At 49.7% G+C, this 144,179-nt stretch overlaps 1 protein-coding gene across 1 annotated transcript; it reads right to left on the minus strand.

Moving 5' to 3' along the window:
* Positions 1–12,157: 12,157 nt before the first annotated feature.
* Positions 12,158–99,360, minus strand: PGBD5 (piggyBac transposable element derived 5; the record flags this gene model as incomplete). Its single annotated transcript, XM_081252188.1, has 7 exons — positions 12,158–12,353; positions 13,644–13,749; positions 19,489–19,686; positions 23,283–23,463; positions 41,305–41,439; positions 47,183–47,610; positions 99,036–99,360. The coding sequence occupies 7 exons, from the start codon at positions 99,358–99,360 to the stop codon at positions 12,158–12,160; spliced, it is 1,569 nt and encodes a 522-aa protein (XP_081108314.1).
* Positions 99,361–144,179: the final 44,819 nt, after the last annotated feature.

Here is a 144,179-nt window from a genome sequence, read left to right on the forward strand (position 1 = left end):
GACGCCCTCTGGAAACTTCCAAAGGGCGTCGGGGCCCCATGCTGAACCCACCAACTCTGCGGGGTCAGACTCTATGTTCTCCTTGGCCTTTTGGGGCTGTGGCCAAAATGGAAGCAGGGAGACTCCCAGTCAGAAGTCAAGGCTCACCTGGCTCTCCCAGGGGGGACCCCAGAGGAGGAGACGGTTCTGGAAGCTGAGACCACCCGGAGACCACGGCAGCTTGTTCGAGGGGGCCCGGCCCGCAGCCCTCCCTCCGTCTCCCCACCCTCCCCCCTCCCTTCCTCCCCTCCCCCCTCCCCTCCCCACATCCAGGAACCACTTCCTCTTGACAGTGGATCAGCAGAGTCAAGTGAGCCATGAAACTGTTGAAGTCGGTCTCCTCTATCCTGTGCAGTTGTTTTTTCTAACCCAAATGCAGGAGTGCATTTATATTTTATTAACATTCATTGAGTGCCTGCTACATGCAAAACATGACGCTAGTTTCTGCTCCAACACCCTCCGGGTTCCCTGAGTGAGCCTCCCCTGGCCTGCTGGGCTGGTCATCTCCCCCACCGCAGCCTGTCCGGCCTCAGGTCCTGCTCTTCCCCAAGGGCACCGGGCGCTGCTGCTCTAGACCCACAGCACCCAACCTAGGCCTGGGATGGGCCCAGCAGCCCTCGCGACCCGCACAGCCCGGCTGAAGACGGGGCTGTCGTGGGTCCCTGGAGCTGCTGGGCCGACTCTCCCCTTGGGACTTGCCCCGAACAGACCCTCTCAGCCTAACCTGACCACCTGCTGCCTCGGCGCTCCCCACACCTGAACATTCCCGTCTTCTGCAGAACTGGATCTCTTTACAAATACTATACAGGCACTTTTTGGCTTGCTGTGTCCTCTCCGCCCTTCAGGAGGGCAGGGGTCTTTGTCTTGTACCCACAAGGGCCTGGACCTAGGAAGCACCCAGCACACATCTGCGGGAGGAATGAACGTGGAATTCAGCACCGAGTTCCCTTCCCACTCCTGCCCCGTGACAGCACGGTTGGAGGTCTATGACTTGCTTATGGTTCTCTCTCCTCGCTCTGGAGCAATAGAGACCTTGTGTGTCTTTATTACCTTGGCATCCACGGTGCCTTAGAACCCTGCGAGACCCTAACTCAGCACCGCTATGGAAGGGACGCGCTGTGCCTGCAGCCGCGAGAGGCGCACGAGGTGTCCTCTGCTGCCCTCTGCTGGGCGGATGTGGAGAGGCTCACGGAAGGCGGGCGGATTCTGGGAAGGCAGGGACTGGACCAAAGACCAGGTGTGAAAACATCGTTTTTCATTCTAACACTCTTGAAAACAAACAAAGCTGCCTGCACCTTCCCAGCGTTTGTACAGTCTACAGCAGGACAACAATCCTTCCAGGTTTTAAAATATTCCATTCTGTTATCTTCATGAATACCCTTATCTGGCTGGCCGTCTCAGTTTGGGGCTTTGCTTACTTGTGGTCTCTAGACTTTCTGCCTTGGAGGATGGTGACTGTGGATAAAAAGCCACTGCTACCACCTGACTTGATGCAGGCTGGCCAAGGTCAGGCTGCTGCTAAGGGCTGGGGCAGCCATGAGAGAGGGCAGATCTCACCCCACCTTTTTCCAGTTCCTGGCATGGGGGGAGAGCGACAGGGAAGGTGGGTCAGCCGCTGCCCTCAGCCAGGATCTGCCTAGCAGAGACCCTGTGTCCAGCTGCCTGGCTTGCTCAGGAGCAGGTTCCTTCCTCCAGATGGACCTTCTCTCCTTGGAGCACAAACTTTAATGTGGATACACCTCACCTTCTCCTGCCCTGTAGTGTCAGGGTGGTTAAAACTGAGGCAGAACTGTTGGACTTTGACCTGTTGACCCAAGACTCTCCCAGTGGCAAATCCCAGAGCCTTTGGCCCAAGATGGGCCCATGTCACATAGGTTTGTTCCAAGAAACAAACCCATTCGTTTTGTGAAGTAGTGCCCACACCTGACCTCTCTCTGACCCCCTGCTAACAGTTCCTTCAGAAATATTCTGCCCCATTTGTGGGTGAGAAAATATGGTCACTGTTCCTTATTTTTTTACATACTATTATTACTCTGGTCACACGAGATATCTGTGTGTCTCTCCCAAGGCTTGAGTTCCTGATGGAAAAGACTGCCCTTGCTTACATCCCCAGGGTCTAGTGGTTCAGAAGAGCTCAATAGAAGTTTATTTAATGAATGACTTTTAGTCCACTTTCCCTCTGCTCGCCTCTCTCTCAAACTAGAGAGTGGCTGTTTGACTTTTTGAGTATTCCTTTGAGCCCCAAAGAGACCCACACTGGCAGGAGAAGTGATGAAAGTTGCGTAACTATGGCGTGGAAGGCTGGGCCCCTAGAATTACTCATTAAGTCCTGACATCCATTCCCAATGAGAAAGGGTCTTTGGTCTCCTCCTTGCTGAAGTCTCGTCTCTTTCTGGGGTGTCTCTGCCTCACAATGTCTTTGATACAAAGGATCACATCTCCCACCCCCACTACCATTGAAAGGTAAGGGTCCCTGTGGGGCGGTGAGGCTCGAGGACCTGGATGCCAGATACAGGAGGAAGGGACCGTACTGGCCTCCTGTATCCAGAGAGGGCAGCCAGGGAGTGACTCCAGGGCTCACCAAAACCCTGGAGTGTGGGATGTCAGGAAGGGGGAGGGTGGGAGAAAGGGAGGGGAAGAAAGGGGGAGGTGCCTGCAGAGGGAGGAGTCAAGAGGGAGAGGTATAGAGGGAAACTGGAAGGAAGATATAAAGTGGATGGGGAGGGAGTCACTGATTATAGGGAAGGATCACAGCCTAGGTCAGCAAAGCAATGCAGCAAAGGTAAATCTAGCACTTACTGAAAGGTTTGGCAAGCAAAGATTTGATGTCTTTAAAACTTTCAAAGCGTGTTCAAAAATTATTTTTTGCTTATGGAAGAACTTAAAATATTGCCAGGATGTGCTGTAAAAAGTTTTAATTCTTCTTTTCGGTTGAAGAGTACACGCTTCTCAAAATCTTTTTATTCGCCTGTAACAAAGTGTAAAAAGAACCCTGGAAAGTGGCATCCAACACCTCATTATATAAAGAGTTTCTATTAATGAAAACAGCTCCTGCTCTTTGGCCTCCTGGGAGCTTGCCACCCAAGCCAAAGTTAGTTTTGTTGATGTCCCACGCATACCAGCTCCACTTGTGGGCACTTTTCCTCCCACCTCTCACTTTGCTCACATGACCTGCCTTCTGACGGTGAATGCTCATCCCAGTTGCGCGCCTGATTCCAGACCCTTCGGAGGAGTGGGAAGAGGACACGGCAGAGAAAATGGCAGCAGTGGCGGAACCCAAAGGTTGCACAATCCGGCCTCTGATGGCGGGGGCCCCTGTGCTCCCCACGTGGAGAAGATGGGAGGGGAGGGAGGACCCCTGGGGGCGCCTGACTCCCCCAGGACCCGAGGCAGTTGAGAAGGCTCAGGTGATAGAACATGCCTGCAGCACCCGGGGTCCCCTTACCTGCCTGCCATCCCTCTTCATCTTCAAGAGAATCCCTGGGGTGTTCCCCAGGCTTCGCCTAACCTCTATTATTTACTTGTGGCAACAGGTCCCATGATGTAGTCCGTGACTTCCTCTATCTTACTCTCCCCCTCCCCCCCACACCAGCCCTCCCCGCAGAAGAAAGCACAAGAGAGAAGCAAATGCAATATATTTGACTGTATTTCAAAGTTGCTCTGTAAACAAACTTTGTTGAAGAAATAAAAAACACGAGATATCAGAATTAAATCATAATTTTTGGGGGGCATACTTCACATTTTAGAACTCAGAATTTAGCTCAGGGAATACAAAATTTGTAAAAAATGTATGGCAGGGCTTCCCTGGTGGCGCAGTGGTTGAGAGTCCACCTGCCGATGCAGGGGACACGGGTTCGTGCCCCGGTCCGGGAGGATCCCACATGCCGCGGAGTGGCTGGGCCCGTGAGCCATGGCCACTGAGCCTGCGTGTCCGGAGCCTGTGCTCCGCAACGGGAGAGGCCACAACAGTGAGAGGCCTGCGTACCGCAAAAAAAAAAAAAAAAAAAAAAGTAGGGCAAGCGTGCCTTGGTGTAAAATCAAAATCCTGACCAAAGGGTCTGCTTTATTGTCACAAAGGGGTTGGGGACGTAGTTGTGTGATGTCACCTGAGGCCTATGTATGTGCAGTTCCTGGCAAGATTAAAAATTTTCTCCTAAAGATTCTTAACTGAAAATCACAGGAAAAACAAGGTAATGGTGGCAAAAAAATTCTCAAATAGCAATTTTTCCAGATTCTTTGACATAGATGTCCCTGTCACTAATGGTTGCTATCCCTGAACTCCAAGTGGGAACCTCCATGAAGAAGAGGAAGGGGGCTGAGCGGCTTGGGAGGGCGAGGCCATCCCTTGGAGATGGGCGGCGCCTTCATCCCAGTTACAGCCTCTGGCAGGGGCCAGGGCCAGGGCCTTGTTTCCTGGCCACTTTCGGCCCCTCCTTAGTCAAGATCAGAGCTGCCAGCAGGGGTGTCCCACCCAGTCCCGCCTCCTGCCCACCAAGAATGCTGCCTCTGGTGCGGGATGTTTAGCAACAGGCAGGGTGTCCCCTGCTTTCGGAGGCGTCCTGTGCCCACGTGGGGCAGCTCTAAGTGCTGGAAAGCGCCTCCCCACTGAGCTGAAGGCTGCCTGCTGGTGATGTCCACTCTATCCCAAGAGGGACTGCGATACCAGAGACCCCTGCCATGCACCCCTGCCCCGAGTCAGCGCTGCACCACACTCATCACCCCCTTTGTGCAACTGCCCCTCATAGCATTCGGCTTTGATGTGGACCCACTGTCCTTGCGTCCTGGACCCCTGACTGGTCGATGTCTCCTGCTGTAGGGAGGGGCCAGGACTGGACACGTGGCTTGACTGGTACAGGAGCTGGCAAGAGCATCCATCCCACTTTGGATACTGTACTTCTAGTGATGAGTAGTGATAAGGGGACAAAACTTCTGAGTCACATCATACTACGCCATTATGTTGAAATGGATGAAAGTCACCCCAAAATGCCTCAATCAAAAATCCCACAATCCCACAACTCCAGATCTTAAATTTACACCTAAAAATGTATACAACTGTTCTGAGTCCACCTTTTTAATCTACTGAAATCATAGAAACCCCTTCCCCTCCTTCCTTCTGTGTTCTACTCAAAGGAAGGAAGCTCCCAACTGCGAAGCTAGATGCAGTTTTTTCTTTTTAAACAGCTAAGTCTAGGGAAAGAGCTAATTACAAAAGCTAAAAATCTCATTTGCCCAATTAATCATTTTTTCCACCACTTTTCTGCCTAAGCTGTGGCCCTTTCTTAGTGGAGGAAGGTGGGGAAAGAGGTGAGCACCACGCTTCCTGGGAGAAAACAGAACCAAGTCCAAGTTGCTGGGGGAAGGAAAGGAAGAAAAGTTTCATAACTGCATATGAGTACTGATGAGATGAGAAACTTTCTTTGTGCTTGGTGATGACCTCGTGAATAGCTAAGACCACTTTTTGCCTTGTTGCTCCACAGGATGCCACGCTTTCCAAAGACACTTATGTATAAACCGGCAAGGCCTGGTCAGAGGCAGTCTCATCCCAGCCTTCCGAGATGTTCAGATCCCATCTTTCAGGGGCTGTGTAAGCAGGCGTGTGTGGTGCCTGCGGAGGTGAGACACCCCACATTGCGGAGGGGGGCTGTGCCGTGCACCCAGCAGCAACGCCGATTGCCACCTCCACCACGCGGGGGGCTCGCCCCTCATGGAAACCTTTCCTCTGGGCAGATCTCAGCCTCCGTTGAGTCCCGACGTACTTGCACCCCAGAGCCCTCGAGGCAGAGACCGTGCAGTCTGGCTTTTGATACCACGCCTGACGGGAAAGCTGAGCCGCCCGGGCGTTGGTGGAAGTGACTGAGGTCCACCCCGCGCCTCTGCCCCTTGGAGCCCCTACGGCCATGAGGCATCACCTTCCCCTCTCGAGAAATAAGAATACAGTAAGTCCCCTACGTATGAACCTTCAAGTTGCAAACTTTCAAAGATGCAAACGTGCGTTCCACCAACGTCAGGCGTGAGGGAAACTGCAGCTCGCCCTCCATCTCCTCTTACTGCTGACGATCCTTCAGCTCTACCGTCTCCCACCTCCTCTCCCCGCCTCCAGTCAGTACCTCTTCCTGCCAGCCCCTGGATGCCAGCTGTTGTCCTGGACTACTGCACTTTTCCAGGGACTGCACTGTAAGATTAAACATGTTTTATTTTTTATTTTTCAGGTATGTATTATTTGTGTGAAAAGTATTATAAACCTGTGACAGTACAGCGACTGTGTTAGTTCGGTACCTAGGCTAACTCTGTTGGACTTATGAATAAATTGGACTTACGAACGCGCTCTCAGCATGGAACTCGTTCGTATGTAAGGGACTTACTGTACCGATGGTCCCGGCTCACAGGCAGTCCTGAGGATTAAATGAAACCACCAGGCCAAGCCAACAACCAGGTCTGGGCCGGGAATGGACACTCCATGCTCACTTTTGATTATAGTTCAGCTTTGATATAGACCTGTCCGAGGAATGCGTAAGAGAATGAATGAAAGATTAAAGAGAGATCAAAGGGGGGGTGATCTACCCAGGTGGTCTCCTGGCGGGGAGAAGCAGCGTCTCAGATGTGCTGGGCTATCACCTTTCATCCTGGGCCGCAGGATATCCCTGCCGGAAGGACACCTGGGCTCGCACACCTGAACAGGAGCCGAGCACCCACCCCCATCGCCTCCTGCCCCCTCGCAGGTCCCCGCAGACGTCGGGGCCCTCTCCTCCTCTTCAGCCTTCATCTCCATATATGGACACAAAAGGACATGCTTCCAAGTAGCTTAGGAAAAAATGCCCTTCACCTGTTTGCACAGTAGCTGATGAAGAAGAGAAGGCCCAGCCAAGCGTCATACAGGCATCTCTCCTTTAAGGAGACCGAGTCATGGCTGTGCACTGGTGCAGGAATGTACTTCACCCCCGAGGGCAGAGCCTGCACCCGCAGGGGAAGCTGCCAGGGCGTCTCCAACAGAGGTCATGGCTGGGAGGGTCTGGATGGTGGAGAAAACGGGCGTGGACCGGGCACGGGGTGGGCAGTGCGGGGACACAGGCCCAGACCACGTGACTCTGCCTTACTTCCTGCTCACATGTTGGAGCAACGGCTCCAAGTGCCAGCGTGGTACCGGTACCCTCTTTCGTCTCAGTGGAAGAGAATGACACACTCAGAAAGGAGGTTTAGAAATACTATCAAAGATGAGACACACAGGGAAGCCACACGGAATAAAAGCTTAAACAATGGAGTGCAAAGTGGGAGGTCTCAGCACTCTTCCTAACCACGATAGAAGGTGTTACATCTTCTTTATCCATTCATCTGTCGATGGACATTTAGGTTGGTGTCATGTCCTGGCTATTGTAAACAGTGCAACCTAGAGTTTGTCATACAGAGTGAAGTAAGTCAGAAAGAGAAAAACAAATACCGTATCTTAACACATATATATGGAATCTAGAAAAAAAGGTTCTGAAGAACCCAGGGGCAGGAGAGGAATAAAGACGCAGATGTAGAGAATGGACTTGAGGACACGGGGAGGGGGAAGGGTAAGCTGAGACGAAGTGAGAGAGTGGCGAGTGGCATGGACATATATACACTACCAAATGTAAAATAAGATAGCTAGTTGGAAGCAGCCGCATAGCACAGGGAGATCAGCTCGGTGCTTTGTGGCCACCTAGAGGGGTGGGGCAGGGAGGGTGGGAGGGAGACCCAAGAGGGAGGGGATATGGGGATAAATGTATACGTATAGCTGACTCACTTTGTTATAAAGCAGAAACTAACACACCATTGTAAAGCAATATACTCCAATAAAGATCTATCAAAAAAAGACAGAAGGTGTTTGGGTGTGACAGTGAAGGCTTACAGAAATGCAGGGGCTATTCGACATTGCTCTTTTCCAGAGGGGGCTGTGGAGTCCCTGGGGCAGGGCTGGGGTCACTTCCTGGGAACCGTGCTGTGATCTTTTGGGGGTTCCCTTTCCTTTGGTACCCTTGGCTTTCTATACCCAAGACTGTTGACGAGCCTTTGACCCAACACGGGGACAACACCAGACACAAGCTGGCCAGTGGGCAGCACCTGAGGAGGGATGGAGACCATTCTGGAGACGCACCCCCTACCCCAGCCCACGACCCACAGAACGGCCAGCATCTGGGCACTTGGGGAGAGGTTCCAGGCCGGCCCTCCCCTCGTGCTGCCTGGTGAGGAGAGGCCAGCTGGCCCAGCCCAGGGCCGGCTGCAGCCTAGGGCCTTTCTCTGGCCGAACGCCTCCCAGACCACAGCTCACCACCAGGTCAAGTTGGGCTGCATCAGGCCTTCAGCCACAAAACACCCACCTGGTCCAGGGCAAGAAGGGAACACGAGTGAGAACGATGCAGGGAGGGTGTGCATCTTGACCATCTGCAGTATTTGAGATCAGAAGACAGGTTTGATCTCTCCTTTCCGTAAAGCCCCAGACAGGAGAAAACACCCTATAAAGGCATTACCTAAATCAGGGCTAGAGCTGCCGACCCTCATGGTGGATCTGGGCAGCCAGTGTGTGCAGTGGCTAGAATGTGGCCTCGGTGTCAGGTCCGCTGGCTCACCTGGGAAAGCTGTCCAACACCCGCCTGCAAGCTGGGGATGGTGACGGGAGGAGGGAGCGGGGAGCCTGGAAGGAGAAGAGCTGGGGCACGGGGAGCTCTCTGTGCTGCATGGACGTGGCCCTGGCTGTCTGCCCGTGGCCGCCCGTGGTTGCCTCGTGGTGGACGGCACGCCCTTTCTCTCTCCCATCAGCCTGTCGCTGAGTGGCTCTCCTGGACCTCCAGGACCTGCTATGGGGGGCGGGGGGATGCTTTTTCCCTTAACCGCAGGCTGGAGGGGGCATCACTCACTGGTGATGGTGAGCCTGCCTCACCCCCCCTCGCTGCGGATGCTGGGGCAGGGTTCCAGAGGGTGACAGCGGTGCCTGGCCACACACTGTGACCCAGGACCTCCCCGCCCCGGCCGGGCTCTGTGACTTTCTCGCGTCGGCCACAGCTGCAGAGTTAATTCGATTTTGGCGGCCAGGCCTTGTCTAATTTAGTCAATAAACTGGATACTTTTGCCCAGAATGATCCAGACATCAAGGTTTTCCTATGTCACTCACCTGGGTTTTGAAATACTCATGTAATGTTCCCGTGACCAAAGTAAGATGTTGTTCAAATCTGAGACTTTTGGGGAAGCAGAGTGCAGGGGGAAAAAGACAATGCGTCTGAAATATAGACCCTGAGAAAGAAGGCACCAAATACAATCAGAAATTCATTCAGGTTATATTCTCCTAAGAATTACCGTACCTACTTCCAGAGACAGCTGAGGTCATGTGACTATGTCACAAACTGTGGAACCAAACAGGTTAACCTGCATTCGGTCGCACAGATGTTCTCTGGAGAAGCTTCGAAGCTCCAGTGGTGCTTTGTTTTGAACCGGGTTGGGAGCTCATTGTCTATCCTTCCTTCCTAGACCCCATAGCAAAGACCTCCCACCGGAACTGGTATGCCACAGTGGCAGGACCTGCGCGGACAGGGGTCCCAGCAGCCACGGGATGCAGGGAGGCCACCTGCCTCCCAGACTCTGCCAGGCCTGTGCTGGCCGCCCCTCCCCTGAGAACCTCACACTGGGCCCCTTCCTGGTCACCAGTAATGGCCAGCTTCTCAGTGAGCCCGTCCAGTGGGGACCCGCCGGCCTTCAGACCCAGGGAGGTGTGGAGCCTGGTGAATGTCAACAAGTCACTCCACATCCCATCCAAGGGTGAGGTCCGGGTCCCTGCAGGTTGTCCTAATCAGTGCTGCCTGTTACTCTGTCCTCCTCCTGGAAAGGGAAGAGAAACTGCTCTCAACCTGAGAGCTGGTGCAGTCGCTGCAGCCTCCACTGGGACCCAGCTGAACTGCTGTTCCCTCAGTCATTTCTCAGAAACCAGGTGGCCACCGTCTTGAGTTCAGAGCACTAAGATGGTGTAATTACTCTGTAATCACTTGGTGAAGTGAAGTCACCCACTACTGGTCACGCAGCGCCTCTTGTGTTGAATCAGGATGACGCACAGCCTGGGAGAGGACGGAGCGCCAGGCTGGGAGACAGGCACGACGTGTCTGACGGCAGAGGCACTTGCAATACAACTAAACACTCACGGGGGGGACCAGGCATCCATATACGTGTCTACGAGTCAACACTTATGGATGAATTCCTCTTCTAAACTGCTCATGGTGCTAGAACAGTCAAGATCGTGTACATAGGATTATACAAGAAATCAAGACTTAAAAAAGGAGCCCGGATTTTTATCCCTGACCTTTGAAACAAACTCACATATTAACAAAGAGTCAACATCTAAATAGACTTTTATTTTTTTCTTTTACTTATTTGGACAGAAAAGAAAATTCATCAGCTTTCATTAGAGTCTCCCTAAGTGTTGGAAACGCATTAAACTCAGAAATAGTGGACCTTGTAGAAAAGCATCACAAATTAAAAATAGATTTCTCCATGTGGCAAAAGTGCTTTGAATCCAATTAAAGGACACGGCAAAGGTGTGTTGAGACGCGATTTAAAATTTGGCCTACGATCCGTGGCATCGGATTAAAACCACAGGCGAGGTGACCGTCATGAACCCGGGGACAGAAATGATGTGAGTTGGAAGCATGCCGCCAGCAACACTTTTAATTAACTGAGTGACAAGGAAAAACGTCCCAAAGCCTGAGTAGAGTAGGTTTGCATCTGTAAAAATAAGGGGGTGACACAAACTGGGTCGAAGGGGGATCACGTAACTCTAGAAATGACTGGTTTCTTATCTGCGGGGACAGCCAGACCAGCCGACCACCCTGGCCGAGGTCTCCCAGGGAGACCTGTGGACCTTGGTTCAGAAAAGGCCCAAGTGTTCTGGGCAGTAAGCAAAGCCCTTGCTGCCAGCTGCTCGTCACATAGGCCTTTCTGGCTGGAGGTGAGCAGGCCCCCGGCCTGCGGGAATCACGCCCAGCCAAGCTGGTACAGGTGGGTTTGCCAATGCCCACCACACCGTTCTGAGGGGTGCTGTGAGGCCGGCAGACACTGCCCGGTGACCACACGGGGGAGAGAGTTAGCGAGTGGCCATCCGCAGAGACATTCTGTTGTCTCAGCCATGCTATGTATTTTCCAAAACAAGTAGTTCTGCTAATGATGACAGAGCTCAAGGCCCGCAGGCCCCCGTGGTCTGATGGACGTGAGGTGACCTCTCTGGCCCAGGTCCAGGCCTGTGATCATGCAAGGAGCCACGACAGGGTGGGGTGAGAGGGGGAGGGCAGAAAAGAAGAGGGACATTTCCTTTTACAGAAGATCTGAAGCAACAGTAAGAAAATAACCTGAAGATATATATTAAAAATAAAAAGCAGCCTCACACTTCACTGTCATTCTGTCACCGTTCTCCCTTTCTCCCCGTCCACCAGCCACGCAGGGATGGGCAGGAAGGCCGCGCGGACGTATCAGAGGGCCCCGCTCCCCACGCTGTCGCTGCCTTTTAATGGCGCCGGGTTGTGTTTCTTCTTCTACGAGCCCCGTTCTAAGCTGCCTGCGCGGGGCAAACGCTGGAAAACCCTCCGGGCTCCCACACACACCTGAGCAGTCCCAGCTGCGCAGAGCCCACCCGGCTCGCTTCCCGTCACCTGCAGGCACGGCGAGACGCGGACCACGTCACGGATGTCTCTCCATCTTCACCAAGCAGAACACGCTCCGGCTCACCTCATCCCATCCCTGGCGCCCCTGGTGGCAGCAGCCCTCCCAGGTCCCCTGTGCTGAGCGGGCTCTCCCGCGGCCTCCGGGGGGTCGTGAGGGTGCCCTCCATGCCCTGCGCTGGCAGCACGGAGGGTCTGGCTCGGGGCCCCAACTGCCGGGTGCTCGCTCCGAGGCGGTGGCTGCTCTCTGGAGGGAGGCCGTGCTCTTCTTTGCGTGGAAAGCGGGATGGCGCCATCCTCTGACCAGGTCCGTCCTGGTCCCTCCAGAGGCCCTGAGCACCCCTCCCGGGCCGCAGCCCCACGCAGGGCGTCTCCGGGTCTCTGGCCGGCGGGTCGGACGTCAGGCTCCCCCTCCCCTCCCTGGACCTGGTTCTTACCTAACCTGGGCCGCGCCCCCGGCATCAGAGGCTCGGAGAGGTGTCCTCCAGGCCCAGCAGCTCTCGCACGAGTCTCTCCCCGAACTGGGCCCGGCTGTACCTCTTCACGTGGTAGGCCTCCGACATCTTGTACAGGATGTAGGCGTTATTGATGGCAATGCTGATGGCAAACCAGAACACCTGTTGCCAGGTCTTGTTTGGTTTATGAGAAATGAAATACCTAAGAGGACAGAACGGCAAGAAAGCCTGACTCAGAGGGTGCCCGGGGACCCGGTGCAGGAGACACATCCCCAAAAAGGCCTCATCGGGGTCAGCGAGATGCTGCAGGGGACGCGGCGGTGGGAAGCCGGCTGTGGGGAGGGGCAGCCTCTCTCTGAGGCTCGGTCACGTGAACCGTACTTGAACGTGCAAACAACCCCTATCAAAGATCAGGTGGGAGGAGGCGGGTCACCACAGGGGACACCGAGACCAGGAGCCGGGCCTCTGCGGTGCAGCCCGGAGCTCTGGTGGGAACCAGGCCGAGGGGCTCCCCTGCTCGCCGAGGGCCCTGCGCAACTGCGGCACAGCCCGAGCCATCTCGCACCGTGTCCGCCCGCAGCTCTGTGCGTGTCTCTTCACCACGCCCGCCTCCCCTCAGATGGAGGCCTCCTCTGCCGCGAGGCGGAGGACAGCGCTCCCCCCGGACCGCCAGCTCAGGACCCATCCCTGCGCCACGCCCTCCGTCTGCACGTGTGTCTCTGCACCCTGGGGGCCAGGAGCCTTGGCACCACCCAGATGCCCAGCCAGGGCGGCCGCGGATGTCCATTCACTCAATCGTGCCGATTCCCCTGGAGCCACCGAGCAGGCCCACGAGGCGCCAGGCACGCTGCAGGCTCCGCGGAGACCATCCAGTGACTCCCTGGGCAGCGGGGCTCCCTCTCACACCTGGGCTTTTCCAGGAGACCCAGGTCCACGTGCTGCCCTCCCCGCCCACAAGCAGCCCAGAGGGACGTCCATGGCCCTCAAGGAGGGCTGAGAAAATGCCCACCGCCTTTGGGGTTAGTGCAACCCTGTTTCAGGCTGTGAGGCTCAGGCGCAGTAACTTCACAGGCAGACCGAGGTTCAAGGGCAATCACTCCTTCCCTCCTGTTGTGGACACAGGAGCTCGCCCCGAGGCAGCAGGGGGGCACGTACATGCACACCGCGCGGGCACTTGACGACGACACCACACCTGAGCCTGCGCCCGCACGCGAAAGTGCTCCGTAACCAGGGCCGGAAAACACGCGGCCCGGCCCGACGGCGCCCGGGGCCCAGAGGGTGTGGGGTGCAGGCCAGCGGCTGAGCCGGTGGGGAGGGGACATAGAGGGCAGCGGTGCAGGAAGTGGGGGGCTGGGTGGGCTGGGCCGCGGGCTCGGGATTTTCTCTCTCGGGCTCTCCCGTTGTCAGCTCTGAACCTGGGGACACTGACCTCCCAGCAGCCCCTCTGTTCTCGGCGGCGAAGCCTCCCATGCCGGGGCGCCGGCTCACTTACTTGCTGTACTTGTCATCGTATTTGCAGATGTAGCTGAGGTGGGCGGCGAAGGCCTCCACGGCCAGGGGGCAGGGGATCTCCCCACTCCTCCTCTTGATGATCACTCCTGCGGGGAACAGATGGGACATCCCCTCTGAGCCGCACCCCACAGACCCCCGTGCAAAATGTGCCCCCTCCCCCCTGCCTGCTTGTCAAACAGATGGCAGGGGAGGAGGTGGAGGGAAACCACCACCAACACCGCCACTGCAGCTTCAGGGGAGTGCGGGACACCGGGCCACGGCAGGGGAGGAGATGGAGGGGAACCAACACCACCACCGCAGCTTCAGGGGAGTGCAGGACACCAGGCCATGGCACGGTCCACGGCACGGTCCACGGCAGGGCCCGCTGCACCCGATGGGGCCTTGAGAGCAGAAGGGGAGCTCAGGACCCACCTTCTCCCTCCCTCCCTCTCTCCCCCGGGCTTCAAGCCCTCCCGCCAGGGTCTGAGCAGGGGTGGGAGGAGGTGGCCACCAAGGTCAGGGAGCCGGGGGTCCCTTCTGCCTGCCCCGCCGCCCCCATCAAGGCAGAGGGTGGGACTAGAGGCTCAGGAGAGGCAGGAGCTGCCCCGACCCCAGGCTCTTTGACGCCTCGCGCCGTGCACAGAGCGCTTCACACCCAGCTGCCCCTGGCACTCCCTCTCTCACACGCCTTCAAATGCCTCTTCCTACCAAATACACATGGAACCGTGTCCCAGGGCCACTTGCCAACGTCACGGCAAGACTCAAACGGCCCACTGACCGGGCATGAGAAGCAAAAAGAGGTCATCAGTCCTCTTCAGCCTGCTGTCCAACAACCTGTTTTCCAAGACCTGCCCTGCCCGCCCGGGGGGACGTCCACTGTGCCCACGGAGGTGACGCGGGGGCGGGAAGGACACTCGTGTGAGCGAGGTTGGGATTACAGAGTGCTTCCTCTGCGCAGCCCGCCCCCATCCCCGCTGCACGCAGAACGGCGTGATTAGGAGAACAGTGCCATTCAAAGGGCTGTGGGTTTTCAGCACTACTTAAATGGGCGTAACTGAAGTAAAAATGGTCACACAGGTCCATCTGCTGAGACTGAGCCCTGAGCCGGGATCTTTTTTGTCTCCCACCCCGCTCCTCCAATACTGAATTTTTGCACTGAAGAAGCACCTGGACATCTTGTGAGAGACTGAGAAGCTAGGCCCCGCCTCAAGAGTTGTGGTCTGGGGAAGCCCCGGGCAGGACCCGGGCAACACTTCCTAAAGCCTCCAAAGCTCAGAGGACCTCCGTGCCCAGCCAGAGGGTCCTGGACCCTGGTTGCTTAGGGATCCTTTCCCCACTCAGAGAGACTTTCTATGGTTGGGTGATGCAGAGGCACGTGCATCCTCCAAGGCTGGGCTCCTGGCCAGAGGGTCCTGGGCCTTGGTTGCTTAGGGATCCTTTTCCCACTCAGAGAGATGTTCTATGGTCAGGTGAGGCAGCAGCATGTGAACCCTTCACAGCTGGGCTCCTGCCTTCAAGGAGGGCTGTGTCTCTGCAGCACCCTTCCTGAGGGGACCTGTGCTGGTGCCTTTGCTCACCACCCCACCCGACCTCAAGTCCAAGTGGGTAAACATCCCAGTTTCACACCCCAGCCCAGGCACATGGCCTTGGGAGGTTTCCCACCTCCAGCTCCATTTTAATTTGCCCGACTTTCGACTACAGCCTCCTCTGGGACTAAGGAGGCCTCTTTAGGGCTCCCTGGAGTCCACATGGGTATGAGCAGATCAGACCATCCCATAAGGAAATAAAATCCCCTCCGTTCTTTTCCCAGAGGTGGAGGACAATTCACTCTGAGTCACCAGGGCTCCCAGCGGGTCAGGCCCACTGTCCGAGGGCCTCGGCCAGCACCATGCCCCTGGGGCTCCCCGCCTGCAGCTCCGGCTGCTGCCTTCTGTACAGCCAGGGCCGCCGCTGTCCCAGCACATCCAGCCGTGCCAGGCCTCCTTTCCTTCTCCATTTCCCTCCCATCCCTTCGAATGTTTTAACTCAACATGAGGATCGCAGCTGGAAATCTCAGGAGAGTGGTTTCAAAATCCAGGCGTGCGTCAGTCTCTTTGAGCTTTTCCCCAGGTTCATAAACCAGTCCACGCTCCTCTCTTCTGACATTTTGGATTTTGGATACTATTCGAGCTGGAAAGGGTAAGACTGCTGTCCTATAGTATCCTTTTCTGAGGACTGAAAAGCTTTAGACATTGGAAATATTGACGAGAGGTGATGTGACATTTATTGTGTCCACTGGCATCATAACCAGGAATGCCGTGTTCCCCTGGGTGCACCCTGTACATTTACAGTCATGTGGGGGACCCTCTGCGCACAGCTTTATTCCACGTGTCTGCCTCTGTGATACCGTAGGTCCACGTGGGCCTATGAGAGAACCACGTGTCTTCATGTTCCAGGGAGTTCTGTCTTCTGCCTTCCCCGGGCTTTTTCTGGTTGGGCAGACCTTCTTCCCGTCCTTCTGTAAGTCTGAATGAATGAGTCAAGACCTGACTCACAGACCCATGCAGACATTCCACACTCACATTAGCCTCATGGAATCTGAACCCTAATGGGCAAAGACGGAGATGGCAACGAGATGGTAGAGACTCAAAATGGATTCTAGAAGAAACGCAAAAGGATGTGGTTCTCGATGGGGGTGTCCCTGGATGAATGACAGCATGTAACTTAAAAAGCCTGCATATGCTCACCGTCTCTGAAAGGGGGCTCGTTTCCCCTTAGAACCTGGAGTAAAGAATAATAAATCAATCCCTCAAATGTTCATAACTAGTTACATGTTTTCCAAAATTCGAAATTCTGCTCATCTTCTAGAAGAGCAAATATGGTCACAGTAGAAGACAGTATAAAGCTGAGAAGCAGTCTTTAGAATATAGGAGACTGTCATCTGGGTGACATTTAAAATAAGTAGGGAAAAAATAATTATTTGATAAATGGTTCAGGTACAGAGGTGGGGCTGCTTGGTCAACCAATCTTTGCCACTTAACGAAAAAAAAAGATAGTAGCAGCCCAACTGGTGCCATGACCAAAATAAATTCCAAGTGGATGACTGCAAAGAGCACAAAATCACCCTATAAAACAACCAAGTGAACTATACTTACCTGGCCTTGGGACAGAGCAGGGGCTTTTAAGCATGAGAGCAAATAACATGATCAACAGCTGTGCCTATGCGGAAATGAAAAACCCTTTTTATGTTAAAATTACTGGCCATAAATAAAGGCAAAAGGAAAACAAACGAAGAAAAATATCTGCTATAGGTATAAAATCTGCTTTCAATTTCGTAAGATAAATACTTCAAATGAAAAATTGACAAGAACATGAAGAAATCATTGAAAATTAGCTAAAAACACAGGAAAAGATGTTCAACCCCACCAACAGTCACAGCAATTTATATTTAAAATTTTGTAGCATTTTCAGCCATCATATTGACAAATTTAGAAAAGAAAAAAAATAAGTGTTGATAAAGCAGGAGGAATCTTGGTCCCCTTGTAACCCTCGGCAACGGCAATAAGTACAGCCTTTTGGCAACACAGCATCAAGAGCCTTTAAAATGTTCCAACCCTGGGTTTCCCTGGTGGCGCAACGGTTGAGAGTCCGCCTGCTGATGCAGGGGACACGGGTTCGTGCCCCGGTCCGGGAAGATCCCACATGCCGCGGAGCGGCTGGGCCCGTGAGTCATGGCCGCTGAGCCTGCGCGTCCGGAGCCTGTGCCCCGCAACGGGAGAAGCCACAACAGTGAGAGAGGCCCACGTACTGCAAAAAAAAAAAAAAAAGTTCCGACCCTTTGGCCCAGCCGTTCAACTTTTAGATTTATCTTGAGGAAGTGATCAAAGATGTACCTGAAGATTTATATATGAAGATCTTCACTACATCATTCTTCATATTATGAAAAAAGGATCATTCATAGGGGCCAAGATAAAGAAATTATGATACATCTAAGGATGGAATACGAGGTGCTTTTTTTTTTTTTTTTTTTTTTTGCGGTACACGGGCCTCTCACTGCTGTGGCCTCTCCCGTTGTGGAGCACAGGCTCCGGACGCGCAGGCTTAGCGGCCATGGCTCACGGGCCCAGCTGCTCCACGGCATGCGGGATCCTCCCGGACCGGGGCACGAACCCGCGTCCCCTGCATCGGCAGGCGGACTCCCAACCACTGCGTCACCAGGGAAGCCCACAAGGTGCTTTTTAAAAATCATGTCTTTGAAGTACACTGAAAGGAAAACTACCTCCCTTCATTAAGAAACGAGGCCCTAGGATGTGGACCAGAAGAAGGATTCCCAGTGGGGAGCGTGCCGGCCACACGGTCTCCGCTCTGCGAGCCCCCTGGGCCGCACCCAGGGTCTCCTCTCACCCGCCGGGCTCCCAGTGTCCACAGGCCCTGGGGGTTCCCAGGGGCCTGGCAGTGGATGTCAGTCTGTGGCCAGGCTGTGGACACACTCCATGGGATTTTCAAGGGCGACTAAGATTGGGGACTGCATGATGTATAACAGAGTACGTACTTTAGAAAACTATCACGGAATTGAACACAAATACTAGTTCCGGCGTATTTAAAAATCACCCCTCCCAATTTTCTCATCTTGCCTCAACAGCCTCCTGCCTCCTTCCCTTGGTGCCTGATTTAAGGGTCCCAGTCCTTGATATCGGGGTTCTCAGGTGTGTCATCTTCAATCCTATTGCAGCCTTCTCCCTAACCTCCCCAGATGCGGTCTTTTCTCTGCTACCTCATTTCACCCAGCTCAGACAAGTGTGAAGTCCTTGTTTCGGGACATCGTTTCAGAGGCTATCACTTAACGTAACTTGCTGGGAAGCAGCTCCCATGCCCTACACCCACGCCTGTTCCTAGGGACACTCTGGCCCCGAGGCCCCAACCGCAAGAGAGCCGAAGTCCAATTCAAACTGGCCTTCAGCTGACAAGGTCAATTCCAAACCTCTTCTCTAAGTGCCCTTGACATAGCACTAGAGGGGGAGGCGGCTTTCTCCACCCCCTGCACATAAGTGGGGTAATGACACCCACGTGCTTGAGTCCCTTGACTGCAATCTCCAATGAAATGTAACAAACTTAGGTGTGTGCGTGGGGTGAAGGATGGGAATAAATGAACAAGGGGCACTAAATACACACCCACATACCACATACATACACACATACCACGCACACGCAGACACACACACACATCGCACACCCCTGAGCTACTTGGCAGTGTTCCTTTAACAGAGAAGAGGAAAGATGTCTTAATGTAAAGGAACACAGGGGACTTTTCAAAGACACTACGCAACGATAAATATTTTTGTAAAGGGTCCCTTTGTCACTGCAATTTCCTTTTCTGTTGTTTAATCGTGTTTGAGCTGTAGGTTACCTTAAATATAGGCTCCTTGCTAAATGAATCCCCTTGTTAGCAATGGATTTTAAATCCCAAGGAAAATCAATGACGATAGAAACCGAACCCCCCAAAAACCCAACGCTAGCGATTTAACTTCTAAGGAAGACATTTCAAAGATAAGAATGGTTGACGTTTCCCCCCCCTCATCAGAACAGATTTTTCACAGAATCCTAGATGATGATCATTTAAATACCGTTCAAATGGAGCCTATTAATCACACCGCGTACGACCTGGGGGACCTGCAAGTGCCAGCCTCACAGCTTCTGTTGACGGCTGGCAAGTCCCAGGCAGCGGACAGCCCGCGGGCCCAGGAAGCGCTTGCCGCCCTGTGAAGGGCAGCGACCATCACCCTGCGGCCCAGAGCCGAAGAGGGGCAGGGGCCACCCGACGCCAGAGCTCACCCACACCCCTGCCCCGGCGCCCGCCGCGTGCCCACCTTGCTGCACGGGCGAGTAGGCGTTGGTCAGGAAGCGGAAGTGGCCCTTGTTGTACCAGCAGATCAGGGACATGCTCCCCTTCATCCGGATGCTGTGCTGGCCCCGAGCGGGCGGCAAGGCCGGGCTGCTCAGCATGGAGGGCGGCAGGCCAGTGCAGTCACTCTTCCTGGGGCTGAGCAGCCCGCAGCAGTAGATCCCTGTGGGGACACGGACCGCACGGCCTCAGGGCGGCTCCCCCCGACCCCCCGGGCTCGGCCCTCAGGGGGCCCCCCTAGAAGTGATGGTGAAGCCCGGGGGCTTTCATCCCAGACGTGCCGCCGCCTCCAACTTCCAGACGTACTAAGATCGCAGGGAAGAGCTAACGCAAGCAGGGCGTCGGCAGTAACAACGGCAGCTCTCGTGGCCAGAGGGCTGGCTACCTGCCAGCACAGGGCTGAGCCCGAGGACCCAACCTCCCACCTGCTTCTAGAAACTTCTGAGCCCATGCGATGCACCGGAACTGCTGGCTCCCGGCTGGGCGGGCAGAGATGGGCATCATGAGCACAGGTCTGTCTGCCGTCTAAGCCTGACCCAGATAGTCACCCTGCCCCCTCAGCAAGACTCGCCGGGCACCCGGGCAGCCCCGGCCGCGTGCAGCCAAGTGAAAGGCAGAGGAGGCAGGGAGTCCTCACAGGACACGCGCTACACGGGGTCCTGCCTGTGCTGTAGGCGCAGGGCCCTGGGGGGCGGAGCTTCCTGAGGGGCCTCGACCCCCAGCACATTCCACGGGGCAGTAGGCCCTGCAGGCAGAGACCAGCAGGAACACGGAGGCTTCTCTAAATTCCGCCGGGACTCAAGGTCTTTCCCAGCCCTCCCTGCTCGTGGTCCCCGGATCTCCCCCTGCCCAGGAAGCTGTGGGGAAGCCCGCCCCTCCCCACACCCGGGCGGGGGGGACGTGAAGGGGCACTTTGACTGAAGACCCAAGAGCAGTCCGCCCCTCCGGGCTCACTGACACTATGGGCACATGTTCCAGGCCCATGCTCTCCTCACCATTGCATCCCCCCAAATGCTGGAAGGACAGCTGATGACTTCCTGTCCTCCTTGCTGCCCCTGGAGCAGCAGTGGGTGAGGAATAACACCCGTGGGGCAGGGGGTGTTAGGCCAGTCTTGCTGCCAGAAAGAAGAGGGCTCCCCGCGGCTCCCATCTCTACAGATCCAACTACCCAGACTCCGCTGGCCTTGAGATTTAAGAAGAACCTGTCTTCAAAACAGGGAAGAGGGGCTTCCCTGGTGGCGCGGTGGTTGGGAGTCCGCCTGCCGAGGCAGGGGACACGGGTTCGTGCCCCGGTCCGGGAAGATCCCACATGCCGCGGAGCAGCTGGGCCCGTGAGCCTGTGCTCCGCAGCGGGAGAGGCCACAACAGTGAGAGGCCCGCGTAATGCAAAAAAAAAAAAAAAAAAACAGGGAAGAGGATTAGATGCAAGATGTTTTAAATCACCCATCGGGCTCAGTGAACCCAACCACCCAAAGAGCAGCTGCATTTTCCTAACAGGGGAAGAAGAGAATCCAGCAGCACACAAGTTTATTTATGAAAACAGCCATTCTTGCGTGAATATCGTTCCTGGCTGTTATTTTACAGAGCAGTCTCTGTGCGCCCAGGAGGGACAGCCAGACTCTCAGCTGGGACTCCTGTCTTCAACCCCGGCCGCCCTGCCGGTTAGACGCCCCTGAGGGCACCAGGCCAGACGAGGTGGTCAGAGTCCCTGCGGATGGGGGGCAGCCATCCGTGAGCGATGTGGAGACAACCTCCCCGCATGCAGGCATCACAGGGGAAGCCCAGGAGGTCGTGTGGGAGGGCTCACAGCCTCAGACGCTTCTAACAAACAGGCGAAGAAATCTTTGTCTGCTCTCGGAAAACTTCAAATTCCATGTCTAATTATTTTCTTCCCACTGGAAGATTCTCCTCCATCCTCCGCCAATTCCCCAGGCGGGGAGGGCCCAGGCCAGCAGCCCAGCTCAGGGAAGCCTCTGGCGTCCTCACTCAGCACCCCACCAGCCCACATGCTACAAGCGGGTCCTGACTACGTCATGCGGCTCTAGGTCCAGGAGACAGGGACACCCACGGTGTGGGGCAGGGAGCGGGCCTGCAGGGCACATGGATGCTGTGGGGGGCAGTTCTGGGAATGCCGGGGGCCATGCACGTGGCACGAGCGGGCCAGCAGGCACGGCAGCCCTGGCTCTCACCCCACGCTCTGACACGGGCACCCATTGTGCTAGGTTAACATGTGTCAGCGCCAGTTTTCTCCAACTTGACTCCACGGCCCCTCTTCACGTAGTCTGACCTCGCCACACAGAATTGTCTCAACAATTAAGCCCTGAGCCCCGTTGGGACCAGCCTTACAGATGAGTAAGATGCAGCCCAGGCTGGCAAGGCACAGGGTCCAGGCTGAGGCCGTAGGTCGGAAGCTGTGGGCTCTCCATTACTTGAGAGGGTTTGCTTTTTTTTTTTTTTTTTTGGCTGCGTCAGATCTTAGTTGTGGCACGCAGCCTTCTCTCTAGTTGCACGCAGGCTCTCTAGTTGAGGTGTGTGGGCTCAGCAGTTGTGCACGGGCTTAGCTGCCCTGCAGCAGGTGGGATCTTAGTTCCCCGACCAGGGACTGAACCCACATTCCCTGCACTGGAAGGCGGATTCTTTACCACTGGACCAGCAGGGAAGTCCAGAGGAGGTTTGGTTTTAAGGCCAGACATCAGATCTGTTGCTAAGCAACAGGTCTGCAATTCCAGCATCTGGGGTAGCTGAGTGGGGGCTTTCTGCGTTTCTCCTGAGTGGACTGGATATAAATCCCAGATGTAGGATGAAGTGAAGGCAGATACAACCTGCCATGGGGCTTCCTGACTCGGCCCAGGCCTGTCACTATAGCCCCATTTCTGCCAGAGCCCCGGAAGGCTTGCCCAATCTTTGCAACAAACGAACCAGGCACCTTAGCACTGAGGGGAACTAACACCTTTCTGAGGCCCATTGTACTGCTGCCTGTATTAATGCACACAATTCTCTGCCCAGATGGAAGGGGCCACATTACAGACCAGGGTGGGCAGTTCAGACTTCCTAAGAGTCTTAGTAGGAGCTGTTCCTTGGTACTGCAGATTTAACATTTGTGTCCCCCACACCCCAAATTCCTATGTTGAAAACCTAATGCCTGAAGTGATGGTATTTGGAGGTGGGCCTTTGGGAGGTGCTTAGGTCATGAGGGTGAAGCCCTCATGAATGGGATTCGTGCCCTTATAAAAGAGGCCCTACAGAGCTCCCTAGTCCCTTCCACCATGTGAAGACACAGGGAGAAGTCTGCAACCTGGAAGAGGGCCCTCACCCGACCACACTGGCACCCCGATCTTGGACATCCAGCCTCCAGAACTGTAAGCAGTGAATTCCTATTTATAGGAACTATAAAAAGGATTTATAGGGTGGTCTATAAACCACCCACTCTGTGGTATTTTGTTATAGCAGCCCGAATGGACTAAAACACTAGGAAGACTCCTCAGATGACCATGGCCTTACCACAAAGGACACAAAGAGATGTGCCCAGAAGACCTGAACTGACCTGTCCCCCAGGCCACGAGTCTAGTCTCCCCCCAGACCTCCAGTGCCCAGCAGGGTGCAGGCCGCCGGCAGGCTGGCATGACCTGTACCCCCGGGGGAGGGCCTCTCTGCCCGGCATCCTGTGGTGCTGCCCACCACACGCCTGCATCCCCAGCCTTGCCCACCACTTCTCGGGGGTGGGGGACTGCGCTCATACTCGCTCCCCACTTGCCAAACCTTGCTTTTCAAACTCCTCAAACAGGGTCAGGCTGGTGATGCTGGGCCCCGTGAAGATGATGTAGTTCTTCCCGGCCGCGGTCCGGCACAGGCTCCTGGCCACCATGCTGTGCAGCTGCGGCTTATTCTTCAGCGCGTCCAGCCCATCAGGGCCCCCGCCTTCCTTCAGGTGGACGTAAATCTGCATCAGAAACACACAGGGGTCAGTGAGCTCACAGAAGGGTGGGGCAGGGGTCCAACCATTCTGGAAGCACAGGCTTCCGTCTCCAGGCCGGGCGTGTGGGAAAGCCACCCCTCCTCTGGCTTCTGGTTCCACAGTCCCCACCGATCCCAGCATCTCCATGGCCCACAGAGGCCACCAGTCACTCCCAAGGCTGACCATCAGCTTGGTGCCTCAACCCCAGACTCTGCAATTTAGAAATGTCAAGGTAAAGAAGGAAAAGGTCAAACTGTTACAAGTAATGAATCTGGCAGCTGAGATCAAAAGGAAACACATCCCCCCATTCTGAAGCACAGGAGTCATGTTCACAGTAAACAGAAGTAAAGGCTACTTCACCTGTAAGAGAGAAACATATCCGTGCACGTTCTGTTTGAATACAGCTTTTTTTTTTTTTTTTTTTTTTTGCAGTACGCAGGCCTCTCACTGCTGTGGCCTCTCCCGTTACGGAGCACAGGCTCCGGACGCATAGGCTCAGCGGCCATGGCTCACGGGCCCAGCCACTCCGCGGCACGTGGGATCTTCCCGGACCGGGGCACAAACCCGTGTCCCCTGCATCGGCAGGTGGACTCCGAACCACTGCGCCACCAGGGAAGCCCTGAATACAGCTTTTTACTTCACAAAGCACATCCACAATTACCCCCTTACTCTTTACAGTAATCACCATGTGGGCAGAAGGGGTAATACTGACTTCATACTGCAGAGGAGGGGACAGGGTCAGGGATTTAAAACTCACCTGACATCCCAGGACCAGCAAGGATATGCTGCAACTAGTACACAATAATTTTAAATTCTGTCCGCGAACACCCTCCAAGAACATCATCTAAGAGGAAGGTGCAGGAAGTGGGAACGGAGTCAAGAAGTGTGTGGTCCTCCCTATGGCTGACCGAGCCACGCAGAATTATCATACGGGTATTAACCACTGTCCTCCTTTAGGGAGAATGGCTCTTCTCATGGAATGTTCTGGGTGCCTTTGCTGGCAGCGGTTCACAGATGGTGCTCAGTGTGCCCGTCACACTGCTCAGGGACCACGCCCGACAGCTGGTGGGCGACAGGGCTCACCCTGACTGTCCTCCGAGGCACAGAACTGCTGAGTGCAGGCCCGTCCGTGCAGACTGAGCACAACCGAGGGCAGCCACAGGGAGGACCGGCAGGTCCACGGTACCGCCCTCGGGCAAACGACTGCGGACGATCACTCGCAAAATACAGTGTCTGAGGTTCCTGAGGCAGACGAACAGCAGGCGGTGTAGGTCTTTCTCTAAAAGCAGCTCATCCTCAAGGGCTAATTCTGTCCCGAATACTCACCTGAGGCGTCCCCAGGGAGGACCGACTTGCCCGCAGCCTGGCAGGCAACAGTGGGATCACGCAGCAGGACCCCAACACTTCATTTTGGGGTCTTTATGCCCTCACCACCTCATTCCCAGGAGGAACCTCTCTGATAGAGAGTAAAACACTGACACAGAGAAGCCAATCGTCCTGGCCACGTGTCACGTGAGGTTGCGACCGAGCAAGGACATTTCCTCAGAACCCGCCTGCTCTCCTTCAGCAAAGCCCAGTCCTGCGGCTCCCACCATGGGTTCTGTACCAAGGCCAGCTCTGACTCACAGCCCCTCCCAGGTATCCTGCCTGAACTGCTGGCACAGCCACGCTGGGCACTGTGTCCCCAAACCTACCTGGGGACAGTTAGTTTTGTCCCATGTGTCCCTCGAAAGGCAATCGTCCGGCTACACACAACCAGGATTCTCACCAGGGAATAGAAGGTGTGCTGCTGGAAACTCTCAGGCCAACCCTGATGACAGCCCATGTGGCTTCCAAAGTCCCCCTGAGAGACGGGCAGACCGTGGCATACTCGGCCCGAGGCAGGCAACATTTCATAGGATTAAATGCAAAATCCTACAACCAAGTTCAAAAACTTAACTGCATCTAGTACAGGATGCAAGAAACGTGACTTAGCAAGAATATTTTTGGAAAGCAAACAAACACTAAACCCTTGGAGACAGCCAACTGCAGGCCTCAGATACCATGACTGGCCTAAGTGATCTTGACCCGCGTTAAAACCAGGGTGGTGAGCATCTCATCCTTCCCTGGTCAGGCATAAAGAGAAGGGTGGTGGTCGGCATATTAGTTTGCTAGGGCTGCCATGACAAAGAACCACAGAGGAGCACAGAAGACTCCAAGAACTTTTCTTTGGCTAGAGAGCTGTGTCATGGAATGATGATTAAGATCCTTCTAAGGCAGAACCAAGATGAATGTATACAAACGGGAAACAGATCTGCAAACATCAGAGCCCTTACTAACACTCAGATGTGTCCAAACACTGAATGGGTGGCCTCAGAGCGGCTCCAGGACAAGCTGGTGGCCCCTCGGGAGGTCTGACCTTCAACTGCAGGGGGTATATGCCAGTGTCAGAGGACGGTTCAGAACCACACAGATGCCTAGTTCAGATGCCCCAACAAAGCGGCACATAAGACCCTGGAGCCAGCGAGACTAAACGTGGCCATTGCAGGGCGACCGACAGAAACATAACCTTTCCCTGCTTCAGTCCTAACAGCAAAGGGTGTCGGAGTCTAAATTCAGAGAACACCGCTTCTCTCCTGGATCTAATAATACCCTGGAGAGAATCACGTCTTTCTCACCAACCGCTTTCCCAGCTGAGGCACTGCGTGAGCCAGAGCCTTATAAACTCGTTTCCAGCAATAAAGTCAGTGTTTTGGAAGGTGGGTTATCCAGGCTCCCGGATACGAGATGCTATCAAAACATCACCCCCCTGATTTCCACACCAGACTCAGCTGCACAGACTGGTGTCCTCCCCCGTCCCGCCCCTGCCCTCTTTGGAAGTGTGGATGTCCTGCGGGTCGGCGGATGGGGAAGGGTTGGCACGCAGGGGTGGTGAGGACCTGCCACAGTCCCTGTTGGGACAATGCTGGGAAGGGAACCGGAGTGCCCGGCCAGGAGACAGTGGATCCCTCACACGACCCCGAGGGACTGGCCGCTTCTGCTCATCACAAGACATGCACCGAGGTATGTCAGCCAGGAACTGAAGGCAAGGGAGGGCCATCCTGTCTCAGACTCACCCGTCGGGGCAGAAGAGGGCCGAGGCACCAGTTCCTACTTAGCAGTGATGTGCAGCCCTTCCCAGGACCCAGAGCTGCGAGACATCCCCTGAAGTCGTGTCTCAAAGTACCTCCCCTACTTGCCAGGCCACGGGCAAGGTGACGCGTGCCCCCTTCAGGGCAAACGTCGTCACTCGGCAAAATAGCGTGGCCTCAGGACTGCATTGTGACTTTCGTGGGCCCTTTTGCTTCCACGGGCCTCTTCCTCCGTGAAAAAGTATTTGAAATTATATTTTACAACTGCATTGGCATAAAGAGAAGTATTACACGTCGAAGCACTTCCGGCAACTTACAGGTTCGTTATTTTGTCCCTTCTGATTTTAAGAGAAACAGAAACACCGTCGCAGGCCCCTAAAGTGCTGTGGGCCTCGGCACTGATCCCGTCACGCTGTGGAGCCGTCGGCCCCGGGCGGGCGGGCGAGGGAGGAACACACGAAGGCCGTGAAGCGATGGCCTGGGCGGGAGGTGGTGCGGGCGGGATGCGTGGGCCCAGGCGTGATGGCGCTGAGGGCCGTCCGGGCAGCAGCCACGCACAGAGGAAGGTGGAAAGAGGAGACGGTCAGGCGGGCAGATACAGGGGAAGAGTCGGCGCCTGTGGGTGACAGGGGCTGAGACAGGCCCCTGGGTCACAGGCATTCGGGGGCGGGCCGCGGAGGAGGGGGTCACAGGGAGGCGTGGAGGGGAAGCGGGGGAGGGCTCAAGAGGCCCAACAGCCTGGCTGGGAAGCAGTGACGGGGGGAGGGGGGCACCCGAGGACGCTGGTGACTCCTCCAAGGCCACGGGGCTCGACGCCGAACTGAAACAGAAATTCTGTTTCTAACTACACGTCATTTAAAATCCGGTCTAAAGGACGATTTCTACCTTCACACACACAGCTGTCCTCTCCTCACGCAACTTATTCAGTATTTCTGGACAGATATCCATACTCAAATGTAGACACATTGTGCACTCGCCGCTTCTTTTTTGCTGGGTCACGAGTCACCACAAGCCTAGTGGCTTATACGACACCCGCTGGCACCCCGGCTCTGCAGGGCACCAGCAAGGTTCTGCTCAGGGTACCTCGGGGCTGCGATCAATCAGCATCGCCGGCTGTGTGCGCCCTGACCCCTGCTGGCACGAGCCGGGGGTGCTCTCACTTCCTAGAGGCCCCTGCCCTCTCCCCCAGGGGCCCCTCCGTCTTCGGAGCCGGCAGTGGAGACTCTCCCTTGGGTGGAAACCCTCCTGTGCTTCCAGTCCCTTTGCCAAGGAGAGCCCTGTTCCTTTTAAAGGCTCACCTCGTTAGGTCAGGTCCACCTGGGATCATTTCCTTTTTAAAATCAGCGGGTTTAGGACCATCATTATACCCGCAAAATCAAATTCCCCCCACAGCAACATCTAGATCAGTGTTTGAGTGAAGAGCTGGGGCCTTTACACGGGGAGGGGGGGCAGGAATCTGTGGGCGTCTTCAATTCCGCCTGCCACCCACGGGGGCGCAGCGTTTCAACAGCCGCGTGCCTATGCACCTGACGGACCCAAGCACCACGGCTGATGAAGGGAACGCTCCCCCATCTCAGTAATAAAACCAGCAGGGTGGTGATGATGTCATAAAGTTGTTGATGTAAAAGTAAAGTTGATGATGTCAACTTTATTCCCTGAAAATAGACTGATTCCATGCACAACGTATGGAGACCAGCGGTGAGACCTCCCTACCCAAACACCGCACACTGATGAGGGTCTGGGAGTGTCCATCACTGCTGGGAACACTGCCTTGGTACAATCTTTGTGTGCGTGTGCGTGTGCTTGTGTGTGTGTGTGTGTGTGTGTGTGTGTGTAGATATGTTGACTATATCCTTAAGTGGCTATTTTTATATGTTGCAAGTATAGATATTTTGAGATTTTTGTTTTGGATGCTAAACACACAATCCAATTTAATAAAAAAGACAAACTAAATATAATTATAGAAGAACCGCCCCCCCCATCAGGGTTACCCAAGCATAGGCCCATGTGGAACTCGTATCTATTCCCGCAACAGCCCCACCTCAGTTAGCGCTTGGTTTATATGCACTGCATTAAGTGCACACCTGGAGGTGATGACAGCCTCCTCCCTGGGATAACACATTTCTCCAAAAGCCATGACGTGTGGTGGTGTTACGGGACCACCTCAGATGACTTAGCTTCGTATGCCCACACAGGCAAGTCTGAACACTGGCGTTTCCCCAGATTCCAGCCAGTCCCTTCCCAAGGAGTAGACACTCAGCTGCTCCATCAGGAGAGGGGGAGAGGTACGGGGTCAGATGTCTCCCTGTTCCTATTAGGAAATCTGGAAGAAGCCTGAGGCCAAAAAGTGGCATCAATAGGAGTCCAAGGAGGTCATGAATTATGGCACTCAGTACTAGAAGGTAAGGTGTTTATCTTTAAAGTGAATATAAAATAGGAACTAAATAGGGACTTCCCTGGCGGTCCAGTGGTTAAGGCTTCACCTTCCAATGCAGGGGGTGCGGGTTCGATCCCTGGTCGGGGGGCTAAGACCCCACATGCCTCGGGGCCAAAAATACCAAAACATAAAACAGAAGCAGTATTGTAACAAATTCAATAAAGACTTTAAATATGGTCCACGTCAAAAAGTCTTTAAAAAAAAAAACATATGATCTACAAAAATAGTAACCTCAGAAGTCCCAGCTGAGGGGCACGGTTTCCAATGAACTGTTAAACTGGGCAGTCAAAAGGCCACACAAGGACTCTACCTGCCTGACCAGTGTCGCTGGGTCAGCCTGGTCCAGCTCCCACTGGTCTGGGTTTGCTTTGACTGAATAACTTTAGCTGGTCTAAGATGTGAACCCCTGAGTTGGATGAATGAATCTATGACTCTATGAAAAAAGTCATAAGCTCCCATGGAATCTTACCCCAACTACACGCCATTGCTCCAACTGGTGAAGACAGGCAGCCGATCGTGTGCCAATTTGAAAGCCTGCCTTAGATAATCCCATCAGCACCCCGACAGAGGCAGCCCCACTGAGCACCCACACACACCCATACACTGCACTGGCGGCCAAGGAAACGCCACTCACTTAAATGTGTAATTGCTGCCTCGTTGGCTTTTCAAACGTTCTCTCTCTCCGTCCACGCACGCAGAGAGCGCCATCACTCTACAACAGCCCCTCCTCCAGCAGGTAGGGGCATGGGGGAGCTTCCATCACTGCGTAAAACGGAATTTGCGGTTGAGACCGTTCCCCTCTGAGCTACAAGCTCGTTTGACAAGTGTCGTTAGGGCAGAAAAAATGCATTTTGCAGTTGCCAAGCTTTTCACCTTTCCTACAAAAAAGTTCTTCCTCCCCCTAAGATTTATTAACTTTTTCATATACAGGTTTAGAAAGAGAAGGAAGAAAATTTATTGATATATGATATCATATGGTATTACATTTTGCCCCAGGATGTTATTACTAATTTTGCGTATTTTTTATTGACATCACAACAGAAAGAATCTTAGGAAACATGGAGTGCAGTGGTAATGGCTTGGGAGATGCCTGAACCACGTGACCGTCTATCTTAGCCCTACTTCTGAAAAGCCCGAAGACCTCGAGAGGTGGGACCTAGTTCATCACCGCCTCCCCCAAAAGAACACTGGTGACAGCTGCCATCATGGATGGACTCAAGGGTCATGAAGATGCACCAGCTGATGCTTCCACTAAGCTGTCCCTGGGCTTTGCTGGTCTTGACCACTGGCCCTACTTCTCTTGCAGAACAGAAGAGAATCAAGCTTTTCCGTGGCTGGTGGAGGGCATACCTGGGGACGGGGAAGTCACTCATCAGGGACTACGGTGCACAGAGCAGGTGTAGGCTGTAATCCCAGCAGCGGAGCAACAGCACAAGAGTGCAGGGGCCGCACTCATGGAAACCACGCGGAACAAGCACGTGGAGATGGGTGGGGCTGTCACCCATGTGGGGGGACGGCCACGCGTGAGAGCCATCAAGTTTAAAGGATGCTCACTCATCTCGTGAGGAACGGAGTCTGCCACCAGGAGACGATGAGGGCAGAAGCCCTGGATTCGATGGGCAAGGGCTCTGCCATTTAGCGGCTTATGTGATTTGGGGCAAGTTACTTAATTGCTCTGAGCCTGGATTTCCCCATTTGTAAGGATAGTACTACACTCTGTACCTCGCAAGGCCACCGTCTTTACGTGCAAGTCATGCACACAGAAGTGATTTTTTTTTTTTATGGCAAAGCTCCATATCTGTGCTGTAGCCTCTAGATACATGGGGCTGTTTTAATTTAAATTAGCTGAAATTAAGTACAATGAAAAATCCAATTCCTCAGTCACACTGGTCAGGTACTCAGCAGTCACGTGTGGCTAGTGGCTGCCATGGTGGAGCCCACGGGTATAGGACGTTCCATCCTCACGGAAAGTTCCATGGGACGTGCTGCCTTACGCCATCCTTGGCTCACCAGCCTGGTCTTCCAGCAAAGTCTCCATGCCATCACCTTGTTGATGGTTTCCACTACCAGTGTTTTCTCAGGTCACCTCTTGCCACGACCACGGCCAGGAAGGGCTTGTGCACTGAGACTGTTCTCTACCCCGTCTTCTCCAGCACCTTTGGTGCTACAGGCCCTTACAAGAACCTTGCTTTGTTTTATCCCAAAGCTCAAATAATCAGTGAGTCCGTCTTTCAAAATGATGGATTGCGGAGAAAACTCTAATTCGAAAAGATACATGCACTCCAATGTTCAGAGCAGCTCTATTTACAACAGCCAAGACATGGAAACAACCTAAATGTCCATCGACAGATGAATGGATAAAGAAGGTGTCGTACCTATATACAATGGAATACTACTCAGGGACTTCCCTGGTGGCGCAGTGGTTAAGAATCCGCCTGCCAATGAAGGGGACACGGGTTCGAGCCCTGGTCCGGGAAGATCCCATATGCCACAGAACAACTAAGCCTGTGCACCACAACTACTGAGCCTGTGCTCTAGAGCCCACGAGCCACAACTACTGAGCCCATGTGCTGCAACTACTGAAGCCTGCACACCTAGAGCCCGTGCTCTGCAACAAGAGAAGCCACCGCAATGAGAAGCCCATGCACCGCAACGAAGAGCAGCCCCCGCTCGCCACAACTAGAGAAAGCCCACGTGCAGCAATGAAGACCCAGTGCAGCCAAAAATTAATTAATTAATTAATTAATTTTAAAAAAGAATGCTTTCTTAAAAAAGACAAAAAAAGAACTACTACTCAGCCATAAAGAAGAATGAAATAATGCCATTTGCAGCAACATGGATGGACCTAGAGATGATCATACTGAGCGAAGTAAGTCAGACAGAGAAAGACAAATATCATATGATGTTTCTTATAAATGGAATCTAAAAAAATGATACAAATGAACTTATTTACAAAAGAGACTCACGGACATAGAAAACAAACTTATGGTTACCAAAGGGGAAAGAGGGGGAGGGATAAATTAGGGATAACTTATACACACTACTATATATAAAATAGATAAACAACAGGGACCAACTGTATAGCACAGGGAACTATATTCAATATATTGTAATAAACCATAATAGAAAAGAATATGAAAAAGAATAGATATATAACGGAATCACTTTGCTGTGCTAACACAACATTGTAAATCAACTATACTGCAATAAAACAACAACAACAACAACAGATTGGAGGAGAAGGTGGGCTCTGCACCCCTCACAAGAGTGTAGCTCCTCGGGGAGAGGGCCAGGGTTTAATCTGACCCAGTTAGTGCCTGATGCACCTACACGGCACTTACATTCTTTATTGTGTCCCCTTCCCTATACAGTAAGGAGGGCTGGGCAAACTAAACCATTCCACAGAATGAGGAAGGGATTAGTGCTCAGCCACTTGCTCAGGGACACTCAGGTCTGTGACAGATGTCCTGTGCCCCAGCCAATTCCATCCTGGGACATAGCCACATTCAATCTAGACAGGATTGAAGCTAGCATCCCGGCCACTGCACAATTAAACAGATGGGTATATGCGCTGCCCAGTTTTTGATTCCACAAGCAAAATTCACTCTGGTTAATTAATTCCATTCTGAGCCTCATTTTTCAAGCTAATCCAGTTAGTTTTAGGTCAGGAGCAATTCACTAGTACACAAAAAAATTAAAAGTCAAATAAGAAAAAAAAAACTTCAGTGCAAATTCCTCAAGTTCTTTCAATATAAAAAGCATGTCTCAAAATAAGGGAGATCAGTGACAATTTGAGGCTAGAACATCAATCACACAACAATCAAGTTGGGTAAGAAACAGAGACTTGGTTTTTATCTAAAGGGAGAAAAGTTTTCTCCCTGGGGAGAGATCATACCCTAGTGGTCCAGAGGGTGGGCTCCAGGGTCAGGAAGGCTGGGTTTAATGCCAGGTCTGTCCCTTTAGGCTGAGACTTTGGACGAGGTAGCGAGTCTCTCTGGGCTTTGGCTTCCTCACCGTGAAACAGGGGCAGGAGCACCCCTACTTCACAAGATGCTTGTGAACAGAAAATGAGCAATGAACGTAGGGTGCTTAGTTGTGGAGCCTGGCCCGTGGCAAGTGCTCCATGGATGCAAACTGTCCTTTTCTGAACTGCAGAAGCAGCTCATAATCTACGGATTAGACTGAAGGGAGGAAAGAGGCTCCCAGAGCAGCTGGTCCAGCCACACCAAGTGTGCGGCCCCTCACAGATGCTCCCAGGGTCCCCTGGACACACCCGGTGATGTGCACGGGGTCAGGCGGCAGGGTCCCCTGGCCTGGGGGCTCCATGTGACTTCCGGCTTCTGAAGCCCAGTGTCTCTGGTGTAGGTGCACTCACTGAGCGCGAGGACCACACTCGCCATTTAGAACGGCTCTGCCCCTGCTCGGCACCCAGCCCTCAACCCTCTAGAGACTGTCCAGTTGTCCTCTGCAGGTGGAGCACCGGCCCTTAACTAAAGCTCCCGCATGGGTCTCCCAGACCTCTGCTCTGTGGCCCCCTCTGCCCGGTGCTCTCCCAGCCGCCACCTCCGGCTCGGGGACCCTGGGTCTCACACTGCAGAGGCAGGCGGCCTAGTTCAACACATTCAAATGGGAGAATTCGGCGCTTTTGACCATACCAGCTTTTTTTTTTTTTTTTCATTAGTAGACTCTTTTCTTTCTTCCCCAAAGAGTCTCAGGGCTGCGCAAAATCACCGTAGGTCAACACAGCATTAACTAAATTGTGCGCCAGGTTTCCCCACTTTATTCTCAATCTTTCTGACATGGTAGAGACAGAACAGTCTCTACAGAGACAGTTTCCTTCTGTGCCCATGGGAGGGTCACAAGGTTTCCAAGATGAGTGACCTCAGTGTCACAGACTAAGAACCCCCAGCCGCCCGGTGACACGGCTTCCCCTGAAACTGGACATGCCCTCTTCTGTACGACCCCCTCCTTGCACCCCTCAGCTCACTGGGAGCTACGGATGAGGGCACAGGCGGGGACCTCAGCTCGCAGGTGGCACGGGCCGGAGGACCTGCTGGGGTCGGGCCAGCTCTCGGCAGGCCTGTGACACACCAAGAACATTCTCTCCAGTGCATCACATGCCTCTGATCTGGAAACGGCAGTGGTTTTGCAAAAAGAAGGCCTCAGCCGTGGTCTCAGCACAGAGCTTTGTACCCAAGGAGCAAGTGCGTCTCGGGATGGTCAGAGCCTCACGTCACCAATGATTCCCCCACCTGCTTGTTCCATTGCTGTCAAAACCTGGGGTTACAAAGCCTAAAGATCCTCCAGGGGACCCGTGACAAGTACTCCAGGGTGTGGGCACCTCCGTCAGCCTTGAGGCTTCTCCACTGTGGACAGAAACGCCGCGGATCACCTGATTCTCCTGAAATGGACACTTCAAAGGCGAGTCACAGAAACACTCTGATGGGTGTCAAAGACGCCCGCCAGTTTTTGAAAGAAGATACTGCATGGGCATATGCACTGGCCCTGAGCCGGGTCACCAGGTATCCCCTCCCCCTCCCTGAAGGGGTCCTGGGAGCAGAGGCTGCGGACTAGGGGGCCCCCAGCCCTGTGGCTCACATTCCTGCATCCACCTATCATTGCCTGGAGATCTGGGGTAAATGACTCAATCTCTTCGGTTTTCCCAGGTGTAAAGTAAGGACAGGGAGACACTTGTCAAGGTTGCATCCTGCTCAGTGGCCATGCTCAGGGCTGGCCTGTGGCAAGTGACACTGGCTCTCACCTGTCAACTTCAATCCCTGCACTCATGGTCCACCTTCCCCTCTGGGGCATCCGGGAGCCCTTCTTAGCCCCAAAGGCACCATCCTACAGCCTCACAACATTCCACACACCCCTCACACACAGGTCACACTGTACTTAGGAATTTTTTTTTTTTTTTTTTTGCGGTATGCGGGCCTCTCACTGCTGTGGCCTCTCCCGTTGCAGAGCACAGGCTCCAGACGTGCAGGCTCAGCGGCCATGGTTCACGGGCCCAGCACTCCACGGCATGTGGGATCTTCCCGGACTGGGGCACAAACCCGCTTCCCCTGCATCGGCAGGCGGACTCTCAACCACTGCGCCACCAGGGAAGCCCAGGAATATTTTTTAACTTACTTTTTTATTGAAGTGTAGTTGATTTACAATGTTGTGTTAATTTCTGCTGTACAGCACAGTGACTCAGTTATACACATATAGACATTCTTTTTCATATTCTTTTCCATGATGGTTTATCACAGGATACTGAATATAGTTCCCTGTGCTCTACAGTAGGACCTTGTTGTTTATCTGTTCTCTATATAACAGTTTGCACCTGCTAACCCCAAACTCCCACTCCATCCCTCCCCCATCCTCTTCCCCCTTGGCAACCACAAGTCTCTTCCCTATGTCTGTGAGTCTGTTTCTGTTTCGTAGATAAGGTCAGTTGTGTCATACTTTAGATTCCACATATAAGTGATGTCATAGGGTATTTGTCTTTCTCTGTCTGACTTACTTCACTTAGTATGATCATCTCTAGGTCCATCCATGTTGCTGCAAATGGCATTATGTCACTCTTTTTTTATGGCTGAGTAGTATTCCATTGTATCTATTACTCACGGAGAGTTTTCATACTTCCATCTCTCCTATGAGAGAGGCCATGAGGGCTCCATTCACTTCTGGGTCTTCAGTGCTGAGCACAATGTTAATCCCATAAAGTGTGGTTAGAAAACAACCTGCACTTAGGCTTTCCTTTGTAGACGTCTTGTTTTCCCATCTGTTTTGTAAACTCCTTGGTAATAGGGATGTTTCTGACTTCAGAGGAAAAAAAAAAAAAGCTGGCAAGCCCCTTAGGCTCTAGAGAGGGAAGGCAGAAGAAGCCATGGTCCCTGCCCTCTAGGAACCCAGGGAGCCTCAGACACAAACAGGCTGTGTGAGTTAGGTGGTAGTGGAAATCCCTCTGCAGTGGAACCAACAGGATGGAGACAGAGATACAGACAGAGTTCTATCCATCTATCCATCTAGCAAGAGATAGAGATATTTATTTCAAGTAATTGATGGCGTGATTACGGAGGTTCATTAAGTCCAAAACCTGCAGGACAGCCTGGCAGGCTGGAGACCCAGGGTAGAGTTGTAGTTCATATCCAGAGTCCATCTGCTGACAGAATAGCCTCTCCTTTCAGTGATGTCAGGCTTTTTCTAGTTAGGCCTTCAACTGATTGGATGAGGCCCACCCACACGAGGGAGGGCAATCTGCTTTACTCAAAGTCCACTGATCTAAATGTTAATGTCATCTAAAAATACCCCCACTGGGACATCCAGAACAGTGTTTGACCAAATATCTGGGTGCTGTGGCCCAGCCAAATTGGCATGAAATTACCCATCACGCCCTCCGAGCCCTGCTAACGTCAGAGGATAAAGCCAGAAAGGCCAGGTCAGAAAAGAGGTGAAGCAGAGTGGGCATTCACAGGCACCCTGAAACCACCCCCTTCCCCCCCTCCCCCCGCAACAGAGCCATCTGACAAGAGACTCTGCCCGAGAACTGCACGTGACTGCAAGCACCCCTCCTGCACAGAACGCAGACGGCCCGTGCTGGGACCAAGAGTCGAGCACAGACACTGTCCCGGCCACTCACCTGCCCGTAGCTAGGAGTCCCAAAGGCACAGCAGGTAGAGCAGCCTGACCAGGGGGAGTGTGACCAGAGTTGAACATTCAACCAGACCAGGGTGCCAGGTGACCCCACCTCCGAGCTCCAGAAGCATCCATAGTGTATCCGGAGGATGCCTTTGCTTGGGGGGAATTCACTCTTTCTTTGTGATCGTGTGTCATCCTGCGGCTAAGAGAGATGCTCCCAGCTGTCTGGGAAGATGAAAAAGCTCTGGAAATGGATAGTGATGAGGGCTGCACAACACTGTGATGTATTTTCACTTAAAGGTAAATTTCACGGTACGTCCATTTCACCACAATAAAAAAAAAAAAAAGATACGCTCTTTCAGGATAGGCGCACAAGACACGATACAAATTCCATCCCTCAAAGTCCTCGAATGACAGTTTGCCAGATTACCTCAGACTCGTGGCCCCAGTCCTACAGGCAGCAGTCTCCTTCCCAGGGCAGTGTGGGTGGCCTCACTTGGTTGTTCCTCGGCCCTGAGCACTGCAGGCTGGCATCGTCACATGCTGATTCAGTGTTCAGTGTTCGGTGCAGGGGGAGACCCCAAGGTAGACACCTTGGATCCAAGGGCTTTTGTGGTGAGTAGGCCTGCAGGGCGGCTCTACAAACACCAGGTGGGGGGCCAGCCCCACCACGATCCAGGCCTCTCATACAAGATTCTGGAAGGAGGGCTGGAGGAGAGAGCCGAGGACAGACGAGGCAGCACTACCTCATCACGTGGGACAGCGTCTCCACGCGGGTGTGACTCTCTCTGCAGTGATCGCACCTGCTCTGATGGCTTCTTCCTCCTGGAAGAACTCCCTCCCTCCCTCTTGCACTCCCAGAAGTGGAACACATTAACTCCTTAATTTTCAGGGCAACACAATTCACCTCTTCTCCCACACACCTCCCTACCGTCTCCTCACGGGTTAGATCACCCAGGACTCTTCACCACTTTCATCTGATTCTGAGATTCCCCTTCTGATGAATTCAAGAGTAGTGAACCTGGGCTTCCCTGGTGGCGCAGTGGTTGACAGTCCGCCTGCCGATGCAGGGGACACGGGTTCGTGCCCCGGTCCGGGAAGATCCCACATGCTGTGGAGTGGCTGGGCCTGTGAGCCATGGCTGCTGAGCCTGCGTGTCTGGAGCCTGTGCTCCGCAACAGGAGAGGCCACAACAGTGAGAGGACCGCGTACCGCAAAAAAAAAAAAAAAAAAAAAAAAAAAAAGAGTAGTGAACCTATAAAAGTACTGAAAATACCGGGGTTCCTCTGGACACCCTCCCCGTTAGCAGCAGTGTCTGTCAAACTGTGGGCTTTCCTTCCTCGCTCAGGTGCCCTTAGAGGACGCACTCACCGCTTCTGAGGCTTGGAGCTCCTGGTCAGCTCCCACGATGACCTTTACTGGGACCACTTGAGAAACCGCGACCAAATCTGGAATGTTTTTTTCCTCACTTAAACCCTGATCTAGAATCTTTCAAGTGAGCTAATCCCCATTGCGGCCCTACCTCAGAAGCATGCAGTCCGGTCAGCAAACCTTACAATCTTGGCCGAATGACACTATAAAGCCGAAGCCAGGCCTTGGGTCTCTCCTGGAATCCACTGTCCCTTCCAGGTATCAGCTGTGTCCATGACAGGGTAACGGGAAGAAAGTTATCTGGTCAGCTTTGCAGACCCTAAGTGGCAGGCCCCGGGGCAATTCTGTTACTGTGTCACACACAACAGCAAAGCCTTAGTGGCCCACGATCACTTTTATGAGTTCATGGTTTCAGGACTCAGCGATCCAGCCGGGACATCTGCCCATGGTCAGGGCGGAGAGGCCAAAGGAGAACCATGCACACGCCCTTTCCAACCCCTTCATGCGCCACGTCTGCCGGCCTCCCATCGGCCAGCCTCAGACCTGCTACCAGCGGGAGGACAGCAGGGGGCGAAGGGCCACTTGGGCAGCAGGATGGCCACAGCCTCTTTAGGCTCAGCAACCGGGATTCTCCAGTGGAAAGTTATTTAGAAGAAGAATTTATTTGACAAACTAAAATGAAGAAAATGGGCTTGTGTACATCATCCCACAGGTGACGTTAAAAAAGAGAAGAATCGGGCTTCCCTGGTGGCGCACTGGTTGAGAGTCCGCCTGCCAATGCAGGACACACGGGTTCGAGCCCTGGTCTGGGAAGATCCCACATGCCATGGAGCAGCTGGGCCCATGAGCCACAATTACTGAGCCTGCGCGTCTGGAGCCTGTGTTCCGCAACAAGAGAGGCCGTGATAGTGAGAGGCCCGCGCACCGCGATGAGGAGTGGCCCCCGCTTGCCACAACTAGAGAAAGCCCTCGCACAGAAACGAAGACCCAACACAGCAAAAATAAATAAATAAAATTTAAAAAAAAAGAGAAGAATCACAGAACCTTGCAGTAGAAGGGGCCTCACTGATTAAGGCCCCCCATCCTTTCACTCTATGGCTAAGGACACTAAGATCCAGGACACTTTGGGAGCCGGCTTAGTTCACACAGGAAGTAGCAGAGCTGGGCTTGTAGCTGGCCCCCAGGACTGAGGAGGGGGTCCCTGACCATTAGCAGCACTGAGCCAACACATCTGGGAAACGGGTGTGCGTGCCACTGCCCCCTGTACCTCGTGGCTGGTGTGAGAACAGAGGAGATACAGGTGTGAAAGCTCGGGGCCGGGAGGCTCCCCCCGCCCCTCGCACCATCGCTGGATCTGCCTGGGCCGCTGCCTAACCAGGATTAGGGTCTGGGGGACCAAGACAAGGGCCAGGATGCTAAAAAGACAACTGTCCCCAGGCCGCGTGGGTCCTTCTCAGACAGAGGTGTCCCTCCCTGCTTTGCTGCCACCACAAACACCTTCATCTCGACCAACGAACTGGGGAGGCCACAGAAGTCCTCGCTCCACCTGCTACGGGGCAGCCTGCAGCCAAGGGTAGGTACCCCTTCAGCACCTGCGTGCTTGGGGCTTCCAGTCGCCCCGGCCTCGGCGGATGCCAGACTGCTTGGGACGGGAGCTGCCAGCTTCAATCCTGACTTCTAAATTCAAACCCTCAAGCTGCACAAAGCTTCCTAGGATCAGAGAGTTTTAGAAATAAAAGGAAACTTCAAGGTACCATCCGAACCTTTTGTCTGACAGATGGGGATTTTATAGGTTTCACAGAAACTAGGAGGAACCTGCACAGAGAGACAGAGAGAGAGAGAGAAGCCTTGCAGGTAATGGTCGTGACTCCTCGCTAGTCAAGTTTACAGTAAAAAGGAAGTGGTGGGCTTCCCTGGTGGCACAGTGGTTGAGAGTCCGCCTGCCGATGCAGGGGACATGGGTTCGTGCCCCGGTCCGGGAAGATCCCACATGCCACAGAGTGGCTGGGCCCGTGAGCCATGGCCGCTGAGCCTGCGCGTCCGGAGCCTGTGCTCCGCAATGGGAGAGGCCACGGTGGTGAGAGGCCCGCGTAACGCAAAAAAAAAAAAAAAGAAAGTGGTGCCAGATGCACACCGAACCCACATGTGCACATTCCTTCAAAACCCACACAGGCAGGCCCCTGGGAAGGCAGAGCCATGACTTTGTACCCCGGTGCCTGGCACGATGATGCAGGCCACAGCACTCAGCAGTAAGTATTTATTCAAAGAATGACTGAATGTCATATATATATACAGTGAAACAGACTCGCCTGTCCCCACGGCAGTGTCACTGCAAAAGATACTATAGCGATGGCAGGGGTTGTGCGGGGAGGGAGGGCCCAGGCTGTACACCCAGAGTGTTTCCTGCTCTGGGGTGGGTCTGTCTAGCAACAGCCTGAAGCCTGTGCGTGAGCCCAGCTGGAGAGCCCAGGCCCAGCCCGACTTGAAGCCCCCCGGCCTGCGGGGCAGGGCGGGCTGCTGCTTGGGGCACACGCACCTTCCTTGCCACGGCTCGAGCACGTGCGGCGCGAAGATGCTCAGCTGAACCTCCCTACGAATCCTTCCCTGGCTCGGGGGCGGGGGGAGGAGGTGTGCAAAGCCCCTGCGCCTTGGGCCTGGGGCTGCAGCCGGGCAGGGCAGTGAGGGCCGCCGAGTGGCCTGAGCGGCAGGGCGGGAGGAACCAGCCCAGCCGGGGTCCCCGCTCCGCCAGCCCCACCTCTTCCTCCCGTGCACCCTGCACCCTGCTGCTCCGGCAGCTCGGCGGCGGCTGACACTGTTCCCGCAGCAGAGCTCGGCCACCTCTGCAGGGCAGAGCCAGGGATCAGGCAGCAAGGCAGGCTCAGAGGGCTGGGCTCCTGATGCCGTTGCAGGCCTCTGAAGAAGGTGTCCCTAGGACAGAGCCCCGGCGGCGTCTGGGGGGTCTTTCTGGGGCGTCACACGGCGTGCTCTCGAGAGCCATGGCAGCGACCTCTGTGCCCAGCATTCTGGTGAAGCCTCTGGCTGACACTGTAAGGGCCTGAGCCCTGATTGGTGTTTATAGCTGTTGTTTAACCCCAGGGGCCAGAGCGGGCAGGAAGAACGTGCAGCGGACAGCGCCGGCTAGCCCCGTGCCCCAGCAAGGAAGAGAGCAGCGCAGCCCAGCCTAAGCTGCAGCATCTAGTGAGGCGCAGTGAAAAGGGTAAGTGGGCAAGTTCACCGGTTACCAAATCCTCCCTCGGCCTCCAGGGCCGGCCCAGGGCTCACCTGGATGATGAAGCCAGTGGAAGAGCACTGCCGGACCCAGAGGCTGAATTTCCGCTTTTTCCTCTTCCGCAGCTCCCGCTCCGTGCACGTGGCAATGAACACAGGGTCCTCATCAATCAGGGGTTCATGTAGCACCTGCCAGGAAAGAAAAAGCAGAGATTCTCATGGAAGGCAGCGTGAGCGCGGGGGGGTCTTCAGGTCTGGGCTCAAATCTAGTCTCTGCCTTTGACCAGCTGTGTGACCTTGGCTAAGTTACATCACCTCTCTGATCCTGAGTCCCCTTGAGTCTCCTTGAGTCTCCTCGTTTGTCAATACCAGTGTTTGGGGGAGGATTAAATGAGAAACTGGCACTTAGCAGGTATTTAGTAAATGGAAATCATCATGACAGTTATTATTATTGGCCTAAGGTCCTCAGTCCAAACTCTCACTTGGGAGAGGGACCTCTAGCAGGGGTCCTGACTTCCAGCTGGACATGCCTGGTGGGGACACCCACTTCCTTTCAAGGAAGACCTTTCCACCGATGGACGCTCCAACCGTTCACTGACACAAAGGTGACCTACATCTAAACTAAACCTACTGACCCAACTTCACATGATTCTTTAGGTTCTTTAGGTTTTCCGGACAGCTCTCATGCTGGTCCATGACCTTCTTTTTTTTTTTTTTTTTTTGCGGTACGTGGGCCTCTCACTGTTGTGGCCTCTCCTGTTGCAGAGCACAGGCTCTGGACGCACAGGCTCAGCAGCCATGGCTAACGGGTCCAGCCGCTCCGCGGCATGTGGGATCTTCCCGGACCGGGGCATGAACTCGTGTCCCCTGCATCAGCAGGCGGACTCTCAACCACTGTGCCACCAGGGAAGCCCATGACCTTCTTTTTCCCAGGCTAAACAGTCTCTTTTTAAAAACTCTTCCTGAAATGACCCAGTTCCCTCATTGCCACGACCCAGCCTCTGGCTCTCCTCTGGGTCATCACGTCCTTTCTGACGTGGGACTCCCCAGGCAATTTTTAAGCCTACTTCACCTATTTCCACTTCTCAATGGCACGGTGACAGGACTTTTTCAATGACAAGACAATAAAGTAAAAAGAAATGGCATAAAAACAGGTTCCAGGGGTGTCCCAAGTTTTATTTCTTCAAGCTAAAGCTTTTGTGGGGACTTCTGGGTAAATTTTAGGAACCTGCTACACTTCCCTTCCAATCCAATTTCAAGCTTCCTTACGGATTGGTACGTACATGTGTGGTTCACTGAAACGAAGAAGGCTAGAAATACTATGATTCCAAGAACTCTTCACAAAACTCCAGATCAGGGGCTGGCCCACTGCCCGCTGTAATTCAAGTTTTCCCAGAACCCACCGTGCCCCTCACAAATGTGCTGTCAGTGGCTGCTTTGGGGCTACAAGGTCCCAACACAGACCACATGGCCCCCAAAGTCTAATACCTGGCCACAGACAGAAAAAGTGTGCCAATGCCCGCTTTCCATCAGGGCCTTTCAACTTGAATGAACAAACCAATCACCTGGGAATCTTATGAAATGTGGGTTCTGTTTCGGAAAGCTTGGGTCAGTGCCTGAGTTTCTGCATTCCCAGCGAGCTCCCAGGTGATGTCAGAATGTGGCCTGATGAGGGCAGAACAGGGGATAACACTGACCAAGTGTGAGATGGACAGTGGCCTTCCACTCTCCTATCAATGATACCTCGAATTCCACTTAAGAAATAACTGCCCTGCAGTGTTGGGTCTTAGGTGTGCAAACCAGCCCCTTCAGTGTTCTGTTGTTGGAAGTGGGGGGCATTAAGCCTGGCCTCCCCTGCCTTGAGCTCACAATCGGGAGGCTGGAGAGGCTGACCTCGTGCCCCGCTCTGTGCAGCTCCCCAAACCTTCAAAGCCCATGTGGAACCACTGTAGCAGGATGGCCATGTCCCACACACGGAGGGGCGGGCGGGTGGAGCGGGGAGTGAGGAAGACGCTCTCTCTGCTCTCCAGAAAGCCAGCGTCCTCTACTTCACCTGCACTTATCACAGAATCCCGTTCAAGTTTCTATTTAATCACATGCGTCACCAAAGCAAAAGAGCCAGCGGGAACGCCTGGCCTTCCATGGCTTCTCCTCTTTTCTACCCTCATTACAGGCAGGTGGACCGGGTCACAGCTGAGCGCAGCATGGGGTAGGGCGCTCTCCGGAGCTCCGAAAACTGCCCCCTCCTCTGCCAGGCTGTCCTCGGCCACATGCTGTCACCCCGCTGTGTGTTCTGAGTCCCTCCTGGGTATGACGAGCTCAGGCTGGGGGGGCAGTGGTTATGTAGGGGAGACACGGCAGCCATGTATTTATTGACTTCCGCAATCCCTCCCCCAACCCTCCTTTAACTAATCAGCCCCCGGGCTTGAGGAGATGCAGCATCTCCCCATTTAGCTTGAGGAGATGCAGCATCTCCCCATTTAGTAGCTGTGTATAAACACTCGTGCGTGGGCGCACCCCGCTGCTGGGGTTACTGGTGGAGTCTGGAGACTCTGTAAGCTCATCCCAAAGGGTCACATTGGCTGGAATAAAAAGGCTCCAGAGATGGCAGGGCAGAGGGTGCTGTGCGCCGTGTGCCCAGGTGCGGTGTGTGCATGGTGGTGATGCAGAGCCGTTCCCCAGAGCCTGGAGCGGAGTCTGCTGGGGGATGGAATGGGGACTGTTCCCACTGGTCTCAACAAGCAGAGTGAAGACCAGTCAATGGAGCCCTGAGGCCTCGGGGTGTTGGACTGCAACTTGAAAACACACCTTCTCCTTGAATGGAATGTTCCAGAGCCAACAGGGATTTCAGAAAGGGAGAAGCTGGAAAGCCAGGAAACCTTGAGGGTTTCCTTTATTTTACTTCACAAAGACGTATATGACCCTGATGTTTCTATGTGTAAGAACGAGGCAGCCTCTGCGGCAGCGAGGCAGAGAGGCTAAGGGCGTGCGCATGTGTGCCCAGAGCCGCCCCTCGACGGCCCGTGTTGGCAGGACCACCAGCCCACAGGAAGGCCCGAGCATGCTCCAATCCACGCTGCACTTTCTGGTCTCACCTCCTTTGGCTGACCCTCCTCACGCAGAGCCGGCTCAGTGGGGCCCAGAGTCGGGAGGAAGAGGAAATTCCAGGTGATTACCAGCGCACTGGAAAGCCAATCCCAGGGACTCAGACTTCCCCTCTGCCTTGTGTTCCTGTCTGGTGGGTGGACTCTACCGAGTAATGTTTGCCCCCCACACCCCCTTTCCACCTTCCTACCCTGTGCTGTGTCCTGGTGGCCAACCTCTTATAAACCGCACGCCCCAGGGCCCTGCCCCCAGCGCCTGGCTTGTGTGGCCACGAGGGAGGGATGAACAAGAGATGGGAGCCCTGCCTGCCTGCCCACGCCGTCGGGCTGCAGCCGTCGCTGCCCCCACTCCGCTCCTTGGCACAGGCTCACGGCGGCTTCCCACTGTTGCCAGCCCAGGTGTTTGCCACCCTGGTGATGCCCCTAAACCCTGACTGTCCACAGTCCCTGCTTCCAATTCTCTGAAACTGCCCTTCTGGAACATAGCATTTGTTTCCTGCTGGGATCCTGACCAACATATAGAGCACAGGATGGAAAATGATAGCAACGAGAGCACATAAGTTTGCAAATTCAAAGGTAAAAATAAAAATTAAATACAAGGTAAAATTTTAAAAAGGAAAAGCAAAGTGAGGGAAAAATACCCCAACGTGAGCAGAGAGCCGAGAGCCCTTCCCCAGACTAAATCTCACGTCAGCCCCTCTTTTCTCAGTCTCATCAACTGGACGCAAAGAAAAGATGTGGGCGGCAAGAATAAAATGACCGTCTCTCCAGGGTCTCCCCTCGTACCCATCTGAGCCGTACAACGCAGGAGGGCAGAGCTGCCGCCCCAGACACCTGCCCCCCTCACGGCACCCGTGTCTGGGGCTGGGAAGGGGTGAGCCCACACAGCTCAGAATTCGCTAGTGGGTGCTGCAGTGTGCCCACCGGCTAAACGGACCCTGGGGACACACACACAGGCACGGCGATCGCCCGGGATGCAGGTCTCAGGTGTCTGATGCTGCAGTTCCAGAAGGATCAGACCTCCCGGGGCCGGCACACGGCAGGCACACAACAAACATGGGTGTAATCACGGGTACAGCTCGTCTAGGGGCTGGAAGGACCCTGGGCAGCCTTATCTTTAGGCTGTTAAATATCAATCATCGACGGAGTTGCTTGCTTGACTCTGGGAAGATGCTTAGTCTTAGTGAGCTCACAGCCCTCTCCAGCAGCTCTTCAAATGTTTGATGCCAAGGATGGCCAGAATATTGTTTTTTCCCCTTGCATCCCAGCCAATGTGTCTCTGGTCTGGCTCATTTTCAACCAAGCAAATATTCAGTGGCACACACAAAAAAACCATGCCCAGCCCTGTACTTGGTCCTGCAGGGCCTGTTATAAGGTAGGGCGTGTGTCCCCAAAGACCCCACCTCCTGGTAAGAAGGAAGGTGAGTGACAAGACAAAACGGCATTCGTTGCCCTGTAAATAGTCGGGGGATTCGGGAAGCCTGGAGTCACACGGGGTCCTGGAGATGGGAAACCTGCAAAGACAGAGAGGAGGGAACACCTCCCAGGGGTCAGAAGGCACATCACAGACACCTGGAGACCCTCATGAGCCAGCACAGACACAGGACAGCAGAGCAGAGGCAGGAGAACCGTGCAGGGGACCGCGGACCTGACACAGGACATTATCTTCCCCACAGAAACCCTGTGCTTTCCAGCTGTGGGGAGAAGGTGAGACAGCGAATTAGGAGAGGATCTCAAAGAGAACAGCCAAAAGAACTTGAGGCTCGTGACGAAGGTCTTTAAGGAAAAGCACAAGGAAAAGTAGGTGGGTGGGTGGGTCTTTAAACGTACAAATAAAAGAGGAGTAAGATTTTTGTCTCCGTATGGAACAGGTCAAAGGGAACTGGGCTCACGTGGGCCAGGAACCTCCTGATGTTTTCCTTAGAGAAATTTCTAGAAAGAGCCACCTCCTCAGTTTCCAGACCCGCAGAGCAACTTTGAGGACGATTCTGAAACTGCCTCACCACAGCCAAATGTGACTGCCCCAGCCAACCAGAAGGCCGGGGCTCGGGAGCTGAGAGCACACACAGCCTCCATTTAGGAAGCGAGGAAGCTGAGGGGCTGTTAACAGTCAGGGCCACGGCTCTGTCACCTCCAGTCCAAAGGCGCCCGGCTCTCCACGCGGGCCAGGGGACCTCAGCACCTGAGCAGCTCCGACGGCCAGAGGACGGCTGTGACCCTAGGCTCGTTCCCTTCACCCCCTAGAAGGCCTCTTGCCTCCTTTCACCACCAGCAGATGAGCACGTACTCGGAGGATACAAGAAAATTAACATTACCCTGAGCAAACCATCGTTTACAAAGAAAGTGTAATTAAAGGAGAGGGAGGGGCTTCCCTGGTGGCGCAGTGGTTGAGGGTCCACCTGCCGATGCAGGGGACACGGGTTCGTGCCCCGGTCCGGGAAGATCCCACGTGCTGCGGAGCAGCTGGGCCCGTGAGCCATGGCCGCTGAGCCTGCGCGTCCGGAGCCTGTGCTCCGCAACGGGAGAGGCCACAACAGTGAGAGGCTTGCGTACCGCAAAAAAAAAAAAAAAAGGAGAGGGAGGATGAGGGAAAAAGAGGAGGGAAACTGCATCTCGGAGCAAAACGCTGAATATGGTTTGGAGCTGTTCCTCCATCAGTTCCCTCTGATTGGATGGGGATGGATGGGCTGGTGACCTGGGGGACGAGCAGGGATACCCCGGAGGTGACCTCGGGGTCCAGGCAGGATGGGAGGGTGCCAAGGGCACCACCCACCATTTCCCCAACCCACTGCCACCCCTGAAGGCCCGGTCCTGGCTGGCGGCCTCACCTGGGTTTGGGAAGGCCTGAAGGCGGCGTCAAAGCCATTCTGCAGGGAGTCCAGGAAGGGCTGGACCTTGTAGAGGCCGTGTGTGGTCTGGCTGGAGCGGAAGGCCACGACGTGGAAGTACTTGAGGATCTTCTCGAAGCGGGCCTGGCTCATGACCAGGGCGAGGCTGCGGTTGCTGTAGAAGCCGCCGCTCCAGATGCTGAGGACGGACTCGCAGTGGGAGGTGCTGGTGGAGATCACGTAGCCCAGGAACGCCTTCATCTCCGGCAGCGTCACATCTACCCAGGCCCCGTCGCTCCCGAACCGCTCCTGGAACTTCTTGGCGTACAGGTTGGTCTGCACCACCATGTTCTTGAGGGCGTTGTCAGGGACGAAAAGCTGGAAGAAGTCCACAGCACTGGCGCTGGGCGGCATCTTCCGGATGGGACCTGGACGGGCAGGCCAAGCGCCACTGCTACAGCCACTGGGTCCCCTCGAGGCCTCCGCCCGAGCGCCACCCTCCCTCCCAACTCCCTCTCGGGACGAGCCTGAACACGGACCCCGGAGCGTCCTGCCCTCCACCCCTCCCCCGACAGGACACGCCACCCCGCGTGCCCCGTGCCCCGCTTCCCCACTGCGCCCTGCACACGGCCCCGCCTCACAGATGTGGCAGATCCCGAAACACCATCGGAACAGAAAGGCACGCGGGGCAGGAGGGTGGAGGGCACCCACCAGAGACACACTGAACTCTGAACAGAGGAGCTCGGCGTGGCACTCTGGCTCTCGTCTCCTTGTAAGTTAAGGTGACTTTGGAAATAAGAATGCTTTCACCACTCGGGGCCCGAAAGATTCCCTTCAAGTGAGACGGCAACCTATTAGCTACTGTCTAGGTGGTGACTCTTAATTTTTTAGTAAATAAATATGAAGGGGCTTGTTTAGATAATTTCACCAATGCAATGAAAACCTCAGTTTTTTACAAATGCAAGGACAGCCTTTTGAAACACACACAAACACCACACACACACACACATCCTTAAGGAGACATGGCTTTCAACTCCATGTAAGCCAGGCTAACAGTACGTAGAGACTTGAAGGGGACAAGCTTTGCTTCTACTGCATCCTTATAGTGACTCCTAATAAAAGCTGTGCACATTCTTTGGAACCTTAAACTCACCCCCAGCCCACCCCCAACCTTCCTCTACGACTGATTTAGGCAGTCTCTGAAAAACAACCTTTCTACAGCAAAATTAAGACTGACAGTGTACATGAGGCATCCCAGGTCTTAAACGCACATGGACAGATCTGGGAGGTGCAACCCTAAATTTAGTGCTCGCTAACTGCATGGCCTTGGATAGATTTCTTCATCTCTCCCGTTCATAAAGTGGGCACAGTGACAGCTGCTTTGCCAGGCTGTCGTGTGGGGCAGGATGGACGGGGGACGCAGGGAATGCACCGAGCACAGTGCCTGGCCCTACGGAGGTACCTACAACTGGATAACCTTTACTGAGACATTATCCAGAGAAATCCACTGATGGCGGGCTGAGGGCTTTAGAATGTTCTAACTGCCCTCATTTTACAGAAGAAGAAACCAAGGCCCAGAGAGCAAAGCGGCCACCATATTCTCTTTCACCAGTTGTTTCTTGGAAGGGCTCCAGGCGGTCCTGGTGCCATGGGCACCGGCCCTGGCTGACCTGACAATGAGGACGGGAAGATGGCTCCATGGCCGCCCCGACTGAAATCGTTTTATTTCCGCAAACCCTGCAGGCTCTGGTGGGTGAAGCCATAAATTATTCAGGGGTAGCTTTCAAAAAGGAGGAAAACCAGCATTTTAATGGCTACATCACGCTGAGTAAGCAGAATGAAATGTTCTCTTCCAAAAGTTATGTTTAAAGTCATTTTGCCTCTCAGACCATTTCAAAGTGAATTCACACAGCAAACTCGGGCCTGGCCAACCGCTTAATGAAGAAACCGGGAAGTAGCTGATACCCTCTTATCTGTTTAAGAATCAGGCCCCGGAGGTGGGCAGATCCCCAGCCGAGATAAGACTCACTCCCTTCTGATTCATGTATCAAGAGCTTTGCTGGGAATTAACCCCTGTGATCCTCACGACCTGTGAAGCCACGTCCCGTCCTGCAGGTGAGGAAACAGGAGCTCAGAAGCGTGAGGACACAGCCCAAGGTCGCCCACCTCTAAGCGCCTTAGAGCGGGGTGACCTTTGTCCCACCGGGCCTAGGTCCAGTCACCCTGATGCAGCTGTGAACGGCGCCCCTGCCACCCTCCCGGGTATCCCATCCGACCACAAGGGCCGTGGCTGTCTGCCACGGCGAGCACACAACTCAAGCCAGGTGCGTGGTCCTCATGACCACACAGCCTCCCTCCACCTCCGAGGTGGGCAAAGGAGGGTCACAGAGCACAGCCAGGAGCACCTCTTGAGGAAGAGGAGACCCCACGCTGCTGAAAACGTAAAGGGAGCGTGGAACTGGGGCTGGGGGTGGCCCTGGGGGAGGAGAGGGGACGCCTGCCCGAGCTTATCCTGGCGTCCAGCTAATAAACTCACACAGCCGTCTCCCTCCCCTCCCTCCTCACGCCCACCCACCCCATCGTGTCACCACGCCGCTCCTTCAAGGCCCCATCGCCACCAGCCACCTGGTTCCCTCGGCCTCCAGGGGATCAAACCCAGGATATGGCAGCAGGCCTGCAGACCAGGGGGCCTCAACAGTCGCTCAGTGAAGCTCCATCCCCCAGAGACTCCCCAGCCCACCGCATGCGAGGAAACCCTAACCCCTCTTCTCAGCAGCTGTTTGGAAAGGGGACGGTCACTTGAGGGTGGCAGGGAACCACCATTCAGTGAAAAACATGGTGACCCTGGGAACAGAAAGGAGTGCGACCGGTATTCCCTCCCCAGGCGTTCTCGATGGGGTGAGGGGAGCAGGCCACGGAGAGTGACCCGGTGACGTCAGGCTAGGGAAGGATGTGCCCACGAGGGGACCCTGAGTCCATGGCCTGGGGACAGGGTCCGGGAGGCTCCCTGAAGGGGCCATGGGAGCTGGGCTTTATGGGTGGCAAGTCATCAGCCCCATGGGGTGGGGGTGCGGACGTTGCACAGTATTTCGGGCAGAGAGAACGTCTCGTGCAAAGGCCCCGGGAGGAGGGTAAGCAGCTCGAGGCATCGAGGGGCACGGGACCCGGGCTGGCACCAGGGCCGGGCCAGTGAAGCACTGTGAGCACAACGGACCACACCTCAGGGGGTCCTCGCTGCCCGCAGAGTTGGGGAGGTCTGGGCTGCTCCTGAAGTCACGGAGACCCGGCGGGGACCCAACGGAGCGGGAAGGGTGGCCACGGCCCATCCCTGTGCTTCTTGGGCTCCTCCCCTGGTCCCCCGGCAGGTGTGCTGGGCACGGGCACAGACTACAGGTGAGGGGGCAGTGGGGATGGCCTGAGCCCGGGAGCCTCCATGCAAAAGCGGCCACATCCACTGATCACTTCCACTGGTACCAGGACCGGCACACAGGCTGATACCTTAAGCTAACGGTGTCTGGACCGAAACCCCAGGTCCCCCAGTGCGCCCCCTGCCCTCTGCTCCTCCCCACCGGCCCCCTGGTCCCCTGGGCCAGACACCTGGACCACTGTGGGTCCTGCGCCTCCTGCAGCCCACGCTCACCCCCGCGGCACGTCCTGCCACCCTCACCACCACACCGTGCCCACCAACCAGCGCGTGCAGCCCTCCCTCCCACGCGGCCGCCGCCTCTGGCCTGGACGATTAAAGCAGCCTCCCGCAAGGGAATCCCCCCTCCCCAAATAACTGACAGCAACAGGGAAATTATTTTAAAGACACAAACTGGATCACAGTACCCTCCTGCATAAGGAAAACGCCCCCATGAGCGCCCACTGCACTTAAAGCAGAGCCACATTCCTCCCCAAGCGCTCAGGGTTCAGGGCCCTGCATGCCCCACCCCCAGACTCGTCCTGGGCCACGCTGCATGCCAGGCAGGTGCTCTGCGCATAAGTAGAGCTGGCGTCAGGCCTGGGCCCCGGCATCTCTTCCCACCACAGGGCCTGCGTCCACGCAGGCCTGTCTGCGGGGACGAAGCCCTCCTGGCCTCTGGATTCACTAAGCATCCCCACCTGTAGGCTTTCCTGCCCCCACAACGGCAAGCTGACCGGTGCCGGGCTTCTCAGTCTCGGCCCCCACTGGGTCTCCCCCCTTGTGTTCATCAGCCTACGGTGGTTTTCTTAGGGACTGACACTTGCTGTGGCTGCCTCTGCTGCCCCACCCTCAGAGGTGGAGGCGGTCCTATCACCCTGCAGCCTCGGAGCCCAGTACACGTACATTCAACACATTCCCGCTGATGGTGGATGGACAGTGAGTGGCAGGGGGGAAGGAGCCACACCCACCAAGGAGGAGGAGCATCGGTGCTGAACTCCCTGGGCAGGGTCTGGTATCTGGACAGCAGCCCCCCGTGCTAATGCCTGGTGGAGAGGTCAGGTCAGCCAGCAGCTTCTGTGTGTAACAGGAGGCCTGAGGGGACGGCCAGGGTGGGGCAGAGCTGGCACACCCCTGGCTGCACCTCCCTGAGGACACCAGGCTGGGGTGGCCAGGTGAGCCCTGGGTGGGAGACACTTGGTCACGGACAGGATGTGGGAAGGGGTGCGTCACAGACACCTACCTGGTGCCCAGCTTCGGTGAGCTGGCTTGGGATCTTGTTGGGTTTAATTTCCTCCCTCCCTCCCTTCCTGAATTGAGGAAAACCACTGCAGAACTCCCCCTGGCCCTTCTGCGTCTTCTGATGCCTTTTCCCCCTTCCCTGTCCACAGGTGCTGGCTGTGTGACCTTTGACAGGCCACATAACCTCTCTGTGCCTCAGTTTCCTTATCAATCAGATTGGAGTAATAACCACCCTAGAGTGAGTGGAAGTCAGACAATGGCCGGTCTGGGCCAGTCCGCCCTGAGGCCCCCTGGGGCATGGGTCCCGGTCCCCAAGGAGCTTCTCCGGCTGCTCCCTTCCCTCCACGCACTGCACCACACAGACCCGAGGCAGCCGGGCACCCCGCGTGTGGCACTGACCCCCACCTTTGCCCTGTCTGGAAGAAAAGGCTGGCTTTGTGTGCTTTCGAAAGCGTAACCTTTTAGAGACTGAAGCTTTCATTTTGAGATGAGATTGGCATTCTGCATACACTGGCACTTTGGGGTACAAATAGCAGTTTTGTGACATATATGAGGAACACAATATTTTGAATTAACGGTTTAAAAATAACAAAATTTTAACTTATCTCCAGGGCAAATCAAACGGTATAAAAATATAACGGGAGGACTTCGCTGGTGGCGCAGAGGTTAAGAATCTGCCTGCCAATGCAGGGGACACAGGTTCGAGCCCTGGTCCGGAAAGATCCCACATGCCGTGGAGCAACTAAGCCCACGTGCCACAACTACTGAGCCCACATGCCACAACTACTGAAGCCTGCACCTAGAGCCCGTGTTCTGCAGCAAGAGAAGCCACCGCAATGAGAAGCCCGCGCACCGCAACGAAGAGTAGCCCCCGCTTGCCGCAACTGGAGAAAGCCTGCGTGCAGCAACGAAGACCCAACGCGGCCAAAAAAAATTTAATAAATTAATTAAAAAAATATAACGGGAACATCCTGCATCATCACAAAAATATTCCTCTCACTGGAGACACTGAAAAATCTTAAGGCACAACAGTCCATAAATGAGTAACACAGAAGACAGGCGGACCTGTTGTTCTCACTGCCAGCTGCAGCTGGTCTTCATCTTCGGTGGACGTAATCGTCCTGTCTCTCGCATCCTTCTATCCTTCCCCTGGTGGCTGATAGGCAGGACAAGCCAGCTATCTAACAAACACTTGAGGTCTAAGTCTCTACTGCAGAATGCAGCCAGGCGGCCACGCGAGAGCTCTAAAGCCTCTTCCCTTGCGTAACTTTTGCTCACAGCTAAGTGACAGGCAAAAAATGCAATTCACAGCCGGATCAAGGGGTCTCCAGGCAGGGGTAGGAGTCCCAGCTGTGCTCCCGACATCCCTGGATGTGTGGCAGGGGAAGGGGGATACCCTGCCCTATGTCACTGGGCAGCTGTAGGCAGCACCAAGGCTCCCCTTCCATTTAGGCCTGATCTGCAACGCTTACCAACATACGGAAATGAGCTCAGATCAGTGCTACGGTCCCCTAAATGGTGTCTTCCAACAGAGGAACGTCAAGGCTAACCATCCTCCACAGCCGTTAGAAAACCTGCAGAAACCTGGCCGGAAAACCCCAAGAACAGCATCAGTCACGTAACATATCAGCTGTGGGGCTTCCTTGTAAGAAAGCCTATTTCACACGAAACGTAAGATTTCTGTGTCACAGCCAACTCGCGTTCCTCCACCTGCAGTCAACCTGCTCCGAGGGGTCTCCTGGGAGCGCTCTGCTGGGCAGAGGTGGCCGTGACCATCTCCACGTGCACTGAGCTAAGAGAGCCCTGGAGAGAAAGGATGGCGGTGCCCGCTCCCCTGGGCCCGGGGAATCCCCCACCCCGACCGTGTCCTCTCTGTCTGGAGCAGCGGTGTTTCTACAGTCGAGCTCACGTGCACAAACTATTCTTTGGACTCCGTTCGTGAAAAGAGATCAGGTCAGACATGTTTGTACGGACAGAACAAGAAGTCCTACTCCTCCGACCAGATCTGGTTCTCAGCGTGAGAAGCAAGGTGATGACACCACAGAGCAGACTCAGAGGTCAGATGAACGACAGATGTCACTGTAACTGTGACTCCTTTATTGGCAGTAGCCCAAAGGCCAGGAGGCAGCAAGGCTATTCTGGGACAATTTGTGAGCCTGTGAGTCGTGCCATGCCCAGTGTGCTGTGGCCTTCACCAGTCTACGCTATTGAGAAAGCCTGGACCAGGCTCCCCCTGCACCCACCCTCCTCGCAGGCTCACTCCCACTAAGATACTTGGGCACCAAGACACAGCTTCCCCTCTCCCTTAGTGCTGGGGTGGGGCATTAAGGGGTGAGGAAGAGCTGCGCACAGCTGGGTCTGGGACTGGGGTCTGGGTCTGGGGTCTGGGTCTGGGTCTGGGTCTGGAGCTGGGTCTGGGTCTCTGGGTCTGGGGTCTGGGTCTGGGTCTGGGTCTCTGGGTCTGGGTCTGGGTCTGGGTCTGGGGTCTGGGTCTCTGGGTCTGGGTCTGGGTCTGGGTCTCTGGGTCTGGGTCTGGGTCTGGGGTCTGGGTCTCTGGGTCTGGGGTCTGGGTCTCTGGGTCTGGGTCTGGGTCTGGGTCTCTGGGTCTGGGTCTGGGTCTGGGGTCTGGGTCTCTGGGGCTGGGGCTGGGTCTGGGGTCTGGGTCTCTGGGGCTGGGGCTGGGTCTCTGGGGCTGGGTCTGGGTCTGGGTCTCTGGGTCTGGGTCTGGGTCTCTGGGTCTGGGTCTCTGGGTCTGGGTCTCTGGGTCTGGGTCTGGGTCTGGAGCTGCCCTGCTCCAGGCTCTCGTCTACCTGAACCTCCTGGAAGCTGCTGTTTCTCTGGGTCTCAGCTTCTCATTGGTAACTTGCATCATCTCCCTTCCAAGACTAACAAAACAAGATGATGACATAAGTTATTTTGAGGAATGTCAATAATCATATAAAAGTCTCATATCATCATTCTAAAATAGCTGCTGTCCAGACACGTTGAGGACAGCCTGGACTGGGCCCAGCTCCCCGTGACTCGCCAGGCGTGGGACCTTGGGCACATTCCTTAACCTCTTTGTCTTGGTCTGTTTGGGCTGCTACAACAGAATACCACAGGCAGGGGGCTCAAACAACAGAAATGTCCTTCGCACAGTTCTGGAGGTCAGAAGTGCAGGGCCAGATCAAGTGCAGGCAGATTCGGTGTCCGGCGAGGTGAGGGCCACCTTCTGGTTCACAGGGGGCTGTTTCCTCGCTGTGTTCCCATATGGGGAGGGGACCAGGGAGCTCTCTGGATCTCTTTTATAAGGCACACATCCCATCACGAGGGCTCCACCCTCATGACCTGAGCACCTCCCAACACCATCACACTAGGCGTTAGGTTTCATCATATGAATTTGGGGGGCACAAACGTTCAGTCTACAGCACTGTGATCTGCAGTCTCCATGTCGGTGAAGGGAAGATAACAACAGTAATGAAATTCAGGGTTTGGGGGAGGATGAAATGGGACGACGCAGGTCAGGAGCCTAAGGTGTGTCGCACACGCCCGACGCCCAGTAATAGCGCCTCACCACCTGCGGACGGCACCCGTGAACCCCGCATCCCCGGCCCCTGTCCCTCTTCCAGGAGCCTGCTTACCAGATGGCTGTGACAGAACAGCAGCCTTGGCGACCACACTTTGTGTTTCATTTAGACACCGTGTCTATTTTTCACATGAGGCTGTATTTTGAAAGCTCTGCTTGGGTACAGAAAGGACAGAAGTGTTCTTCCCACTTGGGTAGCACCTGACGGGGGAGGGACGTGGTGGTGACGAGCAGTCCAAGGCCTGCCCACCTCCAGCCCCAGTTCGTGCAGAGTGGCCAGGGAGGATGGGACACCCGGATGCTCAGTTAATGTCCCCCATCGCTTCCCAGATCTTCCCTGATGCCACCACACCCACTGCAGCTCTTCAGCCCCAATCGCATCAGGTCCATGCCCGATTTCCATCCACCCGGGACACTGTTTCTTCCTCAGGCTCCTTCCCCAGACCTACCTCCTCCCGTTCATGAGGGCTCAGCTGAGACCACTGAGGTCCCCAACTTGCTGCCAGCCCTGGCCAGTTCCAGGTAGCACGGCAACCTCACCCGCACCCCCCAGAGCACCCTGGACCACCCTAGTCCCTCCTCCATGAGAGGTGACGGAAGCGGACCATGCCGTCAGGTGCTGGGGCAGGAGCAGTGAAAAGGATGTCACCATCCTAGGCTTCAAGAAGTGTGCCCTTGACTGGACAGAAAACCCTGAAGCGCTGGTGGAGGGTCTTCTTGGCATCGAGCACCACAGCGAGCGTGTAACTGGCAGTATTTTCCTCCTGCAACGGTCAACCAAGGAGGCACTGGGACGCCCACTTTGCAGCTGTGGAGGCTCAGGCTCACGGGAACAACTCGTGCGAGGTCACCTGACCTGGGGAAAGACGCACCGGAGAGCCTCGCCCCGATGCCCCTGCGCACGGGGGCACAGACGCCCCACACGGTGGGTCCCTCTGGCTTTGTGGCTGCTTGCGACCCTCCACGTACGTGATGAAGCTCTGACCGTGAGGATGGCTGTGAGGCAGCGGCTGATCAGGAGAAAGGAGGGAAAACTGGAAGCCGACCACTGACGTACACGTGGGCTTGGGAGGTCTCCTCGTGGCTGAAGTAGATCCTTAGAAAGAACTGTGTGCTGCTGAAGTGAAACGGCCCCTCCCTGAAAGCCGGCGGGGATGTACCAACAGGAAGTCGTGGATATTGTTAGGATACTGTCGGGGAAGTCAGGGTGATTTTGTCACTTACGGTGACTCCCGGGAGAGAGGGTAACAGAAGGGGTGCGTGTAGGGTCCACGGGCGGGGGTCTTCGTCTATTCTGTTCCCTGTTGCATCTTCACTGCCTAGAACACTGTCTGGCCCACGAGAGGTGCTCAGCAGATAACTTGTTGGGTGAGTGATGAATCAGTGAGGGAACGAGGGAATGAAAAGGGAAATGGCTCTTTAGGATTTGAGGGCAGTAAACAGAGAAGGTCAAAAGCATTGAGGGTTAGGGTTACAGAACCCGATGAGGTAGGGAGAAGACAAAGGGGCAGGTCCTGGAGCCGGGGACCATTTCCAGGCACCTGTGTGTGCATGCATGCATGTGTGTGTATGTATCCAAAGAGGTGAGGGACCCGGGCCTCACATTCCTCAGGACCCTAGATGTGGACCTTTGTGCTTACCTACACATGAGATTAAACACATGGCTACAGAGACACATACACTGGGCCGCGCACAGAAAATGCACCGTTTTGGGAATCCTGTCTTGGCACTGAAAAAATACTGGGAGCCTGAAGAAGCAAACAAACCAGAAGCAAGTGAAACAGGCTGGTCCCGACCCCTGGAACACCTCAACCACAGGCCAGAGAGGATGAGTCTGGAGAATCCAGAGGCCCTGCGAGGCCCCCAGGGAAACAGTTCGGCCCTTGCCAACCCAAATGAGAAAGTAAAGGTCACATGGCAACCTGCCCCCAGACAGCGGGCCTTGGAAGGTCAAACCTGGACTTCCTCTCTGGGGCCCAGCCCGGCCTGAGCAGCAGTTGGTCAAGGATGTATGTGGACATGATGGCCATTAGATCACGGATGGGCGGGGGTGGGTGGGGACAGCTGGTCCGTGCTCTGCTGGCCCCTACCATCCAGGCACTGCTGGCTCCCAGGCTCCCCTCCCCAAGAGGGCAACGGGCTCTGCCTGGTCCATGCACGCAGTGATGGGGAGGTGGGTGGCACTGGACTCCCTCTGCAGAAAGACCTGCAGGACCTGGGTGATAACCTCCCACCCTGGTTCTCTTAGGCAACGCCCCGACACACACACACACACTCTCTCTCTCTCTCTCTCTCTCTCTCTCCTGGATTAGAATCACTGCTGCGATCCATTACCCCCTTTTATAGACTCATCAGTCACTTAAGGCCTCACAGCCCAGGTCTGCAGACCCGCACACCGTCCTCCTTCTTTTCCACCACCAGCCCCTCTAGATTTACTCCGAGCGTCTGTGTGTGCTGGGGACAAGGGGGTGCTGCAGAGTAGCTGGGGTCAGGAGGAAGCAGCAACAGCACAGGGCCCCGCGGCGCCCCACAGACAGACAGACAGCCGGCGCCGGCCCTGTCTCAGCACAAATGAAGGCACAGGAGCTGCTTGGTCCCTGGAGGCTGATGAGATCCCTCTAATTCCCCGCACACCCGCCCACACCCTGGCGGGAGACAGAACGCAGGACGAGAGACGGAAGAGATAAGGAAAGGGGTGCTGGGATGGAAAACCAGGCCCCAGGGCGTGGGGTGGGGAGGGAGAAAAAGCCTGGGCAAGTGAGGGTCAAGCAGCACGGGCCTGGGCTCCCCCTCTCAGCGTGGGGGCCGGGCGGGGACAGGCAGGACGCTGCAGGTGCAGACGCGGGAGGGTGACCCCGGAGACACTGTGGGCAGAGGCTGACCCCGTCCCGCTGGTCACCCCGTGGCCTCCAGGACAGAGGGCACGTCCGCCTCACTTTCCCACGAGGAAACAAGGACCAGAGAAGGTCACGGTCACAGTGAGTGAGCTGGGGTGACTCCGGCCTCTGGCCTGCTGGTAGCCTTTCCCCTCTCAGGCCACACTCCGGAGCCCAACTCCACAAATGCTGCCCAGGGAAATATTTATTTATCAGTAAATAGGAATAAATCATGTTTATTTTCCTTTACAAAGACCTATATGACCCTGATGTTTCTACGTGTAAGCACAAGGTGGCCTCTGCGGCAGCGAGGCAGAGAGGCTAAGGGCGTGCGCGTGTGTGCCCAGAGCTGCCCCTCGACGGCACATGTTGGTGGGACTGCCAGCTGCGGCCCAGGGGGCGGCCCTCAGCGAAGGCTGTGTCACCAGGACCTCCTTTCCCCTTCTGGGTCTGGGTGGGGCTGGGCGCCCACGGACCCCGACCTGTGCCCGAGCCCTCTCCCTTCACCGAGAGCTCCACCATCACCTGAGCAAACCCACCTCCGGGCACCAGTGCCCGGCTCTCCACAGCAGCACGAGCTTGGACAAGCGTCTGCTGTTTTAAACTGCAGTTTGTTTTCCAACACAAATGCTATTCTTGTCACCCATCTCGTGGCAATGTTATTTTTTCCTCAGCTTTAAATCAGGCAGTTTCAGGATGAAGTTTGTACGAAAATTATCGGTAGGACAAATTACCCGGATGAGACCTGCTCTAGAAACACAATCGCCTGTGCATCGTGGGCCACTCTGCCTGGAAGGCCCACCTGCTGCCCTGTGCTCAGCCCCGGGCCACTGGGAAGACAACCAGCTGACGCCTGAATTCTAAAGGACTCAGGGATGTTTAAGAAATACTTAGTCTTTGAGGAACAGAAGGCACAAAGGTGACCGCCACCGAGGCCTGGCTTCAGAGAACTTGAGAACAGAAACCCAGAGCCAGTTGTCTCGTGCCCAAAGGTCTGTTCAAGCTGGACAATAGTTAGATTATCCCTTCAGGAGGGGAGCCTCTGAGGTATATCCTTTAATTCCACAACGTACCTAAGTTTGAGGTGTCCGGTATGGGGAGGGGACACTAACCTTCATTTAGGGCTGGTGATGTGCCCAGAGCTGCACTCGAGACTCATGTATGTTAGCACCACACTTCTAAGGAAGTTTTACGGATGAGGAAGAAGAGACACAGACCTCGGGTCAACTGTTGAAGGTCAGAGCCCAAGCGTGAGCCCTAGTTGCCTCCTGACCCCATGCCGCGCTGCCCCGTCACGGAAGCATGCCTCCCACCACAGCGCCCCAAGTGCCAGTCCAGCCGGTGCACCAGCTCCCTGGGCACCGAGCACGAGGACACAGACTGGGGGGGATGGAAAGCAGTAAAAGGTCCCATTGTGGGGCAGCCCTCCCCAGCCAAGGCAAGTGACCTCTATCACCTAAGCATCTCATAAGAGAGGAGCAGGTCTTCCAGGCAGGAAAAGGCCCACGGCGCACAGGCAGCTGCACTTGTAACGCTGTGAGCCCAGGAAGAGCAGGGTGCTCTCAGCTCAGCGCCCCCTCCGACACGTCACACCACCCAGGTGAGACAACACCCTGACCACGTTTGCCCAGCACTTTTGGAGCTACTGCGTTGTTCAGATTTCCTTCCTGTTAAGGGTGACTCCACACTAGAAAGGCCAATTGCAAAGCACATACACAACTATTCCTCATTTTCATGCATAAAGATAAAAAACTAGAGTGAATGATCAAAAGTGAAAGCAGTTAGGAGACCCAGAACACTATAAACCACACCTAGCAAATTCCCTACGTGTCTTCCCCACCACCGTCCCCCTGTTGTCCTCTCATTTGGTAAGGAGCTCGCCCCACGTACGTGCTAAGAGCACAGAATGCGCCTTTCCAATAGTAGCCCTTCCAATTGGAGCAGATGCAGAAAGGCTGTCCTCCTCCTATAGAAACTCTGATTGCATCATTATCTTCCTTAGAGAGATGCTCTCTGCAACGGGCTCCGCTGGCTAAATGTTGATGGAGATGAAGTTAGTACTCCACTCCCCCCTGTTGAAAACCAGAAGCCGATCAGCATACATGACGCGCAGGTCCTTCTAGAGAGCCTCACCATGGTCAGCTGGGTGAGTGCCGGGCAAGGAGGCTTCAGGGCCCTGCAGCAGGTGGCCTGGGGCCTCCTGTCGCCTCCTGCCGGCCCAGCCTTTCTCCATGGTGCATCTCCCACCCCCGTCTGTCCCTCATGACTCCAGCTCTGCCAGGATCTTAATAGAGAACTGAAGTTCCAGCGGAGAACACCTTCAGGTATGACCCTTCCCAAGGGGGGTTTCATTTTAATAAAGGCCTCAGTGACTATCAAAGGCTTCAACTTCCTAAGTCACTCCAGGGGCAGAATGGCTAGTAGGTATGGAGAATGACACAAAGTGGGGCTATGATTTGGAGCCTTTGGGTAGATTTGGGTCCTGCTCAGATACCTACAGAAGTATCGCCCAGCGTGTGTCCAAAACCCATCTGTGCAGGTACCACCCGACACCCACCGCGTACACAGGCGCTCACCTCCCCAGGAGTGAACAGAAGAGGACCTCACCCTCCACTTCAGCATAGGTGTCAATCCCTGTCCAGAGGTGGCCAACAGGCTTTGGCACTCGTGTCAATTCCAGAAGTTAGCAGCTGCCTGTACACATGTTAAGGAGGATTCTGAAGCCCTGTCTGGGGCTGGGGGAAGGTGGTGCTGACTCACAAGCAATGCTTGCTGTGGGTGCAGGTGGCCAGGGGCAGGGTTGCCATTATAAGCGATTTCCATTTTTAATACTTTTCTGAATATGATTTCTGGGACTAATGGATAGAATTAAATATATGGCCTTTAAAATTAGAAAAAGAACAGCAAATGATATTTTAAAGAATGGGCACTTGAGGTCCTGATGTTCTACCCTTCCTTTCAAGGCAAACGGTTGGTTTCACTTGTAAAGGTAGAGTGGGATTAGGGGATTTCTAGAACCCTTTCTACAATGATATTCTGTGCATCACGGCCTATCTGCCTCAAGCACCAACTTCTACTCCTTAGACAGGAGGCCACATGAGCAGGAGTGAAGTCGAGCCCCAGGCCCCCCTTCTAGAGCCCGCAGCCCCCAGGCTCCAGCTCACTGCCTACAGCACTCCCACTGGGCGGCGAGGGGCAGAGGGCCCTGGGGTGGGAGCTCTTCAGAGGCTTCCAAAGACTTCCAGACCCCTTTTCCTCTTTGGGATTCCACCTCCCCAACCTAAGTTTCTAAGAAGGAATAAGCGAGCAGACAAGCCAAAACACCCAACTTATGGAGACTGAGTGCAGTCCAGACGTCAGGGGGTAAATTTTTTATGAGGCTGGAAAGAATATAAGAATCCCCCAGGGCTTCCCTGGTGGCGCAGTGGTTGAGAGTCCGCCTGCCGATGCAGGGGACACGGGTTCGTGCCCCGGTCCGGGAGGATCCCACATGCCGTGGAGCAGCTGGGCCCGTGAGCCATGGCCGCTGAGCCTGAGCATCCAGAGTCTGTGCTCTGCAACGGGAGAGGCCACAACAGTGAGAGGCTCGCGTACCGCAAAAAAAAAAAAAAAAAAAAAAGAATCCCCCAAAGGTTAACATGGCAGTCAAACCCTTGCTTGTGCTTGCCACTGGTTACAGATACTCCTCTTTGTAACCAAGGGTGTTGTTTGTCAAGACTTGGGGAAGAAAAGGCAGCCTGAGCAGATGTTGGCAAAATGCAAATGCAAGAGCCCCAGCAGGAGCGGGGTGTACCAATGAGGGGAGAGGCGGGGAAGCTCCCGCACCCCAGACTCTTGTCTTCCAATCAGCTGTGCGCTGCTCCCAAAATCAGAAAGCAGGTTTCCAGGTTGACATTTCCACGCTGGACGCCGTAGATGCAGTACGGAGAAAACTCTCCATCGTTGCAACCCCTTATATGTGAGAGAGAGGGCCGGTCAGGCTGGACTTTGAGTTTTCATCTGAGCTTCCCCTTCCTGTTTGTGTTTTTTAAAAAGACAAAGAACCTCACAATGAAATAGCAAACTATCCAGGAGGATGTGAGCAGACCTAAGCAAGAGAGGGCGTCTCTCTTCCCTTTTCCAAACAGGCACCAGTGTCAGAAGCTGTCGTGGGCACTTCTACATGAGACTTCTTTTTTGTCCTCCCATCCTCCCACGACCATGGGGGGTCGAGAGTGCAGCTTCTGGCACCAGCAGCCCAGGGTGAATCTGCCACTTGTTAGCTGTGTGACCTTGAATGCGATGCCTCCTCTGTGGGCCTCAGGCCACCTACCTCACTGAGCTGTTGTGAGGATTAAATGAGTTATAGGTCTTACCAGGATGCACTCAGGAACCATGGGTCACTCCTCCTCTTGCTGTTGTTATTATTTTCATTGTCGAGCCACAGTCTCTTGATGTGACATGGAATCAATGGAGAGCAGAGCGTGGGCAGAACGCCGGGGGATGGCCAAGCTGTACAGACTCCTTCCCTTCTAAGGAGGCATCGTTCCAAAGGAACACTTTACAGAGGAGAAGCTTTGTGTAGTTTTATTCTTCTTCTTCTTTTTTTAAAATAAATTTATTTATTTATTTTTGGCTACGTTGGGTCTTTGTTGCTGCACGCGGGCCTTCTCTAGTCGCGGCAAGCAGGGGCTGCTCTTTGTTGCGGTGCACGGGCTTCTCATTGCGGTGGCTTCTCTTGTTGCAGAGCATGGGCTTCAGGCGCGTGGGCTTCAGTAGTTGTGGCACGTGGGCTCAGTAGTCGTGGCTCGCGGGCTCTAGAGCACAGGCTCAGTAGTTGTGGCACATGGGCTTAGTTGCTCCGCGGCATGTGGGATCTTCCCGGACCGGGGCTCGAACCCGTGTCCCCTGCACTGGCAGGCGGATTCTCAACCACTGCACCACCAGGGAAGCCCTATTATTCTTTTATTATTTATTCTTCGCTAAGGCGAGAATCCCAAGCCACCCAGGAGGCAGGCAGCTCCCTACCTCCCACCAAACCTGGAGCTGGCCTGAGTGTCTACGAGAGGCCTTACCTTCCTGGATTCAGCCCTCTCGACCTGCTCCATCCACTGGCCAGGGTTCTTACACTTTGAGGTCCTGGGTGACTACAGAAAATATAACGATCATCCAAACCAGCAGTTCTATTTACAAGTGGGCAAACTGAGGGCCCGGGCCCTGGTTTCCCCTCTGGCGGCCCCTGCGCTCTGCAGAGTGGCCCCAGGGCCGTCACTGTCATCATTCAATGGTCTGTTCACGTCACCGTTACTGAGAATTCTTATTCTAACCCCAAGGACCACTTTTGGCACACACTGCAGGGCCAGGGCCTGCTGCCTGCTGGCTGGGGTGGGCATCACAGGAGAGCTCCGACACTAGGGGGCAGAGCAGGGGCGGGGCAGCACATGGAGACGGATGGGCCCCCGGCCAGCTGCACCGCCCACGAGCAGCCAGATGCCAGGCAAATATTCGTCTGCAGAATATAGGGGTTGGACTGAGACCGTCTAAGGTTCTTTCCAGCTCTTTCAAAAACATAATTGCTGTCCACAGCCAAGAAGCAGGCCCTACGAAATCTACAGAGACAGAACATTGATTATTGGCTCCTTGGAAAGTGGAGGCAAGGAGTATGCAGGGGTAGGGGAGTGACAGCTGACAGATAAGGCGTTTCTTCTTGAGATGATGTTTTTTTTTGTTTTCTTTTTGTTTTCTTTTTTTCTGTACGCGGGCCTCTCACCGCCGCGGCCTCTCCCATCGCAGAGCACAGGCTCCGGACGCACAGGCCCAGCGGCCATGGCCCACGGGCCCAGCCGCTCCACAGCATGTGGGATCCTCCCGGACCAGGGCACGAACCCGCATCCCCTGCATCGGCAGGCTGACTCTCAACCACTGCGCCACCAGGGAAGCTCCGAGATGATGATGTTTTAAAATTGTGACGATGGCTGCGCGTATTTGCGGCTGTCCTAAAAACCGGTGAATTGTATACTGGAAATGGGTGAACTGTATGGTAAGTAAATTATATCTCAAGAAAGCTGTTATCCCCCAGAAAAAAAAGAAGCAGGCTCTGACTTCATTGCTACTGCTCCTGCTGGAAGAAGGGGACATCCCCTCTCCCTCACAGGGCTGTCGAGACGGTATCCGAACAGTTCTGAGCACAGTGCCTGGTGCAACCCATGTGCTCCGTGCACAGCAGCCAGTGGAGAAGGGCCTGCTCCTACACAGAGGGCCCTTCTCCCAGGGAAATCTTAGAAGGGAGGAGAGGAACTGCCCTGCCTTTGGCATGAGGTCAGTCCTCCCGGGCCAGGCCAGCCCCTTCCTAATTGCAGGTGCACACAGTCCCCTGCCGCAGGAGGAGAGCCTAAGCGCGCAGGTGCAGGGTGCTGAGTGTGGATCCCTGTGAAGCAAATTCTTTGAGATAAAGGGGGTGAAGCTCATCTCCCACAGCAGAGAGGGACAAAAGTCCGGCAGACAACTCCGTCTGGATGCTAAAGCTGTGTGCCACTGGGACTTGTGGAATCGGAGAGGTGAGTGGTGACTGCAGAAGTGGAGAAGCAATGGCAACCGGTGTGAAATGCTGCCGCCGACGGCGCCAGGCATGTGAGGAGAAGCAGCTGTGGTGCTGATGATGCCAGCAACACAAGGAGGATGACCCGGTTCCCAGAGATGGAAGGGTCTTGCCAGGGCAGCTCTGCCTGGGAGTGGATCTCTCGACCGCAGACCCTGGCCAAGCACCGAGCTGACCAGTTGCTGCTCCTGGCCCTGCAAAGTCTCCGAGGATGCTCTGCACAAACAGAGCACGGGGGCTGCAGTCAGGCAGAGCTGACCATCAAACAGAGCCTTGGGCAGGGTACATAACCCTACAGAGCCTCGGTTTCCCCGTCTGTAAAATGGGGATGATTGGAGTATCTGCCCCCAAGAGTAACCACGAGGATAAAATTAAAGACTGCGCAGAAAGCACAGCACAGCAGCTGGTACACACTAAAACTGGAAACAGCACGAGCTACTGCTATTAATGCTGCCTGCCAAACGCTGACACGGGGCATGTGCCTCTCGACACAGACATGATGATGAGACTCAAGCCTCTTTCCTAAAGACCAGTGAGGCCAAATGAGGACGCACCCCCAGCTTACTCAGAGTCTGAGGAGGAGGGATGCTACAGCCAGAGACTGAAGATAAAAAATGCAGACGCCTCGTCAAGGTCCCATTCTGGGTGTTCATCCCAAGTCTAAGGCCAGGAGCTCATCAGGAGAGCACATCATAGGTTAATGAGCACTTTCGCTTTTGCGATCAAGAGCAACGGAAGTTATTTTGGGGACACCCTGTTTTGGCACACGGGTTTCTGACTGTGATTTTAAGCCACCACATGCGAAGCGATATTCCTACCTTCCACTGCCTCTCAGTACGGACAGGATCTAATACAGCACTAAGGAATCACATCATCTCCTGTGCAGGGATTATAAAAAAAAAAAAAAGGGTCATCTGGTGGTCCTTTCACTCATGAGACATGCTGTCAAGTTGATGCTGACTGCAATGGGGGTAAAACAGGATCCCCTCATGGCCACCCCCGTCCCCCACCCCATGGCCATACCTGCCATTCCCTCTCTCTCGACACTGAAAACCCTCCCAGTCACCTGCAGTCGTGCGGCTAGTTCAGATCTGCTCCCCTACGTCCCCAAAGCATGCTTCAGAGTCGGGGAAGAAACGGCACGGGGGGCCCGCGGGGAGCCAGGGTATCTCCCGAGGCTGTGCCGTTCTCCGCAGGAAGGGGCTGCTTCTCTCTTAACCTCCCTTGGAACACTGCCCTGCTCCTCGACTGCTCTGCAATCCCGGGGTGGGGGGGGCAAACGTCCCCGTCAAGCTCTGCCCTGAGCACGAGGCTTCCCCGCAGCCGCCAGATCTCGGCGCGGCCACCGCCCCCAAGACCACGATGTCCGTGCGGAACGAGGCCCGCAGGCGGCCCATCTCCTCCGTCATCCCCAAGACGGGGGCCGATTTTATCCTCCTTTGTGGATGAAGACAAGACAGTCAACCCAAGGAGACAGCCGTCGTCCGAGGTCCTGCTGTGATATCCACACGAGGCGGCCGAGGACCAGTGGGGGCGTGTCCACAGACCGCAGCACACACCCCACGGCCTCCCACGCTCACCCAGCAGCTGCGCTCCAAGCTGGCAGCTCCACGTGCACCCGCGACCCAATCGGGCCACCGAGCCCTCCGTCCACCCCCTGCCTCTCCCCAGGCAGGCCGTGCAGCTCCACACCCTGAACGACGGATGCCGAGGGCCCGCACTGCCTGCAGAGGACAGGTCACAGACCCTCCATGAAACGTTTCTTATTGTCTTCAAATTCAAAAAAATAAAAATAAAGAACAACCACTTGTTCCTCTGGATTCTCAGCCCTGCCCAGTGCGTCCTGTGAGCCCGGAGCCTGTCACGGGAAGCTCCTCAGCCCTGTAGGTTTCCATGCAGGGTCACCTCTGGTTGTTCAAGAAGCCCCCGTTCTTGAATGGAAGCCCCCATTCACAGCCTCCGTGTGTCCCTGCACAGGCAGAAATGCAGCACAGGGCGCCTTCCTGACCTCAGACACAGCCTGGGCCGCCCTGTGCGCACAGCCCCGCAGGCATCCCAAGGCTGGGGGGAGCGGATCTCCCCAGGTCCACAGGCCATCCTGGGCCATCCTGTATTCTGCCTATTTTGTCCTTTATTCTAATTCTGAATCTAAACCATACCAGCTCCTTACTAAGCAACTGAAACAGGGTCAAGAGAGAAAGGTACTCTCAGCAAGGTGAATTTATTATTGGCTCAGAAATAATGAATCCTGGAAATGAGGTTCCAAGTAAGGTCATTTCAAACTATGAATGTCTTTTTCTTTTTGTCCATGCCCCTACTCCTTCCCATTTAGAAATTTAAAAATTTTATACAAAGGACACTCTACGTACATGCACACATATATATACTACCTGTCTGCTAAACTACAAGTTTTATTTAAAAATTAAAAGTTCTTCCAGCTCCATGTTCTAAAAAAAAATCCAGCATCAAAAAATAGAAGAAAATGGTAAGTGCATGTTTCCAAAGTTTGGTGAGGTTCTTCAGAGCCCCTAAGGTAGCAGGAACAGATGACGCTGGCTTAGAGTTAGTTGTTCAGTCATAACCTCAAACTCACTTCTTCTAAGACCATGATTTTTAGGTGAGTTTAAGGAGGAAAGTCTCTATAGTGATGCTGAACATTCTCCCAACTCAGGCTTCCTCTCCGAAAATCCCCTCCTGGATTTGGAACATAATCCAACAATAGGACAAAACACCATGTTGGAAATTGGAACTACATTTGTAATATATTTCAGAGAGATAATATCTAAATATATAAAGAGTTCTTACCAAATTAAGAAGAAAAATGATAACCACCTCAAAGGAAAACCCACAAAGGACTGAACAATAGACATAAAACAAAAGGCCAATAAGTAAATGAATTCATGTTTAACAACACAAGTAAGCAGATAAATTAACCACTGGTGATGAGGCACCATTTATTTTTATCAAGCTATCAGAGATTTTTTTTTAAAAAGGATAATGGCCAGAAACAGCATGGGAAAATGGGCACTCACACTTCCGATGGGAGTGAAATTTTTTTTTCTTTTTTTTGTGGTACGCGGGCCTCAAACTGCCCTGGTCTCTCCCGTTGCGGAGCACAGGCTCCGGACGTGCAGGCTCAGCGGCCATGGCTCATGGACCCAGCCATTCCACAGCATGTGGGATCTTCCCGGACCGGGGCACGAACCCGTGTCCCCTGCATCGGCAGGCGGACTCTCAACCACTGCGCCGCCAGGGAAGCCCAGGAGTGAAATTTGGCATCTTTCATCAAAGACCTTCTCTTCCACTGATGTATCCCAGGTAGGTGATCAGACAGGGAGACGAAGGCATTCAGTATAAGGATGCTCACCACAGCACTGATTATAAAAGTGAAAATCTGTACAAACCCTATACGTTCAGATAAGCTCATCTTTAAATTAAACACAGACACACACACACACACACACACACACACAACACACACACACATCCAGGTATGTGGAAAGATATTTACCAAAATGTGGGAATGTTGGGTATTTTTCTTTTTGCTTATTTGTATTTTCTAACTTTCCCTATAATAACCCAGCCCCCCTTGGCACTCTGAAAGGGGTGGGAGCAGAAATCGACTCTGACTCGGCACACGGTGCCCATCGGAGATGGCCTGGACCATCTCCCGCCTTTCTCATTCTGCCATCACTTCAATGGAAGTCAAGCTTTCTTTTCCAAAGTCCCTTTTGCATCAGGAAGGGAGGTACAAGTTATTTTAAAGATTCGTTTCATTTTTTTCTGCCATGTAAAAGCTGTGGGTCTGGCCCTTTAAAATACTGCTTAAAATTCTCCCTTAAAAAATGAGGCGATTACTTGCCAAGCCCCTGCTGCAGGAAGGAAACCTTGTAACTACCCAGCATCTGTCTCTCAATTCAAAGTCAAGGTTCCACAGCCAGGAGACACTGTGATTCAGAGAACAAGAGGACTGCGTGAGCTATGGGGGAATCTACTCGGGAATCCTGAAATACCATGTGCGGAGACTAAAACTTCAAACCTAAGGCTCGGTGTGAGTACATCACATGAGCAAAAAAGAAAGAAAAGCAGGCCTCTTTCATTTGGTACATTACGCTGCTGGGCAAAATAAAAGGCAGCAATTTTAACCGCCACCTTTGCAAAGAGCAAAGTTGAGTTCAGTGACTAAAAACGTGTTTACTCAACAATAGTCCTTTAAGCAGAGCAGAGAAGAGTGAGTAAGCCAGGAGGCTCTGGACCAGCACTGCTATTTTTGGAAACAGCTCTTTAGAGCAATGGTTCAGCACTAAAAGGGGGAAGGAAGATGGGGAAGCACCTCTGGGTACAGAGACTTGTGTTAAGGACATGAAACACTATTTCCTATAAGCACAAGAATGCCCATTTTACAGATGAGGAAACTGAGGTAAAGTGGCACCATGGCATAATGGGAGAGTCCAGTGGACCTGAGATCCTACCCCAAGGTCCTGTGTAGGCTTGCACGAGTCACTTCTAGCCTTTCACTTTCCATTCCTTTATTTGTAAAATGTGGATAATAAAACTATCTGCCATATTTGTGAAGCTGAATTGAGGGCACATATGGCAATTTTCTAGCAGAGTGCCTAGCACGCGGCAGGTGCTCAGCAGATGGAAAACACTAGGAGGAGGGTTTATACTTGGCCCAAGGACCCCAGGCCTACATGCCAGAGGGCGGATCTGAACCTGGGTCCTTCTCTCCCCAGAGTCCCTGCACACAATCTCACTGCACTGTTTCCCTCGGAACCCCTCTCCCTCCCCGTCTCCCACTTGTGAAACCTACATCTCACCAAACTCTCCGGTCAAAACATCAAAAGTACTAACACACGGGTTCCCTCTTTTGACTACTTTAGTTTCTTGTTTTTATTAACATGATATTCGATAATAATCTCAAACTGAATCTTAATGGTTGCATGATCCAGTGTTCCTCCAACTGTCATTTGCATGTCCCAGATCCTCTTTCCGAAAAGTATTCCCCCCCAAAAAATCAGGAATCTTCCTGTCCACACAGCAAACCAGTTTCTTTGAAAGTCAAGAAGCTTTTCAACAGCTTGACTGGACATGAAGGTATTTTCGCCTGGAACGGACAAGGATGCCGCCGTTTCCCCAAGTTCCATCACCACTGTTGCTTGTTCCTGAGCCTCACCTGCCATCGGCACCTTGCTGTCCTCACACCTGGGTTTCCGCTCCCATCACTGCTCACCCTGGCAGCCCACGCGGCCTTTTGTCCCCAAGGCACAAGTACGCACGGTGCCTCCGATAGGAAGGTGCTTTCGTCGGGGAAGCCAGGAATGGAGGCAAAAGCCAGGTAAAGCCAGCTGATGGCTGCCAGGCTCTGAGCAGTGAGCTCTCAAACACCCACAGAGCTCGGCCCCTTCAAAGGCCCACCAGTCCCAGATGCTGGCTCTGTGCTGCCCCCAAACTCAACGCGTGTGGGTCTCTCAAGAGATGGCGAGATGGTACAGGACCACCGGCCAGAGAGCTCCCCACCAAACGCCAACGGGAGAAAGTTTAAATAGAGGCCAGCATCCTTGCAGTGAAGTGACCACAGCATCTGGCATTTAAAGAGCCCTTAACACCTCGCACGTGCTTTCATATCAGACTCATCTCCTCGGGTGACCAACCGTCCAGTTTGCCCAGGGCTGTCCTAGTTTTAGCGCTCAAGGTCCTGGGTCCCAGGAAACCCCTCAGTCTCAGGCAAACCTGGACGGCTGGTCACCCTGTGACCCTTACGGCAGCAAATGAATCAACCAACTCCGTGAGGTCCGGAATGCCCAGATCCCAACAGCCGGAGCTCCACCCGGCCATCACCAGCTCCACCTGTTCAGTCCAGAACAAGGGCTCACAGACGGTCAACTATGGGTCTGGCACTCACGGCTCTTCTCTTTACGTTATTACCCTGAAAAACCTGCCACTTATGGAAAACCTTGAAATTCCATCACTAGGACTTCACAGCTTTGGGTCAAGACCCTTGCGTCTTGATAAAAATTAACATACTTCAAAATGCTCAGGAAGAGAAACAATTCATTAGCGTTAATACCTAGACAGAAAGATTCTTTCTTAAATGTCTTTTAACAGGGAGAAAGGAGGAAGGGGAAGAAACGTTTCTGAGAGGCTGAGATCGTGTGGGACCTGGGCCCCCAACATGAATTCCAGCCATCTCGCCACATGCCTTAAGTGGAACAGCCTAGAGACATTCTCCATTTAGCTTAGCTTGTATCTGCTCTCTGTTTTTTTTTTTTTTTTTTTTGCGGTACGCGGGCCTCTCACTGTTGTGGCCTCTCTCGTGGCGGAGCACAGGCTCCGGTCGCGCAGGCTCAGCAGCCATGGCTCACGGGCCCAGCCGCTCTGCGGCATGTGGGATCTTCCCAGACCGGGGCACGAACCCGTGTCCCCTGCATCGGCAGGTGGACTCTCAACCACTGCGCCACCAGGGAAGCCCTATATCTACTCTCTTATCTCAAAGCGGCACCAAGAGAGATTTAGGACCGACAGGCCTATTTCTCCAAATTCCTTCTGCTTCTCAGATACATTCGCTTCACTGAATACTGAAATGTGTGAAGAGCAGCCATCAAACCTGAATGTGCTGGAAACCTCGGGGCACCTGCCACGCTGCCGGGTCAGGGGTCTGGGCGTTGGACCTGGATTTTAACCAGCTCCCGGGTGATGCCCGGCCTGGGATGCCCATCCTGCAGGGAGCAGGCAGGAAGCAGAGTTCTTCTGCCCTTTGAATCACTTCTAATCTGAAGCCTCAGAAGGATGGCCAATGACCAAATATTTCCCCAATTCTATTCAAAAGAGGAGTGACTCAGGTAGGAGTTTAGGTGACTGAGTTGCAGTTACCAAGTTCAGGGAACAGTTTGCAGTGTGTCCTCTGGGGGTAGCAGATGTTCCCCAGGGAATCTGTGAGATGGGAGAAGATGGGCCACAGGCAGAAATGAAAAGACAGACAAGCATGTCCCCACGTCACCAGGCCCCTCAGCACGTGCCTCAGGAGTCAGACACACAGTCGACAACATGTCCTCAAAAACAGAGAATGTCAAAGTCATTTACAACACCCAGACCCGCTGACTTCTCTTTAAACAGTCCTAGGGCTGCCTACGTGCACGGTGGCAGCCCTCCCAACCCAGGGAATGGCCGGGAGGAGCTGTGGCCACCCCGGGCTCTGGTGAGTCAGGTCCCCAAGTGGGAAAGGAGGGGCCCTGGTTGGAGGGAGGAACAGACGGAGTTGGGGGGACCTCAGGCCAGGGTTCCTGTTCTGGCCCCTCCAGCCAGGGAGACCGGGAGGACACCGGCCTGGGGCGTGGGCCCAGCTGCAGGGAGCGCAGCCAAGTGGGCCTGGCCCTCCAGCCAGGCATCCTTCCCGCACATGTCAGTACCGAAAGCTCCACATTTCCAGGGCTTCAGGCGAGCTTTCTGCTGCAGTGCAAATCCCTTGGAGATTCTGCAAGAGCGATGAAATTTCTCCGTATAAACATACACATACACACTTACATGTAAAACTTTCCATAAAATATGAAGAGGTCCAAGGACTCCCCAGACCCCGTCTATGGACCTGCGAGCTCAGGTGTCCAGCATCTCTGCAGGCAGGTAGGCGGGGCCTTTTCCTTCCTTGGGCACTGCAGACACAGCGCCTTCAGAAGGGCTGTGGCAATGCTCAAGTCCTAAAAAAGGTTTTTACTGACTCCGTAAAACAGAAAGAGGACTGAAAAATCCAATCAGTAAATGTTTCATTAAAACATATAAAGTGTGGCCTCGTGTCAACTGGTCAACAGCAACTTGACTCATATTCCTTAGAATTCCCAGGTGACTCGATGTGGAGAATGGGACCTGTCTGCCATCATTTGGGATGGGACCTGAGAACACTGCCCTGTCCCCAAGTGAGCCTGCCTAGGGCAGGAGGGCATCACCCCATCCCTTTTATAAAGATGGACACTGGGGTCCAGGGGAGGGGGGAAAGGCAGAAAAGCAAGCACAGCCCTGGAGTTCGCAGTGACTGCCAGGCTGGGATACTCCCAACTGACCATAAACAAGGCTCCGGAACAGACAAGGTGGGACACGCACATGGGGGGTTCACACCATAAAATAACCGAACGTCCCAGGCTCCATCTGCCATGGCAGCCACTGTTGCTTTATGCTGCAAACCCGGCCCACAATCCTCCTCCACCTTCTACAGAAAGGTGACCGAGATGCTCTCTCACTGATGAGTCTGGACGTCTCCCAGTCGAGAACTGGCCGCAGCTTGGTGTCCTAAACCTGCCTTAGAATCGCCCAGCAGAAGCCCAGACCCCGTGCAGAGCCCTCCTGATGCCTCTGGCCTCTCACCTGGGGCCCTGGGATGCTCCCACGCCCGCCCCGCCAAAGCAAACTACACCGATCCACATTTATTAGCCAGTGGGATTCCTGGCTGTCTCTGCCGGTGACCTCCGACAAGGAGAGGGCAAACCTAGTCTAAGGCTGGGTGTCCCACCCAGAGCGGGCCCAGCATTAGCCGCTGGCACGGGCCCAGCATCAGCCACTGGCACGCTCCCACGTTGCCCAGCTTCTCCATGCTCAGAGTCACCCAGGGGGTTAGCAGGGCCCAGTGGCCGTTTCTCCACCCCCATTTCATACTGACGGGTCGGGTACTGGACTCAGTCCTTCAGGAGAGCACAGGGCACGTGGCCGAGGATGGAGTTTGCCTGAGCATGTGTGTGATTGGGGGCGGGGGCTGCTGACGGGAGGCATCTGGAACGAAGCAGAAAGGGGTTCATGACCACAGCTCCAAGTGAGGGTCCGAGACAGGGTCCTGACTCACTCTCGTATTTAGTCATCAAAACATTTAGGAAGGATGCAGAAACCGCATATGGTACCACAGTCTAGCACTTTTCCAAATTTGCCCCCCCTCACCTTTTTCCCCAGGAAAAAATACGTTTGCTCTCTCCCCCCACAGGGATGTAACAGAGGTCTTACAGACGGACAGCGTCTCAGATGGCAACATTATAAAATGGTACATACTGTGGGGTAACCCACATATGACGTTGGTATCAGTGAAAAGTGTAACACGCTACACAAATGTAATACCAACTATTCCCTGTCCACACCTGATGGGCTAAGTCCTAACATGCTTTTCTCCTTGTACCAGAACAGTGCCCAAGACCAAACTGTGTGATGTTGTGAGGACAAAGAACAGTATTTGGTCATCCATAAAATACAGCGTCTACAGTATTTTTGGTGCAATTAAGAGAATGTGCTATTTCCAAGAGAAACAAACCTCATCCTCACCAACTCTAATAGCCAATAAATAGAACGGGCTTTACAATTATTAAGCGGCCCCAAATGCCTGGCGCCGATCCTTATTACAGCATTAGACAAAAAACGAAGCCACGAATGGCAGGCCTTTCTTCCAGGCTCCAAGGCAGCCCAAGCCTGCCCTAGGGAAGGGGCCGCAGGGAGCCAGACACAGGTGTCCTGCTGGGCATTCGCTCATTTAATGATGTGGTTAGAAAGGAACAGAAGATGAAATGAACTTTTTACTGGAAAAGGTAGGACTGACGCTTCCCAGGACCATGAAGCTTCATTCCCAGATCTCAAGCCCAAATGAAAATCTGACCTGCTTTGAATCTTTTCTTTCAAAGTGTCTGGGTGAGCTCCCATGGTGCTGAGTCCAGAGGAACAGCTGGCCCTACCCAGGCCTCAGGGCGAAACAAGGGCCAGGAGGCAGGTGCTGGCCCACGGGAGCAGGTGAGGGATTTGGTCCCAATTCTGAGACAGGTGAGGACTCTTCTGATCGTGGGCAGGAAGGGGGCTGCTAAAGGTGTCCCTGCCCACAGGCTTCTCAATTTCCCACATCAGTAACAACCTGAAAAACAGAAGGGTCCTCACAGGGTCCCAGAGTTTATTTTGCCATAAACTCCCTCCCCCTCAAAAACAAACAAACAAAAAACCCTCAACCAATACATTAAAAAAAAAAGGAGAAAGGATGAACTCTCAATCAAGGACACATTATGAGACTATGACCCCAGGGTCCTGACTCATTTTCTTTTCACTGTGGACCAACAGTAACTTCCCTGTTGACCAGCAGTGGTCTGCAGGCTGGCACCTGGGAGTCCTCGGTGTAAGCAACAGATCCTGCTTCCTACCACCTTGAATGGCCTTCGGGACGGTTTGGGCGCACTCACACACTGCCCTGCGGGGAGCTGTGCAGCCAGACCCAGCTCTGCGCCCAAAGCCGAACCTCCCTGAGCCTCTGCGCTCTTATCTGTGAAACGAGGGATCCCCACTTATCTCTAATACAACGCATGCTGAACACCCGACTCCGGGCCCAGCACACCAGCAACAGCTCCTCTCCCCTTGGTTGTACCCAAGCCGGGTGCACTTCGCACTAGCTCCACAGCCGGGAATGCTTGGTGGGGCCCCAGCTGGGGTCAAGCAACAGATGACTACATCTACCGGGCAAAGAGCATCTGAATCTACATCGGCAACAAAGCCGGCTCCGCACCAGCATCCTGCCCCTCCTCACTTGCCCTGCATCCTGAAAGCTCCAGCAGAGAGAAGGCAATGGCCACTTACAACCACCAGGGTCTCCCATCAAAGGGCTCGAGGCACCATTAGAAAACTCTGCTCTTGTGGTGTCTGCGGACTGCAGCAAGGTGTAAAGAGGAGAGGACTCAGAAACAAGAGAAGACAAGCCTTGGACTTGGTCTTGGGCACCTGCTCGAGGTGGCCTCAGCACCTCCTGACCCCTATTCCACAGGCGCGGCACTGAGAGGTGTGCGAGCGCCAGGTGTCACTGGGGATCAACCCTGTAGAGGAAGCCCTGTGGCTATCCGGATGCCCGTGGCCGCCTCAGCCCCGCAGCCGGGCCTAGGGCTGGGATTACCCCCCAGTCTGTCCCACTAGGTGGGAGCAGCCCAGCCAATGAGGCGGAGGCTCTGATGATAGACTGCTGTCTGAGCCTGTTTCAACCTAAAGCTTCAAGTGTTGTTTAATTCCAGGCAGCTCTTTCCCCCTCCAAAGTGAGTTAAAAAGCACCCAGAGCTCTGTCACTTTCACTCAAGGAGCCCTGGAGGGCAACGTGACGGAGGAGGAAAAGGCGGCTCTTGGGGTTCTCAGGGGACACGGGAGGATCTGGTCCTGGGGCACAGACTGGCTGCTTCCAGCGTCCGCCACTGGCTGGGGACAGAGCTCAGCAGAGAGGCTACCCATTAGGGTCCCACACAGCCCGCTCTGCTTAGAAACCCAGGTGGCTTTTAAAGGCTTTGCTGCCCCTGGCCGTGGGGTCCTGCCCTGGCACCCAGCACCCAGGGCCCCTAGCTCCTAGCCCTCCTTTCTCTCTCATCCCCAGCTGGGCTGTGGACCCTCCATAATCCCCTTCTCTTATTCCAACCCTACCTATGGCTCCCAAAAGAACCAGCCCACATCCTTTACCCAGGTTTTCAGTGAAACACGCTATTATCTTTTTATCTCCCTGGAGACTACCCATCCCTTGCTCAGGATTATTCCCAAAGCACAAAGGTAAGGTGCCCCTCCCACCCGTGAACCGGGCAAGCACGCTTGGTGGCCCTGCCCATCACCCTCACCAGCCCTGGTGTGGTTTCCCTTACAGCTTCCACAGGGCCCAGGCCTGAGCCTGCCCTGCCACTGCATTCAGGGCAGTGTTTCTGAGCGCTGGGAGGGGAAGATGCTCCCTTCCTCTGTTCCCTCCCCGCTCCTCTTCTGCCCCCTTGCCCTTCCCCCTACGCCCTCCCCTCCCACTCACCCCCCTCCTCTCCCCAAGCACCTCTGCCTGAGCTCCTCATTCCCCCCCTCCTTTCTCCTCACTTCTCCCGCCTCCCTGATCTGCCACCCCTGTGGGGCTCTCCATCCTAGGGACCTGCAGACCTGGCTCTGCATGGAGTGTTGCTGTGCCTTCACAGCAGGGGCAGGTTTGGGACACACCCAGGACCACACAGTCCCAAAGTCCTCTTGGATTGGTAAGCTCCGCAGGTACTGCAGGAAGCCCCATGGATGCTGAGCTCAGCATACCTGAGGGGCATCACAGGAAGCCCCTGGGTGCACCTGACCCGCCCATGGACCACTGTGAGCCTCCATCCTTTAAACCAGGACAGAGCCTACCCGTGGGCCGTGTGAGGACGGGAGGATTAGTGTAACCACTAATGAGGTACTTAAGTAAACCGATCACTCAAGTTTTAAAATCAGAAGGGTGCCTTGAAACTTCACGCACCTGGGGGCCACAGGGGTTTGGAGTCACACCTCAGGGTCCTTCCTAAGATGACAGCTGAGAGGCACACTGGTGCCACAAAGAGGGAGTTCCATTTTGTTCGGGCCAAATCTTCAGCTCTCTGCGGCCCAATTCCGGGCGCTGGGAATAGACACGCTACTGAGATCTACAGCTACCCGGCCACCCACACCGGTATGCTCACCTGAAACCTTCAACCTGGCCCCTGCGGTTGAAATCCCCCCGCCACCATCCCAGCTCAGGAAGCTGTAAGGAGGGAGAGGACGCCCAGCTGTCAAGCTGTGGTGGTTTGCCACGTGCTCTGCTACCCTCACAGGCTAACTTGTCCAATTGAAGTTTAGGACACTGTTCCCCTAACTGTGGAATCTAAAGCAAAAACTCGCCAATTGTACTTACATAGAAAACGTTAAAAATTTTACAACGTGAAGTTCTACAGCATAACAAAACCAGTAATGTAGAATCAAGTGCTGCTCTTAGGCCTTCAAATTAATCCAGGCTTCAAATTCTTAGTTTTTGACCTTGGAGGTGACATTTTTACGAAAGAAGACGAATCTTTAAATGGCAAACTAGCCTAAGCAACAGAGGGTATTAAAGAATATTTACCAAATTCATTCCTAAGAACGATATAAAAATAATTTTAATTACCCAGAGATGTCACTGCCATAAAAATAGCTCTAGGATAATATTCTTTGGAAACCTCCCCCAGAACACATGGGTCTATGCACATGCAAAGCTCGGTTGAGCTGTGACTCTTCCGTTATATGTTACAGACTAAGTGACAACTAAGACATGTAAAGAAGTTCAGGGTCCTCAAGGAAGAGCGACAGCCTCGTAGCTTCAGAGCTGGATGATATTTTCCTTCCGAGACCTGCCTTCTGCAGAGCTGAGATGTCTCATCTCAACCCTGGGAGGCCAGCCTCCCTGCCTTGCTTTCTCGTCTGCCTTTCACATCTCCTTGCCGATGGTCTAGCCATCTGCTGGACTTATCAAAACAAAGTACCACAGCCTGGGAGCCTTAGACAACAAGAATTTATCGTCTCTCAGTTCTGGAAGCTAGGAGTCCAAGGTCAAGGTGTCTGCAGAGTGGTTTCTCCTGAGGCCTCTCTCCTTGGCTTGTGGCGGTCGTCTTCCCCGTGTCCCCAAGGGGCCTCCCTCTGTGCGTGTCTGTGTCCTGATCTCTTCCTATAAGCACCAGTGACATTGGATTAGGGCCCAGCCTAATGACCTCACTTTAATGAAATCACCTTTAAAGGCCCTATCTCTGAACAGTCACATTCTGTGGTCCTAGGACTTCAACATACAAATTTAGGGAGGGGACATAATCAGCCCACAACAGAGGGAGTGGGTACCTAGCAGAGTAGGTGCTCAGGACAGAGCTGGAAGCAGAGGTCTCTCCAGCAGAGCAGACCATAAGCTCTCAGCGGGCAGAGCCAGCCCAAGGCCTCTGCGCCGCTGGCACCCGACTCCACTCCCACGGCTTCTAGTCCTGGGTTTCCCGGGGCTGAAGACCTTGAGGCTCGGTCCTCAGCACTGCCTCATCCAGGAGGACTTAAAACCCAGCAGTGGGCCAGCAGGGAGTCCCCCGGCACAACTCACATGGGAGAAACAGGAGAGGAAGGGCAGGCTGCACAGGGCTCTGATGAGAGCTCGGGATGAGGCCTGATTCTCTGCTCAGACGATGGGGAAAGACAGACCCAAGAACACACAGAATCTTCTCCCCACACAATGAAACGTCTCTTCCAAAGTCAAGTCAGTTACTCGGCAACTCTGACAGGTTACGAAGGTGCACCTCGTCCATTAGCAAGGACACACCAACAGAGGCTAGCCAGGTTTAGCAAATTTAAATACAGGACGCCTACTTCACTTTGAATTTCAGATAAACAACAGTAATGTTTTCATACAAGTATGCCCCATGCCGTATTTAGGGAAAACTTACACTAAAAAAAATTATTCACTGTTTATTTGAAATTCAAGTTGACCTGGCATCCTGTGTTCTATCTGGCAACCTTCCTGCAAAAGAATAGCCCTCCCAGCTTTGCCGAGGGCCACTTGGCATCTTCTCAGGAGCCAACTACTCAGAGAGCAGGAGGTCCTGCCCGGGGATGCCCAGGGGAGCGGGTCTTCTCAGGAGGGCTCCACAGCAGAGCTAATCTTGGCCCCTCTTCCAGAGCCCCTCCCACTGGTCAGGTGATGCTGGCACATGCTCACCTTATAGGGGAAAGTGGTTAAGCCCACCTCCTTCACACCTGGGAACTCAGCCATAACGGCCAACGCACACCAGGCCTTGTGGTCTGGTTCTCAGACAGCTGTTACCAACACCACTACCACCATCACCAGTGGCAACGATATTAACAAGGGCATGGGGGAGGCCGAGGGTGACTCAACTAAAGGATGTCAGGAGACCCTGATGACGTCAGCTCCACCCGGCGTCAAGCCAAGCTTTTGGGAAAATGATGCATCTTTCTTCCGTCAACACTGCCGATGATTCCTCCAAAGCTCAGTCCCCAAGGTCAGGTCGTTCAATCCATCAGGGCACGTGGTTGATTCTAGTTTTAAGACACGTCCAGAATCTGAACACATCGCGGCCTCCACTCCTCCAGCCCCTCTCTTCAGGTCACTACGTGGCCAGATCCTACACCTGCCCCAGAGCATCTCTTTAAAAGTTGTGTTGGGCCAGGCTTCTCTTTGCTGGAAACACCCCAAAGATTCCCCATCTCAATCCAGTTAAAGCCATGCCCCTACGATGGCCAGCAAGACCCTCCGTGACCCGCCTCCAGCCCGTGCCTCTGGGACTGCCTGTCCTCCACGCCCTCATCCACTCTCAGCAATTCGGCCTCCCTCCCCTCCAGGCACACTTCCACCTGGGGCCTTACGCTGGCCGCTCCCCTGCCTGCATGGGAAGGATATCCACCTCCCTCACCTTTGCTCCAATCTTACCTTCTCCACGGGGCCCATCCCGTCCGCCCTACTGAACTGTGCAGCTGTCCCCTGCTCCAGCACTCCCGAGCCCCCTAATCCTGTCCACTGCTTCTTTCCTAATGCTTCCATTCTAACACACCACCTGTTCGCCCTGGTTATCACTAACCGTCTGTTTCCCGCTCAAGATAGAGAATGGACTTGAGGATATGGGGAGGGGGAAGGGTAAGCTGTGACAAAGCGAGAGTGGCATGGACATATATACACTACCAAACGTAAAATAGATAGCTAGTGGGAAGCAGCCGCATAGCACAGGGAGATCAGCTCTGTGCTTTGTGACCACCTAGAGGGGTGGGATAGGGAGGGAGATGCAAGAGGGAAGAGATATGGGAACATATGTATAACTGATTCACTTTGTTATACAGCAGAAATGAACACACCATTGTAAAGCAATTATACTCCAATAAAGATGTAAAAAAAAAAAAAAAGAATGTATACCTCACGCAGGCAGGAATCTGTCTTGTTTGCTGACGAATTCCAAGAGCCTAGAATGGCGACTGAAACACAGATGTGCTCAATAAACACTTGTTACTTCACCGTCCACCGCATGGACACGGGAGACCAGGAACAGGAAAAGGGCCAACACTTCCTAGGTGCCTCGTTACACGCAAGCACCACAGAAGGGGTTTTACAAACACTGGACAGGTCACACAGGGCAAGGGGCCTCCATTCCTACATGAGAAACCTGCCTCCGAGGGGGTCACTTGGCTACCAAGGGACACGGTTGGGAATTCTGACGAGACGTGAAAGCCCAGGCGATTCCATCATCCCCTGAGAGGCGTGCTGCCTGCTGTCACCTGGGAAGCACCACTGTCCCCGCAGCATTCACTCTGTCCCTCCCGCCTGGCACCTGACATTTATCAGCAGGGGCAGCCCCGTGCAGACTGTCGGCAGGAACGGGCCACATCCACCTTTCGGGAGGCTGTGGGATGTGAGGAAAGGACGCTGGCTTTGGCCCCCGGGTCACAGGCCACCCCGGCCGTGGCGTGCAGACAACGCCGAGACGCGGCCCGTGCCCAGCCCGCGGGGCATGTGAACATGCATGTCCTTGGCATGCGGGGAGAGCTCAGTGACTGCCTGCTGGCACTGAGGTAGTTCTTCTCACAGGGAACTCCTGACCTGGCACGGGGAGGACTTCAGTGCCTGCGGCCTGGGGACAGAAGGGTGAGCAGCAGACCCTTCACAGGCCAAGTTCAAGGGCAGAGAGGGGCCGTGGCGCTGGGAGGGGCTCGTCGGAGCCGAGGGCCTGCCACAGTCAGGCCAGGGAGCTGCCCGGGGTGCCAGGATCCAGCGCGAGGTATCTTCCTTCTGAACGTGGGGATGGCAGTCAGAGCCGGAAGGAAAAGAAGTGTATAGAGTTTCCACTCTCCCCTGACTTCTGGAGGGTTAAAGAAACACTGAAAACACGTCGGCATCAATAAGTAACCAGGTTTCTCACGCCTCCTCATCTTCTGATCAGGATTTCTGCTGCCCGGGCATCTCCCAAACTAGAGGCCTTGGGCATCGGCACGGCCGGCAGTGCCCAGGCAGCAAACATCTGCCGACCCCAGACAAGGCGGGAGAGGCACCTGGACGGAAGTGTGATGCGGAGGGGCCTGGGGAAGGGGGACCAAGGGCCGTAACTGCCTTACAGCGTACGAGAGCAGGACCCCAGCCACGGAGCCCCTGCCAGCAGTGATGGCTGATGGAGGCAGGGGCGTCTGCCAAACAGGGCGTCCAGCCAAAACCTGTGAATGCTCAGACTTGCCCAGTCTTTCCTGAAAAAAGAAATGCTTGTGCCAAATATTACTCAACATATTCTACATCCACACTTCTCACAAGCAACACTGTCCAGATGAACTGATTCTAAAGGGAACCGACACCCACGTGCACACCTGACTGGTCGCCCAAAGGGAGTGAGCCGGGGGGGCCCACAGAAGCTGCCCACGTGGCCCAGTGTTTCTCCTCTTCATCCTTAAGAAAGGCCTGGGAAGGGATCGGGGACAGACAGAGCAGGGGAAAGGGACAAACACTGTCGGAGGACTTGCTAAGGGTCAGACACAGACACTTTACAAACATGTTATGCCTTCCGACAAGGTTGTGAGGATCTACTATGTCCCCATTTTACAGATTAGAAAACTGAGGCTCAGGTTAAATTACTTTGCCAAGTGAATTACCGGAGGCTGCGAAGTCTGAGAACTCAAAAATTTGGCTGGACTCAAAGCAGACTTGGGAATTCTGACTCAAAAAGTTCTTTACACTCTCAAACTTCACCCAATATGAAGCCAGAAACTGCCGAGGCGTCTGATAAGCTATTTGGCCGATGCTGACACACGGGCTGGCTGAAGGTCATGGAACCCGGCCGAGACAAGACCAGAAAACTGGGGCCACCTTCTCTTGGCTCTGAGGAACTAGTCTTTTAATCTCCACGTAGAAAGCGTGGAAAATAGGTCAAAATAATTTTAAGCGATGCTAACAGTCCAAAACTAAAAGTCTTTTATGATAGCAAGAACAACATTTAATAGGCCTCAATTATGTAATATTTGGCCCAGTTGAACACCCGCCCCTCTAGCCAAAGGCCACTTCAAGCCACTGCTCACATGGTCATGACTTTGGTGTTCCAGAATGAGGGTCTACAGGGAGACTCCTGCCCTTAATGGCTTCTTGTCTTCATCCAAGCAACTACCAGACCAAGTCCTTGTTAGAAAGTTAACGAATGGGAGATTAGGACTGACATAAATACACTACCATGTGTAAAACAGATATCTAGTGGGAACCTGTTGTATAGCACAGGGAGATCAGCTCGGTGCTCTGTGATGACCTAGATGGGTGGGGTGGGGGGGTGGGAGGGAGGGAGGTCCAAGAGGGAGGGGATATATGTATACATACAACAGCTGATTCACTTCACTGTACAGCAGAAACTAACACAGCGTTGTAAAGCAATTATGCTCCCCCCACCAAAAAAAGAAAGTTTGAGGAACGGAAGCCCTGAACATGAATCTGATTGGAAAGCCACCCACCTCTCCGCTGTCTCCTCCAAAGCACCCACAGGTTTGTAACCATGAGGATGGCAGAGCAGCACAGGACAGTACGAGCCAACATTCAAGGGAATGCTCACTGCGTGCCAGGCCTCTTCTCGCAGAAAGAGACCAAGCAGCCGAGTTAGACCCCTGCTTCCAGCACTATTGCTTATGGTATACATCCCTTAACCTCGCAAAGCCTGTTTCATTTGTATAATGGGGATAACAATACTTATCCAAGTGTGCAATAAAATATTTTAAATGCTACCCAATTAACCTTTATTCTTCTCCTTGAGATAGTCTTTGACGTTTCTCTTTGAAAGAACACGGTTGAGGCCACAGCTGTGAGAGGCCCGCGTACCGCAAAAAAAAAAAAGAAAAAAAGAAAGAACACAGTGACTCCATCACAACCCTTCCCCCTCCCCACCAGGCCCCTCCTGTGCGGAGACCCGCAGGCTCCAGGTGGAGGGGAGCCTGCCCCCTCCTTTTCCTGCCTCAAGCTAGAGGGACCGCCCCGGAGTCCCAGTTGCAGGCGGCCTGAGGACACCTGTGGGCCGGGGAGGACGGTCAGCCTCACCTGTGCCCTCACCTAGATTCCCAGGCTCCACAGGTAGAGAAACAGCTGGAAAACAGGCGAGGCTTCCTACCCCTGAGCCTGAGAGAACAAGCAGGAGGTCCTGCAGGTGTCAGCCGTGGACGTGTCAGCTGCCTTCTCTCTACCACCCAGGCCCACAAGCCCACAAAGAAAGACAGTCGCCCTTCCAAGGGTCTCACAGCACAGGGAGTGTGATGACTCAGAAGAAACAGAACACTCGCTCAGGGAGAGCGCTGCTGGAAGATACAGACGCCAACTTGCATTTTAATTAAAATAGTAATAACAGCACTCAAAGAGATGCAACGGCAACACACACGGGGGAAAAAAAGATTTCCTGTAACTATAAAACATCATTTCCCCAAGAAACAACTCTTCAGGCAAAGAGAACGAGAAAGTGGTCGCAGATGATCCTTGAGTCACTGACTCAGAAGATCAAGTCCAAGAAATAAAGCAGAAAAGCCCAAGTATGAACAAATGAAAAGCATAAGGGACAGGCTATGAGACTTTCAAGCTACATCCTGAGACAGAGAGAGAGAAAAGGACAGATGAAGGACAGGCAGTACAGGGCACCCAGCTCTGGACATAAGGGATAAGACAAGAGCCATATGCCAGTTAAGTTTCTGAATTAAGGATAAAGAAAAAAAAAAAGACTGTTCATCAGGCAGAATGAACTCGTACCTAAAAAGGAAACAGAACATGGAGATGGACACGGACTGGCTGTGGACGATGTCAGAGCAGCCTGGATGGTGAGATAACGTCTGGGAACCACGGGACTTGAAAATGGCTCCCTAGGCATCAAGATAAAGGCTCCTCAGCTATCACGATAAAAGGAAAGGTCTTTGAAGACAAAAATTCAGAGTATATACTACTAGGCACCAGGCACCACAGCAGAGGAAAAACAAGGAAGGAAAAGCTCTAACAACAAATGGAATAGAACCAAGACTCCATGGAGCAAAGAGGAGAGAAAACTGATGACTAATGAGCCGAACGGTCTTGGCCTTGGCAAGGCTGAAGGCTGATGCCTGCGTCAATGTCATTTCTGACACCCTTGAAGTAATGGGTGATCAACACCATTTAGTCCTGTAGATTCTCATCACGCCTAAGCAGTACAGCCATCTCAGGCAGAAGGCACAGGACATGCAATTCAGATTTGTTATTAATATCTGAGTATTCACTTTCACTACAATTAAGCATTCTAGATATAACTCAGGCTGAAGATATAAACTTATGAGCTTTCTATGGTGGAATTCTATAAGTTAAAGTACAAATGTATATATACTGGTATGAGTAAAATGTTGCAGTAATTAAAGATTGGAACAGTTGACAATTTTATAAAGAAAAAAAGTAGTAAGATTAAGAGCTTTCAAATACTTAAATCAAGAAACAGAATGATAGTTAATACAAACATTACACGTACGTAGTCCAGATAACTTTAGAAAAAATATCTATCCTTTAGAACTGAGTCATAAAATTTAAGTAATGACAGAAGGCAGAAAAACAGTTTAGATTATATCAAAATTATAATCTCTGTAGAATTATTTCATGCACTAGCTTTTGTAAGACTAAAGCAAACAGCCCTTGAGAATTTAATATAATTTTATAATCATTCAATTTCATTCAGGCTATGAGTATTTCAAGAAAAAGTCCTATTTGTGAATTATTCACCTAGTGAAGAATTAAAATCAGAAAGTCAACTCTGCCAGCTTAAAAATTCAGGAACAGAAAAAAATTCCACAATCATTTATGACAACATCCACAATAAATCACTTTCAATCTATTAAAAATAACAGAGTATGAAGAAAGTGTTACAGAATAATTTTGTTTCCATTAGTCAAGTTTTAAAATAACCTTACAAGAGCCCTTTAAGAAGACAATGTCATATAGTTTTAAGCCTATGGAAACTAACGTTACACTCAAAGTGTCTGTTGAAATGATTACCATGTGGGTAATAACTACCACTTTCAGTAGTTAGAAGATGAAGAGCTGTTGAATCACCCAAACTATGAATCCTAGTTACGAAGTTCCTCCTGGAAAATGTGATGCTGAAGATTTGTTCCCCTGAATTAATGTGCTCCTTCTGCATCTTGCACAGCACACGTGTGAAGGTTGCAAACACATCCAGAGACCTCTGAACGCCGAAAGCCTACAGTGGTGAGGGAGTTAGCCCCGGTCCTGCCTTTCTGGCTGGCCTGCAGAATCCTGGGTCACCAGGCTGACGTGTCACAAGAGCCTAAGTGTTCTTTACGTGATATGAATCGTCTCCTTGGGAAGACATCAAAATCCATGCACGTATCCATGCTCGTATACCAAAATCTGAGGTGCAGACAGAAATTCAGAAATGATTTTGTTATCGCGGAAGAAAAACACACTGTTCCACTGCCACGTTCCCAGTTTTTCCTCAAGGGACTGCAGGACGTAGCAACTGCAGTCGGAAATATTAGAAGTAAAAATTACAAGTGAGGCAACATCTGAAGTTTACTCCTAAAAAATACTCAAATACCTGTAAGCAGTCAACCAAGGTTTAGTTCGTGGGATTTTGCCAATGACATTGCATCACCCCACAGACCGACCAAGTCCTCAAGTCTAGGAGATGAAAAGAAGGTAAGTCTCTACCTTCAAGAGCTACTGTGAGGGAGGAAGGTGCACTGTCACTGGCACAAGTCCCTGTGTTGGCAGACACGACCACCTTGCCCCTTCCCTAGCCCAACAGGAAGTGAACACAAGTGTTCCCAAGTGTGCAGTGGTGCGACTACAGGTATAGGAAAGCCACCAACAGCATGAGAAATTACTATTCCTGTACTATACTGTCAACCTCTTGAATTTTGACACCCAAAATGTTTAATAAAATATAAATGCTTTTTTAAAAAAACAAAACTTCAGACTGTGTCTTTATCCTAGAAGTTCATTCTACAGTTGGCTTCAGTCCTGCTTTAGGCAAATGTTTAGCAATTTGGACAAGATGGGCAAAAAACGTGAACAAACATTTCTACAATATACAAATATATGAACGGCCAACAAGCACATGAAAAGATGCTCAACATCACTAATCATTAAGGAAATGCAAATCGATACCACCTCCCACTCATTAGCATGGCTACTACCAAAAAACCAAAAAAGGGACTTCCCTGGCAGTCCAGTGGTTGAGACTTCGCCTTCCAATGCAGGGTGTGTGGGTCTGATCCCTGGTCGGGGAGCTAAGATCCCACATGCCTCACAGCCAAAAAACCAAAACATACAACAGAAGCAATACTGTAACAAATTCAATAAAGACTTTAAAAATGGCCCACATCGGGGCTTCCCTGGTGGCACAGTGGTTGAGAGTCCGCCTGCCAATGCAGGGGACGTGGGTTCGTGCCCCAGTCTGGGAAGATCCCACATGCTGCGGAGCAGCTGGGCCCGTGCGCCATGGCCGCTGAGCCTGCGCATCTGGAGGCTGTGCTCCCCAACGGGAGAGGCCACAACAGTGAGAGGCCCACGTACGGCAAAAAAAAAAACCCCAAAAAACAAAACAAAGAGACCAACTTGGATATATTCCAGGAAAGTAAGGGAATCTCAATACCAGGAAATCAGTGAAATCTACTTTGTCCATAAATTGTGAATAAAAAATAGGACCACAGCGATAAATGCATTTTATAAATGATAAAAATAAAGGCATTTGATAAAGTTTTGGCAGCCATTCCTTATAAAAATAAAGTAAGCTAGGAACAGCAGGAAGTTATTGATGAAGTATTCTTGAATGAGAAGAGCGTAATACAAAGGTATATAAAGTGAGTCTGTATTTGTTAAACAGTGACCCCAAAAACTCCTACATATGATGTATATGCACAAATGTGTTTGCGTATGAGCAACAAGCTGTCAACACAGACTACACGGAGGTAGGCAGTGAGGAGAATTCTAACAAAAAAGGGTAAAACACGCACAGGACGGCAGTTAAAAACCATGTATGATATTAATGCATGTAAATAAAATTAGGTAGTTCATGTGTATAATTTTTAAAAGACTGCACAGTATGAAAACTACCAAGAAAAGAAGTATTCCTTTTCTTTTTAACTCCACAACTATCACTGACTTTTTTTATTCCCAGTAACAAGTTTAGGGTAAGATGATCTGTTGTATCACCTTTAGCTGGACCCCTTAACGGAAACGGGAATCGGCTGCAGGTCAGAACTTAGGCACAGCTGTGATCCATCTATCTAGAGCGATCCCGCTTGCCCAGCTCCTGATCCCATCCCGGGGGAGACACTCTGGAGCTGGCGAGGAGCAGGTATCTGAGCAAACCACCCTTGGCTTCCCTTGGTGCCGTGTCCTGGTCACATTTACGGGTCTACAGAAGTGCTGGTCCTGGCAGCTCCCACAGCACCAGGATGCCCTTCTTACGACAGCACCTACCATACGGGTCACAAGTCTTTGAGCACTTCCTGTCTTCAGGGCTGGGTACCATGCTTTCCTCATCCATTTCTCAAGCCCCAGCTGCTGACACAGTGCCTAGCCCATCACAGGCCACATGAATGAAGTGTATTCAAAAGAAGAGATGAAGTCTGAACTCAAGAGCTTTTCTTTTGGGGGGCCATTTAACTTTAGTTTTCCAGGCAACTGTACTTAAACGTTTTCCAGCCCTGCTGCCAATAACCTTCTGGGGTGAAAGAATGTTGGCACACCCCAGGGGGCCCATGGCTTTGGCTGGTCCTTTGGCAGCAGGGACACTGGGAATTGCTCTTTGGAGCCCAGCAAGACAATGGGGAGGGTACTTCACTGAGTGCCTCCTCTGTCAGACCAGATAGGATCTCACTGGGTGCCTGGAGCTGCCCTGCAGGAGGCAGCGCTTTGGATGCTGAGCTGGGACAGGTCCCCCTCCCTCCCAACAGAGCATCTCACACAGAGTCTGGGCTGTACCCTGGCAGCCAGCCACTCCAACTTCCCTGATGGAATCTGCCGTCTCCCTGAACTTACCGTCATCTTTTCAAAATCTTTCTATTTCTTCTCTGCCAAACTTCTTGAAGACAATGAGTCTATAAATGTGTGATACACAGTGTGAATTTACACTTGCTGATATTTACCTAAAATTCACCTCTTTCAATCTTAAAAGCCTTCTCACTGGAGTTATCGCCAATTTCCAATCAGCTAATTTTCCAGATTCCACTGGAATTCTGAATGCATGTCCCCTCAGGTGAAATAACTGTGGTCCAAGTTTCTCAGCTAGCCAAGGAAGCCTGATTGGGAATTTTGCTGAAATACAATGGTGTTAAGAGCAAACCAAATGGAACATTTTTATTTACCTCAAACGCTGGGGCCCAAGGAAAGCACGCATCATTACAAGCAGATGAGGACGAAGGGGTAGATTTTTTCCAATGTGAATTCTGAAGTGAAGGTCTACTCACTCACGGAGCCTCGGCATCGTTACTCAGCACACCCCACGGACAGCGGGGGTCCCAGGGAAGCTTATGTCAGATACTACTGATTCTCCACTTCCCCAAATGTAGAAGGAGCTCACATAAGCAAGCCCTTCATTAACCACTCTCTAAATGATTCCACTGGTTTCTATTTTTTTCTTCCCAGAAAATTATCCTTTATCCCAATCCCTTATATTCTCTTTGTAACTCTGTTTTCCAAACTTGAGAAAACAGGTCTCCTCCTTCTCTGGTTCTTCTAAAGTAATTAAATTTTTAATCGCCTTTGCCATGGAAGCTTTGTGGTGGCTCTGAAACAACAATACTGCATTCACCTACTGGTCTCCTCTCCACCATGTGAAAGAGGATGGGGCCCAGCAAAGGCAAGGACACTAACTGCTTCTCACCGATGTCTATCATCTGCCCGTGGAGTCTCTCTCCCCATCCAGCCTGGGTTCCACCAGCTGAAGGCCCTCGACAGATGGGAGAGGGATCCTGAAGCACCTCACAGGGTGCCACACGGCTGAGGGCTGCCAGAGAGGGTGGGGAGGCCAGCTGGGTGGGTTCTGGGGCCTCTCACTCCAGCTTCAAAGAGAGGCCCCTGGTTTTGTCCTGAGGTTCCTGGTTGCTAAAAAGTTTTGAAAACCTTCTAAGTAGCACAATATCCATCATGTCCATTTTGGCCACAGAGGAAAAAAGTAGTTTAAAGGAATGAGAATCAGCTACCTGGAATGAAGCACCAGCTCTGTGCTTTCCCACATGTCTTTACTGATTCTCAGTGCTGAGCTCCACTGGGTCCCCTGCCCAAGACCGCAGGGCGAGCACTTAGCAGACCCCTGGCCCTTTACCCTGGGCATGCTCGCTCCCCACCAGAAACCGACCACCAAGCCCCTTGCAAACACTCTACCACTTCAAAACATCAATGTGCAATTAATAACTGCGTCTAGAATACCCCGTGCACATTGCTTACCTGCATCATCTCACCTGTTCCAAAGTTACAATGGGAACTTCACTGAGAGAATGAAAATAATTCATTTTTTTTCTCTAGGCTTTTTTTCTGTTTTCTCCCCTCGTAAATCCTTGTACAGATGATCAGCAAGGGCCCTACTGATTTGAATTCGCTTTCCCCCATCTGTCTCTTTTCTTCAACATCCACGCAAATAGGACTCTGCTGGCTGCTGTAAAACCCGCCCTCCACGCCATGCCCCTTTCACATGCATGAGGGAGCAAACAAGAGGGAAGTTCATTTCTTCATAAATTTAGTCCATGACAGATATGACTGATCCACGGGTGGCTGTGCTCCAAATGGTGATTCAGACACAAGGTCCTCTCATCTGGTGGCCCCAGCATCTCTGACGTGTGGCCCAGAGGAGCCTCCCTTCTGGCCAGGCCCGAGCATGGGGTCCACACTTTGCCTCATCTTCCATTGCCCAGAACCCAGGCATTGGCCCTTCTCGCTGCACGGGGGTCGGGCGGAGGGCAGTTTGGGAAATTAAGTGCAGCCAAAGCCTGGGATGAGAGTCAATGGGTGAGACAGATTTGGAGAATGACAATGGTCTTCAACTCAGAGCCCCCTGCAAGGGACTTATTTTTAATTAGTTGATCTGACCAGCATATACCATGGTCCACATTCATGCTTAAGTATGATGCTTACTTATACCCTAATCAAAGGGACCAGTCCACACTATGTCACTTAACCTCTCTGTGACTCAGTTTCCTCATGTTAAAGATAGGAAAAATAATAGTCCTGACCTCACAGGGTTGTTATGAGGATTACATAGGTTAGAAAGTGCTCAGGACGCTATCTGGCGCACACAGTAAGTGATACACAGGCGTTTGTTAAACAGTTAAGCTGTACAAGGAGCTGGCTTCCCTGCAAATTCCTAACAGTCCTGTCTTGGAGGTCTCCAGCTACTAGGAAGTGGGCAGGTTGTAGAAGCCCAGGGCTGGAGTGTTCCCCAGAGGCCAACGAGTTCAGTCTTCCATCCAGGATGGAAATCCCTGTTAAACACATCTCAGACTTGCTTCAGTGCCCTCCTGGGAAGGAACTCATTCCCCATACATGCTTCCACAATTTAGATGTTAAAAACGCACAGGTCCTTGTAAACATTTATTCACCGACATCGATTCCCACCCCCATTTAAAAAATCTACTTCTGCATCCATCTAGTCTTTTGTTCATTCATTCATCCAACAGAACCTGAGGAATTACCACGTTCTAACCATGACCAAGACATCCAAGGTCTCAGCCCTGGGAAGGAGTTAGCTTATATGGGTGCTAAAAGGGACCAGAGGGAAGACGGTGATTTTAAGTTCTTGGAGGCAGTGACATTTGAACCAAGACCAGACCAACAAGAAAGGGCTGCTATTCGAGTATTGGGAAGAACATTCCAGGTGAAGGTCTGGCAGGCACAAAGGCTCTGAGATGGACAGATCATGTGGCGAGAGAGTGCTGTAGGACAGGTACCCAAAGGAACATGGGACAGGAAGGCTAGCAGGCCCTGCAAAGGACTTGGGAATTCCCTTTGGCTTGAAGTTGAAGCCACTGAAAGGTTTTAAGCAGAAAAGTGAGTGGATGAGCTCCAGTTTGTAAAGATCACTCTTCTTCTACAGCCAGTGGGAAGAGAGATAGAAGCAGGGGGCAGGGCATCAAGAAAAGTGGAATCTGGGAATCCCAGCAGATGAAGGCTCCAATGCCTTGATCAATGAGTGATGTTGCCTTGGTTAAAGTTGGAAGCAATGGCAATGATATAAGAAGAGAAAGAATTTGTGGTTCTAATCATTTTAATAAACTGATTTATTAAATACACACCTAATATTTAGTACGCATTTAATAAATCAAAGAAAGTATGGCCAGACAGTCATACTTCTGTATTAATTCTTCCTGGAATTCACAAACAAGGGGAAGAACTTTATACCATGTGCCAATCCAGGCAGAACGTCCCTTTATGTTACAGGATATTTTAGGTATCCTATTGTTCTTGTAGCATGACATTCTCCCCCTCACCCTAAGTTAATATTGATACTATACATCCTTTGGCCATAAAGGTTTTACCACATTGACTCTGGTTGTCATTCATATCCCCTCTTCTTTCCTTAAAGAAAAACCCCCAGTAGCCTCTCCATGGATTCCACCCTCTCTAAGCACTTATTTCTCGCCAAACCTGCCAAATTCCCCTCACTGGGGGATCCAGCATTTGCTGGGTAAATCCGTACCCATGCCTGGACTTCAAGTTCAGATTCCAGCTACAGTTTCTTGCAGTGGTAACAATGACAAACATCAAATTTCAAGCCATTTTCACTAAGGCCTCAAGTAAGGATGCTCAGCTCAAGGGAGAGTGGGGGGCTGCCCATAGGCAAAGATGGCATACCTTCTTTCCACCTTCCACCCCAGCCTTTGCCTAAGTTGCTCCCTTGTTTGAGATGCCTTTTTCCTTCCTTTTCACCTGATTCATTTTTATTCCTCAAGATGCAGCTTCGGGGCCACCTCTGCCAGAGGATTAGGTGTAACCCAGCTGGATTATGTGAGGTACCTCTGGAATCCCATCTAAATACAGGTTTACTCTGATCACAGACTCTTAGCTCTTTTTCTTCACTTTGTCTCTCCTACTGGACCCCAGGAGACATGCCTTACTTATCGTTTTATCCCAGCAGGGTTCAATATGCTTGCTGAATGAATACATGGCACATCTCATACACCACTGGTGCATGTATAAACTGGAAAACCATTTGGCAGTATCTACTACTACAGCAGTGGTTCTCCACTGCAGATGACTTTGCTCCCCAAGGGACACTTGGCAGTGCCTGGAGAGAAGTTGGTTTGTCACGACTAGAGGAAGGCGTGCTGTTGGCCTTCAGCGGGCAGAGACCAGGACTGCTGCTGAGCATACTTCAACGCACAGGACAGCCTCTGCGACAAAAGATTCCCCCAGCCCATGGTGTCTACAGCGCCAAGGCTGAAACGACACACCTATTCCATGACCCAGGGATGCTACTCCTAGGTATATACGCCCCAGGGAAATTATGCATATGTCTATCAAAAACATGCACAAGAGGGGCTTCCCTGGTGGCACAGTGGTTGAGAGTCCGCCTGCCGATGCAGAGGACATGGGTTCAAGCCCTGGTCTGGGAGGATCCCACATGCCGCGGAGCAACTAGGCCCGTGAGCCACAACTACTGAGCCTGCACGTCTGGAGCCTGTGCTCCGCAACAAGAGAGGCCGCGATAGTGAGAGGCCCGCACACCGCGATGAAGAGTGGCCCCCGCTTGCCACAACTAGAGAAAGCCCTCGCATAGAAATGAAGACCCAACACAGCAAAAACAAATTAATTAATTAATAAACTCCTACCCCCAACATCTTCAAAAAAAAAAGAAAAAAGAAAACCGCAGCTTTTAAAAAAACATGCATAAGAATATTGGTAGCAGCTTTATTCATAAAAGCCTGAAAACAGTCCAAAATCCACTTATAGGATAATGGATAACAAACTGTAGTATTTATACAATGGAATGCTACAAGGTGAAATAAAAAAGACTGTAAGAATAAGACTCGGATAACATGATGAACCAAAGAACCAGACCAAAATGACAGGCAAAATTAATTGAGGGTGATGGAAATCAGAACAATGGTTACCCCTGGGGGCAGGGAGGTACTAGGTACTGACTGGGAAGGGGCTGGAGGGACTCTACCTTGACCTGGGGAGCCGCAGGGTTGTGCTGCACACGGTAACTCGTGTGCTGTGTGTGTCACACCTCAGTAAGCTTTATTACAGGGAACACCCTCTCAGGGCCACACTACCAGTAGGAATCACACATTGATTTGCTGCCTTAGAAGCCAGACTTTCTAATGGACTTTCTGGTACACTGCTGGCCAGGGTATAAGTAGCTGCATTTCCAGAATGCTATTTCACAAGAGAGATCAAAAATGTTAAAATGTACAAAATCCTTAGTCAAATCTGTTTTGATCATTTTATGCTAAGGAATATATTAAAGATGAGCACACAAATTTAAACTTCAAGAATATTTATCACAGCATAATAAATATAAATAAATATATGTAAACAGGGAGGGGGGCGATGAACCCAATGCCCACCCAAAGGGAACTGATTCATTAAAACGACACTTTAAAATTTAAATGGAAGGGCTTCCCTGGTGGCGCAGTGGTTGAGAATCTGCCTGCTAATGCAGGGGACACAGGTTGAAGCCCTGGTCTGGGAGGATCCCGGAGCAACTAGGCCCGTGGGCCACAACTACTGAGCCTGCGCGTCTGGAGCTTGCGCTCCACAACAAGAGAGGCCGCGATAGTCAGAGGCCCGCGCACCGTGATGAAGAGTGGCCCCTGCTTGCCACAACTAGAGAAAGCCCTCTCACAGAAACGAAGACCCAACACAGCAAAAATAAATAAACTAATTAATAAACTCCTACCCCCAACATCTTCTAAGAAAAAAAAAATTTTAATGGAAAATGTTTACAATATATTAATTAGAACTAAAAAGCTGGTCACCCGATAATATGTAACCTAAGATTTATGAAGGGTACACTCAATGAGTTAACTGTGATTATCTCTGAGTAACGGGAGATTATGGGATTTTTTTTAATTTTATCATTTTTCTTTTTGGTTTTTTTCCTAAAATGAACATATATTACTTGTTAATAAGAAAAAAATATACACTCAATAAAGGTGAGTGTTAGACTGTAAAACTGAGTACTAGACCACACTAAACTCCCAGGGGGCTGGTGTATTCAAAGCCCTGCTCCCGCATTGGAGCTCTGAGCTCCCATTACCATGGCTCAGGGGAGCAGGGATTAAATCAGAAGCTAGATAAAATCCTAGGTCTTCTGTTTCAGTCCCTACTGTGGGACTGAAATCCCACTGAAATACACAAATCCATACCTGCATTAAGCCTCACAGGACTATATATGTTTCCAGAAAAGGGAACGGCAAATCCACGTATAAACATGAAAACCAATATAAATATTTTTGACTTGAAAAAATTCTAGGTGAAAAACAAACAAACGAACAAAAAAACCCAACCCACTACCTTTCCTGAATTACCAAGTCTGAGAAGTTAGACGGTGGTGATCACTTAACCAAGGTAATCTCATTACCCCCAGACTCTGGCAGAAAAGCCCCATCTGTCTTTCTCTGTAAAGCGGAGAAGAGAACTTCTCCCACACAGAGTACCTGTGACGATTCAGTGCGATAATGCATGAAAAAGCAAGTTACAGATGCAAACTGTGGGTTATTATCCTCCTCATGAGCTCAAGTTTCCCCACCACAGGAAAAGACTCCTAGGAAAAGAGCAAAACACCTCTCCCAGGAAGCTCCCTTCTCTGAATTCTGCGTGGCCGCACATGCGCTTGAGTATCAGGTAGCACTGCATGCAATTTATCTCATAGCTCTTAACCATGATCTGAGATCCCCCCAGAGCCAGAGCTAAAGGTGGGAGCAGCTGCTTACCTGACCAGAGGGGCCCAGTATCTTAGCTGACAAATCCCATTACAGTAGAAGGTCTCGGTTTAATTCTGGCTTTAAGAGAAAGATGCTTCTCTTCTTCCTTGTTAGTCAAAAAGACTCTAAACCAAATAAACCAACAACAAACTCTAAAGATAAAACATTTCACAGTGTTAATTATCAATGCCATACGTTCCTCCTCAGCTTCTCAAGGTCACACCTCCCCACTGCATGATGACAGAGGGTGGCTGACATGGGACACGGGAAGACAACTCCTGTGAAGTCCAAGCTCTCATGGAAAGAGCAAATAGCTCAGATCCCAGCCTGCCACGACAAAGGACCCACAAAGCCAAACAGAAGAAGCCCCCGAGCATCTGTGTATCTGCCTGTTCCTTTGCCTCCTCAGAAAGAACGAATCACAAGACTGCTCAGAAAGGGCAGGAGCTCCCAGAGCAGCTGAATTTCATGCTGTTTCCAAAGAGTGAGCTTGCATGCTGTGCTGATTATTTGCACGGTGGGCAGACGAGGCTGACAGCTTGAGGGGGCTATTTTAGGGGGATACCCTGCGAGTCTAGTTAGAAGACAGTCCTGGGCCCTGAGCTCCCAGTAACCACTTTCTGCTCCCAGGCAGACCCCTCCATCCACCAGGGGTTAAAATGACCCACACAGGGTCTTTGTATTTAAACCATCCCAAGGGGACCCAGCGAGAGGAGAGAGAAGGGAAGGGGGTGTGAGAGAGAGGACCTCCCCACCCATAAGTGCACTTCTGGAGAGCCTCCCTAAGTGCACTTAGGGGGCTAAATACACTGAAAAAAAACAGAACGAAAAGGCTGAGAAGACAACCTTAACCACAGAAATGCTTCCTCCTCCCTCCCCTCCTCCGGGGCATCAAATGTCTCCCTACTGTGTACTCTCCCTCCCACGCTGGGCCAAAAGCAGCTCTGAATGCAGATCAAAGGCAGCTCTGAAAGCAGATCAAAGGCACAGTGGTGCCCAGTGTCTCTCTCCTACACAGGGACTCTCTGAAAAGGGTTCCAGGTCATCAAGAGGGCTCCCAGACAGCGGTCATAACCTTTCTGATAGAAGAAACCAGTCTCAGCACAAGCGATAACGCATTTTCACTTAAGACAGTCACATGCATACACGCCTATTTCCATACAGACGCCTACGTGGTTTTTCACAGCAGGAGGCAGGCAGGAAGCCTGTTCCATGAGTCTAGAATCCTTTGCTTTCCTCATCTGATTCTAGCAGCAACAGCAATTTCCATTAGGGGTTTTCTTTGATGAGGGCTGATTACAGATCAAAATGCCACCCTCTGGCTTGGTCTCCTTCCCACCGTACCAGCCCAGAGAGATCCATCAACAAACTGAGAATCAAAGATGGAGGGAGGTGCAGGCTGCGTTCCTTAAAAGTGGGGAGCACACTCTGGCTGGAGCATCTGAGCTACTGGACTCGGTAAACTTTGCAGGCTGACCCTTCTTTGCTCAGGGCATCCAGGATGCAGCTCTCAAGCCTCTTAACACACTTCACTCTCTCCGCACCGGTAAGGCATAAGGATTTTCTCTCACCAGCAGCGTATTTCTGCACCTATTTTCAGCCCCCGTAAACTGTATTCCATTGTTTCAGGGGACCTGAATTCTTACTTAATAAACCATCAATCTCATCCCTCCACCGCTACCCCAAATTCCCTCAGGGAGAAGGCGCTGCAAGGAAGAAGAAAGTTCTTAATTAGGGCTGTGCTCCTACACAAAATAGGAAAGCAAAACTAGGTATAAATATACCATCAAATAACCACTAAGGTCTTTGGTTATAGTGCTTGACTGCGATTCTCAGGTCCAAGTGTGAACTCAGTGGACATGTGAAGGAAGCAGAATTTGAAACTAACGCCAACTGACACATGATGTTGCTCTTCGTGACCGTTTGTGCTGCAGTGGCTAAACTGCTCTGCTGCAGAACTTCTCCCATTTATAGGTTACTAAGAAACATAATATTGCTTTAAAATTTCAGTGTGTTCAGCCTCCTCAAACCAGCATACTCATGAATCTTATTCATAACCAGGCTGGACCCAACACAATTTCCCTGTTTTCCCCTGAGACAGGGGAAACGCCGCATCCTCCCAAGCAGACACGCATCACAAGTGTTCCAAGATCAAAAACTGGATCACAGACACTCAGTGCATAAAGCCTGCCAAACCAGGGCTCTGGGTAAGTATAAATTCTTAAGAGCCGACATTAAAAACAGCTGTCTGGGGCTGGAAGACTTTATGGCGTTTTGGAAAATATGGGGGTGGTGGTGGTAAAAGGATTACACAGAGTGATGTGACTGAAAACTCCCACACTCTTAATCAAAGCTCAGATAAGAACCTGCTTTTAAATGTACCCACCTCCAACACTGCACAGCTAACCTGGACTCTGGAAGCCCAGCTGTAGCTTAGCATATCCACACTACAGCCTGACTGCTGGAGGCTTGCAGACCACTCCCTGCTGAGAGTCCAGCCGGCCCCGCCAGCAGGCTGCAGCCTGATGTCCTGACCCGAGTCCAGGCACCAGCCAGGGGTCCCTTGGTCCTGTCCTCCTTATGGGCTGTGTTCCCGACCGGTCGAACAGTAATCGGGGAGAGCCACAGGGAAAGCCGCATTTCACCCAGCATCATACCCACTGCGGCCACTCCCTGGTCGTCAGCATCACCGGCTGCCTGCCATTCCACCCATGAAAACAGTGTGCAGAAACCAGGGGCTGCCACGGAAGGCGGCGCAGAGCAAGGAACAAAAGCATCAGAGGACAAGTGCAAATGGCTGGCCTCCACCTCCGGGAGAGAGCAGAGGCTGCCGAGCTTCCGCGGGGAAAGTGGAGATGTTTTAAAACCACCTCCCAAGAAAGGAGGCAGCAAAGAGAACCTCAAGCAGCGAGAGCTGCCAGCCCTTCTCCAGGTATCAGGGGCTGGTCTATGACCGTAACGGTAAGCAGGACACACGTGAAAGTGCCTTCCGGTGCAAAAGCATACGCCTTAAGGCTGCCCAACTGGTCCTTTCACTCTCCCCTGTTTTTCCCAAGAGATCCTCAACGGCACGGACACGGAAAGTTTCTCAGATTAACTGCAGAAAACTAAAGCCCAGTGAAGACGCCATGGGTGGCCTCTCTCAGCCCTCCCAGGGCCTCGCTCCAACCGCTACCTGCCCCACCCCTGGCGCCCGGGTAAGGCTTGCTCTGGGGCCAGCAACGCAAAAGGACTCACCCGCCCCAAGACACGCCAGGTTTTCAGGATCCCCTTAACTAGGAGAGCCTAACTCTGACCCACCCCCCCAGGGGCGAGTGGCTTCTGGTGCGGGACTCGGGGCCACTCCTAGCACGTGAGGGTACACTCCCCCGTGCTGCCGTGGCCTCGCCTCATCCTATCCACCCACGAGGAACTCGGAGGAGCCCCGGCACGCTGCCGCAGCCGCGTATGTTTCCTGAAACGCACAGCTGCCACCCGCAAGCCGACCCGTGGAGCGTCGGGAATTCTCGCGCCCCCGCCCCCGGGCCGCGCCTTACCGCCGGTGCCCTCGAAGCGCGGGGCCGGGCGGTCCCGCAGCGTGGCGCTCCAGCCCGCGACAGCCTCGTCCTCCTCCGACTCCTGCGCGGCGGCGGCGGGGACGCCGGGGCCCCGCGCGGGGCCGGGGCGCTCGGCTTCGTCGTCCGAGGAGCCGGCCGAGGAGGAGTGCGAGGCGGCCGACGTGCTGTAGAAGGGGTTCCCGCTGCTGTCCGGGCCCGACTCGCCGAACACGTCGTCCGAGATGTGCAGGCTCTCGTAGCGCGCGCGGGCCGCCTCGAGCAGCGCCGGCGCCCTCCTCCGCGCGCCCCCGCCGCCCTCGGCCATGGCCCCAGCCGCCGCCCGCGCGCCGGCCCCCCACAGCGCCTCCCAGCCGCACGCGCCGGGCCCCGGGCCCGCGCCGCGGCCCGCCGTCCCCCACCAGCGCAGCCCGCAGCACAGCGCCCGCCGCCCCGCGCCCGGCCGGCCCGCCGTCTTGGCCGCCTCGGGCCCAGCGCCCGGGGAAGCGCCTCGGAGCTCGGGCGCCGCGGGCTGCGGGCCGCGGCGGGAGGCAGGGGTTGCGGCCCGGACCAGGCGCCGCCGCTCCAGTCGCCGCTGCGTCCCCTCGGCGCCCGCCGCGTCTCCGCGCGCCCTCCTCGCGGCGGCTACCCGCGCTCCCCGGCCAACCTTCCCGGGCGCGAGACGCCAGAAGCGGGCCCCGCCTCCTCGCGCCTCCAGCCTGCCGGCCAATGGGGAACCAGACCCGGGCCGGGCGGGAGGGGCTGGGCGGGCCCTGCGCCGGGCACGCCCCCCGTCCGCCCCACTGGGGCGGGGCGAGGCGAGCGGGCGAGGCGAGGGGCCGAGGAGGCGGGCGGCGGCTCCGGCCAGTCCCCTGGCCTGTCGGGACGCGCCTCTCGGGACGGCCACCGCAGGCCCCTCGCTGCCCCTAGGGGAAAAGGGAGGAACCAAGTGAGACCCCCTGAGGAGGACGCAGTGTGCTCTTCCGCGCCCGAGCCCGCTGACGGTGCGCGGACCCTCCGCGCTCACGTTCCCTTCCGCAGTAGGCGCCCTGCGCCGAGCGCCGGGGAGCTGTCCGCCCTGGTGGTTCTGAATCAGGCGCTGAGGAAACGCTCCAGGTAGGCGGAGGGTCACAATTCCCCGGCTGCTTCTGCGCTGCTGCTGCCCATGGGTCACGGCGGGCTGCGCCGCCTGATCCTATAAATACAAGGGCTGTCCGGCTTCCGGGAACCTTGCTGCGATTAGGAGCCGGCCTCACCGGTCCATTTCTAGGGTCAGTCTCCCTTCGTACCCCTGTAATTTGAGGGTGGCGGCATCTGCAATTAGGTAGATAGTCATTCGTCATCGTCTTTGACGTTTGACATCTTTTAAATTCAACATATTCACTACCACCAAAATATTGATTACTCTAACACCGCTATTTCAGTATCTCCTTCCCTCAGACATTTGACACACTCGTCTGTTAAAATATAGCACAATCACCCGGGCTTCAGGGCTCTGATACATAGAACAGAAAGGTTCCAACTGCTCCTCTTCCATGGACAGGAGTGTGTGGCGGTCATCCTGTTGATGGTGGTACATAGGATCTGTCTGTCTTGTCTTCTTGCGCCCCCTCTCCCTCCCACAAATAGTGCAATAAGTCACATTGATGTTAATTGGGTCATAAAGTCACTACCTCTCTGAAATAAAATAAATCCACAGCAATGTGAGGGCTTACAAATCCTACCGGGTATTAGCTAAATAATTACACAAAATGGAAAGGCATGTTGCTATTTCTAAGCAGGCATAAAGGATAAAGATGTGGGGACCATTCTGCCATCAACTGAGGTCAGTTCTGTCAGGCAGGCAATTTCTGTTCCTGACCTCTCTTCCCAGCCCCCATGTTTCCTCCTCCCAAACCAGAGCCACTGTACAGGCAGAACTTCATGAAAATCACCGAAAGACAACATATAAGAAGGAAGGGATTCGCATAACATGGCTTGCTTTATGGATTGACTGACAAATGAGAAGTGTTTGCAAAGCATTTCAACTCCCTTGGAAGAATTATGCCATAGAAAAGAACTGATTTCCAACATGTCTATATACTGTGCCAACCAGCCAAAGAGTTTGAAGAGGGTATGTACAGGTCCTCAGGCTTACCACAAAGGGTCATGTGAAGCATAGACCGAAGATGCAAGGAGCAAAATAAGACTCCATACCTCGAGTACAAATCCTGCAATTAGAAATTGTGTAAGACCCCTGTAAGATTTCATGTTATCTATTAAAAATAATTGAATAGGATCCAGAGGGGTGGATTCTATAGGAAAGAATTCCTCCTTCTCTTCTTCAGGTAGCCAATGAAAGAGTCAGCAGCTAAGGCAAGTGTGTGTTTTTAAAACAATGGATTGCTTTGCTACCCCTAGGAAGCACAGAACAGAGCAGTGAGAGTCACATGGATGGACACAGCCTTCCACTGTCCTTAATTTGCATTTGTATGGTACTAATCCCAAGGAAATGCCTGGCCTTTGTGCATTCCTGAGCTCAAAGTGCTTGTAGCTCACACAGCATGTAACAGTGGGAAGAGGATTATTTGGTCACAAAAGACTGGAAAATCAAATTGTTACCCCAAAGCTTGTCAAATAAAAATTAGATGACTATTCCTGTTTAGAATCAATGTTTAGCAGGTTACTTTGTTTAACCCAGTAAAGTAAAAACCTAGAAAAGTAAAAATATTCCAACCTTTAAAGACAGTGGCTGCTTCTCATTGTGGAGGCAAGAGAGGAAAGGAAGAAAACAACTGGAAAACAAAAGGCAAAAAAACTGTCGCATCTGCCTGGCAACTTCCTACTTGATGCTACCATGGTGATTCTACATCCTTAACCTTTTTTTTTTTTTTTTTTTTTTTTTTTTTTTGCGGTACGCGGGCCTCTCACTGTTGTGGCCTCTCCCGTTGCAGAGCACAGGCTCCGGACGCGCAGGCTCAGCGGCCATGGCTCACGGGCCCAGCCGCTCCGCGGCATATGGGATCTTCCCGGACCGGGGCACGAACCCGTGTCCCCTGCATCAGCAGGCGGACTCTCAACCACTGCGCCACCAGGGAAGCCCCATCATTAACTTTTATAAGTAACATATTTGTAAGGATAATTACAGAGCCAATGTGACACTAAGATCTTTTAATTTTGAGTCATTTGAAAACATCTTCCAAATAATATAACTTTGTAATATAATTAAGTAATTTTAGGTTAATATTGAGCTTTCGGTTTATAGTCTTCTCAAAGAGCTCCAGGTAGCAAAAGCAATTCATTTGTGTAGGAGATTCCTTAGGTTTTGTTAAACCAGGGGTTCATACTTTTATGTACCTGGGGCTAGTAGCCGTATTTCATTGAGTCTAGGCCTCCTTTCGTGGTATAGTACACTTCTGTTGTATGTATCGCCACAAAAGAAAAAAATGCTACCATTTAAACTATGATACAGTGTTTTCTTTTCCCTAATAATTTAAATTTAAACATATCAAAAACACCTCTTTGATAATTATTTATAGTATCAAATCTAAATACAGATACAGATTTTTATCATGTAGCACTCTAATGAGCACATAAAAATATGTTAAAATAATTGGTTAGCATTTTCCTAAAACTTCATCTCACTAGTCTTATTTACTTTCTCACTGAGAGTTTTCAGTGCCCAGGTTTTCCCCATGGGTATGTTCCTCTGAGCCACCCAGAGCCTCTGTCACACCACACTTCTTATAGAAGTGCCCTGAGGTCATCCAAGTTGCTGCCCTCTGTTCTGCATGGCTTCATGCTGGTATTTGTTTGTTTGTCTTATCCAAGGTTTTCATACAATAACCAGCTTTATTTTCCTTCTTTAATTGGTCATCAAAAGGTCCTCAGCCTAAAGTACCGAGGGGAATACACAGCCAGGCGTGCCCTGGAATCGTAACCTTCCTGACACAGGCTCAGGCTACGTAGGAATTCCCACTTGCCCACCACCAACTACAAGACGATTCCTGATGTTTGAGATGTGAAATGTGAGAGAGAGAGAGAGGTAAAAAAGTGGGTATCTTAGAATAATAAAATATGGTGTATATTTCTTCCTGTTGGTACTTTTACAATTTTTATTTTGCAAATGGCCAAGCTGCTGCAGGGAATGGAAATGCACCAGAGACTGGCCTGGCCAGCCCCAGACTTCACAGGCCAAGTCAGGCTTGGGAAGTCTGTGTGTGGCTGGGTCACCGTGGGCAGAGAAGGCAGAGATGGAGTCGGGGCAGCTGCTGCCTCTCCCCACATTGCCTTCATCACCCAAAAGGAGGGGGCTAGAGCTGAAAAGGAACTCCTGGAACCGAGAGGAAGGAAGAGCCACAGCTGCTGAACCATGGCCAGTATGTGGGGGGAGGAGGTTGAAGGCAAGTGTACGTGGCAAGATGTGACTTTGGGGGTCATATCTGACATAAGGACCTAAGGATTAACCTTGCTCAAAATGATTTTATATGAAGAATTATCTAGGAGTCAACCCAAAGAGGCAGAGAAAGAATGATACAGGGTAACACGATAGGAAACTATGGGGAAAAAATCCCTTTCTGGGATTGAGATGCCCTGACATTTCCATTGCTTACTTGCCTGATTGACTGATTGATTGATTCATTCACTAATTCATCAAAAATGTACTGAGTACCTACTATGGGCCAAGCCCTCTTCTAAGCACTGAGAATAAATCAGAAAAAAAAATCTGTTTTTATAGCACTTACATTCAAGTAGAGGGAGAGAAGAGAAACAAAGAAACGAATAAATATGTAATACGTCAGTTGTTGATAAGGGGTAAAAAGTAGAGGGAGAGAGATCATGGTGACTGTGGTGGTGGTGATAATGGTGTGTGTGTGTGTGTGTGTGTGTGTGTGGTGGCAGACGTTGCTCTGGTAGAAGACACTGGGGCATATCCTTGAGAGAGCAAGTCCAGTGCCTTCAGGAAGAGGACACAAGTGCAAAGTCCCCGAGGTGGGTGCACACTAGCTGTACTCAGTGAGCACTAAGGAGGCTGGTGCAGCTGAGGCAGAGAGCACTGAGGGAAGTGTAGGAGATGAAACTGCAGAGGAAATTGGCTGTTAAATCTTGTAAGACTGGATTTTGAGTGAAATGGGGAGCCACTGGCGAGCTGAAAGCAGAGAAGGAACAAGATCTGACTTGTATTTTAAATGGATCGCTCTAGCTGCTAAGTGGAAAATAAACAGAAGCAGAGCAAAGATGGAATCCGGAAGACCAGTTATCATGCCACTGCAATAGTCCAAGACGTATAAAGAGGGTGTTACGGAACAGAGTGCTAGCGATGGAGGTGATGAGAACTGCTCAGACTGAGAATATAGTTTGGAGGTAGAACTCACAGCTTTTACAGAAGAGTTAAAAGCGGACCGTGGAAGAGATGAGTCGAGAATGATTCCATAGTTTTTTACTTGAGCTACTGCAAGCGCAGCAGGATTGGAGGGAAAGAATAAGAACTTGGTTTTGAACGTGTTGGATTTAACACATCTAAGTGGATCTGGAAAGTAGGCAGTTGAAGAGAGGAATCTGGAATTCAAGGCTCAGGCCTGGACTGGAGCTAGAAATGTGGGCGTCATCAGTAGGTTGATGGTAGACAGTGGACAAGATCACCCAAGGATTAGGAAGTCTGAGGGGCACACTCATATTTATTGATTTATTTAAGCTTTGCATGTTTTGTATTTTATTGTTTTTTTAAATTAATTTTTATTGGAGTAGAGTTGCTTTACAATGTTGTGTTAGTTTCTACTGCACAGCAAAATGAATCAGCCATACAGATATATTTATCCCCTCCCTTTTGGACTTCCTTCCCATTCAGGTCACCACAAGTGCATCAAGTAGAGTTCCCTGTGGTATACAGTATGTTCTCATTAGTTATCTATTTTATACATAGTATCAATAGTGTATATGTGTCAATCCCAATCTCCCACACACTCATATTTAGACATGAGGGAGATGAGAAGAAACCACCAAAGGAGACTGAGAATTCAGAAACCTGAGACAAAGCAAAGTTTTAGAGGCTAAGCATGTATTCTGAGGAAGGTGTAACTGTCAAATGCTGCTGAGAGATGTAGTAAGATGAGGGCTGAGAATTAATCACTGGGTTTGACAATGAGGGAATGAAACTGTGATTGGAGTGGATTTCAGAAAATGAGAGAAGAAATTTGGGTACTGAGTAAAGACAAAGTTTGGGGAATTTTGCTGCAAAGAGAGGAGAGAAAAGGGAGGTGGCAAAGGTGGGTTTGGGATTGGAGAAGAGATTTCTTAAAATCAAGAGAAGTTTGAACAGTTGTGGACATGATTCAGTAGAAAGGATACAAGGGAGATGCTGGAGAGAGAGGGAGCAGTGACTAAACGAAGCCCTTGGTTGCTCGAATGGTGATGGGCTGGAATGCAGAAGCAGAGGGGTTGGTCTTCTCTCAGAAGGGAGTGAAGACCCCATGCAGGTAGATTTGGTGAGAGTCTGTGGGTGTTTTTTCCTTACTGATTGGATTTTCTCAGTGCAGTCATCAGAAAGGTGATCAGCTGTGTCTGAGGAAGGGGTTGGTCCTCAATCTTGGCTGTACACGAGAGTCACCTGGAGAATTTTAAAAGCACATTCATAGCAAGGCCCCCTGTTCTATCTACACAATTAAATCAGATTTTCTGGAGGTGGGGCCTGGGCACTGGTGCTTTTTACAGGCTTCCAGGTGATTCAAAGGTGCGGCCAGGGCTTCCCTGGTGGCGCAGTGGTTGGGAGTCCGCCTGCCGATGCAGGGGACACGGATTCGTGCCCCGGTCCGGGAAGATCCCACATGCCGCAGAGCGGCTGGGCCCGTGAGCCATGGCCGCTGAGCCTGCACGTCCGGAGCCTGTGCTCCGCAACGGGAGAGGCCACAGCAGTGAGAGGCCAGTGTACCACAAAAAAAAAAAAAAAAAAAAAAAAGGTGTGGCCAGAGTTGAGGATCCCACGGTTAAGAGTTTGAGGAAAGAAGGTGTGAAATAGTTCTCTAGGGGCGCGGGGACTCAGTCGACTAGAGATATACAGTTGGATTTGTGGTCGAGAATTTACTTTGAAACCTGCCAGCATGGTTGTATTTTTCTCCAACTACGTTCAGCTGCCAGGAGGAGACACGGGGTTGACAGACTGTTGGATTTTACCCAGGTGGGATTTTGCCAGGTGTGTGTGATGGAGGGTGACAGCACACGAGAGTGATTTTAATGACAGACCTGGAATCCATCAAGTGAGAATTTGGGGAAAGATTAAGGGACATTAAAAAGGAGTTGGGTAAATGGCTTTTTAATCACAGGAATTTTTTTCTCTTCTGAGTGGTTTAGATCATTAATATTTCCACAAAATAATTTAAGGCAGCTAGACCCCTGCAAAGCATCACAAACAACTCTGATCAGTGTTTCCACCTACCTTTTATTCCCAGGGTTTGACATAAATTTTTTTCCACAAGTGAACATATGAGACATTTAGAGAAAAGAAAAATAAAATACAAATTGGAAGTTAGCTTTTCACATTCTTAGAAAATGGTATAGTTTATGGAGTCAGGGCCGAGTCCAAAGCCCTTCCCACAATTTTGTACTTTTGTCTAGTTCCTTTCCCTTCTCCTCTGGAGACATTTTTCCATTTTTTAGCACACCCAACCCCCCCCACCACCACCACCAACTTGTTCTCCGACCAAAGAAAGAGATCTGATATGAACACCATCCCTAAAACTCATTTGCTTTAAAAGGAGAAACTGCAGTGAGAGGTTGGTGTTTAACAGAAGATAGTGAAGCACTTAGTAGTAGAAACTCAGATATGCTAAGAAACAGGGAGAGATGCTCCCTGGAAGAGAGGGGACCTTCTCCACGTTCCTAAATTCACAAACCTATAGCGGACGCTGACACAACTCAAAGTGTAAACTGGCGTTGCAGGGTCAGATGCTGTCTGGATTACTGAACTGATATGTCGTTGTAAATTCAATGTTAAAGCACCTCTGTCCCTCAGGCTTCTTACAGTGAGAGGGACCAGAGGATGGTTCTTACAAGGGTGTCTGTGAAAGGCCAAGTGCCTACAAAAGCACGTAGCAGACCTGAACCGTCACCTAAGTAGGATGTAAGCTGCATTCTAATTGCAGGAGGAAGAGAAGAAACACTCATGTCAGGGCTTCCATCAAAATTACTGCAATCTCCCATTGCTTCTGTATCTTCATTTGCAGTAATCTTTTGTAAGCATTAATGTCGGAATTAATAATGCCCTTGGTCACAATAAGCAACTCAATTATCAGAAAAACTTTAATGTTTCTTCTAATTGCTAAAGCAGAAGAGCTAACAGAATTTAGAAGATTTTCAACAAGGTTGAAACAAAAAGGATTTTCCACTTCGTTCTTATTAGGTCAACACAGATATCACTTTCCCATAACATCTGAAGCAGTTGATATTTTTCCGAGATACCTTTTGGCTCTTTTCGAAGGCTAAAAAATGGAGGTCCATAAAAATGATAATCAACTGTCATGTATGCCTTCTGTATGCCAGGAGCTGTGCTAAGTGGTTTACCTGGAGGATCTAATTTAATCCTCAGGACAAACCCTGTGAGGTCAGTATTCTCATTACTCTCATTTTTTGTTAACAAAATAATGGTTAACCCTTTAATTATTACTTATATGTACAATTCCAGTTTATGAGCGCAAAATAAGTCATTCTTTAGACGTTCAGCTATATTTAAAATAGCACATTTTATAACTTTTGCAGCACTTAAAAATGCAAATAACATCCTAAAATGACAATAAGCTTCCATTAATATTTGCATAAAAACGAGAACATAAATTATTGGCAGAGTTGCGAGAAACAGATGTGCTCTTGTAATTTGACTCAGATTTTTAGGAGAGCAGTAAGACACAGAGCAATAGAAAATGAGGTGTATCAACTGTTCCTGTTCTTCAACCAGGTCACTTGACTTTGGAGCAAGTGGCTCAAAGAATTGACTCAGAAGAAAGAAAAAGGAATCTACATCGAGAGGTTCATAGTGCATTATTCATTATGGTCGCAAGCTGGAAACACCCAATAATGGCTTTCAATAAAGACGATAGACCAGGAGACTTCCCTAGTGGTCCAGTGGTTAAGACTCCGCACTCCCACTGCAGGGGGCACGTCCCACGTGCCTTCAGTGCAGCCAAAAAAAAAAAACAAAGAAAAACAAAAAAAGAATATAGACCAGACTCTAGTGTTAGTACAGAGAAGTGCATGTATGTAATGGGTTTCACATACTGATTGTAAATGTGAATTCGGTACATCAAAACGGGAAAAAAAAATAAAGTAGCATATTGTTTCTCTTTTCCTTATCAAATATCAACATAGAGAGTGTTTCTTTGAGTCACAAACAAAATGATTTTTGTTGTATCAGAAAAGACAGATTGAATACATACAATGGACTATTATTCAACCATAAAAAGAGGGAAATCTTGCCATTTTCAACAACATAGATGGATCCTGAAGGCACCATGCTAACTGAAATAAGTCAGACAAAGACAAATACCCTGTGATCTCACTTATATGTGGAATCCTAAAAAAACCCACCACCAACAACAAAAAAACAAACAAAAAACCCCCCAAACAGCAACAACTGAATTCACAGATACAGAGAACAGAGGCAGGGGGGTGGCGGTGGATGAAACAGGTGAAGGACGAAGGTGGTCAAAAGGTACAAACTTCCAGTTATAAAATAAAAAGTTCTAGGGCTTCCCTGGTGGCACAGTGGTTGAGAGTCCGCCTGCCGATGCAGGGGACACGGGTTCGTGCCCCGGTCCGGGAAGATCCCACATGCCACGGAGCAGCTGGGCCCGTGAGCTATGGCCGCTGAGCCTGCGCGTCTGGAGCCTGTGCTCCGCAACGGGAGAGGCCACAACAGTGAGAGGCCCGCGTACAGCAAAAAAAATAAAAAATAAAAAATAAAATAAATAAATAAAATAAATAAATAAAAAGTTCTAGGGATGTGATGTGCAGCCTGGTGACTATAATTAATAACACTATATTGTATATTTGAAAGTTGCCAAGAGGGTAGATCTTAAAATTTCTTGTGAAGATATTGTAACTATGGATGACAAAACTGATGCTTAGAGAGGTGATTTTCCACAGCCATAAGAGTAACCTATGAGGGAGTCAGAATTAGAACTCAGACCGTCCAATTCCAGCCTGAATATTCTGTTTGACTGTAACCTGCTCCAGCCCCACTTCCATCTGGGGATAAGCAGCAGCACCTAAACCACAGTGGCCGTGCATGAGGGGTGACTGCTGGCTTCGATTATTTATATGCAGGGTGGAAGGGCGGCCTCGTATGTTCTGCTCCTTCCTCTGCCCAGGAAAGTATCCATCCTTCAAACCATCCGTATTAATTGTTGTTCAGAGATGAATTACGCTTCAGGGGTCACACACAGTATACTATGTCGTCCATATTTCTTTCAGAAAACCTAAATAGCATTCGCTTGGCGACAAGGAGGAATGACGGGGGGCACGGGGCAGGGGAGAACGTTCAGAAGGGCTCCCAGAGGTATTTCTGGACCAGTAACAATCACTAGCCCTTATGTTACTCTTGGCGTCATTTTGCTGATTCTTGAAATATATCAGTTAGCCCTAAGATCATGTGGCCCCTCATAATCATCAAAAGCTGCCAGGGTGGATCAACATGTTAGCCCATATGCTGTGATTCTGCAGTTTGAATGTATTTCTCCGGCCCTTTCCTGAACATGCTGTTATAAGGGGAACAGTGACAGGTGGGCAGACATGTGACAAGTGACATTATCAGGTGGGAGGGCGCCTAGGACACTGGCAGGAAGGAGAAGCCAGTGCTCCCTGCTGACCTGAGCATTTCCCAGGAATGCGGGCACCCTCTGCAGCTGAGACCTCTGCTCTCAGGCTCCTGCCCAGCCAGGGCCAACAGGGCTCTTGCTAAGGGCCCTTTGTTTGACCCAAGAAGAAACACCAATCAAGACTTCTCCTCCCTTCATCTTCTGGTTTTGTCTCCCTGGCCAGAGACTTGGCCGAAGCACCCATTTGGGCTTCTAGGCTGAGGCAAGAGGCCACATACAGAGCGAATAACGTTAGGCAAGTGTTGGACTGCACTGAACCTTGATTGTAACACCTGAAAGGTGGGGAATGTGTGAGGACTAATTAAGACAATGTTGAATTGTTATCATGGAATTGAGAAAAATCTCTTGAATGCAGTGCATTCCATCTTACCCAAATAGTGGGCAAATCATATTTCAAATCATATCTGAATTTTATATATGTAGATATAGAAATGTGTATATATGTAAATTAACACATAAATACATTTACTATGTATATTTATATTTAGCTTGAGATGCAGCACTACCCTCCTGAGCAATGGAAGAAGGGCAGGTTTTTGGTGATTCACCAAATGGTCCGACCCAATAGAAAGGCCAGCCTTGCGCCACGTTATAGGGGAAAGCCTGGGGATTGGGAGGGGACCGAAAATACTGAGTAAAGAGAGTCAATTAGTATTGAAAAAACACCAACCCACCACAGCAGTAAAGCACTGGACATATTTCTTTAGTTTCAACTCCAGTGTCCAAAGCCTGAAGGTCCTTGGTGAGGGGCAATGGAGAGAGAGGCAGGGTGGACTTCACGGTGGGCAACACTTACAGTTGCACAGGTCCCCGCCTCCAAAAGGCCCTGCTCCCAGAACCCCCCACCCCCAGAAGGGCCCACCTCCAAAAGGCTCCACCCCCAGAAGGGCCCGCCCCCAGATAGGCCCCACCCTCGGAAGGGCACCATGCTAGATTCAATTCTCTGGTGTCCCTTGAAGTTCTTAGTAATTTTATTTTATTTTATTTTATTTATTTTTATTTATTTTTTTATTTTTTTGCGGTACGCGGACCTCTCACTGTCGTGGCCTCTCCCGTTGCGGAGCACAGGCTCTGGACGCGCAGGCTCAGCGGCCGTGGCTCACGGGCCCAGCCGCTCCGCGGCATGTGGGATCCTCCTGGACCGGGGCACAAACCCGTGTCCCCTGCATCGGCAGGCGGACTCTCAACGACTCCGCCACCAGGGAAGCCCAGTAATTTTATTTTTGAACTTGTGTTTTGTGAGTGAAGTGGATGGGACAATGGAGCACGTACGTGAGCAGAGGAGACGGCCCATGTGCATGTCCATGGTTTCTTACCCTCTCATTAGCATAGAGCGGTCGCCCTGCCTGTGAGCACAGCATTGAAGTGGACTTGCTATGCTCATTGACGCTCAAAGTGATTACAAGGTAAGCACTCACGTCGATGACCACGCACCCTTTCCCTGCAAACCAGAGCTTTCTTTAAACACAGAAAGAAGGCAATGGCCTTTTGCGAACAACCAAGCACCTTTCTCACTCACGTTATTTCTCTGTTAACCGACCACTAAAGCTGAAAATAGTGACATAGAAGGAAAGGGACAGAAAAGCAGCCTCCCGTTTCTGAACTGTTCAGCTGTTCCTTATTCAACAGTAAGATGATGGGTAGGAGGGTTGGTAACAGATGTGTGTGTCAAGTGGAATGAGCTAGGCTTGTGCAGGATTTCCACTGTTCTGGTGAGAACAAGACACTTGTGCACCTACCAGCTGTGAAATAGGAACTGTGAGTCCACATACAAATTATTTAAAGTTGGCATTGTCCAATATAAAGATGAATGGTAAAAGTCGTGTGAATAATTAAATTATTTACGTATATTGACATTAAATAGCAAATAAAAACTACCATCCACAACAAGGAGAGACCATGGAGGACGGGAGCTTTCTGTTTTAGTACCTTTAACAATGCTTTGTTAAAGCTTTTGAGCAAAGACCCCAAAATTTTCATGTTGCACTGGGCCTGCAAATTATGTAGCGAGCCCTGGGAACACCTGTGCAGTGTCTGGCAGGCCCAGTGGGGTAAATGTCATGAACCTCCTGCCCTGACACAGTAGCATAACACAAGCTCCCCCAAACTGAAGCAAAACTTTAGGGTAGGGCTTCCCTGGTGGCTCAGTGGTTGAGAGTCCGCCTGCCGATGCAGGGGACACGGGTTTGTGCCCCGGTCCGGGAAGATCCCACATGCCGCGGAGCGACTGGGCCTGTGAGCCATGGCCGCTGAGCCTGCACGTTCGGAGCCTGTGCTCTGCAACGGGAGAGGCCACAACAGTGAGAGGCCTGCGTACTGCAAAAAAAAAAAACAAAACAAAACAACAACTTTAGGGTAAAAAGGGGGACTCCTCAAATTGAAAGAGACCATTTCTGAAACACAGCTGTATTCGTTTGCTCTGGCTGCCGTAACAAAGTACCACAGACTGGATGGCTTAGACATTTACTTTCTCACAGCTCTGGATGCTGGAAGTCCAAGATCAAGGTGTCAGTAGGATTGATTTCTTCTGAGGTGCTCTCCTCGGCTGGTCCATGGCCATCCTCTCCCTGTGTCATCAAATGGCTGTCCTTTGGACTGTATCGTCTGTGTCCGAATCTCCTTATCATATTGGATCAGGGCCCCCCATAATGACTCCATTTTACATGAATCACCTCTTTAAAGGCCCTCTCTCCAACTACGGTCACATTTTGAGGTCCTGGGGGTTAAGGCTTCAACATATGAAATTGGGGGGACACAACTGAGCCCATCACAACCAGCAAAACTGGATTCTAAAAAAAAATTTACACATTTAAAAAGAAGTAAAATCATATTTTTTGTGCCCCTTAGTTGATAGACTGAGATGTATTTGCAGCCTTGCAGTGAAACATTCTTTGGAATGAACAATAGAGCTTCCATGTAATTCCACACATCTGCAGTCAAAACAGACCCCGAGGCTTCCTAATTTGGGATTTGGCCACTCTGTTCAGTGGCAACAGAGACCTGGGGCTTTTCTTTTGTTCTAGCAGAAGATCAGAAGGAAGAGGAATTAAGCACTTAGACATCTCGGTGGTGTCTGTTTTTAACCATACTCTCTTCAGCCATCCAAACCTAATTAAGCTCTTGGCTTCATAGAGGAGGGATGATGTTAGTTATATGTCATTGGCCACAATGTGCCTTTTTAAAATTATTGTTACTATTTGTGTTATTTTTAGGAATAAGAGACAAGCTTTATCTTAGCTCAGGTTGCTATAACAAAAATTACTGTAGATTGAGTAGGTTAAACAACAGACATCTATTTCTCACAATTCTGGCTGGGAAGTCCAAGATAAAGGCACCAGGCAATTTCATGTCTGCCTGAGGGCCCGCTTCCTGGTTCACAGTGCCCATCTTCTCACTGTACCCTCACGCGGTGGAAGGGGTGAGGGATCTCTCTGGGGTCTCCTTTATGAAGGCACTAATCCTTTTCAGGCAGGCTCCACCCTCGTGACACAAGCGCCTCCCAAAGGCCCCACCTCCCAACACCGTCACCTTGGGCATTAGGTTTCAACATAGGAATTCTGGCGGGGACACAAGCATTCAATCTATAGCAGGATTCATTGAGCATCTTCTATGTCTAAGGCACTAGTAATTGGCAAATTTAACCATTCCCCCACAGCCTTTGAAGAGAGAGCCCTTCTCCACTTTGTCTTCCTTGAGAGCTTTTTTCCAGGGGGAATCCTGAAAAATTCAAAAAGGATTCAGAAGAAGCCCACTGACAGCTGGCTGAATCATTCTTCCTAGTAGAGCAGAACTTATCCTAAAACAGGTTCATCTTGGATATCCAGGCAAAGAGACTTTGCTTTAAAGTCATCTCAAATTATGTTTTGTTATTATGAATAATAATAACTGTAATTGCAATACGACGCACCAGGTACTGCTGTGCACCTGAGCTACCCTCCCAGAATCCTCACCATAGGCCGCTGACAGTGACACCGTTCTCAGCTCCAGATTAAGGATGAGTCCTAAGTCCTGGGAGAAGTCCCACGACTCTCCCCAAATCACGTCCCTACCAAGGAGACGGCTGGATCTGCACCCACTTTGATTCCAGAGCCTGTGGTGGCACACATGGGCTACACTAGCTGTTCAGTACATGGGGCTGCTGATAGGGGCAGAGGGGAGACAGCAAACTCCTGGGGCCACCCTTGTCCCCACACCCTGGCCATGACTGCCTGAGTTGGGGGTGAGGTCTGGATGCAGAAAGGGGTGTATTTCAGGGAGCAGATGTGGCAGCAAAGGGGCTCACAGAATGGACACAGGGAGCCAGGACTGGGGAAAACGTCAGTAGACTGGGTCTATAGAGCAGAGGTCTCCAAACGTTCGTGACTGCGTGCCTTTCGTTCTCAAAAAAAGATTTTTCTTTTTGAGAACATACCAGCAATGGAAGCATATTTATTTGTGTATGCATACTTATTTACAAGTTATAAACTTATACTGCTGCACTAAATTACTATGTGCATTATAAATGGTATATAAAAGATAAACATTTAAAAGCATGACATGAAAATTAAATACAAATAAAACTTCTAATATTTTCTTCCTGCTCCATACTAGACTATCTTTCAAGCCTCACTTGGGAGAACAGTTTTCAAAAGAGAGGTAGGGCACTTCGATTTTTACCATTAAATCCCAGGATTAATATGGAAAGTGGGAAAAGAGCTTGCTTTTTAAAGAAACACACTGACAGTGAATAAAGAGGGAAGCCAGTCAGTTCCTGGCCTGCCTGTCCGTGATGCAGAATTCATCCAAGTCTCGAAGCTGCAGCTCTAGGACAAGCCCTCTCCTCCCTGACTTGCCAACTCAAAGCTTTAAAAACATATTTCACTTAAAATCAATATCATCACAAAATTCCTTTAGCCGTTAGTGCTCCCAATATCAGAGTCAAGGTTTGTGGCCTCCTTCCAACAAAACGAAACTGACAAACCACCCTTTAGGGAGAACACATTACTTTCTTGGGAGGAGGAAGCAGAAACGTAGCACCTGACAACGAGGTTAGCAGAGAGCTGATCACCCCCAGAGGGCTGACGGTACAGAGGAAAACAGAGAGATGTAGCATCAGAACTGACCAGGTGGTAGAATCTGACCCAGCAGCTTCCTGTAGAGAGGAGAGCCCTGTGAGGGCCCTGGAGCCCCCGGGACTGGGCAGCCGTTCCCCCCTCCCCTGGGGGGAGAAGAAGACAAAAGGGATTTACTCTCCAGTAACCATGGCAATGAGTGGATGCGGTAGGTTAGGTAGATGTCTGGATACCTGAAAAAGTCAGGGAGGTCCCTGTCCTGCCATCTTGTCAGCATTATGCGCAAGGCTCCCTTTTAATGGGATGCTGAGTGAGTTGATGGACGAATCTGACCACTGGCTGGATGTAAAATGGTTCAGGTTGTGCGTGCCAGCGGCTCCCACCACCGAGGGGATGCCCTTAACATTACAGATATCTTTAATATTTTGAAAATTTAAAAATATTATTAAGTTTTGACTCCAAAGATGGGCAATTCATCGCTTATTATGACAATTTTTTGGTAGAGGGCATAAAACCTTCTTCATTTCTTATTAAAATCAGTATGTTACAACAATTTTCTGAAAGATGGAAACAAAGTGCCCCCTTCCAGCTGGGTCCGTACATAGGCATATCATACCTACTGGCCTTGCAATAGAGCCTAGCGTTTGCAAAACGTGGGCACTTCTCAAAGACTTTTGCTGATGTTCATATAGAAAACATTCCCAAACCTGGTCCAGGTTGCAGATGAAACCTTCACTATCATTGACAAGGCACAGAAAAAAGGTTTCCTACAGGCAGTCCATGGTTATGGAAGAAATTAACCCTGCAATTTGTGACTGATTTCAAAGGCTCTAAAGAGGTGGTGGGTGCCCAGGCAGAGCTGTAACTCCTCCAGAGGCAGCAGGCATGGGAGAGATAGCGAAAGAGATGTCAGGAAGCTCCTAAAAATCTCCTGCTGCGGGATTACTGACCATTGAGCTTGAGGAAGACCATGGCAAAGACCTGGAAAAGCATCAGACCAAGCCCCTGGACGCTGCTGGTTTAAAATTCCATGAGTGGTGCTATCCCTGTTCTTAACATGAGGCCAGAGGATGGAAAGCCTTGCTTGAAAAATGGCCTCATGCCTCTTTAACACCCTACAAAGAAATTTATACACGTAAGTGCTGACAGTATAAGCAGAGCTCCACGGGCAATTTTTTCTCTATATAGTGTCACCCACCTCCTCTGAAGACTTACCAGCATCTAGGAGCATCTACAGCAGCAGCTTCTCGAGTTTTGTCAGCTCCAAGTGTCTACCTCACTTGGTGAGCTGCATTGCAGGAAATTGCCCTAATATATTGTAAGCATTTTCTCTAGTAGATCCATTTATCGCTGTTTGTAATTTGCTGTGCTATATTGCAAATGTAAAATTGCATGCAAACCTATGGGAATACAGAGCAAGTGTTGGTTAACGCCATGTTCATTGTGGGGTGATCAGGAAGCAGTGTTCAAAGCATTTATATCCCTTTGTGTGTTTACTACTTACATGAAAGCATTTCACTGTGTTTCAGTTGTCTTAGTAAGTTGGTTATGGATTTTCTGTTGACATATAATGTATAGTAAATTTTCCTGTTGAAAATAATGGGGAACAGATTACTTTTCATTGTTGTTGTTCAGAACATTTGAGTGTCAAGAATGGATTAACTATTGTCACGTGGGAGATGGTTCTGCTTTCATTATGAAATAAAAACAAGTTGGTAGAGGGAAGGTCTTTTTGCCCAAACAATTTCTCAAAGAAACTGCTCTAGGCAAAGAGCTGCTTTTCTGATTCATTTACTGACTGTGGCTATCTTCAAGTGAAAAATAATACAGCATTAATATTAGATACTGGCTAAATTGAATCTTTGAATTTGAATTGTTGTTCATATCTTCTGGAATTGTTTGCTAAAAACAGAATGGTATTTTGAGTTCCCAGTTTAAATCTGTAAGTATTTTTATTGTGACACAAATCATTTTTAATAGCTAATATTCATTTATCATTAATAAGCCACAAAGTATTACATAGAAATAAGTTAGAAGTTACTAAAAAATGGTCCACTAATTGTACTATAGCAGTTACTTTCAATGATATGGAAATTTTGTTGGTATATAAATTGCCTACCTGTTACATATATTATTATTTATTTTTTTATTTTTATTTTTATTATTTTAATTTTATTTTTTTTGTGGTTCGCGGGCCTCTCACTGTTGTGGCTTCTCCCGTTGCGGAGCACAGGCTCTGGACGCGCAGGCCCAGCGGCCATGGCTCACGGGCCCAGCCGCTCCGTGGCATGTGGGATCCTCCCGGACCAGGGCACGAACCCGTGTCCCCTGTATCAGCAGGCGGACTCTCAACCACTGCACCACCAGGGAAGCCCATATATTACTTTAAAATTTTATAAATTCTAAGTTAAAATACTACCAAACACTTGCAAAGACTGAATCTAGTAAAAAATAATTTGAGCCAGGCCTACAACTTTGCTGCAAATGTGTATGGAAAACACAGTGGATTAAAGGAAGATACTTAAAGCATATTCTGGGACATTCCCTTCCATACGTTATTAATTTTTATTTTGAAACGATACAAAAACTCAGATAATGAGGAACATTTTCCCTAAACCATTTGAGAGTTCATTGATAATCTTGATGTATCATCACTCCTGAATACTTTAGCGTGTATTTCCTACAAATGAGAATATTCTCCTCCACAGCTACCACACAAGCATCAAAATGAGGAGATTCGCCTGGGTACAGCACTACCATTTCATGCACAGGGCCCATGTGCATTCTGTCACCTGTCCTGATAACCATGACGGGATGCAGGGAGCTGTCAGTCTCCATCTCCTTCAGGCCACAGCAGCCCTCGGTCATTCCTTCACTTTCAGGACCTTGACACTTCTGAAGATTACAGGCCAGTTATGTTCTAGAATGTTCCTCAGTTTGGGTTTGTCTGATGTTTCCTCAGGATTGGATCCAGGTTATGTGTCTTTGGCAGGAATAACACAGTAGTGATACTGTGCTTTTCTCCCTGCATCCTAGGAGGTGGCATAGGATTTTGATTTGCCCCGTTACTGGTGATATTACCTGTGATCATTTGATTAAGGTAGAGTGTGCCAGTCTTCACTGCAAAGTTACATTTTTCCCTTTTGGAATTCAGAATTATCTTGTAGAGTGGTATTTTAACATGATGTAAATATCCCATTCCTCTTTAAGCATTTAATTTATTATTTATTTTTTGTATTTGGATGGATGCATGTTTTCCAATTTGTTGAATGGAGTACAATCTGTTACCACCATTATTTATCTTGATGTTCATGTTGTCCCCAATCTGACCAGTAGAGGGGGCCCTTCAAGCTGACTTTGGGGTTCTTTTGCCATGTCCCATCATTCTTTGAGCACTTCAGCGTAGCAAGATGTTCCAGGTTTGTACTTTCCCTGCCAGCCCTAGAATCAGTTAACTTCTCCTGGCACCTTTAAGTGGAGAAAGCAATTTAGAAGCCAAGATCTGTACCCTAGGTGTGCTCATTGCTACTGAGATGTCATTGTTTCCAAGCAATTTATTGAACAGTGCTACATATATGTATGTATATAAATATGTCTGTGTACACATGTATGCATACATGTGTGTTTTGGAGCAAACATAAACACATTTCCATTTGTGTTTACTTCTATATATCTATATATTTTGGACTTGAGTTCCTACAGTTCTTTCAATCCCAATTCAATACACAGGTTTAATTCTAGTTCTTTTCCCCTTTCCATATTTGTAACCACCTTCTCCAAATTTAAGAAACCTGGGTACCTACCGCAAAAAAAAAAAAAAAGAAACCTGGGTCCCATTATCTTTAATATACTAACATGGTTTGATCAGTTCCCCTGTTCATAGCTAGTCTTGCATCTTCCCTGCCCAATGTCCTCCTCACCTCATGCTGGCTCACGTTCTCAGGGCTGCACTGCCCCCCACTCACATGGACACTCTCCTCAGCCTGCTCAGACTCTGATGGCCAGCCTGGCTTCCCTCCACGGGGACTCCTTCTTTTCCCTGTGCACTGGGCTGCTACCCCAAACCACCCCGTGTGGGTCAGAGGCCCCATGCCAGGCTGCCCCACGCCAGGCTGCCCCACAGAGGGAAGCTCTTTTCACTCTGGGCTGTGACACCTCACCTGCACATTCTTTAAACTTAGCAGGAAATGCACATTTACCAAACATAAATTTGAAATATTGTTGGACACAAGGTGGGAAAGTTGAGCTGATGTCTTCATGCCAGGAAAAGTCAACTAGAAGCTGTACATAATTTTGTGTTAGAAATTCTCAATGTCCAATAAAGACATAAATTCTGGATTTCAGCCAAAGGTGTACTTTTAAAAAATCTACTTTTAAATGTATTTGTTCAGGACTAATTTGGCATGGTGTTTGAAGAAAAATTAGTATAATTAGCAAAGAGTTATAGGAACTAAAATTCCACGTACATAATAATCCCAAAAGTATTGCAGGGATTCAGAAATATTTTGAAGAAAAACAAAGAGGCAGTTTTATATATATATATTTTTATTGAAGTATAGTTGATTTACAATGTTGTGTTAGTTTCTGGTGTACAGCAAAGTGATTCATGTATATATATATATATACATACACACATATACACACATATATCTTTTCCATTACATATGTATAGATATATATCATATATGTATCATTTCCATTCCATATTCTTTTCCATTATGCTTTATTACAAGATATTGTATATAGTCCCCTGTGCTATATGGTATAGTGGTGTGTATCTGATAATCCCAAACTCCTAATTTATCCCTCAACCCCCTTTCCCCTTTGGTAACCATAGTTTGTTTTTTATGTCTGTGAGTCTGTTTCTATTCCATAAATAAATTCATTTGTGTCATATTTTAGATTCCACATATAAGTGATATCATATGGTATTTGTCTTTGACTTACCTTACTTAATATGATAATCTCTAGGTCCATCCATGTTGCTATAAATGGCATTATGTCATTCTTTTTGATGGCTGAGTAATATTCCATTGTATTGATGTACCACATCTTCTTTAACCATTCATCTGTCCATGGACATTTAGGTTGCCTCCACGTCTTAGCTATAGTAAATAGTGCTGCTATAAAAATGTATATTTTGAATTATAGTTTTATAGTTTTGTCTGGATACATGCCCAGGAGTGGGATTGCTGGATCATATGGCAACTCTACTTTTAGTTTTTTGAGGAAACTCCATACTGTTTTCCATAGGAGCTGCACCAATTTATATTCCCACCAACAGTGTAGGAGGGTTCCCTTTTCTCCACACCCTCTCCAGCATTTATTGTTTGTAGACTTTTTGATGATGGCCGTTCTGACTGGTGTGAGGTGGTACCTCATTGTAGTTTTGAGTTGCATTTCTCTAATAATTAGCGATGTTGAGCATTTATTTCATGTGCCTGTTGGCCACCTGTGTATCTTCTTTGGAGAAATGTCTGTTTAGGTTTTCCGTCCATTTTTTAATTTTTGTTTTGTGGTTGTTATTGAGATGTATGAGCTGTTTGTATATTTTGGAAATTAAGCCCTTGTCAGTTGCATCATTTGCAAATATTTTCTCCCAGTCTGTAAGTTGTCTTTTAGTTTTGTTTATGGTTTCCTTTGCTGTGCAAAAGCTTATACGTTTGATTAGGTACCATTTGTTTATTTTTGCTTTAAGTCTTTAAGCCATTTTGAGTCTATTTTTGTGCATAGTGTGAGGGTATATTCTAACTTCATTGATTTACATGTGGCTGTCCAGCTTTCCCAGCACCACGTGCTGAAGAGACTGTCTTTTCTCCATTGTATATTCTTGCCTCCTTTGTGAAGATTAATTGTCCATAAGTGTGTGGGTTTATTTCTGAGCTCTCTATCCTGTTCCATTGATCCATATGTCTGTTTTTGTGCCAATATCACACTGTTTTGATTACTGTAGCTTTGTAGTATTGTCTGAAGTCTGGGAGGGTTATGCCTCCAGCTTTGTTCTTTTCCCTCATGATTGCTTTGGCATTTCTGGGTCTTTTATGGTTCCATATAAATTTTATGATTATTTGTTCTAGTTCTGTGAAAAATGTCATGGGTAATTTGAAAGGGATAGCATTAAATCTGTAGAATTGCTTTGGATAGTATGCTCATTTTAACAATATTAATTCTTCCAGTCCAAGAGCATGAGATGATTCTTTGAATCATCTTCAATTTCCTTTATCAATGTTTTACGATTCTCAGCATGAGGAGGTTTTCACCTCCCTGATCAGGTTTATTCCTAAGTATTTTTTTTTTGGATGTGATTTTAAGAGAGATTGTCTTTTTACTTTCCCTTTCTGATATTTCATTGTCAGTGTAAAGAAATGCAACTGATTTCTGAATGTTAATCTTGTATCCTGCTACCTTGCTGAATTCATTTATCAGTTCTAGTAGTTTTTATATGGAGTCTTTAGAGTTTTCTATATATATTATTATGTCATCTGCATATAATACAATTTTACCTCAGAGAGGTAGCATTTATAAAATATATATTATTGATACTAAACAACTTACAGATCTCCTACACTGATGCAAGAAATATTAGAAAAGGTAGAGTGAAAACCCATTTAATCTCCAAATCCTATGATCATCCCAACTATAATCCAAAATTAATTTGAAAGTAAAATTGTTTTTTCTATATTTGTTACAACAGTACCATCTTTCAAAGATAGGTTTATGATACTGAGTATCGTGACCTTCTCAGCAATTTAGATGCCATGTATTTGAGAATGATAAGGACCATGGAGTACTCTACTATGGAATTTATGAAAGAAATAGATTGGATATATGTAAACAATGTGATATTGATGAATATCAACAAAAGAAGAGCTAAAACCTCAGGTTACTTTCTAAACTCTAGTATGGCATCTGTTAGTGTATTTAATATTTTTGCAGCAACAGCTTATCAGATGCCTTTCTGCATACTTATGTAGCTTTCAGGGTATATTTAACTCTGCGAATATGGTTTCTCAGAATTAAAGCTTATTTTAAAAGACTCAAAGCCTAAAATGTCACAAGATAGGCAGGCAAATCTTGCAACTATTTCTCCAGGACACAAGGTATTGGGAGAAGTAAATGTCACCATGAAAGCAAGATATTGGGCTTCCCTGGTGGCGCAGTGGTTGAGAGTCCGCCTGCCAATGCAGGGGACACAGGTTCGTGCCCTGGTCTGGGAGGATCCCACATGCCGCGGAGTGGCTGGGCCCGTGAGCCATGGCCGCTGAGCCTGCGCGTCCGGAGCCTGTGCTCCACAATGGGAGAGGCCACAGCAGTTAGAGCCCTGCGTATTGCAAAAAAAAAAAAAAAAAAGCAAGATATTGAGTGTAATCATTTTATGGTCTGGTGACCTTGAATTTCTAATCAATTGTGATTAAGTTTTCCATTTTCAATAATTTTATATGCAATAATTGAATTTACAAAATCTATATAGGTTGACATTATTTTGATAATTATTATTACTGAGAAACAACTAATTTAGGAATTATAGGTCTTTACCTATGAAAGAAGCTCTCTTCTAATTTACTGAGAGGTGTCACGCGAGCTCACACCAGCCTTGTGTCCTGGGTGACCCCCAGGTCTGGTTATTGTGATCTCTGCAGGAGAGAGGGAGCCTCCACTTCACCTCTTACTACTTTTAGGTCAGGAGGGGGCTGTATTTTTGACCCCCTAGTTTCAGTGTTCCTCAGTTTAGAGAGGTTTCCCTTACCCACCTTAGCCTAGAAAATCACTGCTTAACCTGCGAGTCATGGATTTTATGTGCTTCACTTAGGGTCCTCCAAGACTTGTAGGCCAGTTTGTGGGCCCGGTCTCTGCTCCCAGACCACCCTATTCTTAGTTAGCAGCTACAGGAGAACATTCTCTAAATGTGCTACAGGTCAGGGCTTTGGCCTCTTTGGCTTTGGTATTTCCACAGAGGGTTACCCAGTTATATGTGGATTTCAGAAATGGGACGTAGTTTTACTAACACATTACTCATGGTTTATGTGAAATTCCAACTTAGTTAGGCTTCCTCTTGTTTTGTTGCTAGCGTGTTTGTTGTTGATGTTTGCTAAATCTGGTGACTGTATTCCCCACGGCCGAGAATAGCATATGGATGGCAGGGAGGTTCTGGAGATTCTTGGTAAACTTGCTAGATTCTGAGAGAGCCAGCCTGAAAGATGGACAAAAATATACGGAAATAATAAGGCAGTTGTTCCCCAACTCCTTGCAACAGTCGACCTCCTTTAGACAAAACCCCTTTTAAATTAGTTTGGAAAGATCCCACTCGTTTTCTTCAGGCCTGAGCTTCTTCATGTGAAAAATCAGGGCGTTTGGATGCTGAATCCTTGAGGATTTATGAAAGCTATGGACCTCTCTCCAAAAACATGCATATAACAAAGGTACAGTTTCAGAGGGCCACGCCCCCTGCTTGAAGGCCTTCCTTGGCCCCCAGTCAGGGCTCCAGAGACCATCTGGACCATCTGACCTCTATGGACCTTCCAGCCATGAGGTCGTCATTCTGTGGCTCTCATCGTACTTAAGGAATAAGAAACCAATGTGCAAAAGCAGAAAACCATGAAGCTCCTTGCAGATACCATCTTGGGATATTTTTGTCAGACGATGTCAAAGGTTTTACTAATGTTGACCTATTAGTTCCTGCATCTCTGCCCACCTGATAGGTCAAAAGTGGTTCTGTGTGTGCTGTTTATATGAGGAAACAGAGTCAGCGGAGGAAAGGAGGACTTTTCAGGACTTCAGAAGAATTCTCTAAGCATCATATCCTATTGGACCCCTGTTTCCATCTCTTTTGAATGGAGATGAGACCTAAGAAAAGGCGAGATTCCCTGATATAGTGGACTCAGAAGTGTCTGGGCAAAACTTCCTGGGAGACAACCTGGCTGAGACATCCAACATGATAGTGAAGCTGGAAGAAAATACTGCCTGAGGACTCTCAGTGGGAGAGAGCAAGGTTGTATGAAGTTAGCTGCTGCTTGTTGAGCACTTGCTCTGAAGGCAGTGTGCCAGGAGCTAGCTTCATTTCTTCATTCAACCCTCAGGACAACCTATCATCACCCCCATTTGATGGAAGAGGAAACTAAGGCTTAGAAAGAAAAACTTTTTCAAGGCCGTGGAGGCTTCATGATATTCACCTTAATCCATACAATACCCCATGTGGCATTGATGGGGTGGAGAGAAAGTAGGGTCCCACATCTCTGTTCTTTAATTCCAGTAAGATCCCGTGATGCCAGACCACCAGGAAAACCTGAAGGCAGAAGGCAGATCTGGGGACCCAGACTAGTGGTTCCTGCAGGAGAGGGGGCTCGATCTCACGGCCTGAGGTAGAGCTGCCATCCCGCTAACGTGGCTGTGTCACAGTGCCCCTCGGGCAAATGATTAAGGGAGCCACATCAAAGACGTGACAATCACACAGGATCCCTGGAGCAAACTCAGCTCCCACTTGAGAGTGACAGAAATCATTACACAGGTCAATAATGCAAAATCAACCAAAAATTACTTTCGTTTTCTACGGTAGTAAAATGATAGCACCAACCAAATTCAAATTCAAGACATTTACCTTGAGAATAAAAATGACAGTTTTTAAAGGCTTTTGTCAATGAGCAGCTTCTATCATTCACTGCTTAAAAAAAAAGAAAAAGATCTGAAGTTTAGGGACTCCAGAAATGACTTTTAACCTTGCCATTATCTAAATCGATTCCATTTGACCCAGTTTTCCTTTGTGTCAAGGTCAAAAGCACTTGAGGTCTTATGGACTGAATTTTTCCATCTCTAAAGAACAGCGAGATGTTCAGAAAATTGCCAGTGGGAATAAAAAAAGATAACCAAAACCTTGCATTAGTTGGACCAAAGCAATCAGGATGAAGAATTGTCTTTTATTTTTCACAAGACAGAGAATTAACATTTTTGGAACACTTATTTTGTGCCAGATACTAAGATGCTGAGCATATTATGTACCTTATCTTATTTACTCCTGACAGAAATTTTGTCAGGCAAGCATTATACCCTTTGTATTACATATGAGTAAACAGAGGCTAAGAGACTTTCCAGCCAGTAAATAGGATTCAATTTCACTAGGTCCAACTGCTTCCTGAGAGAAAAGAACAATTCTTCAACTCTTTTTGGCTAATATTTTAAAAATAAGTTAAAAAAAATTGAGGTGTATTCTATATACCATAAGATGCGCATATGCATCTAAGTGATCCATTTGATAAGTTTTCACAGTTGTTTCCATTCCTGTGACCACTACCCAAAGCCAGGTTGAGAATAAATACCGCCAGTCAGTGCCGGTGCACCCCAGGTGAGCACTGCTCTGATATTTGTCACCAGAGACTAGCTTTGCCTGTTCTTTAAAGTCATATAAAGTGAAATAATATATTCCATTATTTTCTTGTGTCTGGCTTCTTTCACACGACATAAGCTTTTGGATTCATACATACTGCTTTTTGTATCAGTAGTTTGTTCATTTTCGTTGCTGAGTACTATTCCATTTAAGGGAAATACCATAATTACTTATCTATTCTCCTGTTGATGGACATTTGGGTTGTCTCCAGTTTTTAAATGTTAGGAATATGGTTGTTATGAACACTTGTACAGGACATTTTTTTGGGCGGGGGAGGCATATATTTTCATTTCTTTTAAGTAAATTCCTAAGAGTGGAATTGCTGAGTCATAGGGTAGAGGCTTATTTAACTTTTTAAAAAACTACCAACACATCTCCAAAGTGTTACATTCTTGGATAAATCTTAAGGCTTATTCAACAAATATTTGTCAAGGACTAATAAATAGAACAAAAACCTCTGCTGTGAGGGACAGCTAGTTGGGGAAGACAATAAACCAATAAACAAGTTAAATACAAAATGTCAAAAAGGGTGATAAAAGCTGTAGAGAAAAATGAAGTTCCAAGGAAGGTGAAGAAGCATCTGGCTGGTGCACAATTAACATTAACTATTGCCATTTTTAAAAAGAGAAACTAGGTTCTGCTTCTTTTGTGACTCAGAAGTCAGCTCTGTGGATTTTGCAACAGGGAGATGGTTTAGTGACCTCAACAAGAAGAGTTTCAGTGAATCACAGGACCTTTTAGTTAGCTATGAGTCATTCTTGCCCATGGACACAGAAAAAGAGTTATCAGCCATCCTAGCAGGCAGTCTGGGCTCAAATCCTGGCTTTGCCCTTACTGAGTGCCCTTGGGCAAGTTATTACTTTCTTTAAGTCTCAATTTTCTTATTTGCAAGTAAAGATAAAAGTGCTATCCTCATAGGATTATAAGGTCAAAGGAGATAATGCTTGTCAATTGCTTGACACAAAGACTGAGGTACGATAAACACTCAATTAACGTTGGTTGTCATCATTTTTTAAATGGAGCCTTTTTTGTTTCTTATGTGACCTAGTTGAGCATTTGATCGTCATATCCTATATTTTCTCCAAAATGTCCGCATGTTCCCTGAAATTTGTACTCCCGTGGTCATGGCTAGCTTTGAATCACTGCCTCTGTAAGGACGCTTTGAGATCACTTCCATTTTACCTCCTATGGTGTCTTTCTCTTCTCTGTGCTGAGCCAGATGTGGAATTCAGCCTCCATTTCTGGATTTCCCCTCCCAAATCTTGATTTCACACAAAACAGTTAGGTATAGCAGACATAACTGATGGGATGGGAAGATGAAAAAGGGGGTCAATTCATGTGCCAGCACCCAAAAGCCTTGAAATGGCCCAAAACCCATGGAATCGCATATTCCGTTCCAGAGCCTGGTCCCTCTGATGCCATGCCATCTGCTCGGTCTTCCGCTGTTGTTTTCTCTCTGTTTCTCTCCTTCCCTCTGCTCTTAGCATCCCTCCACCCCAAATCTCTGTTCATCTCTCCCCAGAGTAGTTTGTCTCTTGTTCTCTGAAACCCAGTCTCTACCACCCAGTGGCTTTTCAACACAAACTTTTCCCTCCAAGAGAAAGTTTTTATGGTATTTGTACTTGATAAACAACATTTGGCTAATGTTATCTCTCTTTTTTAAAAAAATAAATTTATTTATTTATTTTTGGCTGTTGGGTTTTTGCTGCTGCGCGCGGGCTTTCTCTAGGTGCAGCGAGTGGGGGCTACTCTTCGTTGCGGTGCACGGGCTTCTCATTGTGGAGCACGGGCTCTAGGCACGCGGGCGTCAGTAGTTGCGGCTCGCGGGCTCAGTATTTGTGGCTCACGGGCTCTAGAGCGCAGGCTCAGTAGTTGTGACACATGGGCTTAGTTGCTCCGCGGCATGTGGGATTTTTCCCGACCAGGGATCAAACCCGTGCCCCCTGCATTGGCAGGCGGATTCTCGACCACTGCGCCACCAGGGAAGCCCCTTATGTTATCTCTTTCGTCCTAGTTACCCTTATGTGTGAGATGAGATGTCTAATTTTGGACAGGGATTGACATTTCCCCATTGTCTGTCTGAAAGCCTGTGCTTTCTCAGAAGAGGTGATGTCGAAGATCCTTGACTTGGCTTTCTGACCAGTGGAAGAGAGATTTGGGGTTTGTTGGGCCCAGCTTGTGCCTTTTCTTCCCTCCATCTCCTGCTTGCCTGGCCTGGGGCCAGCCTTAGGGTATGGTGTAGGGCAAGTGGTAAGGGCCCTGCTGGCTGTGTACTCTGCTCTGTAGAAAGCTCTCCAGCCCTGAACTGTGCTCCTGGGCTTCCCTCGTAAAATATCACCTCGTTTCCTGCGTGTTTGTTTCAAAGGAAAACTTTGTTTTTTATGCCTTTTAGCAAACTGTATTCTGTTCTTCTGGTATTTTGTCATTGCAATTATGCCTTGGATTGCAGCTTAATTGTTTTTCTTTTACTTTACTTCTCTGTAATTGCCAAGCTTACTAATTTTATTTTCTTTTAAAAATACTTTTAAATAATTCTCTTTCCTTAGCACCAAAAAAAAAAAACTCATGCACAAATCTAACAAAATATGTACAAGATCTATATGAGGGAAACTACAAAGCTCTGATAAAATAAATCAAAGAATAACTAAATAAATGGAGAGATACTACATGTACATGATAGGAAAACTCAGTAGTATAAAGGTATCAGTTCTTCCCAAGTTGATCTATAGACTCAGTGCAATCCCAGTCAAAATCCCAGCAAGTTATTTTGTGGAAATCAACAAACAAATTCTAAAGTTTAAAGTTTATATGGAAAGGCAAAGACCCAGAATAGCCAACACAGTATTGAAGGGGAAGAACAAAGTTGGAGGATTGACACTATTTGAGTTCAAAACCTACTGTGAGCTACAGTAGTCAAGACAGTGTAGTATTGGCAAAAGAATAGACAAATAGATCAATGGAACAGAGTAAAGAGCACAGAAATAGATCCACACAAGGATAGTCAATTGATCTTTGACAGAAGAACAAAGACAATTCAACGGGGAAAGGATCATCTTTTCAACTAAGGGTGCTGGAACAACGGGACATGTACATGCAAATAAATGAATTTAGACACAGATCTTAAACCTTTCATAAAAATTAACTCAAAATGGATCATAGATTGAAATTTAAAATGAAAAACTATGAAACTCACAGGAGATAACATAGGAGAAAATGTAGTTGACCTTCCTTGGGCTTGGCAATGGCTTTTTAGATAAAAAAGCACAGTAAAAGAAAAAGTTGTACTTCATTAAAATTATAATAAAAACTCCTGCTCTGTGAAAGACACTGTTAAGCAAATGACAGGCAAGCTACTGACTGGGAGAAAATATTTGCAAAACACATATCTGAAAAGGCATAGTGTCCAAAATACACAAACTCAACAATAAGAAAACAAACCACCCAACTTAAAAATAAGCAAAAGATCTGAACAGACATCTCACCAGAGAAGACATACTGACGGCGAATATGCATATGAAAAGATGCTCCACGTCTTTTGTCATATCTCAACAACAATGAGATACCGCTACATACCCACTATACCAAATACTGGCAAGGATGTGGATCAAACATGATCTTTCACTCACTGCTGGTAGGAATTCAAAGTGGTACAGCCACTTTCAAAGATAGTTGGGCACTTTCTTACAAAACTACACATACTCTTACCATATGATCCAGCAATCGTGCTCCTTGGTATTTACTCAATTAAATTGAAAACTTATGTCCACACAAAAACTATAGAATGTACTACACAAGGAGTATACCCAAACATAATCTTTGGACTTTAGTTAATAATAATACGTCAATATAGGTTCCTCAGGGCTTCCCTGGTGGCGCAGTGGTTGAGAGTCCGCCTGCCGATGCAGGGGACACGGGTTCGTGCCCCGGTCTGGGAAGATCCCACATGCCGCGGAGCAACTAGGCCCGTGAGCCATGGCCGCTGAGCCTGCGCGTCCAGAGCCTGTGCTCCGCAATGGGAGAGGCCACAACAGTGAGAGGCCCGCATACCGCAAAAAAAAAAAAAAAAAAATAGGTTCCTCAGTTGTAACAAATGTACCACACACTCATACAAGATGTTGATAACAGGGGAAACTGTGTGTGGGGTGGGGCATGTGTGTGAGGGAATATACGGGAACCCTCTGCTTTCTGGTCAATTTTTCTGCAAACCTAAAATTTCTCTGTATTAGTTTGCTAGGGCTCTTGTAACCAAGTATCACACACTGGGTGGTTTAAGAACTGTAGAAATGGATTGTCTCATGGTTCTGGAGGCTAGAAGTCTGAAATGGAGGTGTTGGCAGGGTCATGCTCCCTCTGACTCTGGATGGGACCCTTCCTGGCCTCTTCCAGCTTCTGGGATGGCTGGTGGTCCTTGGTGCTCTTGGCTTACAGCTGCATCACTCCAGTCTCTGCATCCATGGTCACATGGCGATTTTCCCATCATCTTCACTCTCTGAATGTCTGTATCCGGGTCCAAATTTCCCCCTTTTATAATGACACTCGTCATATTGAACTAGGGCCCATCCTAAAGCCCTCATCTTAACTTGACTATCAACAACGACTCTATTTCCAAATAAGGTCACATCCACAGGTAGTGGGGACTTCCACATATCTTTTTAGGGGATACAGTTCAAACCATAACATGCTCTGAAAATAAAGTGTGTTAATTAAAAAAAAGATCCTCTTTCCTCCTATGGATAGAAGGAAGATAGGGAAGGTGGAATCTTAAAAATAATACAAATGAACTTATTTACAAAACAGAAACAGACTCACAGACATAGAGAACAAACTTATGGTTGCCAAAAGGGAAAGGGGGGGAGATAAATTAGGAGTTTGGGATTAACATATACACACTATTATATATAAAATAGATAAACAACAAGGACCTACTGTGTAGCACAGGGTACTATATTTAATATCTTGTAATAACCTATAATGGGAAAAGAATCTGAAAAAAATATATGTATAACTGAATCACTCTGCTATACACCTAAAACTAACACAACATTGTAAATTAAAAAAAAGAAGGGAGGGCTTCCCTGGTGGCGCAGTGGTTGAGAGCCCGCCTGCCGATGCAGAGGACACGGGTTCGTGCCCTGGTCCGGGAAGATCCCACATGCCACGGAGCGGCTGGGCCCGTGAGCCATGGCCGCTGAGCCTGCGCGTCCGGACCCTTTGCTCCACAAAGGGAGAGGCCCGCGTACCACAAAAAAAAAAGGAAGATAGGGAGACGTGAAAAAATAACTTTCCCAACTTTGGCTTAACTCCCTGGCATAGATATTTGACAAGTAAGAGGTATAAATTCTAAGGCTTGGTGGCATTAATAATATGATTTTACAGCAACCTCAGTATTCTGTGAAAGTAAAGGGAAAATATTTAAGTCAAAAGAAAAATGATCCCCTCCTTTTTTTATATAACATACATAAAAATTTTTTAAACGCCTCCAAATAAAGGCTATAATGGATATCAATGTCTAAAAAGCAGCAAGTTAAACTTGAATAGCTTTAGAGATGATGTCATATTCAATGGCATTGGGGCAACGAAGTCAGGATTGAGGGAAGAGAGAAATACAGTTTGTGATTGTGTATATGATTACCTAGTAAACTGGCTGGTTAGCCACCTTGGTTGGAATACGGTGCTAATGAGGACACGGCCTCAGATTTCCTTACGAGCCAGAACTGTCCTCTGTTCCAAGCCGTGTGCTGTGATCTGGACCCCAGCCATCTGTCTCATCAGATCAAGCAGTGTCTCTGGGACAATGCGTACAAATCCACCTGTGCCAGAGACAAGTGGCTGCCTGCTGTTCAGTATCCACTCCCCCCTCCCCCTAACACACGTAACCCTGATTTTGTCCAAGATAATGTGCCCAGTTAAGAACAGCCATCTCCCTAGGTTCCAGGAGACCTAATTCTGCTTGAATCACAGTTGGACGTCCCAAAGAAGGGCTCTCAAGAACTTGGCCCTTTCCTCCTCTTCCTTTCTGGTTGTGGATACAGTATCTGGAGGTTTTGCAGTCAAGTCTTGACCATGACTAGGCAGGCCTCCCTCTCAGGAAGGGGAACCGATAGAAGAAATCTGGGACACCGAGCAAACCCATGGGGCTGCTTCTCCCTCTCTCTCTTTTTCTCGTCCCCCACCATTTCTTGCAGTTTTATTTGTCAAAGAAACTAGGTCGTTTGGCCTTTATGATTTGCCACAGTTTAGATGTTGCTAATTGCATCTGTGCACTCACAGTATGTGCTTCCACCCCGTTTCCTGTAAACTGATAGCTCTCACGTCCTGCTCTGATTCAAGCTGGAGTCTTTGGGAGGATGGGAGGAAATAACCTCACAGATGCTTCCATCATGAGACACACAATGTACTTATCTTTCTTTCTGTGATGTTAGCAACCACTGATGATCATGAGGGGCTCCAAATATATGATAATCTATAATTTTCATATTCTTTCATTTATAGGCAGTTGATAAAGGGAGACTTTTCCTCACCAACTGTTTGGCTGCTTTGAGGAACAGTTCATATAGAAAAGATAATATAAACTCTTGATTCTTTTCCTTTATTCACCACTTTCCAAAATAATGGGTTAGTTTCCTAGTATCCTCAAAGACCACTAATGAAGAGGTTTTTAATATGCTCATTTGTGTGTTTGTTTGATCATGAATTACTCATGGACTAAAATATATGTGAGTGTTTAAACCCGTAGCTGTTATTATTTTTAGTAATGCTCAAACCGTCCTACCTTTGGCCCCAGTGAATCTCTTCAGGTGGCTTCTGGGTCCATGTTATGCAACCCCAGCAGTTCTGACAGCTTCCTTGATGCCTGGTCTCACAAGATGCTACAGTCCCATCTTGTGTATCTCCTGGAATCAGACATTTCTCCAAGGAGCCCTGGTTCCTGTTAGTAGGAAAAGGTACTGAAGAACCTTAATCTGGTACTTGTGGTACTTATTACTAGTGGGCTGGTCATTGTTCAAGACTTTTTCAGTGGACAGAGCTAAGACACATGCATTTTTAAAAGATTGAATATTAAGTACATTATGAGTTTGTGAACTTCCTTGATTTTATATTTGACACTGAAATCTTACTTCCTAACCACGTTGACATAATTATTTACTTGCTTTTGCTCTCATCCACCTATCTTGGTTTCAGAATACCAATAGCAGTATTATTACTAACAGTGTGGTTACACATTTTAGAGTTCTTAGGATATATTTCTTTAGAAATGCAAAATCAAATTACTCTGTTTTAAAGTCAATTAGAATAATTTTCTCTATGTGGTTATGCCAGACAACTCAATATACAGTTAGATTTGTTTCATTTTGCTTTAGATTTTTAGGGATTAATATGTAACTTTGTTTCATAAAACATTTACATAGTTTCAAAATTAACTCTATAGAACAAGTTGTATTCAGAGAGGTCCAGCTTTTATCTCTTTCTTTTCCGTCCTGTTTCTTTCTATCCCTTAGAAATAACCATTCTATTTTGTCTTTTAATTCATCCTTTCATGTTTTATTTTAATATAAAGGGACATATTTATATACTCATATTCACCCAATGGTAGCATAATAAACACACTTTTTCACCTTGCATTTAGCAGGGCGTGGGGACATATTTCACAGCAGGGTATAAAGGCATACCTCATTCCTTTTTTTTTTTTTTCCTTTTGCGGTACGCAGGCCTCTCACTCTTGAGGCCTCTCCCATTGCGGAGCACAAGCTCCAGACGTGCAGGCTCAGCGGCCATGGCTCGCGGGCCCAGCCGCTCCGCAGCACGTGGGATCTTCCCAGACTGGGGCACGAACCCGTGTCCCCTGCATTGGCAAGCAGACTCTCAACCACTGCGCCACCAGGGAAGCCCACCTCATTCCTTTTTTTAACTCAACTTTGTGGATACATAATACACAACCACTGTATTCAACCAGTTTCCTGCTTTTGGACAACTGGGTTATTTCCGTTCTTTTGGTATCACAAATAGTGCTACAATGGATACTTCTGTGTGTACTTCTATTCATTTTACTGTCTTTGAGATATATTAATAGAAACAGGATTGCTTTATCAAAGAGAAAGTGTGTATGTAGTTTTGCTTCCCTCCATTGGGGAATTTTGTACATTGATTTTTACCTAGTAGGCTTGTTAAATTCTCTCGTTAATTAAAATGACTTATTGACGGCTTATTTAAATTTTTCTATTTATACAATAATATCATCAGCAAATAATGACAGTTTTATTTCTCCTTTTACATATTTATATCTTTTTCCTGCCTCATTGCTCATCTAGCACATCCAGTAAAATGTTGAATGGAAGTGTTGAAAGCCAATTACTTTTGTTCTTAATCTTAAAAGAAATGCTTTCAACATTTTACCATTAGTTATGATGTTTGTTACAAAATTTTTAAATGCTCATCATTAGGTTATGGAACTTCCCTTCTCATTATGGTTTGCTAAGAGATTTTATCATGATTAGAAATGAAATTTTACCAACTGTTTTTCTGTACTATTGAGATAATCATATGGTTTTGTATTCCTTATTATTGCGGTGAATTTAATATATCACTTTCCTATATTAAACTAACCTCTTACACCCAGGATTAGACCTTCTTGGCCATTCGTCTTCTTATATATTGTTGAATTTCATTTGTTCTGCTGAGGTTTTCTGCATTTACACTCACAAGTGAGATTGACCTACAGTTTTACTATCTCATATTGTTCTTATCAGGTTTTTGGTCCTAAAGTCATAGCTCACAAGTGAATTGGGGATTTTTTCCTCTTTATATTATCTGGCAGTTAAGTAATTATTTCTTTCTGAGTGTTTGGTAAAACTGATGGTGAAGCCATCTGGGACTTGTGTTTTCTTTGAGAAAATATTTTTAAACTACTGATCCAATCATCTTAATCATTTTAAGACAGTTCATCTTTTCTATTTCTTCTTGATAAACTGCATTTCAAAGGAATTTGTCCAATCCATTAATTTTTAAAATGTATTGGCATAAAGGTGTTAATCATATTTTCTTATCTATTTTATTTCAGCAGCATGTGTCTCCTTTTCTTTTCCAGTATAAATCCCTCGGGACTTTGTTCTCTCTCTCTCTCTCTCTCTCTCTCTCTCTCTCTCTCTTTTTTCTCTCAGCTTTCTTTGTTTTTGTTTTTTTGGCTGCGCCGTGCAGCATGCGGGATCTTAGTTTCCCTACTAGGGATCGAATCCGTGCACCCTGCAGTTGAAGCACAGAGTCTTAACCACTGGACTGCCAGGGAAGTCCCTCTCTTTTTCTTAATAAATCTCAACAAATGTTTTCTATGCATTTAATCTTTTCAAAGAACTAACCTTTGTTTTGGTTGATCCTTTCTAAGGCAAGTTTGTTTACTTTATCATTACTATCTACTTTATCATTCCTTCCTTCTACTTTCTCTGGATTAATTTTCCTGGGTTCTTGAAGTTAAGTTGGATGCTTACCTTATAGAGTACTATTTTGGTTGTCCCACAAATTTGGTATGGAGTATTCTCATTATTTTTTATGTCTAAATATTTTCTCATTTCCATTACAATTCTTCTTGGACCAATGGGTCATCAGAAGTCTATTTTTAATGTCTAAGTGTATGATTTTCTATAGGTTTTTGTTGTTGCTATTGTTGTTAATGTTCTCTAGCATAATGTCTGATGCCAATCCTTCTAAATTTGACGGCACTAGCTTTATAACCTAGAAAAATGGCCAGTTTTTGCAGGCATTCCATATATGCTTGAAAAGGATGTATATTCTATAATATTTAGGTATAATGTTATATATTATCTACATACTCATTACTATTTGGTTTGCTTGATTTATCAATTATAGTTTGTCAACTACAATTATCTGCAGAGAGAAATATTAAAATCTCCCATCATTAAGATGAATCTTTATATTTGTTCTTTCAGGTAAGTCAATTTTCGATTTAGGTATTTTGAAGTTAAATATGAATTTCCTACAAATTCATTCTTATGCATTGAAACTTTTATCATCTTTAACACTAGTAAATCTGTAGCAAAACTTGTTTTTTTTTAAAAATAAGTTAATTTGTCAGATTTTGGGGGGTTAATATTTACCTGGTACATGTTTTTCCAGTCCCTGACTTTCTATCATTTAAGATTCTTGTGTTTTAGGTATACCTCTTGTAATCAGCATATGCATAGAATTCTTTTACCTCAGTCTCATATGCTCTGCTTCTCACGGCAGAGTTTAGTCATTTTACATTTATTATATTTACTGATATACTACATTTGGAGTCATTACTATAATCTTTTATGTGCTTTTATTAGTCTGCTTTTTCCTATTTATATTTTCCTCCTTTTTTGCCTTCTTTTGGAATGATGGAGGGTTTTTTACCCCCTCATTCCATTTTTTTCAGTCTACTTAGTTTGGAAATTATATTTTCTTTATAGAACTCCACTGCATGGATGTATCATATTTTATTCAACCAGTCACCTACTGATGAACATATGGGTTGTTTTCAGTCTTGCTTTTATACATAGCACTGCAATAAATAGTCTTTTACCATTTCTATTTTTAAAGGGTGGTTTCTAGTCTTATGAGAGCTACCCTAGATCTTCAAATACATGTGCATAACTTATAAAGACTAAAATTAAATAACATCTTTAACCTCCTCTTGAATAATACAAGAACTTTCAAAAACTTTGATAATGAGCAACACTCTTCCAACTTACATTTCATGTTGTTCAGAATTTTAATACTACACTATTTTTTTACTATAAATCAAATCTTATTGAATTATTTTATATTGTAAATGTACATTAGATTTACCTACATATTCATCATTTTCTTTGTTTACCATTTTTCCTTGTATAACAGGTCTTCCATCTGCTTCCATTCCATTTTAGAATTCACGAGGTTCCTTGGATCGGAAAATTGGTGTCCTTCCACAATACTGGAAACATTTTCATCCACAGTCTTTTAAAATATGGATTCTCTGTCTCTCATGCTGATTCTCTGTTATGACATGTCACACCCTATCATTTTAGCCTCTCTGTTTCCCATCTCCTCTTTCACATTTTGTTTCCTTTGCCTCTCTATGCTGCATTCTGGAAAGTGTCTTTGACCTGTCTTCAAGTTCACTAAATTTCTCTTTAGCCATATCTAATCTTCTGGTTAATCCATCCATTGAGTTTTCATTTCATTTATTGTTTTTTAATTTTGATTGTTCTTCTTTTCAAAAAAATCTTCATAGTCATTTTGTGTGATCTGTTGTTCCTAGCTCATATTTTCAAGTTGTCTTTGAGGATTTGTTTCTTCTTTGTCTTTATTCTGCTGGTTCTCACACATACTACCTTATTTCTTGTAGATTTTTATGATTTGTGCTATGAGCAGCTTATTTCCTTGGACCACTATCTCTGGAAATTCTTTGAGTTCTGGGTTGATGTAAAGCTCCTCAAAGAGGATTTACATTTAGTTTTCACAGTAGCCTGAAGGTGCTACCAACCTGGGATCACCTTAAACAAAATTATCCACTTGTGATTTTTGGCAGCTACAGAGCTTATTTGAATTTAGTCTGAAAACTTGTGTAATATCTTATTTAGAGTTATATATTGCAGGGGAGTGTCTCTCTTTTCCCAGCTCTGAGTCTGGACAAGTAAGTTTCCTTGCTTTACCTTCTGCACATTAGGGTTTATTTCTGGTTCATCCTAAAGCTTACAATCACAAGCCTTTGGGGGCCCAGTCTTATGCAAGTCTTTTGCGTCAGATTCCTTACTAGGGGTGGTTGCCAGGATTTTCATCTGGCCTCACATCTATGTACTCATCAAAACAGAAGCCCAATCCAGTTTTCAACAGAAACCCTCAAAATGAAAGCTAGCTTTGTACTTGCTTCACTCCTAAAGTTTGTGATTTTGCTTTGTCTTGAGTCTCTGTGGATTTCTTACTTTGATTCCATCCATCAACGCATTTAAAAGGAAAAATGTAATTTTTATTCAACAATGTAGTCATTTCAACCAGAAGGGTTGGACAAAGTGCCCAAACTGCCTGAACTGCCAGAAACACAAGTTTACTTTTGGTTTTGATGGAAACTCTTTGGTGACTCTGGGACTAAACGCAAATGGACCATAGAAAACTATTCACACTCCACCTCTCCTCCATGATGGGTCCCTTTGATGAAAGTCAGAACAATGAATCACCAATTTATAATAAATGACTAATGGTGGCATTCCTGGCATGTTACCTGTCACAGATGAAGGATACATTTTTCTAAGCGATTCTCTTGAGGAAAGAGTGGATTGCTCTTGTGTGAAGTTTAAAGAAATCTGATAAAACTCCTTCAGCTCTAAGATGAACTTTTCAGGACCATTTCAAAATGTTCCAAAGAGAATGATATCCAGGTTTATAATGAGTCCTTAAAGCAACACTTTAGCTGCCAAGGATAGCTCAGGGCATTTTGAATCCTACAGTTACCGTCTCTCCTGAGACTCAGTGTTGTAGCCGTTCACAACTTGAAGACCATGATTTATTTATCCCCCAATACTATGAGAACCAAAATGGATTGAGCTCATTTAAAATGCAGATGTCACTGCACTTTAATTACAATTGCCCCTGTGATCTTTATTGTGAAGCACAAGCCCACAAATAGAGATTAGACAGATCTGGGTTACAGCAGCAATGAAATATTGTGGCCTAAGATTGAAGTGAGTTTTGAAACACACACAAAGAAAAGGGGGAAACATGCCCAGAACAAACTTGGCTGACATCAATTTTTTTTCTCCCCTTTGATAAGTATCTTGCTTCGGACCCCATAGAGGGATGTTCCTCATGACCTCAGGTAGAAGAAGGAAGGGGGTGTGTTAATTATTCCATGGACAGTGTCTCCTTCAAGAAACTAGAAGAAGCTGGTGAATATTTCTAAAGACTTCTTAGAGGCACAAAGCTAGCTCCAAGTCATGGAAAATGTCATTTCCTTTAGAGACAAGGCCGCATCTCCTTTTTGGGAAACATGACTTATCTAAATGAGATACCAAAGAGGCGATTGCATCCAGCTCACCCTTGATACTCACACTCAGACTGCGGCTCACATTGCATGCTTGTCAGAGATCATTCCTGAGCCACACACACCCAAGAAAACCAACAAAAAACCCAAAATAAAATCCACACCAACTGTTAGAAATAACTCAAGGAGGCCACGACAGCACCACTTTACCCTGAGGCCTTCCAGCTCATAGTGGTTCCAATTTTGTGACATCTTGGACTAATTTTTTTCTTGTCAGTTTGCTCCTCTTCATAATGACGCCCACATCACAAGAGGTCATGAGGCTAAATGCATGTGAAGATAAAGCCTGTGCAAATGTTGGTTGAGATAAAGCATGTATATATACAAAATCATGGCTAAGTGAATTTTAGAAATGGAATGTAGAATGCAGAATAGCAGGAATCCCATGCCCAGAACGAATAGACCCAAAGTATACTCCTCTTTTGATCCTGCTGATGGCTTCTTTTCAAGTTACAATGTCCACACGCTATCATGACAGAGAGTGGGAGGACAACAGCTTAAATGCCTTTGCTCTGTTGGAGTAATGGATCCTGGGATGGGCAGGGACAGGCCCTCAAACCAGAAACTCACACAGATTCAGATGGCCCTCTCCTGTAGGGGTTCCTCTATTCAAATGTTAGTGTTTTGGGGACACTATTTTTTTTTGGCTGCACTGGGTCTTCGTTGTAGCATGGGGGCTCTTCACTGCAGGCTTCTTTCTAGTTGTGGCATGCAGGCTTCTCTAGTTGTGGCACACGGGCTTAGTTGCCCCACGGCATGTGGGATCTTAGTTCTCCGACCAGGGATCAAACCTGCATCCCCTGCATTGAAAGGTGGATTCTTAACCACTGGATTACCAGGGAAGTCCCGGGGGGAGTATTTGTTCACAGGGATGGTGATGGGGAGAGGTTGCCACTGGGGAAACCTTATGACCAGCTTTGCCCCCCAAATCCCAAACTAGCCTGTTTAAGCAATGTGCCCCCTTCTCAGAGTCAGGGAACCTATCCTGTTGGTCCGTGTCTGATACATGTGGCTCCAGCACCTGGTCACGGGTAAGTGGATCGTGGCGGTTGCCTTTCCCAAAGCCAGCTATGGGCTGGCCTGTAACCTATGAGATCAGGTATCACAGACAACTCGGTGCATCTTGGATGATGGGAACTAACTGAACCAATCATAGCTTTTTTTCAGAGCTTCTGAACATGAGCTAGACCCCAGAAGGGCCCACTTACAGGCAGCAGCAGGAGCAGTGGAAACAGTGTTGCAGAGGAAGTGATCCACAACTTCCTCTATGGGAGGAAGGGAATAGTGAGGTTTGGGGTGTCCCCAGGGCCACTGGCAGTCTGTGAAAGCCACCGTGATCTGGAATGGTGCCTCAGTCATGAACATTTGAAATTACTTCTACTCCACTGTTTTTTTAGTAGAGTTGTTTCTTCAAGAAAACTGCTCCCTGATCTTGGCTCTCCCTTGCCTCTCAGACCATGTGCGTGTCTTAACACATCTGGTCATGGTAGTCCAGTTTTCCTAATCATGTTGTTACTGTGCTGTGAAAAATGGAAAATGTGAGTATGTAGGATACATGGTCTTACAATGTGAATTACTGAGACTTGCAATGTAACAGCTTATCAATCCCTAGGAGATATTGTTATTTGATATCTTCTTAGGGAAAACTTGTCTCTGAATCTTAAGCTGGAAAGTCACTAGAAAACTGTTTAGAAATTAATTAAAATCACATGGTTTCTTATTTTTTTTTGGTATGTGCATTAAGAATAGCTGTCAGGGATTCCCTGGTGGTGCAGTGGTTGAGAGTCCGCCTGCTGATGCAGGGGACACAGGTTCGTGCCCCGGTCTGGGAGGATCCCACATGCCGTGGAGTGGCTGGGCCTGTGAGCCATGGCTGCTGGGCCTGCGCGTCCAGAGCCTGTGCTCCACAACGGGAGAGGCCACAACAGTGAGAGGTCCGTGTACCACAAAAAAAAAAAAAAAGAATTGCTGTCAAATTGTCCATAAAGTCTGTGTACTGATCCTCAAAACAACTGATAAAATCTTGATTATGAAAGGGAAAAGATCTGAACAGACACTTCACCAAAGAATACATACAGATGGCAAATAAGCATGTGGAATGATTCTCAACACTATTTGTTATTAGGGTACTGCAAATTAAAAAAAAAAAAAAGAGATACTACTTCACACCTATTAGAAGGACTGAAAGTCCAGATAATTGACAAGACTGACAAGAAACTGGAGCGACTCTCATCCATTGCTGGTGGGAACGCAAAATGGTACAGCCTTTGGAAAACAGTTTGGTAGTTTCCTATAAAGCTTCACCTGGCTTTATCATACAATTCAGCCATGTCACTCCCAATTTACCCAAGTGAGTTGAAAATTTATGTCATACAAAAACCTATACATGAATGTTTATAACATCTTTATCCATAATCATTAAAAACTGGAAGCAACCAAGATGTCTTTCAAGACAAATGTATGAACAAACTGTGTTACACCCTATAATGGAATATTATTCAAAGATAAAAAGAAATGAGCTATCAAGTCGTGAAAAGACACGGAGGGGACAAATTTACTGAGTGAAAGAAGCCAATCTGAAAAGGCTACATACTGCATGCTTCCAACTAGTGGACATTCTGGAAAAGGCAAAGCTGTGGAGATAGTAAAAAGAGCAGTGGTTGTCAGGGGTTTAGGGTATTAATTGTAGCAAATGTACCACATTAATGTCAGATGTTAATATTAGGGGAAACTGTGGGGTGCTGTTTCATACACTGTAAGCAATTTAGTGGATATTGATGCAAATGACTGTTGACCACAGACATTAAAACATTTTTTTCCCATTGGAAGCATAATTGGTTTCCTTTCTACCACGAGAGAAGCCAGTGTTGCATCTATTAAGCCAATTCATGTTAACATTCTTATTGCCTCTCTATGTATCTGCTCTTGGGATTTTCCTTTTAATCAGTTGAAACCAATTATTGTTTCTAGGGAGTGAGTAAAATTAACTCTTAGACATGTGTTCACTTTATATTAGTATGAAGTCATGATATTATACTTAAAAAACAGACCCTTTAACAATCCTATAATATACAGGTATAATACACAAACAATTGGTTTAATATAACTAAAACATAAAGTTTGTTCATGAAAGCCTTTATAACGTTAAGCTGCAGAGCTTGGCTGTCATTACGTATGTGATAAAATGTTATTAAAAAGAAGTTTGGGGCTTCCCTGGTGGCGCAGTGGTTGAGAGTCTGCCTGCTGATGCAGGGGACACGGGTTCGTGCCCATGTCCGGGAGGATCCCACATGCCGCGGAGTGGCTGGGCCCGTGAGCCATGGCCACTGAGCCTGCACGTCCGGAGCCTGTGCTCCACAACGGGAGAGGCCACAACAGTGAGAGGTCTGCGTACCGCAAAAAAAAAAAAAAAAAGAAGTTTGAATCCAGGCAGGGACAGGGGCATATTCAGTGTCAGCTTCACGGAGATGAACCTGATGGGACCAGACTGGAGGCAGGACAACCGGGTAAAAAACCACTATCAATGTCCAGGTGAGAGATGACAGGGCTTGAATATGAGCAGCTGTGCATACGAGGTGAGAACTGTTTAGCGGGAACTGATAACTGATGGGTCGGAAAAAGGTCCAGTGAGCACCAGGTCTCTGAGTTCTGTGAGCAGGTGGAATTAACATTGGAAATGCAGAAGGCAGAGGTAGAGAACAAACGTATGGATACCAAGGGGGGAAGGGTGGGATGAAATGGGAGATGGAGATTGACATATATAAATTATTGATGCTAAGTATCAAATAGATAACTAATGAGAACCTACTGTATAGCACAGGGAACTCTACTCAGTGCTCTGCGGTGACCTAAATGGGAAGGAAATCCAAAAAAGAGGGGATATATGGAACATCCCCTCTCCCGTGAACACCCCCTCTCCCGTGAACACCCCCTCTCCTGTGAATACCCCCTCTCCTATGAGCATCCTGCCACAGAGCAGTGCGTTGTTCACCATCAAGGAATCTACATGGACACGTCATGATCGTCCATAGTCCAGAGCTTACGGTCAGTTTCACTCCTGGCATTGTACCTTCTCTGGGTTTTGACAAGTGTATCTCATACATACTCGTGAGAGTATTGTTGGGGAGGAAGAGATTATATTCAGCCTTTCTAGGTTCTTCTGGTTGCTCTTAAGAATTAAATTGATGGGAGACAACAGACGAACTGGAGAAAATCAAACAAAGTTGAATAACACATATACATGGGAGAGACCCAGGAAAACTGACTGACTCACCAAAATGGCTGAAGCCTTCCTCTTCAATACCATCCTCACCTAAAGGCAAAAGAGGATGTCCAGCCAGGGTGGAGAGAGTCCATTTGGGGAGGTGACCAGGAAAAACACAGTAGACAAGGGTGATTGTGATGCAGATTCAAGTCCCTGCCTTCTCCTCTCCATCTGGTCAATGTCCATCATCTTTCTTGATAAGATTTTCTAGAGAACAGGGACTGGTGGGTCACCCTCCTCTTCCAGGTCCTGGCAGGGAGTCACCTTTACCAATGGAAAAGCAAAGGTTCAGCAAACCAATGTGTGCTGTGCCACCTAGGGATGATGGATGGAACCCAGTGGTGTGGCCTCAGATCTCCAGGAGTTTCCCCCACCACACCCAGCCCTGTGTTCTTTGCCCACATCTCTGGCCATCGCTCTATTTCTGTCATCAAACACCACACCACACCCCATCCTACCCCACCCTCATCTAAATTCTAATTCAGGCAGCTAAGGTCCTTGCGGAGTTCTTGCTGGGCCTTGATTGTTTTCAGCTCGAAAGAGTCCGCATGCTCAAGAGACACTTTGGGAGGAAAATTGGGTTCCCCTGCAATCCTGCCTGTAAAAATTCTAGTATGAAGTTTCACGGTCCAGAAGCTGAATCAGTAGATGGTTCCATCTCAGGAAACCAGTCTCTCGGTAAAGGAAAACAAAGGTTCATGGGTGGAGCACATGATAAACCTGGGTTCTGAGTACTGAGTGCTGCCCGTCAGGGAGATTTCTAGAGGTCAGGGTCGAAGCATCTTGGGCAGTTTGAAATGTCTCTGATGCTGCATATTCAGGTCAACTTTCCGAGTGGCTTCCACAGCAACAGGCATGAGGAATACATATTTTGCTGTATAGTAGAAACTAACACAACCTTGTAAAGCAACTATACTCCAATAAAAATTTTAAAAAACACACAAGAAATGTAGAAGGAACAGTGTCTTGGGGTGGGGCAGGTGATGAGTGCCATTTTGGACAGGCTTCATGGGAGGTGGTTTGGGACTCCCAGTTGGAGAGGTCTAGAAGGCAGCTGTGTACGCTGGTCTAAAGCTCGAGGGAGAGGTCAGAGCTGGAGTCACACTTAGGAGATGAGGGGTCAAGACCAAGTGAATTGGTACAACAGCCCAGGGAGAATGAAGATGGTGGGCCAAGCCACCTCTCTTTAAACACCAGTGTTTACGAGGCAGGTGGAGAAAAAGCTAGCTCTGAAGGAAACCAAGAAGGGACAGTCAGAAAAGTAAGTAGGAGGAAGCAAGAAGGAAAGGATTTCCATAAGAATGGAGAGGTCAGGAGAGTATAATTCTGCAGAAAAATGAAACAATTCAAAAAATAAACACACCCATGCACTTCCACTGCACTGGGGAATATGCAGGCCACAGAGGGAATAGAGCTGTGAATGGGAGGTGAGGGTTTGGAGGATCAAGCTGGCAGGTCTCTGGAGGAAGCTTTAATTTGAGAACAAGAACCCAGTGAAGATGTGACTGAAGGTGCAGTCGGGGGAGAATTTATGGCTGGAGAACCCACTGGAAGTA

The sequence above is a fragment of the Mesoplodon bidens genome, assembly GCF_964165515.1.
Source record: "Mesoplodon bidens genome assembly, chromosome: 1".
In the NCBI taxonomy this organism is placed as follows: Eukaryota; Metazoa; Chordata; class Mammalia; order Artiodactyla; family Ziphiidae; genus Mesoplodon; species Mesoplodon bidens.